This window comes from Solanum dulcamara, chromosome 6 (assembly GCF_947179165.1).
Source record: "Solanum dulcamara chromosome 6, daSolDulc1.2, whole genome shotgun sequence".
Classification (NCBI taxonomy): Eukaryota; Viridiplantae; Streptophyta; class Magnoliopsida; order Solanales; family Solanaceae; genus Solanum; species Solanum dulcamara.
Genome location: NC_077242.1, coordinates 14,856,568 through 15,000,746, shown reverse-complemented (window position 1 = coordinate 15,000,746; position 144,179 = coordinate 14,856,568). Strand labels below are relative to the sequence as shown.

Genomic DNA, 144,179 nt, shown 5'->3' with positions numbered 1-144,179 from the left:
ATATGTTAGGCCATTGTTCATTGATTCTTTGTATTTTTTGTTTGTTTGAGCCGAGGATCTCTTGAAAACAGCTATCCTACCTTGGTAGGAGTAAGGTCTACGTACACTTTACTCTCCCCAGACCCCACGTTGTGGAATTTCAGTTGTTTTACCTACTCGGACAATGAAGTTCGATGTTGTATTCATATTTGAGAAATCAACTGATTATTGCTATGGATGTTGGAGTTAGGCATAGTATATAAGAAAAATTATAGTGGTGGATCTTTGGTGGGGAACTAATGTGTTTGAATGGTGACGTGTATTTCGAGGATCAAATTGGGGATTGGTGAGTTCTTTATGAGCCAAAAGGAGTGGATTGACATTGAAAGAAAATACTTATGGGTAGAGAAAGTTCTGTCAAGTATACTTGCGTGAAGGCAAGTGAGTGTACCAGTAAGAGAATACATATGAAAATTGGTTAATTCACGAGATTAGATAGTATAATAAGTTTGAGGTATCATAAGAATGATAAGGTTAACTCTGTGATGATGGCAAGGCTAGGTAAGCATGGTAATAGTAGTTTGGGATGGACTCTGATTAGGATGCAACTATGTGGTGATGGATTTTGGTTAAGGGGATCCAGTATGATAATGATGACTTGCGAGTATCTAAGATTTTGATTTCTACCACTTGATGAGTAGCGTAGTTACGTAGAAAGTTGGGTTCAGAAATACATGACTTCGTCTGTCTTGCCCAACTTATAGGAATAGTATTTAGTGTTCATTAGTCGGGCTGAGTATGCTTCGAGAGTGGAGTCTATGGACATTCGGCTCTAGTGTTGTGGTAAGTTCTATAGTGGTTTCGAGTCTGACAACTGGCACAATTTGGGTTCCTAATAAGAAACAGGGTAAGATCGACGTATAAGTGTCTAATGATAAGCTAAGGTATGTGATTGCATAAAATCTTTAAGGTATAGGCTAATGTTGATTGATAAGGAAATTAGTTTACACGATTTGAATTAAAATTTCAAGTTTTGCATCATAAGTCTACATTCGTGGTGGTTGGTTTTTGTAAAGGTATGAATTGGTGAGGTAAGAAATAATTGATTGCGTCGATTGTTAAGCATTTAGAAGAACTTATGCATGATTTGAGTTGTGGAGTTTATTACTTTTGATTGTAAAAGAGTTTAATAAAGTTTTCATTTGAAACGCTTGATTTAAGTTAAAAGGTAATATGTTGTGGATGCTTGGCCAAGAAAATAATGATGACAAATGAGTTAAGGAAAGGAACACGAGTCTGGTGCATCAAAGAGTTCAAGCATTTGGTACTGGGTCATGTGTTCATAGTGTACAAAATTATCAGGGTGTGGAAGGGTTCCTCTAAGTGTGGCATAATGTAAATGGTGATTGAATAGTAGTTGAAATTGGGTAAGTATAAGATTACATAGAATTGATATTAGTCGTGATTCAATAATTTTATTTTAATGAAAAAGAACTATGAGATTCAAAATTTGAAGTTTTAACAATTGGTTGAGACTCATACCTTTCATAGGATGCTTATGTAGGAAGGGAAAGGTCCATAGTTTGAAATCTTGGGAACAACAAGATGTTGCTAAGAAAATCAAGATGCTAATGGCGGTCTGAGATATAGTAACTGGCCGGTGTGACTATGATGTTTTAGTACTATTGGTAGTGTTAGCTTCACTGGAGTATTGTAGAGAGTATGAGAAAGTTGATAAATTGAGTATGTCTACGATTGTTATGAGACTAGGTTGGTTGATTGTGGAGTCAAGAGAATGAGAATGTGTGTTATGGACACTATATAAGAAATATCTTGTGATATTCGACTTCGATTTCGTATATTCTTATCTGACCACCTACCTTATTTCAGAAAGGTTTAGTGTATGATTCTCTGTCTATGATTTATGGCGTGTTTCAGGATGGATTTCTAGTGGTGGATCGGATGTATCAATCCATGCCCTTTTTGATAGGGTAAGATGCTAACATAAGTTTGGTTATTTCAGATGTGGCGGATTTGGTGTTGCCTTGTGGTAGTTGAAGATTTTTAGGAATTCTACAAGTGTCATCTTGCTTAAGAGAACTTATAGAAGAGGTACCTTATATATTGCAATTTATTGATAGTCTTGATTTTTACCTTGTCATTGAGGATATATTCAGCTAGGTGTGATTTGATACTTGTCGGACCATTGGGCCTAGTTCTTCCGTTTGGGAATTAACTACAATCATAGTTACTGTTCTAATTTTTCGACGGCGTTATTAGAGATTTTGTATGCTTGGATGTACTGTTCATCAGGTGGTTGCTTGATCATCTCCTTCTTTGGATTGAATTAGTTGGGTTCTCCCTTGATGAGTATGCATTATTTAAAGATCAGGTGTTTGCAATTAAAGCTCGTAGAAGGATTAGGTTAAGCAAAGGAAATTTAACTAAGGTTAGTGATGGGTGTATGCATTATGCATGTTTAGTAGTTGGTTCTGGATTCACTCCAGGTTTTAAAAGGTAATAGTTAAAAATTTTCTCATGGTTATGTGAGAAAAGGGTTAATTTCGATGGTTGTGCTGTGATTTAGAGAGTTTCGATTCAAGTTTGGTTCATGGATTAACCTGTGGCTCGGTAATCACTCCTGAGTTGTAGATTTTTTAATTTTGATTCAAAAGTTCAGTTTTGATGGTTGATCCTGATGATATGGTCTAAGGATGGGTTTAATTGTGAAAGACAAATACCAAACTTGGAGGTTACGCCTCAGACTCTTGGTAGCATCGAGTATCCATCTTTTTTTACTTTATGTTCGAGGACGTATGTGTTTTAGTGGTGGATGATGTAATGACCCTAAAAATTATTTTCGACATTTTTGATAAAATTATCGTTTTACCCCTCCCTCTAGTTGTCTCAAGTCTTATCTAGTTTGTATCGAGAGCCGGTTTTAGGAAAATTCTATAAAAATATTGAGTTTTGACAATTTGGAGTTTTTATAAGCTTTAAGTGTTTTAAAGTGGTATTTTAGGTCAACTGGAGCTACCAGTCTTAGAATGAAATTTTGTCAATTCCAGTAGTTCCGGAATGGAGAAATTGGTCTAGAGGAGTTTACGGAATTAGAATTGGGGACGTAACAAAGAATTGAGGTCGTGAGTTGAGAATTTGATGAACTTTAGGCCAAGGTTTGACTTTGGTCAACTTTTGGAGTTCCAATGCTCGAAATGGAATTTTGATGATTTTGTTGGATTCGGGAGATGGTTTTTGGTCTAGAGGAAGCGTTAGTTGAATTTTTAGACGTCCCAAACTTATTTTGGTATTTTGGAGACCTAAGTTTGTTTAATTGTGACTATTTTAGTTTCGGATCAAGGAAGCCTCGAATTTCAATTCTGATGGTTCCATTGAGTTGAAACATCAAAATTAGTATAGTAGCATATAAGGTTTGTGTGCTCTGGATTCCAAACAAATCCTGAGGGATGATTCCGAGAATTTAGACTAAGAGATTTTGTTGTTGTTTGCTGTCATCTGGTGCCTGAAGCATTGTTCTTCGCGATCGCGTAGATTTAGTCGCAATCGCGAATCCTAAGCTCGATTAGTCATTGCGATTGCGTGGGCGCTGTCGCGATCGGCAGGGTCGATTAAATGAGTTGACCCGTTAAACCTCTACTATCGCGAGGTATTGTTCATCGCGATTGCGAAGGATAAAATGTGCCTGAACAGTGTTTAATTCTTAAATCATGAATTAGACCTCATTTCCTCCATTGTTGTACCTTGAGGAGCTCGGGAGAGACGATTCTTAAGAGATTTTCGAGGAATATCGAGTAGGTGAGTAATTTCTAATCAATTTGATGATTACACATCTATCATATGTTGTTTTTAGCCTCTAAATCATAGATTATTGAACTCAAACCTTAGGGGTTTTTCAAGAAACCAAGTTTTAATATTTTGATGATTTTGGATCGGTTTTACGTTCAAATTCAATTCTGTTTTCATTAATAGTTTCTAAATACCTCAAGGATCATTTTGATATAAAATTTTTCGAATTTTTATTCTTTTTTGAAATTGGATATTTTGGGCTATTCGGCTTAGTTTTGGGCTTGGTGTTAAAAATATCGAATTGGGTATCGTTAAACTCATATTCTTATTGGGATTGCTTATTTAAATAGAATATCTTGATTTGGAACGTCGGCGTAAGGGTAAAGCTCAGATTCTGACATAGTTCAAGGTTGAAATCGAGGTAAGTGAATTTCTAAACCTATGTCTAAGCTTGTAGGATCACGTATTCTTGTTTTTACATGTTTGGAAGTGATGGAAACTGATTTTGGAGATTTTATAAGGATAATTGACGTTTAAACAGATTTATATTGAAATAAAGGGGTAATAGAAGGCGAATGAGAGGATTTATACATATTGTGTTCAATAAGAGTGATACTTGATCTATCATGAATATTTGAATATATTGTTGTGATATGGGTTGACATTTGACTTACTATAGATATTTGACCTTACTATTGAGATATGACTTGTGATTTGTTGATATTATCATTGTCACAACCCAATCTCGTAGACCGCAACTAGGGTCCGACCTGGACCCCCCGTATACATGTTTATCAGTTGTGGCCAAGTCAAATTATAGACACGTAATGCATATAAATCAAGTGTAGTCAAATCGGACTACAAATAACATGATAAGTACATGAGAACCCCCATGGGTCATAGCATTTCATATATTTGTAGCCTCTTTCATTTGTATCATAACATGAAAGGGCACGCAAGCCGACAAGGCTGTCATAGCATAACAACACGTATAATACATCATATAGATCCAGTTGAACAAAACTGACTTATACAACCCACATATACATGTCTGTAGACCTCTAAAAATATTAACGATAACATATGGCAGGACAGGGCCCCCGCCGTACCCTGAATAACAAAAACAATTATATACATCAGTGGCCAGTATCAAAAACTAGGCTCTGATACAATAGAGCCTCTTTCAGCTGAGCTGAACAGAATCCTAAACTGATGGACTTCCAAAACTTGTATCTGTACCTGCGGGCATGAAACGCAACCCCCCGAAGAAAGGGGGTCAGTACGACATATATACTGAGTATGTAAAACATAACATAATATAACTGGAAGCATATCTGAAATGGAGAAACAGAGGATAAAATATCAAATCAGAAATCTGTACCTGCACCTTGTGAATCATAAAAAGTATGTATGCTCAAATCATACAATATAGCCGGCCTTTTCAGGGGTCCGACGAATCATATCTGTAAGACCATCACCTCCTTATTACAACACATCATCATATATATACATACATGCCCTGGCCCTCTAGTGAGGGACTCAGTGAATAATGCAGTGAACTATGCACGAGAACATATCCTGGCCCAGGACTCAGTGATAGAAGGGTTATAGTATGCACGAGTAGAGTAATGAGTAACCATATGCAATTTAAAACATTACCAGATACTTGACCGTATAAGAAGATTAAACTTTCTTCTGAGGACCCGAGTAGCGGTGTAATCATCTTAAGTTTCCTCTAAATGCCATTATGGGCTATGCCAGTTGTAATCTCGGGGACCCTAGACATGTACCAAGGTAAGGCCAAGTCGCTTATGGAATCAGAAACACTTGTTATCATATAGTCTTTAAGACTTGGAGCCTGTACATTGGTTACCTCTTTAACATATAGAAGTTCCCAGAAAAATAGTTCAACTACTATACGAGTTCAATATTCAGAAGTAAATAAGAGATGCTTAAGAATGGAGTTACCCCGGAGCTCATATCATATTTAACTTACAACTAAGACATGCCAGAAAAAGAAAGAGAATAAGCTCTATATAGTCTGTACTTTTCTTCATGTGGTCATCATGTATATATTTCGTACCCAACCCATCCTGGGGCTCGGTAAATAAATATGGCATCATAATTTCATCTTCATACCAAGTACATATCAAGAGAAGGGAGAGATAGTTTTCCACACACTACTTTTTAACATGTAGAAGCCTTAATAGGCAATACTCAATTCTTGCAGGACTTCCAATACTAAGCAGTGGACAGGGATTATGAGGCGTACTTGGAGTTCTGGGAATAGAATTATCCCCTCATTTCACATACAATTTACTGAAGGCTAAGACATGCCAAAAGGGAAGAAAGATAGCTTTACATGCTTATTCCAAAGACATGCCAAGAGAAAGCTTCACATACCTCGTATGGACTTCTCTTAATCACGTCCACGTCGTCGTCCTCCAATCCTATTAAATATGGAAGCAATGCAAGTATCAACAATCTTAAACTTTTCAGCGCCTTTAGTTACACCTTAGTATTCATGGAACCTATGTCCTTGTTCGTCTCTTCGACTAGGTCTTTAATTAGTTAAGGCATTAACAAAAATTGGGCAACACCTCCCCTATAACATGTCCTATCCGAATTTCCAATTAGATTCCTAACCACTACATCTAACCAGCAACAACAACCTGCAGCTCATATACAAATAAAATATGGCAACATTACACAACATAAGCTCCAAACAACTTGCTGAAAATTACGACACCAAAATAGGGTTTCTAGTTTTTATTTCACAAATCCTTTAATTATACGAAATGAGGGGTCGTGTGGATGAAACTTGCAGCACCCCTACCTTTTTTAGAATACTTTTAGTCCCTGCAACACACTCTCACACACCTGCAGCAGCACACCACAAGCACAATACTTTACTTCGACGACAATTCAACTATAACGACTCCAATTTAGATTGTCTTCAACGTCAAGCATTTATACGATATTTTTATATTTCCAGACACCTATAGGGCGTGTAACATACTCCATAACAATACCATAAAGTCCAAATTGAAAGGAGAAATCTTACCTTACCCAAAATTGGCCAAACTGTTTGTATCACTTCCTTTCTGCCCCGAATTGGAATTTTATATTATCAAATACCATTATATAATTGTGGGACACCTCAAATAATTAATTCACGTAATGAAAGTCGGGGGCTTATCCTGGCAGCCCCAAACCCATAGCTCCCTCTTCTTGCCCTCCAACATTTTTCTCTTCAAGTTTCTAAGTGTAGGGCTAAAGAAATAAATCCGTAGACATCGTAAGATACACATATACCTCTCCACGTACTTAAGGAACACCGTAGATAATTAATTCACAGAGAAAAATTGGAGACTTACCTTTGTTTTCCTTGTTGTCGTAGCTAGTCTCCCTTAGGCTCTAAGTTTTCATTTCCTTTGTTTTCTCTAAGTTTCAGATCAAATGGAATAAGAAATGACTTAGTAGTCATCCAAACACACATATATATACACCTCATTAGGAGGTGACATGTGTCATCCCCATAGGGTGACACGTGTCCAGCCCCTATTGGGCCACGTATCCATGTTATGACTCCTAGGATGCCACGTGTCCTTGATGGGGCCCATCCCTAAGTAGGTGATTCACCTACTTGACCCCAAGCAGGTGGGTCACCTGCTTGCTTGAGGTGCTGCCAGGTGCTGCCACATGTCGCCTTCCTAGGCTGCCACGTGTCCTTCTCTTCTCTTCCTCGTGGGTTCTAATCTCGTCTTATTTTAAGAGCCTATGTAATCCGTACTACGTAAGCTTGGTATGTCCTTAAGTATCTCAAGTGTATAAGACTTCTAAATTAGTAGCTTACGTAGGTGAATCGCGTCCTACGACTCATTTCTTGGCCTCCAACTTTTTCCAGATTCTTATGACTCTATTTCCAACTTTCTCTACTGTGGAGTGTCACATTCTTCTTTCCTTAGAGTTGTTTAACGTGTGTCGTTAGTAGGGGTATCATGGCCATCTTCAAGAAGGTTAGGAACACGTCTCAAGGTTCGAAAGTGCGGGGTGTAACAATCATTCCATCATTGTATTTTTCATGGACATTATCTATTTGCATTGGTTCTGATACTTTGAGATGGAATTTGATTTGATGATTATGCCGAAGAAAAATAATTCCGACGAGAAATGATTTTATGCTGAAGGAAAATGGTTTCAGCAATGCCGAAGGAAAATGGCTCCGGCGAGAGATGAGTTACGTCGAATGGAAATGGTTCCGGCGGATACATGCTCTATGTGTGCCCCCCATGGGTTCTGGCCTATTAGTCGGCGGATGTGTATTATTTAGAACAGACATGCATCACTATATGTGACATTGCATTGCATTTCATTGCATCATATATATTTGCAATTTTGGACTGTTTTATCCCTGTTATCCCCTTGATTTGTATTCTTGATTGTTGAGATCCTATTGATATTTGAGTTTTACTGTGGTGGAGACTTATATGTATACATGTATTGTGCTGCTAGAACTGTTAGATTGGGCTGATTTTCGTGCAGGTTGTAGTTTGGGGGTTTGGATAGTATGACAGGAGTACATGTGTCTTATTTGCTTAGCTTAGTCTTAGTTTCTCGCTTGTTGGGTACCTTTTCGGTGGTATTCACCCTTGCTATCGACACTTGTGTAGGTTCTGAGTCTGAACAGTGATCCTGTTCTCTCATTTTCCATCTGCGGCTTACTGAGGAGATTTGAGAGGTAGTTATTTTTGCCGACCATCTTTTCTATTCCTCCTTATCTTTTACTTTGATCTATTTGAGATACAAAGGTTGAGACTTGTATTTATTTCAGTTTTTTATAGTAGAAGGTTTGTACATGTGAAACCAGTCCGTGGGGGAAATTTTGTAATGATTAATACTTCCGCTTTTGACATTTAAATTGCCTATTTTAAAACTATTTCCACTTTTATTTCTGTATTTAGTGGGTTAGGCTGACTTGTCCAGTGAAAAAGAATAAGCGTCATCACACCCGAATTTTAGATCGTGACACTGCGGACATTAAATCAACTCAAAAAAGTGAAAGCACAAACAGGGTCTTCACAGAAATAGGATGTAAGACAATGAGTATAATTGAATTTGTCACACATTATGAGCAACGAACAACTGAAATGCGTGACACCGAAGCAACTGAGAATTACAAATGTCGAGGTAAGCCTAAATTTTTCATAGAAGACTGTGGGATCTTAAAGCATGCTGGTAGTGTGTACTCAAGAACAATTTTTACAAGGTTTCAATATGAATTTTTGCAAGGAATAACTAAAAAAGTGATCAATCAGGAAACCATTGGAACGTATAGCAAATGTTTAATTATCTTGATAATTCTATCTTTTGTAGCTACCAAATGTTTGAAACCATGGGTTAGCTATGTTGTCATGCACTAAGAGTTTTATTCTTTGATTTAACTTTTCCGTAGATGGACTAAAAATGCTAAGCATTGGAGTGAATTTGAGGAGTATACCAAAATGAAAGAGACGTTAAAATCCTCCATAAATGGATTAATGAAGGAGTCGTTTACAGTTATAACTTTAGCGGCAAATGATGTGGACTCCGAAGAAATTGCCCGAAAGTATTTGTATCAAGCAAAAGTTGAGATTATCAAACATCAAAGTGAATTGTATGTTGCAAATCATGAGAAGAATAGGAGCAACGTTAGTTCAGTTACTGATTTTGTTATAAAGTATACGGATTAAATTCTGGATCAAATTAAGAAAAAAGACAAAAGAAATGGATATAGAAGAATGAAGTCAAAAAATGAACATAAAAGAAAAAAGGCATCACAGAGGACATTAAAAAACATACTAGACTATCCACATCATGAGAATCAGTCTTTAAATACCATGCCAGTGACTTTTGGCTCACAATCAACTTCAATGCAACAAGAATTCACGGTACTAAGTTTTCATGTTATATTCCCTTCATCAAATTAAACATTTTCTATCACTACTTTGTTACTTTATTCATCTACTAATTTTGATTCCTTTTTTAAAAAAATAATTATTCATCTACTAATTTTAATCTTTTTTCTATCAAATTCACACATGCAGTTACATGGAGACTCATACAATAATTTCAGCCAACTATTGACTCACAACTTGAATTTACAATCTGAAATTTGCATTCAACGTCAATGCTCAAACAATGCATAAGAAAATGTTGGTATCAATGGGAAGAAAATTCAATAGATCACTGAATCATAGATTTTATTTTATTGAAAAATGTATCTGTAATTTAGTAGTAAACATTTTTGTGGCAAGTTATTTTTGATTTTTTTTTGCATTATAAATGATACGTAAAAGAAGAACCTTATAAATCTAAATTTTGTTTTTTTCTTATTTATGTGCAAATATAGAAGGAAAGCCCTAGTTATTGTAACTTCCTTTCTTAATTTTTTTCTTTTCTTATTTTTTTCCCTTTGAAAAATCAAGATCATGTGTCTCTCTTTTTTTTCAATTTGTGAAGACAATGAACATCACATGAGAGAGAAAAAAATCGAGTTGGGGAACACAAATATAGGGATGGTATGTATCAAAAATGAAATATAATGCGAAAAAACAATAACGGATGCATATATATCAGATATCAACTAAAACAATTTTCTTCTTGAAGGCTAAAAATCACTATGATAAGAAAAATTCATACCTGAAAAATATGGACAAATGAAAATTTCAAGATCAAAGTAATTGAGCAAGATTTAGTGGGAAGAATCAAGATCTGAACACTAATTTTTTAATTCTTTTTAGCATCAACAACACTATCAACTTTTTGTCATACCATTGACAAGATTCCAAGGCTTCAATCAAAATTAAAACACCAACCTTCAAGAAAATTGCATGTTGAATTTCAATAGTTGAACATGCATCTTTGATTATTTTTTTTACTGGAATTAATTTGATGAAAATAGATGATTTTTTATTTATTTTTTGATTTAGGAGGAAAGAGTATTTTGTTGAAAAAGAAGAAGAAGAAGAAAAGTCCAAAAGGCCTGAATTCTTGTTGGAATAAGCAATTTTACTGGCCCCACAATCCACTGTCAATTCTACATTCCAATTTATATAATAGAATTTGATGTGAACTCTACAAATTTTCTTTTAATTTCCATTCAAACTTTACATTCTCTCTCCTTTTGGTCTCTTTTATAATATTTAATGATAAATTGAATCCCATAATTTATGTGTCAAAAAGTTAGTGGATCCTCATATAAGTTTTGTTGATTGTACCTTTGACCATTTTCATATTTTTCCCGAATTTTATCAGTTTCAGACTCAAATGCCTTTTTCAGAATAAAAATTTTCCCTTTTTTAATATCAATAGAATACGTTAATCAAATTATCAATTTTATGACCGATCGTTATGTAGCTTAAAGAAACTACAACTATATATCACTCACGTCAACTTATTATATTAATGAAAAAAAAGACCGACTGAAAAGTTCAACTAAGAGCTCGTTTGGACATACTTCTTTTTTTCCTCGCCAAATAATTTTAAATAGTTAATTATTAGTTTTTGATGAAAAATATATTTAATTTTTTTTATTTAAATATCACCCAATAATTAGCAAACACATTTCAACTAATTTATGATAAAGAGTACTATACTATTTTGGGGGGTTTAAAAATTCTGTCACATGACACTCCACGTAGAAAAATAATTTTATCATAGTAAAACTAAATAAATTAGTATTATATTAATTTATTCCCCACGATGTGGGATTTTACTGGGTTATTGTTGTTGTTTATTAATTTATTCCAACTGTGACATTCATCATCTTCTTCTCCACATTCTTAGTTGTACTCTCATTTTGAAATTTTACTTGTGCAACATAAAATGAAACAAAAAGAGTAATATATATTATTTAAAAATTATATAAAAAGTACTATAAATCATAATAAGTGACAATTTTAAACATTTTTAAAGCATATACAAATTTTAATGGCTCACCATATTTCACATGTGTCACATAAACCGAGACATAAAATATAATATGTATTAGACCGTCGGTGGGTTCTTATATCTAATTTTGAGGGAAAAAAAAAGAAGAAGATGAGTTTAAGTTTTAGAAAAACAGTCATCATTAGTTAAAACAGTTTTTCAAGTGAACTTTCTTTTTATTTATTAATTCCTATTTTCATTTTCCATTCTAAACACGTGCGCAAATACAAATTTAGATATTCTCTTTCAAATATTTTTATTCAAAATATCTACTTTTTTTATTTTTTTTATGTGTCTATTTTCATATTTTATTTTTAGCATTAATTTTTTTCTAATTATTTTTTAAAACACAATACTAGGTCAATCAATATGAATAATATAATAAAATATTTTTATTAATAATTAAAAATATTCCTTTAAAAATATGTAAAATTCAAAATAAACAAGTGAAGTGAGGATTTTTCATATCAAACATCTATTAAATAAATAAGGAGAGAAAAAAAGGAGGAAAAGTGAGATGACAGGTGAGCACGTGGAATAGTAAATATGTGGCAACAATTAAAACTCGTGGACATTTTCTATATGTGATATTTGTTTTAGTGAAATGTCAATTCTCGTGGTGCATTAAAGTAAATTAATTAAATTAAAAAAAGGAAGTGACAGATGTCAATCTGCCACCTGTTGTCCTTTCTATATGTATTACTTTCTCCATTCTTTTTAATTGTCATACATAATTTTTTTAAAAAAATAATTAAAAATATTATTTGATTAATATATTTCTTACTAATTATTTAATTTTTATTTATATATATCTTTTTTAATTCTAAAATAATTAATGCTAAAAATAATATTATTAAAAAGAGATGGAAAGAATATTATTTCCCTTTTTTAACAGAAAGAAGTTCGCACGTTTATTTAAGTCTCAATCACTTGCACATGGTCGGTCTCTAAAATTATATTTACTAATATATAGAAGGCGCAGGGGAAGCAGTTGCTATTGTCTTGTCAGTTTGCCGATTAAGTCTCTTTTTCGTATTCATTTTATTTATCTTTATTTATTTATTATATTAAAAATTAATATCTAACAATATTTATTTAATTTATAAAATTAAAAGATAATTTACATTTAGTTTCTATTATATTCTTATAATTAATTATTTTTCTATTACAATTTTTAAGAAATTATATTTATTATATTCAAAGGATGGTATGGTAAAATTATCTTTCTATTTATAGTTTCTTAAGAATTGTGCAAAATCAATAGTGAACAAGTAAAAATAGACGGAGGGAGTACTTTTAATGTTTTTATAATAATTTAAGTATTTTCATGTTTTGTAGTGTAGTTTTTTTTTTTGTTTGTTTTTACGGCCGAAAAGTCATTATATGCATGGGTCCCATTGGTAGCTAATTCAAACCTCTCTCGACAATCTACAGATTTTACTCCTTAAATACAGAAGTTATTTGAAATATTTGAAAGATATATCAAAATTTGGTTGTTTTAATTTGAAAATGATATAAAAATTATTATAAATCACAATAATTAACAACTTATAATATTTGAAAGACATATCAAAATTCGGTTGACTCTTGAAATTTTATTTGTGCAACATAAATTGGGACATATAGAGTAATATATATTATTTGAAACTTACGTAAAAAGATCAAAATTTAAATGATTCTCCAAATTCTAACTGTCATATAAATTGAGATTAAAAAAAGTAGCATGTATTGTACCTGTGCTAGCATGGATTCCCATGTCTAGTTCTTTTTATGTTTCAGTTTATATCACTCATTTTTTTTTTTTGTCAGTCCTAAAAAATGATACATTTTTATTAATCGGTCATTTTATTAAATATATATGTTTCCAATTATTTATTACTTTATTAAATTAAAATAAAATAAATTATTTTTTTTCATTATATCCTACAATTAATATTCTTGGAAAGTCTAGACAAATTTAGAAGTTCCAAAAATTCTTTTTCCAAGAGTTTATTGATTACTTCTTTTCCATTTTAATAATATCTATTTATATGTCTCATGCTATATTACTATTACACATATATTTCATTAATTATCTTGATGTCCATAAAAATAGATCAAGGTAAATTAATAAACTTGACTATTTTATTTGTAATTTTTTAAATACAGTGTCAATAAAAAGTTATCAATTAATATAAAATAAAGTATTAATTGTTTCAACATCCGCAAAAATTGACTGTATTGATTGAGTGAATGATTTATATGAGAGTTTTGTGATCGATTCTCCTTATCAGTAACTTTCTCAGTTAGAATTCATCATATCAGATTTATTTTCTGCGATTTATATTTTTATGTGATTTTTAAATTATTATACATAGAACAAATTTATCAGTACGCACACGAAGAGTTGGCAATTGCAAGTTTCCTTGTGAAAATATTTCAACTATTTTCCTTCGTTTTCCTCTCTTTATTTGTTTTAACCACCGACCTAATTTCTATCTATTCTTTTCTTTTTAATACTCTATTTATTGTAATACCAAAAAGCAATAGTATTGAAAGGTGTAGACAATAAATATAAAGAGAAAAAGAGTAACATTTTTAATTTACTTTAATAATCTGTTTGATTAAACTTTTCAAAAGTCAAAATTATTTATTTTAAAAATACGAAGTGTTTGACCAAATATTTTAAAGAAAAAAAAATGCTTCTCGGGAAGTAGGAAATACTGTTTTTTTCAAAAATAAAAAATATGTTTTTCCCTAAAAGCAACCTTTTAAATAAGAAGTAAGAAGATTCTATTGAATTCAACAATAAAAAAGAATTAAGAGCCCATTTGGATGAGTTTTAAGTTGGTCAAAACCAATTTAAAGTTCTTTTTTAGCTTTTGGACGTGTTTGTCTAATGCAAATTTTAAGACATAAAGTTCATAAAGTTCTTAAAGTCAGTCAAAAATAAAAAATTAGGATTCCTAACTTTTTTTTTAAGTACTTAAAGTCATTTTCTTTGATCATGAAAATTACTTTTAGATCCCTTATATTTTAACTAAATTCCCAAACTACCCTTTTTATTCTTTTAACCCTAAAATTCACATCATTTTCTTCATTTAAGCACTTTTATCCAAACACTCAACTGCTTATTTATAAAAATAACTTTCATCACTTCAAAGTTCTAAAAGCACTTCATACATAAAAGTTACTTTTTTTAAATTCATCCAAACGGGCTCTAAATCTACTAACAAAAATTCAAATGAAAGCAGAGAAAAGATGCATATTAACAGAATGAGCAAGGTACATGCAAAACAGAAAATCTAAGGTAAAAGATCAAATAGCGAATTCATCGACTTGGACATTATTACTACAGTATACAGATAGTGAAATATTTTTTTGTTGGTGCTCCTATCTCTACTGTCATTTCATGAACTCACAGAACAAGTAAAGTTTACTTTTATAAACAAAGAAGACTATTGCATATATAAATGAACAAAAAGAGCAGTTTATTATCAATCAAGTAAAATGATTGTCCACTTAAAATGGTGGATAGTCCATTTACTTTTTAAGTGGGTAAATTGCCCACTAATATTTTCCTCCACTTGTAAATATGGCTATAAATATAGCCTTAAACTTCAATGTAAAAATACACAAAACATATAAAAGAAGAGAATTACTATTACTCTCTCTATATTACTACTCTCTCTATTAATACTTTCTACAACAGACCCTTGTGGTCGGGCCTTTCCCCGGACCCTGCGCATAGCGGGAGCTTAAGTGCACCGGGCTGCCCTTTTTATATTATTCTCTTGTTCTTCTTCCTTTATAAAATTATCAAGTTAGTTAATTTATAACACGTTATCAGCACGAAGCTCTAATTTTTCAGAAAATTAGCTTCTATATCAGGTATATCTACTAAAAAAATTTAATTTTTAAGTTATCTTTGTTACTTTCAAATTAATTTTCATCATGTCAAACTTGTCAAAATTGGAATTTGTGGCACTTGATATTTCTGGTAAAAATTATTTGTTATGGGTACTTGATGCTGAAATTCACCTTACCGCTAAGGGTCTTGGTGATGCTATAATTGAAGGAAATACAGCATCAAGTCAGGATAAAGCAAAGGCTATGATTTTCCTTCGTCATCATCTAGATGAAAGCCTAAAAATGGAATACTTGACAGTGAAAGATCCACTTGAATTGTGGAAAGACTTAAAAGGGAGGTATGACCACCTCAGGGCAACGGTATTGCCAAGGGCTCGTTATGAGTGGATGCACTTACGATTTCAAGATTTTAAAATCGTAATTGAGTATAATTCTGCTGTATTTAGAATAACTTCCCAATTAAAATTATGTGGGGAAAATATAAATGATGAGGACATGTTAGAAAAGACACTAACTACTTTTCATGCCTCTAATGTAATATTACAGCAGCAATACCGTGAAAAGGGTTTTAAAAAATACTCTGAATTGATATCATGCCTTCTGGTGGCTGAACAACATAATGCCCTTTTAATAAAAAATCATGAAGCCCGTCCCACTGGAACTGCTCCGTTACCGGAGGTAAATATGGTAAAGGCACATGGCCAGTCTGAAAGAAGACAAAATAAAAATTATGGCCACAATAATGTGCGTGGACGTGACAATGACAGAAGACGATTTAATAATCGTCGAGGTGGTGGTCAACATAAAAGGGAGAACAATATCAGTTCTCAAAATGGCCCTTCAAAAAGTAACTGTCATCGTTGTGGCATGAAAGGCCACTGGAAAAATGAATGTCGAACGCCTGAGCATTTTGTAAGACTTTATCAAAATTCTTTTAAAAGAAAGGCAAATAGAGGTGGTGCCTCTTCTTCTAATGCTCGGATAGAGTCACATTTGGCGTTCGAAAATAATGTTGAGGCAAGGCCTTTGAATAATGACAATATTGAAGCAAATCTGGCCTTAAGGGATGATGAGTTTAATGACCTCAATGATATTACTCATTTGGAGGTTGAAGATTTTTTTAAGGATCTTAATTGATGTTTAATTTCATGTTTTTCAATATGTTATCATGTACTTCGAATTATTGTGTTTTTACGTTTATGTATTTGAAGAAAAAAATAATAATCAAGGTCACATTTTTAGGATAATTGTATATTGTTTATTACATTGTGCTATTTTACAATGTTGTAATTAATTACTATTAGTGTGCTATTATTTAATCTTAATACCATATTGTTACTAAAAATAATATTCGCCTTATTTAATGTCATTATACTAACTATTTATTCTTGTTAATGTTTTAGACATTAATAATATATAATGATTGTATTATTTTTGTCAATAAACAAATTATCTATACATGATGAATAATATTATATTAATGTTTTATAATATTTTATATTTGTTTTTAATACTTGTGTATAATATTTATTTAAGGTTAATAAGTATATAATTTCATAAACTAAATTATTGTAACATTCATCATAATTGAATCATATAATTTTTTAAATTCTAAATTACCATAATTTAACTTTAAAAAAAAAGGGACTTATGTTTTTCTAGCAAAATTGTTACTTATTTTATTTCTTACAATGCATTTTTATTTTATGAAGATAAATAAATTTATCAGTCTTCAATTGGATTCAAGATGAATAATGGAGATATGTGCATTTTGGATAGTGCCACAACTCATACGATATTAAAAGAAAAGAAATATTTTTGTCATTTGATTATGAAAAAGGCCTATGTCAATACAATATCTGGTAGTACAAAATTAATTGAAGGCTCTGGAAAAGCAGCCTTATTACTACTTGGAGGAACGATATTGGTAATTGATAATGCATTATATTGTAGTAAGTCTCAAAGAAACTTGTTAAGTTTCAAGGTTATTCGCCAAAATGGCTATCATATTGAGACTGCAAATGAAGGAAAGGTTGAATACCTTTATATTACTACAATAAATATGGAGAAGAAAATTGTGCACGAAAAATTACCTGCACTTTCTTCTGGGTTGTACCATACAAATATTGGTACTGTTGAATCACATGCCATTGTAAACAAAAGGTTTACTGATTCTAATGATTTTATCATTTGGCATGACCGGTTGGGCCATCTCGGTTATAATATGATGCGCAGAATTATTGAGAATTCACATGGACACACTTTGAAGAATCAGAAAATTTTTCAATCTAAGAAATTCTCTTGTGTTGCTTGTTCCCAAGGAAAACTGATTATCAAACCATCAGCAACTAAGGTTGGGATTGAATCCCCTGCGTTTCTGGAACGTATACAGGGTGATATATGTGGGCAAATTCACCCTTCATGTGGACCATTTAAATATTATATGGTTTTGATAGATGCATCTACAAGATGGTCACATGTGTGCTTATTATCAACTCGCAACATGGCTTTTGCGAGATTGTTAGCTCAAATTATAAGGTTAAGAGCACAATTTCCAGATTATGCAATAAAGACAATTCGTCTTGATAATGCTAGTGAATTCACATCTCAATCATTTAATGATTATTGTATGTCGGTTGGAATAAAAGTTGAGCATCCGGTCGCTCATGTACATACTCAAAATGGTCTAGCAGAATCATTGATTAAACGCTTCCAATTGATAGCTAGACCATTGCTAATGAGGACAAAACTTCCTATTTCAGTATGGGGGCATGCTATTTTGCATGCAGCAGCACTTGTGCGCATAAGGCCAACAAATTATCATGAATTTTCCCCATTACAGTTGGCGTTTGGAAGGGAGCCAAATATATCCCATCTTAGAATATTTGGGTGTGCGGTATATGTCCCAATTGCTCCACCGCACCGCACAAAGATGGGTCCCCAAAGAAGGTTGGGAATATATGTTGGGTATGAATCTCCTTCTATTATAAAATATCTGGAACCTATGACTGGAGATTTATTTACGGCAAGATTCGCTGATTGACATTTTGATGAATCAGTATACCCAACATTAGGGGGAGAACATAAGCAGTTGAAAAATGAGATAGATTGGAATTCATTGTCACTATCTCATTTAGATCCTCGAACAAATCAATGTGAGCAAGAAGTTCAAAAGATGATTTATTTGCAGAATATTGCAAATCAACTGCCGGATGCATTTACTAACCTTCCACGGGTTACTAAATCGCATATCCCAGCTGCTAATGCTCAAGTTCGAGTTGATGTCCCGGTAGGACAACTTGTTCAGGCAAATGAGTCTAGACCACGCTTAAAACGTGGAAGACCATTTGGTTCCAAAGATAAAAATCCTCGAAAAAGGAAAGGAATAAATGATCAAGATGATCATAATTTGGAGGCGAGTGCTCAAGAAGAGCCTAGAGACACAACAAATGGTGATACCACCGAGGAGGTCCAAGTACCTGAAAATAATGAGAATGAAGAAATCTCAATAAGTTATGTCTCGACAGGAAAACGGTGGAACCGAAATGATATTGTGGTCGATAATATTTTTGCTTATAATGTTGCCATTGAAATAATGCAACAAGATAAGGATCTTGAACCAAAATCTATCGATGAATGCAGACAGAGAAATGATTGGCCAAGATGGAATGATGCAATTCAAGCAGAGTTAACTTCACTTGAAAAACGTGAAGTTTTCGGATCAATAGTTCGAACACCTGAAGGTGTCAAGCCAGTCGGGCACAAATGGTTTTTTGTGCGTAAACGAAATGAAAAGGATGAAGTCGTAAGATATAAAGCACGACTTGTAGCCCAAGGTTTTTCGCAAAGACCTGGCATTGACTATATGGAAACATATTCCCCTGTGGTGGATGCAATTACTTTCAGGTATCTAATGAATTTGGCAGTTCATAAAAAGCTTGAAATGCACTTAATGGACGTGGTCACTGCCTATTTATATGGCTCATTGGACCACGACATTTTTATAAAAATATCCCGAAGGGTTCAAAGTGTCTGAAGCATACAAGGATTCTCGAGAAAATTGCTCAATAAAACTTCAAAAATCCTTGTACGGGTTAAAACAATCAGGGCGAATGTGGTACAATCGTCTTAGCGAATATTTTCTAAAAGAAGGATATAAAAATGATTCAATTTGCCCTTGTGTCTTTATGAGAAGGTCTGGATCTGAATTTGTCATAATAGCAGTATATGTTGATGATTTGAATATTATTGGAACTCCAGAAGAACTTTCAAACGCAGTAAAATATCTGAAAAAGGAGTTTGAAATGAAAGACCTTGGAAAGACAAAATTTTGTCTTGGTCTACAAATTGAACATTTTACAAATGGGATATTTGTCCATCAGTCAACATATACTGAAAATATTTTAAAGAGATTTTATATGAATAAAGCACACCCATTGAGTACTCCAATGGTTGTGAGATCTCTTGATATTAATACAGATCCATTTCGGCCTTATGAAAATGATGAAGAACTTATTGGTGCTGAAATACCATACCTTAGTGCAATTGGTGCATTAATGTATCTTGCCAACAATTCTAGACCAGATATAGCTTTCTCAGTAAACTTGTTAGCAAGATTTAGTTCTTCACCAACACGCAGACACTGAAATAGAATTAAGCATATATTCAGATACCTTCGAGGTACCATTGATATGGGATTGTTTTACTCAAATAATTCCACGTCATAATTGATCGGTTATGCAGATGCGGGATATTTATCTGATCCCCATAAAGGTCGATCGCAAATAGGCTATTTATTTACATGTGGTGGTACAGCTATATCATGGCGTTCAACAAAGCAAACTATGGTTGCCACTTTCTCAAATCATGCAGAGATAATAGTCATTCATGAAGCAAGTCGAGAATGTGTTTGGTTAAGATCAATAACTGAACACATTCAAGAAACATGTGGTCTTTCTTTGACAAAAGACGCTCCAACAATATTGTATGAAGATAATGCTGCATGTATAGCTCAACTGAAGGGAGGATACATCAAAGGAGACAGAACAAAATATATTTCACCAAAATTCTTTTTCACTCATGATCTTCAAAAGAAGGGTGAAATAGATGTCCAACAAATTCGTTCAAGTGACAATTTGGCGGATATGTTCACCAAAGCATTGTCAACTTCAACCTTTGAGAAAATGAGATACAAAATTGGAATGCGTCATCTTCGAGATATTAAGTGATATTTTCATCAGGGGGAGCAAAATACGCGCTGTACTCTTTTTTTCTTAGTCAAGGTTTTGTCCCACTGGGTTTTCCTGATAAGGTTTTTAATGAGGCAGCACTCAAGGCGTATTATCATATATGTGTACTCTTTTTCCTTCATTAGGCTTTTTCCCACTGGGTTTTTCCTAATAAGGTTTTAACGAGGCACATTTCTCATGGATATCCAAGGGGGAGTATTATCAACCAAGTAAAATGGTTGTCCACTTAAAATGGTGGATAGTCCATTTACTTTTTAAGTGGGTAAATTGCCCACTAATATTTTCCTCCACTTGTAAATATGGCTATAAATATAGCCTTAAACTTCAACGTAAAAATACACAAAACATATAAAAGAAGAGAATTACTATTACTCTCTCTATATTACTATTCTCTCTATTAATACTTTCTATATTATTCTCTTGTTCTTCTTCCTTTATAAAATTGTCAAGTTAGTTAATTTATAACACAGTTATCTAAAAGTCATGAGAGCATCATTATTTTTGAAGGAGAAATTCACTTCATTGAGGAGAATCTATCGACTATTTGAAGATGAAGTGAAAAAATATTCAAATTAAAAGAGATGGTTAAGACGAGTTGCCAAGACTTCAAACATTTTTCACATTTTAGATTTTGTTTATTCTTTTAATTACTTTTTACCATGTCGTGATATTTCTTTTTTTTGGTATTAGGATTGAGTTTAATGGGTTAGATGAGTGGATATAATATTATAAAAAATAAAAAAAATTGTGATAAAAGCGTCATGTAAAATAATAAAAGTAGAAAAATGTGACTTAACAGTTTAAAAATAAATATGATCCCAAAGTTGAATGGTAAGAGCAAATATATCAAAAAAATATGATAAGGAATAAATCACTTTTTTCGTGAGAGTGCATGAGCAATTATGATTTTTTTCATTTTTAAAGATGGTTAATTATTGTTATGGAGCTTATTTTACAAAATATACTGTTATAAGGATTGTTATTGTTATTATAATAATAAAAAATATTATAGACAGATAAAATATAGCATAAAAATTAATTTCAAGAAAAAATTAATTATTATAATAAGATACTATTATATAAAGGTGTTGCTATGGAAAGGTCTTCCTGTACTTCTTTTTCATTAATTTGTATAAAAATATTCAATTTTTGTTTGATCATTTATTTAGTATTAAAAAATACGTTATCTTTTGAATAACATGTGGTGAAAAAATCAATCAATGGCTATCGGATCGAACCCCACCTTAAAATTCTCTCGATGCTTAGTCATTATTCCAACGGAACTTCATGAAAATATAATTATTAACATTATTAGGAAAGAAAACAATAGATATCAATCCTCATCATAAGAAAATCATAGAATAGCTCATTAACATAATTGATTCATAAGAATCCATAAGTTGGTGAGAATGTCCTTTCACCTCTTTAAGATGATAGTGTGAAAACTACTTTTCACACTATAATTTTTTGCTTAAAACATCATCGAAACATCATTCATAATCCTCCATGAGTCATCCATAAATCTTGGATATCATTCATAAAACTTTCATTGAAATATCTTGAAATTTATAATCATAGTTCATTGAAAATATACTTGAAACTAGCATGTAGCATGGTCTTTGAAATTCATCTTGAAATTATGCAATGTGATGTGAATTATGCATAATTTGATCAATAATTATAAGATATATCATGAGTTAGAAAACCCAATGTAAAATCATGAAATTAGGGCTTTCAGAAGAAGAATTCATAAGAGATTTTGAGAGAAAAATTTGGAAAGTGAACAGAGGACCCACCACGGTCCGTGAAGCTCACCACGGCCCGTAGGTGATTGTAGTGAGGGACTTGAACTCTAGTCTGGAGAGGTGACTTCCACGGAGGACACCACAGCTTGTGGTGCTCACCACAACCCGTGGTGCCCATCATGGTCCTCACCCTCAACTGAAATCTAAAGAGTTGGGTTCACGGGAATAGTCACGGCATGTGGTTCGCACCACTGACCGTGGAACCATTTGTGTTCCTTCCTCCAAAATTTTCACTTCACTAGTGCACCTTCACAGTTGCTCTTCACGGCTGGTGAAGTGCACCACGGTCAGTGAAGTGCATCACGGCCCTTGAAGGACCACCTGGTGTTAAAAACTGAGATTTTCTGAAAATTTTTCTTGGACTCAGTTTTCCGACTTTCCAACTTCTGGGATCTTACAATTTAAGTCAATGAATAATTCCATAGATTAATTTTGTATACAATGGATTAAAATAAAGAAATCTTTTTCTCCTATATTGATTCATTATTGCTTTGAAGGTGTTATCTAGAGGTCTTAATGATGTACATGAAGACAATGGATACAAAAGATATAATATATCTAAGTGGAGTCCTGAGATCAATCACTTATCCTATGTTGATGATATTATTCTTTTCTACTTTGGTAAATCGCAAGATATGAAAAAGACGATCAAGGTACTAAGAGAATATGAGACTATTTTTGGCCAACTTGTTAATATTGAAAAGAGCTCTTTCTATGTTCATGAAAAGACATATTTACAAGTCATAAACAAGCTAAAAAGAAGGATTAGAATCAATAAAGATACATTTCCTTTCATGTACATGAGTTACCCTATATTCTATGATAGAAGAAGGATTGTTTACTATGAAAACTTGACTAGAGGGTCAAGTTTTGTAAATATAAGTCTCTACTATTTCGAGGAAAGACTATCTTTATTAATATCCTTCAGACTATGCCTATTTATTTGTTATTTGCAACCAAAGAGATCAATGATCAGATATATAAGATTTTTGTTAAATTTTTCTTGATTAATACTGTTGTAGAGCAAAACAAGTAATGAATAAATTGGGGAAAAATGTGTTTGTCAAAAGAAAAAGGTAGAGTTGATTTCAAATATTTGCATGAGATTTCTAAAGCCTCTATTTGTCAAGTTACAGTGAAACTTTAGCGCTAAAAAAATATCTTGAAGCTATTACATGATCAAAAGGTATTGGAAGAAGGTCCACTTAGTAATAAATTATGGTCATGGGGTCTTTCATATTTGGTATAAGATGATTGAAGTTAAACAGGGGACATAGCATCAAATATGAGGGCAACTTAAAACAGGTAACTTCAGCTTCTGCATGAAAACTACACAAATCAGGGAGTCTTATATTTGTGGAAGATCAATACGTATGTGAAGAGATAAAGGTCAAAGAATTAATTACTTATAATTAATAAGATATTTAGAAATTGCAACAATTTATATTTGAAGACATGATTTATTATATTACACAAAATATTAATTCAATTATATTTTGAATGGATGTAAATAATGGCATACCATGGTAGATAGTCAATTCTATAGGAAGATTTACTATATAACCTGCATGAGAAGTACTAAGGAAGAAAAAAGAGAATGTTTAAAATTATTTACAAATATGGATAATTGGAATACTCATTAAAATTTATTTTTTCTTGTGGAGAGTCTAGAGAAAAAATACTAATTGATGACAATTTAATTATAATAAGAATCCATAATGTCTCAAGATACTAATGTTGTGATCATACTGTCACGATCCAAGCCTAGAGCCTAGACGTGACATGACGAATGAGGAACCCGAAAGTACTTCAAACAAGCCTCTTAGAATTCTTTGTCTTTCATAGGTAATGACAATAAATAAACAAGCAGAAATCATAATAATAAATCTTCAACTTACATATCTCCAATAATACCTTTAACTTTTAGATTTAGCGGGCTAAGACAAGTCCCTAGCTCACCCTCAATCATAATAGAAAGAAATGTCATAGTAATTGTCTAAAGATCTCAACATATCATAAGCTATAAAGATAAAGGAGTATTGTTCCCGGAATATGGGAACTCACCAAAAGTAGCCTTCAAATGAAATCTCAACTAGCCACGTGGATGAGAACGAGGAGGAGCATCGGTCCTTACATGGTGATATCATGTAGGTAAAAGAGTATGCGTTAGTACTTTGAATGTACTAAGTATGTAAGGATGCATGAACAATGAGGAAACATTAAAACATTTATGTAATATGAAACATAATGCAATGCATGCATAATCAATCATATAGATATTCTTTAAAATATTTATTTTGTGAAAAAATGATCATAACCGACATTTAAGATCGTGCGAGCTATTCATGGAATCCAACATAACCCCATACGTTGGCCGGAGAGACTACTTGCCGGTAGAACTTCGTCAACTTCATTCATTTCTTTAACTTTAAGGGCTATTTGTGGATCCATTAGCTTAAGCCTACAATGGCTCCTATGTTGGCACATAGTTAATGAGACAAAGGGTTGATACTAGGGTTCCCTTACCGAATATCACCTCAATGACCCATTCGGTTCTAAGTCAATTCCACGGAATAGTTTAATACTTCAAAATAGTCATAGCATATAGCTTAAGAATTCAAAACATCATATTCGGTGGAATAATTCATTAAAATATTTGGTTATTCAAATATGCAAGAATTGTCCTTATTGCATAAAGAATCCATCATTCATATCATTTCATCATTCTTTTATTTCATAAGACTCCATTTTGATTATAGACATTGCTTTCATAAATATTCATTTAGAGTCAAGCTTTCAAGTCAAACTTCATTGAAAATATAGTAAAACTAGATGGTTTCAAATCACTTCAACTTTCAAACATGTATGTAACTGAAACTATGCATAAATACCTTGAAATTCATTAATTAAAAATCATGTTTTAAACAACCCACCATGAATTTCAAGAACCTTTAAAAAGATAAGTAGAGAAATTACTTGCAAACAATCAGTTCATACATATGAAATCATATTGCATCAAAACAGATCAATAATCATTAGTTTAACCATGATTCATGATATTAAGTAAAAATAAGAATTACCGATAAGAAAATATTATTTGAAATCAAGAGATTTAGTTGAAAGAGTTTTGGACTACATAGGTGGAAGGACCCATGGATAAACACTCACATAACTTAGAGTAAAGCTTAAAAAAATAAACATAATTTATCATATAATTAAAATACTTTAGGCATGAGAGTGGAAGGAATACTCCCATTGAAACCTTACATACCTGGAATCCGGAGTGTTATTCAGAATCGAAGAACTTAATGAACACTCATGGATCCTAACCTTTTCTCCTCGTCGGAGTGTTTTGTGTACTATCCGGAGTATATGAATCACTGGAATAGTATTTCTACGCTACTAAAAACTAAAAAATATATTTTGAGAATGAGTAAAGAAGTGTATAGAGAGAAGAGTTGTTTGAGAAAGCTTGATGAACAAAATGATGAAATAAGGTGGGTATTTATAGCTGTGAAGGAGAGACCTAACAATAATTAAAATAATTATAAAAAAAATCTAAAAATTTAAGAAAAGATTGTGATGTCATTGGTGATGTCAATTGAAAGACTATTAATGTCATGGGTGATGTCAAATGGATCTAGATCTTTCCATGGTTGGTGAGATGAACCTTCATTTAACGGAATACCCTTTTTTGGAGCTGCGTTTGAATAATATAACTTCCTCATTAGGATTTGGTGTCTTAATATGAATTGTTTCTCTACAAGTATATTTTCATGTCATTTAAAAATCAACCAATTTGGAGCATCCTACAGTGATATATGATTTTTCTTCTACAAATACTCCATTTCATCACAGCACTATATCTTACAATAATTAATTTATTTGACCTACTTAACCTCCAAAATATAAAATATGGTCTTTATAAAAGTTGTAGGTACTGATGTTTGAGTTATTTATAAATTTGAATCATCTAATTTGGACCATTTTATTAAAAGTTATGCCCAAAATACAGAAGTGATATTATTTTCATCGAGAATTGAAACATCATATACAACATTTTTAGGAGTTGTTACACATACGAACAAGATATTGTGATGTATTTTTTTATTATTTTTATATTTTTTAATTTATGGAGATAATTTACTTCCTATGAAGGCGTAACTATTGAGGGTTGCAACTGCAACAAGTGATTAAAAATGAAGGCATTTTTCTACTGTGACTAAGTTACACTCTATCTTTCAAGCTGTTACTGAAATTATTATGTGAAAATCATGAAAGTGAATAAAATCATGAAGGCATGAAAAGAACATAACATATAATATAATAGTTCATCAAATTCAAGACATTGTATATCAGTTCATGCAACACAAATACCCATAGATTAAAGCCATTTCACAAGATTGGACATTTATGATTCAAGAACTCACTAAATACATATCAAAGATACATTATTACATAGTCAAATGGACACTATCTACTTCATAGATGAAATATACTATTGATGAAACTATTAAGGATAATTCAAGTCTCAATTTCTATAAATTCTATATCAGAAAAATGCAACAAGGAGCTTGATCTTTTCTAAGACTGGACAAATTCGTGTGACTAACAATATAAAAGTTGAAGCTAAAGCAACACTTGAAGTTGTGAGACACTATTTTATTCAGAATAAACACAATATAATTCTGAAAACAAATCACTAACTTTAAGAATCATTATACAGAAAAGTTGAAAGATCCAATTGTAAAATTGAATAAAGAAACAAAAGATAAAATTAACATCCTAGACATGAAGATTCATCACATATTCAGAAAAGAGAATGCAGTTATGGATTACTTAATTACTACAAATCAACAATTTTCATGAAGCGCTATACATGGAATGAAGATAATAAATACAAAGAAGGCTCATCTATCAACTATTAGATCAGATAAGGAGAATACAACAACACAATACAAACATCGAGGAGGATAACATCCAACATAAAGATACATAACATGCAACAAAAATTATAGTCCAAAAGTCTTTTACAAGGTTCAATCATCACAAAACGATATAATCATTCAGAACTATAACTAATACGCCTAAACTTACACCTCCATTAAAAAGTATAAAGAGATCATTGTCAAATATAGAACCCAACCAGAGTTGAGGTTAATCCTATAGAGAATGAAAAAAAACGTCTACTAACACTTGTATTCAATTGTAGTTCATATTTTCAGAAAGTAAAAATGCATAAAGTAATGAGTTTCTTTGTTTCAACTTAGTAATTAGTAACAATAGTCACAGTGGTAAAGTAAGACAGATTTAAAGTTGTGATCAGTAGATAGAAGATACTAGAATTGTGTTTCCCGTGACATCATAACTCAGTATGTGTTCCATATTAGTAGTTGTTTCTCAATGCATAACATGCAAAATCTAACAAGTTAGGGACACCTAAATGCCTCTTGGATTTATTAGATGAATTTTGCTTCTTTTGGTCTCAGAGTGTATTATTTATTAGCCCTTACTTTTTATCCGAGAAGACTATTCCCTCTCGGGCTCAAGCCATTAAATGAAGGTTTTCAGTTTTGAATCTCTTTCATTGTTATATTTTCCTAATTACTACCTTTCTCTCGAGCAAGTGTTGAATACATACGATTTATAATTTGTGCACTCGTTGGAAAGCAATTGAAACAAAGATAATAACAATATATGCATGCACAATGATCGAGGATTACTTTGTACTTAACCTACTTTGTTATCCAATCATGATTTTCACAATCCTAGTTATGGTGCCTACCCGCTCATGATCGTAAAAATGATAACAAGAATTGATGTAGAATTCATGTGAAAAATACTTGCGATAATGAGATAATAAATTTAGAATGAATGGAAGAACGATGGATCAAGATGTGATTAATTATGAAAAATACATAAAAAATCTCAAGTGTATCTTCACAATGCTCCAAACATGAGTTAATAGTGTGCGTAATTCCAAAATAAATCCTAACATAAACTATTTACAAAATATCCTAAACAAAACAAGAAAAATAAAGTCGGCTCCTTTCTACGGTCAGTTTCACGGTCAATGAAAATGTTAAGCTTTAATTCTCTCAAGTTGCCTTCATATCTATTTTTCTTGCAACACTTAATAAAAACACATCATATCTATAATGATCTAGCCCGTCGTTAATAAAAATATATGCAGTAAAGATACATGAATTTCATTCGTCATAAGACTAGGATCAATTTTTTGGTATGCGAGTGCATTAGTTGTGAATTAAGGTCATACAAGGTCCACATCTCAAAGTTAAGTTAAAAGTGTCTTTTTGATTTAGTTTCAGACTTAAGTTTAAATTAGGGTCAACCTCAAATGATCAAATCTCTTAGCCTATAATGAATTAGGTGGCTCATGACCTATCAAATTAAAGGTATATGAGTATTCTTTCCAACACCATAAAATTTACCTTATTTGGAGTTCAGAGTAAAAAGTTATGCTTATTTTACTGAGCACTATCTGTGCTGAACTGCCAGAGCAAGATTTGGCCACCAGAGCGGGATTTGACCGCCAAAGCAAGATCCGATGGGCTAGAAGTTATAAAGGGTGTATTTTTATTATATACTTCTTCTCCTAAGTGCCAAAATAGATGAAAGTTATCTTAGAAAGTCCCAAGAAGCTGTTATAGGCTTTATTTCATGATTCACATAACTCATTCCATGGATCTATTTGATTACCTGTGGCAGTAGGTTATGGTTTAGTCTATATCATAGAGAGACTATTAATAGTGGTTGAATAATATTGTGATGTTTACTGTAACACCCCCCAAAATTCTTCACTATGATTTGAACCCTTCTTCGTATATGTGTAGGATCGAACCCGCCTATTGTGAAGTGTATGCATGAGTTAGGATGAGTTCCCAAAGAATTGAAGAGTATTAGAGGTGATGTGGGATCACAAAGGATCCCTAGAACCAAGCTAAGTCCAAAGAATTCATCTTGGCTAAGTTTTAGAATGAGTCCGTATAAGGGGTCGACTTTTAACGACCATATCTTTTGAAATATGATGATCTGGGTGGCTCATAACCTATTAAATTAAAGGTCTTCGAGTCTTCTTTCTATCTCCACTAAGATTGTAATTTTTGGAGTTCGGAGTCAAAAGTTATAACTCTCCTAAGACGGACCAGTACTGCAGGAATTTCAGGCCTAGGTGGCAACTACTGAAAACCTGGGCTTGATGCCGCAGTGGCGCGACGCGCCACTATCGCACCAGGAAAAAGCCTCAGTAGTTTGGCCATTGGCGTGGCGCACCACTATGAGATATGCAGGGTTTTTAAACCTATTTTCCAGAACTCAGAAAATATGGGCTTGGCGCTGTAAGGGCGCGACGCGCCACTATCGCGCCATAAAACAGCCTCAGTAGTTTGGTCCTTGACGCGACGCGCCACTATCAGATGTGTAGGTTTTAAGCCTAAATTTGACTTGTCGCCGCAGTGGCGCGATGCGCCACTATCGCGCCAGGAGCGTTTTAGCCTATTTTCCAGATTTTTGGAGAAAGGGCAATTTGGGTATTTTCCCAAATTATATATACATCTGCCTTGGGACGTTTTGGACCATTATTTCAGTCCTTATCTCTCTCTAAAAGCCCTAGAAATTTCCCTCTCTTCTTCTTCTTCTCCATTTCCAACAAGGATTGCTTCAAGAACTTCAAGAATTCAAGCCTTCCGTTGAAGACCCAACATCAAGGTTTTCTTCAAAGTCTTTACTAAGGTATGTAAGGCTACTCAAAACATGGGTTGAGTCCACCCATGTGCCCTACATCTTCTTTGAGATTGATTATTCATAACAATGAAGTTTATTGATAGAGTTAGGTCTATATAGGTCCTTTTCATCTATTAATCTAATTTTTATTATGTTGATGTTGTGGAGTCAAGAAAGTGATGTGCTACATGTTGGTATGAGTTGATTGAGATGAGAGGTCGATCATATATTGTTAGTTTCTTAACTATGTTGATTATGATAAAGAATGTTATTTTTTCTTAAATGTGTTACTTATCTTGAATTATTGATTTAAAACCTTGGAGTTGTGATGAGTCCCAAAAAAATTGTTAAATGAATAGAGGGACGATTGGATAGGTTTGTATATTGTTATATATGCATATTTAATCTACTCTTGAAAGATATGATTGTGATTGATCGGATAGTATGATTGGGAGAGGTTTAATTGTGATAGAGTTGATGAGTTGACAAGGTTGTAAATGAGACTTGTCGATATGATTTGATTGAGTTGATTGGATGGAGTTTTATGAGCATTGAGTCTTGGAAGGAGTATCGAGCACCGAATTGGGTAATAATAAGTAATAACTCAAATCCAATAACTACGTCGCCAAATGTAGGAGGGGATTGAACCGTTAAAGTCGGATGTTTCTCCAAAATTATTGTCCTGAAATTATAGGACTTGGTTAGATTAGATCCATAATTGGTTGATTCATTCATACCCTGGCAAAGTATGAAAGGACGCGGCAACAACGTCGGTTTATTGTACTATCACTGGCTCATAAGTGATGGTTGTCGAATAAGAAAAACTCCCATATAGGTCTTGATAGTACTCTGAGTCGGATTGAGTTGAATGGTATGTGATTGGTCCCGTCTAAACCATATTCTTGTTTAAACTTAGGACACTTGATTGAGTTGTTCTTCTTTCTGAGTTGAGATTCCAAATTGGTTTGATTTCTCTCTGATGTTGTTTTATTCGGTCATTTTACATACTCGTATATTCCATGTACTGACGCTATTTGGCCTGCATCATTTCATGATGCAGAGACAGGTACTCGAGATCATGAACTGGCGCACCATTGAAGATCTACGTACTTCTAGCTAGTTGGTGAGTCCTCCCAGTTTCTAAAGGATACCGAGACTTATCTTGCAGCTTTGATTTGTTTCCCTCATTTGACTTTTAGTAGCCATGGACTTGTCATTGGCACTTTCTAGATTGTTAATAGAGGCTTCATAGACTAGAGTGTGGGAATGACGATTCGTTTGCTTTGACTAGTTTTATTCCTAGCTGATTATTGATTTGATAGTTGTTTGGCCTTTGGCGCTATATTATGGATAGTATTTCTATGATTGAGTCTCCCGCTGATAGAATGTGAATGAATGAAAGTGTGATTGGACCAGGTAGTTCGCTTGAAGGCCAAAAATGGCTTTCGAGTGCTGGTTACGCCTAGGGTATCCTTCCGGGGCGTGATATTTACCATGCATTTAATTATTTTAGTTGAGTGATTGATATGTTGTTGTCATTGATGTACAATTCCAAGATCTTGAAATCCATAATCTTGAACTTGCTCTACCAAAAGTGGTGCCTTGAATAAAGAAGGTTTTATAAAATATTGTTAATGAAGGAAAATATAAAACCAATAAAATAACTATTTGTGAATAATTGTATATAATGAATTTGTTACTTGATTGTGCAAGTACATGAACTATTCGTTGTGTACTGTAATTGTGTTTATGATTATGATATTGGATCGGATATCATATTCCAATACATATATTAAATTAGGTGTCACATTCCGACATGTATATAGTTTGATGTGGATTCCATGAGAGAACCATTGTGTGGCTATCATTTATGAATTGATCTTAAATATATGGGTGGTGATAGAGAAACTGACTTGATTATGATTAAGCATGTCCATCCTGTGTAATAATTGATATGAAAGGACCGAAGGTCCAAGGGTTACCATGTTGACTGTTGTATTTGAGATTTACATTATGAAACTGTATATTGCTCTTGAAATGATAAATTGGTAATTTGCTTTTGTATATGCCTGTTCGAATTATATTATGGCTACTAAATACGTCTGTATCATAGGAATGAGGTCGTAGATAAATAAGTAGAGAGCATTTGATGTGTGGTTTAGTAAGATCAGTGACTTAGAGTCGGATATTAACGGTATTTTGTTGATACATATGAAAAAAATAGAATTGGGAGAGAAATTAGAGATTCTGTCTCTACGCAGGCTGCCATGACGGGAGGAATCCCGCTATGGCGAGGTCGCCAGAGTGGGACAGGTTCTGTCATGGAGGGCCAATACGGTTATGAGATGAGCCTTAGTCCACCTAAATATTTTCCTCTTTCAAATGAGATGTTAATTATTCTAGGGTTAAGTGTTGGTGTAAAGTCTTAAGGAAGTAGACTGGTTAGACAGTATTAGTGGTGGCTTGTAGTTCAAAGAATCCTCTATATGTTAGAATGACTAGGCATTGATCTGTATTAGTATTGACAGTGGACCAACTAGTAGGAATGAGAGTTAGGCTTGAATGACTTTAATGAGGTTAATAAGAATGATAAGAGTTTGTGTATAAATGTTTGACGAGTGTATTTTCTTAAAAGTATATTTTCTTGTTGATTGATTTCTTTATATTATGCAGTAGATATCGAATTGACCGATGATGCCTACTAGCACGTGTTGTTTGTATCGATATTACTCTTATTATGCCACTTGACATAGTTTGATTGCAGGGTTAGTGATGTTTCTTAGGTGAAGATGAAGATGATTCTCTATTATCTTCTACTTTTCCTTCCTTATGGTTGGATCTATGTAATTACCCAATTTATACTCTATATCTTTAGAAGCTTTTGTATCTGTTTAGACTAGTATTCTTGGCGATGTTAAAGTGTTCTTGTAATAAACCTTGGATAACTTTTAATTTAACATGTAACGATCTCCTAATTCTTTTAGACTTTTAATCTACATTTGGTCAAACTTCAGCATGCTCTTTTATTTAAGGGGTTGAGGGTTCTCCTATCTAGGTATTAGAGTAGTTGACCATATACCCCGGTCAGTTGGATCGTGACAAGTTGATATCAGAGCCTAGGTTATCGATCTTTCACTACAAAAGTAAGTGTGAAATAGACTCCTACAGATTGGTGTGTTGATATCCACATCTAATCTTCTGGAACGATGAAACATTCTAGAAAGTAGTTCCATTTCTTCACTCCTTTCGTGTTGTTTGTCACTTGTAGTTGAGTTGAGTCTAATTGATATCTCTGAATTCTAATTGGTATCTCAACAAAGTAAACTTGATGTCATTGTCGTGACTGAAGGGACACAAGCAAGAAAAATTAGAATCGAGGAGGTTCTAATTGGTATCTGGCCATATATGCTATGTAAGTGAATGGATGATCAATGAATGGTCATCCATAAAACAAATTAATTTAATCATTTTGACTTGCTTATGTGATGTGGTTCTAGATTTGTAATTTTGTGCATAGTGAGGTCCGCCTGATGGATGATGTGTGAATTATGCTTACATGAATAATATGATGTGTAAATTGTGCTTGCACGGATAATATGATGTGTTGTAAATTTATGTTGTCTGAAATAAATATTTGCGTGCAAAACGTATTTGCCTGAATGGTTGAAATTATGTGAGATATGATTGCTTGTGTTTTTGTGAACTTGTTGTCAGAAAAAGGGTCATAACCTGGTTATGTGCAATGGTCTAGTGATAAACTGTAATATGATTAATGAATGAATTTCTAACATGTTAAATAATATACTTATGTGAGGAAATACCACTCTTAATTATGTGTTGACTTATCATTGGTAAAGATGGTAAGGGAAAATAATCATTTATAACTGTAGAGAAACTCTAATTTTAGGATAGTCAGGATTGGTTGAGAACCATGTGAGAAAAGGGCTATTGTTGTATAATAGCGAATTTTGTTGTCATGAAAGATTTCCTAAATATGTTTCATAACTGGTTTTAAACAATGTGATGTTGAATTATTGTTTATGCATTACTTGGGTTGATCTTGAAATTTTGTTAAGGGCCTTAATGTGATGTCATATGTTTATTAAGTCAAGACTTGAGACTGGAGTCAGGGCTATGTTGTACTTGTAATCATGATTGTTTTAACTATTGGATTGATTTTATGGGGACTCAATGCTTTAGTTGTTGATAAATTGTGTGTTTATTTGTCATAATTTTTTTATTATTAGATTGAGTTTATAGGGACTCGATGCTTTAGTTGTTGCTAAATTGTATCCCTATCTTTCATAATTATTTTGACTATTGAATTAAGTTTATGAGAAAAATTCTTAAGTGTGTGATTGGTCATGGTTGTCTAGTATTTTTAGAACTTAGTTAATAATGGGCATAAATGTTATTATTTTGATATGGCTAATGCTGTCGAATTAAGGTGATGAGTTGTGTGTTCATATGAGTTGATCTTAATAAATGAAGGGGATTAATAAAAAGGCAATGTGTCATTATGATGGTGATTGAAAACTGTGAAATGCTTGATATTGACATTGATGTGAATCTTATGACATGCCTTGATAGTCCCATTGTGATTGTAAATTTCTTGAACTTGTGATTTCCTCGTTAATGTGTGAACATGTCGAATTGTATTTTATTCATGAATATTGTAATGAGATGGAGAGTATGATGCTGAGGTTATTTTTCGGCGAGAATGTGATGTCGAGGTCATTGTCGGTGAGAGCATGTTATCGAGGTCATTTCTGGTGAGAGTATGATGCTGAGGTCATTACCAACATATCTGACTGATGCTCGATTATTAATTGTGGTGTATTGATTTTTATGTTGATTCGTGAGATACTTTGTGGTTATTAATCTTTGAATAGGGATGATGTGCTCGTTATAACATTGGTTAGGGTGTAAATACCTCGGTAAAAGCTCCCCTAGTATGAGAGTTGACAAGATTTTAGTTAGAATAGATTCCAATGAACTTTATGAATTATGTGGTTAATAGGTATTTGGTGTCTCAAGGTGTAGAGTTTGAAAAGATTAAGGTGGTATCATAATATGTGAGGGGCATAGTATCCCAAAGAAACTTTCAAAATGAAATTCTGGTTAGTAGAACTTCGGGTATAATGTTTGGCATAGAGGAGCTAGTTTGGGATGTGATTTTTCCCTAATTTGTAATGGTATCTCATCATTGGTTTCAAAAAATTCTTAAATCGGCTCATGCCCTCTCCTCCGTGTTATCATTCGGGGACGAACGAGGGGTAAATTGGTATCTATTGTAATGACCTAACCCATCGTTACTAAAAATATCTTCGGTAAAGGTATACGAATCTCATTCGTCATAAGACTAGGATCAATTCCTTGGTATGCGAGTGCATTAATTACGAATTAAGGTTGTACAAAATCCTTATCTCAAAGTTAAGTTGAAAGTATCTTTTCGATTTAGTTTCGTACTTAAGTTTAAACTAGGGTCAACTTCAAACCATAGCTCTCAGACTATAATGAATTAGGTGGCCCATGACCAATCAAACTAAAGGTATATGAGTCTTCTTTCAAATGCCACTGAATTTGCCTCATTTGGCCTTTGGAGTAAAACGTTATTCCCATTTTATTGAGCATTATTCGTGCTAAGCTGCCAGAGCGGGATTCGATGAACTAGAAGTTAAAAAGGGCGTATTTTTATTATCTCTTTCTTCCCCTAAGTGCCAAAATAGATGAGGGTTACCCTAGAAACCCCCAAGAAGCTGTTTTAAGCTTGCAGAGAAGGGAATAAGAGATTCCTAGTGTAAGAAAGGCTACAACCCATGAATTTCAGGTCCGTCTCCATAGTTTTTCCCTTTGAAAGTCACGGATCGTGTTATAATCCTTCTACAACTTCTTGGCGCCCAGAAAGGCTAGGTTTTCTCAATTGAGTAGTTATAAATTTATTCTCATTGCTTAATATGATGTAGATTAATGGTAGACTTCATGCCTAGGCCTTCGAATATGGAGTCTAAATAGTTAAATAATTGTTAATTATTGTTTAAAGTGGGAATGTATGCCATGCATCATGAGATAAAGGTTCAATCTTTGAATGTTAACCTTGTGTAACTGTTTAGAAGGTCAATGACTCTTGTGAGATTAAGTATAGACAATAGCTGGGTAATAATGGAATTCTGAGACTTGTAGATTATGAGATATCGATGTATATGGAGGGATGTGTTTATACAATAATTATGTATGCTTATACTGATTATTTCCTGTGAATTTTGAGTAATGCAAATCATGAAATAAAGGGTGAATGTGAATAAACTTAGTGTTGATAGATCTCATGCCATGAACCTAATTGATTATCTGTGGTTGTAGGTTATGATTTAGTCTATATCATAGAGAGACTTTTAATAGTGATTGAGTAATGTTGTGATATTTACCATGCATTTAATTATTGTGGTAGAGTGATTGATATGTTGTTGTGATTGGTTTATAATTCCAAGACCGTGAAATGTATAATCTTGAACTTTCTCTACCAAAATTGATGCCTTGAATAAAAAAAGCTTGATGAAATATTGTTAATGAAGGGAAAAATAGAATGAAATCAATGAAATGACTATTTATGAACAATTGAATGCAATGAACCTGTTACTTGATTGTGCAAGTATGTGAACTATTCATTGTAGACTATGACTGTGTTTGTGATTGTGATATTGGATTAGGGTGTCATGTTCCGACACATATATTGAATCGAATGTCATATTTCGACATATTTATAAGATGAGTGTCATATTTTGATATATATATATTGGATTGGGTGTCACATTTTGACACATACATAGTTTGGGTATGGGTTCCATGAGAGAACCATTGTGTTGCTATCATCAGTTAATTGATCTTGACTATATATGTGATGATAGAGATATTGACCTGATTATAATTGAGCAATGAAAAGACAAGGACCAAGGGTTAGCATGTTGACTGTTGTATTTGATATGTACACTGTGAAATTGTATATTGCTCTTGAAATAGTAAATTGGGAATTTACTTTTGTATATGCCTGTTTGAATTATGTTATGACGGCTGGATGCATCTATATCGTAGGTATGAGGCCGTGGGTAAATAAGTGGAAGTATTAGATATAAGGTTTAGTAATATTAGTGACTTATAGTTAGATATTGATTGTGTCCTATTGGTACATGTAAAAAAAAAGAGGGATTGGGAGAGAATTCAGAGATTCTATCTTCGGGGAAGGCCTCCCTGGCGGGAGGAATCCCCCTGTGGCGAGACCGCCATACCGGGCTAGGTCCCTCCATGGTGAGCTAGTACGGTTACGAGAGGATCCTATGGAGGGGCCAGTACGGTTACGAGAGGAGCCTTAGTCCACCTAAATATTTTCCTCTTTCAAGTGAGATGTTAATTATTCTAGGGTCAAGTGTTGATGTGAAAGTTTAAGAAAGTACACTAGTTAGACAGTGTTAGTGGTGGCCTGTAGTTCAGAGACTCCTCCACGTGTTAGAATGTCTAGGCCTTGATCTATAGTAGAGTTGACAGCGGACCAACTAGAAGGGATGTGAGTTAGGTTTGAACGATTTTAATGATGTTAGTGGGAATGATAAGAGTTTGTGCATAAAGGTTTGGCGAGTGTATTTTCTTAAGAACATGTTTTCGTCTTGATTGATTTCTTTATATTATGCAGTGGGTATCGGGTTGACTCATGATGCCTACCTGTACGTGTTGTTTATACTGATACTAATCTTGTTATGTCACTTAGCATAGTTTGGTTGCAAGGTCGGTGATGTTTCTTATGTGTTACGAAGATGATTCTCCAACAGCTTCTACTCTTCCTTCCTTATGGTTGGAGCTGTGTCATTACTTTATTTATACTGTATCTTTAGAAGTTTTTGTACCTATTTAGACTAATATCTTTGAGGGTGTTAAAGTGTTCTTGCAATAAATTTTGGAGAGCTTTTAATTTGACATATAACGATCTCTTAATTCTTTTAGACTTTTAATCTGCATTTGTCAGACTTTCGCAAGTTCTTTTGTTTAAGGGATTGAGGGTTCTCCTATCTAGATGTTAGAGTAGGTACCCGTACAGTCCGGTGGATTGGATCGTGACAATATCAACATAAACATGCTTAGGAACTTGCTATAATTCTTTATTTTGAGTGTCGAAAGTGTCGTACATTTACGGCACATCAAGCTCGTAACTAAAAATGAAAAAAAAAACTAGCTAAAACTTTGAGGTGTAAAAGAAAAGACAGGCAGCACCATCAAAGCTCAACAACGTAAGAGATGCCACAGAAGTAAATCAGAGCTTCAGATTTGAATAGTCACATTTATGAAATCCTGAAAAAGATTAAGTCAGAGAAGAAGATACAACTAAAATACACCACAAAAAGAAAAAAAAAATTAAGAACAAAGAGGGCGATGACGAGACTACATCATATAAAAAGTGAGGAATGTGAACGTAAAGCTTTCAATAAATAATTGAGTTTGTTTGGATGAACTTATTTTTAACAGCATATAAGTTAAAAATTGTTTATAAGTCAAAAAAAATAAGTAAGTGCATAACCCAACTTATTTTTTTGACTTATAAACTATTTAAAATAAATCAATCCAGATTCTCTAACTCTTATCAATTCTTCTTTACATTATTAACTTATTGCCCAATATGTAGAGTTAGATTATGCAATATATAAAAAAAATAAAAAAATCTCTTCTCATATATGGTACGCTTCTCTTTTACTATAATTATTGAGTGTGTACTCCTATCGATTAATATTATTTATAACCATAAATTGATTATTATGCATTCTCTTAAATATATTCAAAGGATATAATTTCATTAATTATATATGGTCAATATTATTATCAATAGAATTAAAATATGTTCAAAGTACACTTTTACGTTCCTTTTAGAGTAAGACAAAAAAAATTATTTTAAATAAAAATACACATAAAATAAAAAGGGAAATATCTTTATATACATTTATTATTAATTAACATATACATATATATATTTATTATTAATTAATATGATACCTAAAATCTCCATTTTTTTATCCTAAATCTATGACAGTTTATGTATCAAAACTCAAAAGCATAATAGTTCTTTAAAATTTATTTTTCGTTTTCAAAAATAAAAAAAGAAAACACAGATGGCAAAGGAGAGGGAGGTGTGTTTTTTTGTTCTATAAATATAAATGGTAAACAACTTTTGTGAATCCAATTTAGTCTCCATTATCAATCACCAACCAAATACTTGCTTCTCTCTCTTCTCTCTTTCTAGAATCTTCTTTTTTCCCCAATTTTCATCGGAAAATATTTCTCTCCGATCATCCACAATTTCATTGTTTGATCAGAAAATTGTCGTCGAAATTTGTATACGCATGAGCTGCTGTTTGTTCAAGCTGGGGTTCTCTTCAAATTCCAATAATAATCACTTGTTTACTTGTCTTTTGATCTTTCTTCTCCATTATTCACCTAATAATAATAGTAGTAATTGTGCCATCAACTCTGTTATTCTCAGATTATTATTGAGATTATTGACTTTTATTTTATTAAATACCCATTTCTCTCTCAAGTCATCTCATGGATTCTCAACAGAAGAGTAATCGCCAACTTCAAAGAGGTTCGTCTCTTTTTTAAATCTTTTTTTTTTACTTTGTTTTTAGCGTGATTAATTAGATTCTGCTGCTTATTTTGAATTTTTTAGTAAATTCAATTCAACTTGTATTGTTGAGCAGAATCGGTGGTTTTTTTTATGATTTTAGTTTGATTTTTTTTTGTGTGTGTATGTGGTTGTTTTAGATTTTGTAGGGTTTTAGTATAAAACTCAATTATTTGTTTTAATATTTCAATTAAGTTTGTATTGTTTGAGCTGGAGAATGATTATTGACATTTGATCTATGTTCTAATAGCTTTACTAAAATAGTAAATGTTGAACTATGATAACAAAACCCTTCAAATTTCTTATTAAAAGGATACTTTGTTCGTATAGCCGATTTTAACTTGTTTGGGACTGGGAGACAGTTGTTATTGTACATAAAATTAAATAAAACCTTTTGCAGTTTTCAAGTTGCAAAGAATATGTTTTTTTAGCATACCTGTTATTGTGACGTGGGCTGCTTTGTTTTTGTATAATCATACACTTTATGGCTACAAAGTATGCTAAAAAATGTCCACTGAAAGGTTTCTGGGACCCTCTAAAAATTTTCATTGGCTACTTTTGATCTTGCTTACATGTTTGAGTTGCGTTACTACTTTTGCTTTAGTTAGATAATTACAATTAGGCAAATGGATATGACGTCAAAATTGCGGCCTGTTATATTTGTTCACTACCAATTGACTAATGACGAATTAATTACTTTTGATCTGCTGCCATTTTAATTTTACTGGACTATGAAGCATCATTAGTGTCCTAAAAGTTAGTTTTTTTCTTTGAACAAAATAACCCTTTCTTATCTAAATCCTGATTCCCGGAGCAGCTGATCATTATGAGCTTTATCGAATCCCACTTTTACTTGTGATTGCTAGTCCTGGTACCCAATTTTAGTCCTTTATCCTAAGAATGATGGGATTTATATAATTCCTATGCCACCATCAGCTTAGTTAATGCCAATTTTAAAAAAATTCAGAACTCGGAGACCGGAGAAATTATTCTTTTGTTTAGATGTTCCCATCTAGTTGGAAACCATATTTGTCAAAGAGATTATTACACAAATTATTAGCAGTTGGTCCGAATCAGAAGCACATTAATACATTTAGATCTTATAACAGCAAGCAATATGGTGAGCTTTTATTTGGAGGATTTGTATGCCACTTTGTCACTTTGAGTCATTTGCCGTTTATTTAATGACCCCAAATATGTATGGTTGCCTAATTACAGATTTCTTATTGTCTTTTCTGTTACTTTAGCAACTTCTCTGACCGAGTTTTTGGTTTTGTTTCCTAGCTCCCTGCTTCTCAAGTGCTGGACAGAGGGCCGAGTCTTCACCATCTGTCATTGTGATTGGTGGTGGAATTGCTGGACTTGCAGCTGCTCGGGCACTTCATGATGCATCATTTCAGGTATGCATGTAGAAAAGCATGTCTTCACTCTGTTGGCGTAAGTGGTGTTGTTTATGTTTAACGAAGATAAATATTTTTCTGTAGGTGGTTGTTTTGGAATCACGAGATAGAATTGGTGGCCGTGTTCACACTGACTACTCATTTGGTTTTCCTGTTGACTTGGGTGCATCCTGGTAACAAGTTCTACTCTTGCTTGTGCTTTACAACCAAGACTTTTCTTTTTATTGACTAAATTAAGTACAACCTCTTTGCTTGCTTTGGAAATTAATTAGCTGATTGTTTTAGGTTGCATGGTGTCTGCAAAGAGAATCCTCTGGCACCTCTCATTGGAAGACTAGGACTCCCTCTCTATCGTACAAGTGGTGACAATTCTGTGTTGTACGACCATGATCTAGAGAGGTTTGTATTTCAAGCTCTTCTCACCTCTCACATGCCAGTTTTTCTTACTGTACAGAAGATCCACACACAAATACTTGCACATTAGTCTTGAGATATTTTATATCTAAGTTTGGTTATATCATTTATTGCATAACTATTTCCCTGACCTTATTAAGTAACACATATTCATCTCACCTGGCTTTAATTCTTCAGCTATGCTCTTTTTGACATGGATGGTAATCAAGTTCCCCAGGACTTGGTGTCTAAAGTTGGCGAAACATTTGAGAGCATTTTGAAAGAGGCATGTTCTCTCTCTCCCCCCTCTTTCCCTCTCTCGCCGCACTTTCATTTCTGTGAACTTTGAATTGTTGAATATCTATTCTTTCTTCATGGAAAAGAATGTTTGTTACATGCCTTTAAAATATGTGGGGCTATGGATATTTTCTGATGAGAGCTAATTCACTTTTGTTGCAGACTGATAGTATTAGACAAGAATTTAGTGAAGACATGTCTATTAGCCGCGCTATATCAATGGTTTTTGAAAGGAAACCTGACTTAAGGTACCATTAGTACTGTTTTATTGATATACTGATCTCCTCCCCCTAAACTGAACTGAGAAGATTAAGAAAAATACCACTTGCACTAAGTGACTTTTTTTGTTACAGGCTCGATGGCGTTGCTCATAAGGTGTTGCAGTGGTACCTTTGCAGAATGGAAGGCTGGTTTGCTGCAGATGCTGATACCATCTCACTCAAGTACTGGGACCAGGTAGAGTTCTTTGGTTCCTTTTAGGATCAAGAAGATACTTAAATCTAACAGAGCATTACTTGCAGAGACCACTGGCTAACTAGGTTAATATATGAAAATGTTCTCTTTGTAGTAAAACAGTTTTTTCAGAAAGAGTGCCACATTTCTCTCCTTTTTGCATATCGATTCTATGACATCTGTTTGCAAGCTCATTAGAAATGATATCATTGGATGAAGAAAGAAGCCCCTTGATGATGATATAGGATAGAAATTGGATTTTGATATTAGTGAGCATGATAGTTGGCCAAGATTGACCATCGTTAGGGTAGAAAAAACCCTCTGCTAACAACAATAGTTCGAGTTTATATTCTGGTAACTGACTGTTAAAAATTATGCCTACCATGTTCATGCATAATGCTAGTTCTGCTGTTTCACAAGATTTCAGCTCAAAAATGTGTTATCTTTGCTTGTCTAATATCTTAAGTTCTTGTTCAGTAGTAGGAGGAAATTAAATATATGAGTTTACCCTTCTTGTTATAAAGCCTAGCACACATTGTCACATCCTTACCCAATAAAGATATGCTGTGTGTCCCAACATGCAACGTTGTATGCCCTACACCCCTTTTGGTTATGGCACTGATATACTGGTAACCCTGGTCCTACATTGTATCAATAGATAAAAGATTAAGGTCAAACAAATTCCTGTCCGGTTTCCTGTCCCTGCAAACATTGTATAGATAAGGCTTACCCATTCAGTTGTGTGATATACAGGAAGAATTGCTTCCTGGTGGGCATGGTCTTATGGTTCGGGGATATCGTCCTGTCATCAACACACTTGCGAAAGGGATTGACATTCGCCTAGATCACAGGTAAGAGAAACCTACCTCTTGACATCTCTGTTTCTGCACCTCCTCCCCTCTAAAGAAACGGAAAAAACTGTCTGAATGACTAATTTGTTGTTTCCGTAACCTTTCTCAGGGTGACACAAGTAGTAAGACGTTATAATGGAGTGAAAGTGACTGTTGAGGATGGGAGAACTTTTGTAGCTGATGCTGCCATTATTACTGTTCCTCTTGGTGTTTTAAAATCGAACCGGATCAAGTTTGAACCCAGATTACCTGAATGGAAGGAGGCTGCCATCAATGAACTAGGTGTAGGGATTGAAAACAAGATTATTCTGCACTTTGAAAAGGTGTTTTGGCCAAATGTTGAGTTCTTGGGGGTAGTTGCTCAGAGCTCATATGAATGTAGTTACTTTTTGAATCTTCACAAGGCCACTGGCCATCCTGTCCTAGTTTATATGCCTGCGGGGCAGCTGGCCCGTGACATTGAGAAACTATCAGATGAGGATGCTGCCAATTTTGCTTTTAAGCAACTTCAGAGGATTCTTCCCAATGCGACTACTCCGGTAATGTTGCAATTTCTCCATGCTCCTGTTTTTTATTGTTGGTCTCTGTACACATGCTATGCTAATCAATATAAATATTTTTTTTAAAAATAGATAATGTTAGAATGAATATATGCATGAGTTACACAAAATTTGATGGGAAAAAAATGTAAGCTCAAGCTAATGAGTGATTAGCATATTTGATTGTTATCTTAATATTTGAGTGTACACTACACACGAAATAGAACTTGGATAGTGCTCAATAGAACCAGAAGAGAGGAGCAATTGCAGGAATCCATTTAAATCAAAATCATCTTTCAACTTTGTATAGCAAACAATATATATATTCTGCTTTTTGCTAAAAAAATAAATCAAAGTAAAAGAGATAACATTACTTACAAATCACAAAGAACAATAAGAGTAGAACACAAAAGGCAAACATGACGTTGGAAATGCAGGCATCAAATCAAAAATATTTTTTTCCTGCATATCGAAAATCAATAGCTCAGCTTGAAAAAAAAGGAACAATAACAATGATCATTATAAATTGGATGTTCACCGAAACTGAAGAGATGAGGCTTTAAAGGAGCACTATTCATTCTTTGACAATGAACCAAATGGATTAATCCTCCACCATTAAGCATTAAGGGGTTGTTTGGTAGTGCATTAGAAAAATTTTATGTATTATTAGTACCTTGTTTGGTATACTTTTTCAACTTATGAATAACTAATGTGTATTTGCATGATTAAAGAAACATTTGTCTCTCAAAACATTTTCCACATTCTTTCCATCATATTTGGAGGGTATTTTTGTAAACAATTTTTCTTCTAGAAATTATGTCATGCATGTCATTTTTAATAAACCAAACCAAACACTGCATAAGAAATAATCTCAGTATAACTAATGCAAGCATTACTAATATCAGCATTACTAATATCAGCATTACTAATACATCTTATTCAACACTATTCTTTTACATCCTACCAAACAACCCCTAAGGGATTAGTGAATACAATGGCTCTTCATTGTCTCATTGTTACAACACTATTCAACACTATTCTTATATATGATTGTTGTTTCGCAAAAACCTAGCAAGGATCACTAGAAATGGTATTGTCCTAATTATGTTTGAGCTTTCTGCTATTTCCAATCTTGACTTCTGGAAATCAGTTGAACCTTTTGAAGAGATCGCATTTTGTTAGCTTGACATTGTGTTAACTGATTGGTTTGTGACGGGAGAAAGAGAACTACTCTAGGAAGCAAATATTGTCTGTGTCTTGATTTCATATTAGCTATTGATATTCACATAGCTAACAATCTTCTCCCTCCTGGTCTTTCTGCAGATCCAGCATCTTGTTTCTCATTGGGGTACAGATGTAAACTCACTTGGATCCTACAGCTACGATATAGTAGGGAAGCCTCATGAGTACTATGAAAGGCTAAGAATACCGGTAGACAACATATTTTTTGCTGGGGAAGCGACGAGTATGGATTATCCAGGTTCTATGCATGGCGCATATTCAACAGGACTAATGGCTGCCGAGGACTGCAGGATGCGTGTCCTAGAACGGTATGGAGAGGTGGATCTGTTCCAGCCAGTCATGGGTGAGGACACTCCTATTGCTATCCCCTTACTGATCTCCCGTATGTAACTACTTTAGTTCCCAATTCGACAAGTAGAGACACAGTATTTGAGTGTCATGTGGGATTGGCTAGCACATCATGTGCTGACTGCTTAGTGAAAATTGTGGAAACCACGAGGTTCCTCAATGAATGATCGAGCGTTAGCCAATGTGTATAGTCTTCTGTATGCATTATTTATAGCAGTTCTAAGTGAAGTAGGAGACAGTATAAGGTCTGCTATATGTAAGGAACGATGGTGCAGCTGTGGAAGTCGCCCATGGAGATGGGGTCAGACTGGTAACATCTGCAAATTTTGGTGCCTGAGTGCACCTTTCAGTTTAATATCTACCGTCTGTGTAATATGAAGTACGTTCTTTTTCTAAGACGATTTCTTAGTTGATTTCTTCAGTATTAGGCATTATTATTAGTTATAAGGAAGGGAAATTACATCATGCATGTGAGCTCTCAAAGGTTTGCTTTTGGTGTAATCCATCACTTCTCACCAGAAATCCTTGAGAATTATGAAAGATGCTAATTCACTAATTTCAGAAGATATTCTTTATAAAGATACACTTATAGAGCATCCATTGTCCAGAAAATGGATTGTCAACAGTTTTTAAGTTTTAAACATTAGTTTTAGCTAACCAATTAAGAGCCCATTTGGTCACAAAGATTATTCACTTTTTTTCGATATTATATTTCACTTTATTTAAAATTTAGTGTTTGGACATGAAAGTCTTAGATCTAACTTGGAGTTGTATTGAAAAACAATTTATAACTTGTTTTTCAAGAAGTTGTACTATATAAGTATACAAGTAAAAAATTTGTACAACTTTATTTTCAATTTTAGTCCCATAAATTTTAAATAAAATGAAAAATATTTCAAATTTATCGTCAAACATTACTAACTACTATTTGAAGCATCATGAAAAGTGAATGGTTTTAAAATAAAGATGATAATAGTTAGTGATACTCGAATGGTTGAATTAACGAAAAAGAATAATCCTTTTTCTAATTATGAGTGTTCACGATTTGGTTTAGATCGAGTTATTAGTTAAAATACAAACTAAATTAGTAAGCAAGAAAAAGATAAGCAAACGACCCATCAGCCATTCATTACATCTAGCAATAAAAAATCAGAAAATAAAAAGAGCGTGCAACAATTCATTCCAAAGGCTGGAAAAAAGAGCACAATAACAACATATCTAGTGAATTCTAAAAAATGGAGTCTGAGAAGAATATAATGTATACAAATTTTATCACTACAGACCTCGTAAAGATAAAAAAGTTATTTCCAAAATCGAAAACTGATGAATTGCAGAAATGGAGAGATTGTAAAGCTTAAAAAACAAAAAATTATAGTAGCAGCAAATAACAGTTACTTGCCAATTGCCACTACACAAGATGCCCACAACTCTTGCTTCACTTCAAGACTCACAGCACCAGCACAAGCCAAAAACTTGGGCTTTCGCTGGACTTTTTATTTGGATTTTTTTTTATTTTCAAAAAATAAATTTTGGTGAAAATATATACTGTTTATATATAATTATTGAAAATATGCATATAATATGTCGGTTCAGTTTGTTTTATTTCTTTAATTTTTTAAAATCAAATTAAAATCAAATCAAATATTATCAATTTTAAAAAAGATAGGGAAAAGAGTTAAAAATGCCCTTAAACTATTTGTAATGAACAAAAATGTCCTCCGTTTATAATTTGGTCCAAAAATGCATTTATCGTCAATACTTTGGTCCATAAATGCTCTTATTATTATTTAATGGGTCAAAAATGCCCCTATTGTTACAAAATGGGTCAAAAATGCCCTTTTTCGAATAAATATATTTTTTTTAAGAAAAACAAATGTTGTTCCTTATAAAAATATTACTTTTAAGAAACTCTATTCTTGTTTTCTTTCTTTTAAACCACTTTAAGTAATAAAAATGTAGAAAATTATTTTATTCTTCGTAATCTCATTTTATCAATTAAAAAGAATAATTTCATGTACTCTATGTTTTAACGGATAATATATGTCATATATATAAGATCATAATAAATCCATTATTAATTTTTATTCAAATAACGATAAAAAATAATTATAATAAAATAAAAAAAATATATATATATATATATATATATATATTAATTGAAGTAGAATAAACATTTGCTAATAAAAGAAATATTATTAGGAAAAAAATGTGTTCAAAAAGAAAATAAATAATATATTTATATAAAAAGGGGCATTTTTGATCCATTAAGTAACAATAGGGGCATTTCTGGATCAAAGTATTGACGGCAAGGGTATTTTTGGACCAAACTATAAACGGATGCATTTTTGTTCATTTCAAATAATTTAAAGACATTTTTTTACCCTTTTTCCAAAAAAAATAAAATCAAACTAAACCAAATTCGAAAAAAATATCAATTTAATTGATTTAATTCGATTTTAAATTTGGATTTGTTTTTAGCCAAATAGTAAACACCTCTACTTACCAAGGTTATATTATTTTCTCTTAGATTACGTTAATTTGATACTTTAAAATAAAAAATTCAATATTTAAGAACTATACAAAAAGTATTATAAGTTGTAATTTTATTTCATATCAGTATGATAGAAAATATTAATTAAAGTTCATGTTGTTCGACTTAAAAAAAAAATTGTGATAACTAAGAAAGAAAATTAGTTTTTTAAAAATTTGAGCAAATATACATTTACCGTAAAGAGCATCATTTGATTATTATTGTCATTGCTCAACAAAAGAGGAAAATGTTTTCCTTTATCTCTTCAACATTATGAGCTTTGGAGTGGTGTAGTGCAGTGAAGCAATTGTTGTGTGGAAATGCCTCAAACATTGATGATTTTCCTCAAACCATTCATTTCACCTCCATCTTCTTCTCTTTTGAGGTATGCTCCTTCCTTCTTATTTACTCTTATCTCTCTTGTGGGGGTGCTTCACATTGTAAAATCTTGTAGGTATTAAAGGGTCACCAATTTGGGAATTTTCTTATTTCAAAAGGGTTCATGCTAGGTGTAGATAAGATTGAATTAACCTCTGATTTTTTAATGGGTATGTTCTGCCCCTTATTTGCTTGCTATTTAGAATTGGATTTGTATGAAATAGTTGAGAAATGTTAAATTTGCCAAAAAAAAATAATAATCTTATCTTTCAAGATTTATTGGGTAAACGATTTGATTTTGTCTTACTTTTAGCTGTTCACTGTGTGGCGTTTAACAATGTTCCCTAATTCAACATTTGTCATGTTATGGTTTTTATTGAATCAGAATAGCTGTGTTAGGTGGTTCTTGAGTCTTATACTGCAAAGAAATGAGAGAGGAAAAAAAAAGAAGAAAGAAATGTAAGATTTTTGCAGTTTATGCTATTTTGGTACATATATGACAATGTTGGATTTAATGGGTTGTCTTTGGATTTCATTTTTAATTCCTGAATTTGATTTAATTCCATGTTGTGAACTTATGCTTAGCAAAACTGTCATTTTCTCATGCAGTAAATCAAATAGTGGTGGGAATTCATTGGATACAAATGTTAAAATATATAAAAGAGCACAAGTGGTGTGTCAAGGCATGCTGACGCCGAGAAAGTTCATGCAGAAGAGGAGGAAAGTAGAGGTTTTCAAGAGTGCTGAGGACGAAGCAGACCAGAAAAACTGGAGAAAGATGATGAATGAAATTGAAGAAACTGGTTCTTCTGTTTCAGTGCTGAGAAGCCAGATGGACAAGAACCAGGCTCTTCCGAAGGACCTTGTTCTTGGAAGCTTGATTAGATTTAAGCAGCTTAAGAAGTGGAACCTTGTTTGTGAGGTTTGGACTCTTCTCTCTAGCATGTCATTTGAAGTTTTACTTCAGTTGTCTTCCTTTATGCAAACTTTAGCCGATATTCATCTATGCATACTTTGATTCTTGATTCCTTTTAGTCTAATCTGTTGTTTCCGTTGTAGATTCTTGAGTGGCTTCGAACTCAGTATTGGTGGGATTTTAATGAAATGGACTTTCTGATGCTTATTACGGCCTATGGGAAGCAAGGGGACTTCGGTAAAGCTGAAAGGATTTTAGGTTACATGAATAAGAAAGGTTATCCCGCAAATGTGATATCTCACACTGCTCTGATGGAGGCATATGGAAAAGGAGGTCAGTACGCTAAGGCAGAAGCCATATTTCGGAGAATGCAAACTTCAGGCCCTGAACCTTCTGCTATTACATACCAAATCATTCTCAAAATCTTTGTTGAGGTAATATAGCAAACTATATAACGGAAGTAGTTAGACTTAGGAGCTCAATTATTAAAGATATAAGAAGGCGAATGATAATGGCTGAACATACCTATGAAATTTTATGTTCACTGTTGTGATTGAACATACCTCATACAGATAACTTTGTGATTGAATCATTTTATGCAGTTTGAAACATCTTTTTATCTTTTATTATATTATGGTTGATGTTTCACAATCAAGGCACAGACGTTCCTTGCTAAAGCATGATTTCAGCCTCTGGTTGTTGGACTTTGGTTTTTCATTTGCTCGATTTTTTTGCAGCAGACATTCAAATAAAACAACTTCCAATATTTCTTCGGCAAGAATAGAAATCACATACAAAGATTCCTTTGGTCTCTCGAATGAAATTAAAGAAACACCTGGATAGGTTTGATTTTTGTGGGGGTAGTCTTTTGGAGTGAGATTAAAAAAAGTGCACCAAATTAGAGAACAATAAGACTATTAGCGCTCCATTTTAAAGAATTAGGATGACTTTGAAATGCCCAAAGATAAGGGAACTATTTTGGACATTTTCTCCATTGTTCTTGTGTCGGTTTAGGGTTGGTCATAGGTCTAGGCGTGTCATTATAGTTGTGTTGTTATTGCCTTTGATTATCACATTACTTGGCCATCGTTATTGTTCTTATCTTGTAAAATTTGCATCGTTTTTTTTCCTGCCATTATGCTATATATATTGTTTTTCTCTTACTTGAGGCTGTGACTTTTGAGCCGAGGGTCTATCGGAAACAGCCTCTCTATCTCCATGAGGTAGTGGTAAGGTCTACGTACATCCTACCCTCCCAAGACCCTACTTGTGGGATTTCACTAGGTATGTTGTTGTTGTTGTAAAACTAAATTTTCTTCTCAATTGAATTGAGCATGTAGTGTGACTCGGTTAATAGGCTATTATATTTTGGAGTATTGACTCATCCATCTTTTAGAACAAATAATTTGGAGAGGTTGATGTTGAGTGTGAAGTTGTAAAGATAAACACTTGTGATCAGAGTGTTCTCTTTTAAGACTGATGACTTGCTGTGGTGGAAAAGAGCATTTGTAGCATACCTTGGCTGGTATGATGCTTTGCTTTGGAATGACAGAATCATGAATTATATGTGCAATATAGATTCAGTATCTTGCAGCCAAGACTACATTGTGGAATCAGATTATTAACGATTGCTGCAATCTGAAAATGGAAAATTGCTTGATCTTTGTTTAATAGGCAAAGGGTCCATCTGTAAGTTCCTCAACCATTATCTGGTAGAATGGGAAGAAAAGCTTTGATAAAATGGAAGAATACAGAATTAATTGCTGACTGATCAGATGGGATTTGTTATTCTTTAACATCTTGTGTGATGAGAGTGTGCTGCTTTGTAATGATTCTGAAAGAAGATTTGTGCCTTTGGCTGAAGCTTCAGACGAAGATCGTTAATGATATTCCTACATTATTTATTAAAAAAGGACCATTAACAATATTTCTCTATGAATCTTTAGACCATAAAGATTTTGATCTGGACATTTTATTTATGCCAAATAGACTAATCAGGAGGAGTTGATTTAGCAGTTCAAAAAAACACATTGAGATGCAGATGTTGACTAGACTTGTTTAGGTCTTCTGCTTCTCCAAATCCACAAGTAAGGATGTTTAACAATGACAGTACTAATTAGAGAAAAAGAGAAATAAAATGTCCCATAATAGAGCATTTTTGCAAAGTCTGTCCTTTACTTCCTCTGGCTTTCTGCTTTAAAAAAACCTCACCCTTCTTCTGAACAATATCTGAAGATTCTAGTCTTTCTAAATCTGTTGCTTATGTAGTCTAGGACTCTTGTTGTTCATTCCCTTGCGAAAATTTTCTTAGTTACTACAGTCATTTAAATGGAATTGGTTCGTAGGTGTGATAATGTCATGATTGAAAATGATAAAAGGGGATGAGGTAGACCTTGTACCATTACCATATGTTAAAAACTTATATGGCCAACCAAGTATTCCAAGAAAAAGAGAAGTGATCGAATGAAAGCTTATTAATTGATGGATTTCCTTAATTTAAGGGACGTTGAAAAAGATCATCAAAGGGTTCTTTTTAAAGAGTATTTACTGAAATAAGATGAAGTGTCATGCAGGAAATTGGTACTTAGTATTGGTAGCAGTAGACAGTAGTTGTACTTTAGCAGGTTCCATACCAAAAACACTCAAAATATTAATTTTGTTTCTCCAATTTCAAATTAATTGTCACTTGTCTTTTTATTGATAAAATCTTTTTCCCTGTAGTATAAAATCTTCTTGTATCTGTGTTTTTCATTGGGTAATTGAAACTTGTTGTTGAGTGTTTATTCCTTATCTGAATTTTTAAGTTTAGATTTAAATAGTGGGTAGTGGATACTATGAAGCCTTATGTAGCTTAAAGTTAAAACATATTTTCTAGATGCAAATTATTATGGAGAGAAAAAGATAGCTTTAAAACCACTACACCATGTCAAACTGAAATGATGCCTCCAAAATCAAAAGTAATTATTTCTGAAACCTTTGCATGGTTTTGAATAGCTGCTGCTGATGCTAGTTTGGTGCTAGAATAAACGAAAATGTTGACCGGACTGAAACTGTTCATCCTTCATGCTTAACGAGCAATAAGAAATCAAGAAGATTGAGAAAATATAGTAGTGAATGCCGTTTCTTTGATAATTGTAGAATCTTATTCAGCTCTCAATCTGAGATTTGTTCTGGTTTTAAAGCTTTCTATTTTTGGAGGAACCATATCTGCGAATGTTAAAGGATTATTAACCGGCAATAAAAGCAGGCAATGATATATAAGAAAGTAGTAGTTCTACATCCAATGCTTGTGTGGGATAAAAGATGTTTAGATTAACTCAAGAATCTGAGGAAAAAAGTTGATCCTTTAGTTCCTTTGTTCATTTATATAAAGTTCATCGGGTATCCCCATGTGCATTTTTGTGCCTAGACTGGTTTCCGAAAGTTTAAGCAGCTTGCTAATGAAGGTGTTAATGCAGGGTGACAAATTTAATGAAGCTCAAGAAGTTTTTGAAGCCCTTATGGATATGGATGCACCTCCTCTAAAACCAGACCAGAAAATGTTCCACATGATGATCTATATGTATAAGAAGGCAGGAAAATATGAGAAAGCCCGTCATCTATTCTCTTTGATGGCCGGGCGAGGAGTTCGACAAAATACGATTACTTACAACAGTTTGATGTCATTTGAGACTAACTATAAGGAGGTCGCAAACATTTATGATCAGGTAAATTGCAAATTATTTATAAGTTCTGCTTTGTTCTGGAAATGATCATTAGGTATGCTGGAACAACTCCTTAAGTGCTTGTTGTATCGCTTCCTATCAAAAAAATGTATTTATGCTATTATAGGTTTGTTTCCCTTAGCATTAGCATTATTCTCTGTATTAGTCCCTGATACTATAGTATTACAGTGCATTTTAAATTTGAAATATTAGAGGTCTTTTAAGAACCTCATATTCTTGCTAATTAGGTTTTGACACTTAATTATTCTGTAATTAGGTTTTGACACTTAATTATTCTGTGTCACAAATAGTTTGTTGTAACTTATTTTATTCAAGAACCTATTGAATTAGTTTGTTATAGCATATTTGATTCAAGAACTTATTGAAAATAAAATGAACCTGCAGGGGCTTAAACCCATTGCAGACATAGTTCACTGACAGTTCCTATGTTTGCTGGATTTGAGATCTTTATTTGCAAAATTATTTGTAGTATTAGATTTGTCTGTTTTAGCTGTGCTTTCATGTTTGGTTTTGAAAATCATGGGCGCATGGAATGGCTTCATAAATTTGCGCATCAGTTCAGCTTTGTCAACACAGGCAGCTTTACATTTGATTAATCACCACTTCTGTGCTTTTAGTTTTGTGATATGTGTTACCTGAGCCAGGGGTCTTGGCCCCAATGAGGTAGGGGTAAGGTCTGTATACACTTACCCTCCTCAGACCCCACCTGACCCCACCTGTGGGATTACATTGGGTATTTTGTTGTTGTTGTTGCTTTTAGTTTTGTATTTATAGTGATTTGATTAACATTTTGAAGCGAATGCCTAATTTTAGATGCAAAGAGCTGGTCTTCGACCTGATGTTGTTAGTTATGCACTGCTCATTAGTGCATATGGAAAGGCTAGAAGAGAAGAGGAGGCACTAGCTGTTTTTGAGGAAATGCTTGATGCTGGTGTCAGGTATTGAGTTCTTTACATCACTGAATATCCAAGCATTCTTTACATTGTTTTCCTCTCCTATAGCTTCCTTCTTTCATATACCAAAAGTAGATACTCTGCATCAAAACATGATTCTCTGAATAAGACACCAAAGCAGCTATTCAAAAAGGATCAGTTCATTTTGATCTTTCAATCATCTGGAACTAGTTACTTACAAGCATGTTTAACATATCTTATCCATTTTCCTCCTAGTGATTGGAAAGAAATCATATTAAAAGATGAGACACATTCTATCTCCAGAGCTAAGTTGCGCGGACTCTTCACTTTCGATGCCGCACCCGTGTCAGATTCTCCAAAAATACACTACATTTGGAGAATCCAACACGCACCCATAGACATTTTTGAAGAGTCCGAGCAACATAGCTCCAGAGTGCACTTTTCAGAAAGAAGATAACCAATTAACTTTCTTGCTTTACATTTAAGCTTTGACTGAAACCTAATCATCTAGATTAGGGTTTCTTGGTTCAATGGAATTTGTTTTATTCTCTGTGAAGATTTTTTTATTATGATAACGCCCACTAGAAAGCACCAAAATCTGGTAGAAGAGATGTGTTTAAGAGTCTGTTTGGATTGACTTATTTTAAGTGTTTTTAAGCTAAAATAGATTTTAAGCACTTTTATAGTGTAGGTTGCTGAAAACCTCTTTGCCTTCGACGGAGTGCATGTTTTTGAAGTGGCCAAATGGGTAATAAAAAAGTGCTTTTAAGGACTTGATTTTTATGCCAAAAAGACAAAAATAATCCAAAAGTCACAAGTTAGAATTCCTATTTCCTAACTTATGGCTTTTGGCTTATAAGTTAAATACTATAAGCCCATCCAAACAGGCTCTAAGCCAGGTGCTTGCTGATTTAGCAAGAGTAGCTCAAATTCAGGGACACAAATATGTTTTGTCTCCATACCAGATGACGTTATCTTTCTATGGATGCTTTATAGCCAGTCACAGCGTTCTATTATCCTTTAATTACAAGTATTATATGAGGGCACCTCTTTTTTCAGGCCAACACAAAAATCATACAACATCTTGCTAGATGCATTTGCTATCTCAGGAATGGTGGAACAGGCCCGGACTGTCTTCAAAAGCATGCGAAGAGACAGGTAACATGATGTTTACATTTCCATGAAGACTTCTTTTAACTATAACGCTTTCGAAAAACTTCCATCCATTGTTTTTTGGCACCAGAGGATCTCACTTGATTTGCCTATCCTTCGCTTCACTTATTCTGTGTTTCAACAATCTGCACCCCTCCTTAAACGGTGGTTTCTTATATTTTCGCTCCTCTGTAGCCACAAAACCCTGGGATGCTTAGGCATAAACAAGGCATCAAATAATCTTATATCCGCGTTGAAATTCTTCATGTGCCCACTGTTTATAAAATAACTCATACATGCATTTTCGGACAAACACTTCTCAGTACAAGTGGATTTGCAGCTTGAGGGCCTGTCATGCAATGTGAAGTTCTTGTTAAAAGTTACCAGTTACCACTGTTTATGATTGATTTGTTTGGTTTTTATTTTTGTTCAACCATTAATGTGTATAAAGTAAAGTTTTCTCTTTGGCTCGAAAAAGTGTTTGGTTCAGCAATTATTGGCCCAAAGCAAGGAGGTGGATAAGAGTAATTATCTCATCCCAAAATCCTGAAATTGACCTTAACCTCTGCACTTTCACCTCCTTACCCAAGAAGGACGGGGAAAGGAATAAGTATAAATCTAGTGGATTAAATTCGCCAACTCGATTACTTTGGTCTAACCAAGGAGTCCATTCTAAGCAGACTTTTGATTTTCCTTCTTTCCCAACAGATGTAGCCCTGACCTTTGCTCATACACAACGATGCTATCAGCTTATATTAATGCATCAGATATGGAAGGTGCAGAGAAATTTTTCAGAAGAATAAAGCAAGATGGATTGGTGCCCAATGTTGTTACATATGGCACATTGATTAAGGGATATGCAAAAACAAATGACCTCGAAAAGATGATGGAGAAATATGAAGAAATGCGGGTCCATGATATCAAGGCTAACCAAACTATCTTCACTACAATCATGGACGCATATGGTAGGAATAAGGATTTTGGTAGTGCCGTTGCTTGGTTCAATGAGATGGCATCTTCTAGCGTCTCTCCTGATCAAAAAGCAAAAAACATTCTCTTGTCCTTGGCAAAAACATCAGAAGAACAGATGGAAGCTAAGCAGATAACAGGATGTGCCAACGAGCTGATAGTCGACAGTATTCCCAGTAACATCAATGATAATGATGAAGATGACTATGACGATGATGATGGAAGTGGTGATGATGAAGACATTGATGAAAAAGAGAGCATTTTGTCAGGAGAAAAATTGGATCAACTGATAATTAGTGGTAGTGCTTCATCTCAGACATAAGAAACTAATGCAAAATGAAGCTAGAAATTTTGTATATCTTGCTAGTCTTCTTAGTTTATACTACTATATATATTCTTCTCCCTTTTGTATCTTTGAAAGTAAAAATGTGAAACAAAAAATGAATTTGCCTTTGAAAATCAAGCAATGTTCAGCTAAAGGTTTTCAATATCATGAATTTTGTACAAGGACTATTGGAGTTGAACCTTGGGACAGCCTTCTCTAAGGATGCTTTCCCAGGCATTTGGCGTTTATTTTCAAGCTTAACTATTACACTTAACAGTTTGACTTATTGGATATTGATGTTTAAATGTACTAATCTGCTAGAAAACCAATAAGATATCGATTGGTTTGGTATCGGGTTAGCAAATGTCGGATGACGTATTGGCTAAATCTAAGAGAGTTTCTCCCTGCCTAATGTATATCTAAACTATACGTGGCCCTTAATTTCTCTGAAATGGAAATGATCTCTTTTGTCATTCAATCACAAATTGCTCATAACACCGACTTACATCTAAAGTGCTACTGTTGTACAATTCTTTTTCTTCATTTAGAATCACAACAAGAATAGACCTATCATTGCTTTAGTTTACTTATGTCTCTTTTTTCATTACATATATCATTGGCAGAACACATAGATAGGCCCTTTAACTGGGTTGGATTTTCCTCTCATGCTCCTCAACTATTCTTCCTTTCTATTAAACCTCTGAACCATGCATAATTTGTACATTTTAAAAATTTATGACTGACATGGCATAAAACTTTAACACGTTTTAAGAGCACGTGAAACGATGAAGAAATGTTGATGTGGAATCCATTTAGACATTGCAACGGTCTTCTTCCTCTTTTTAACCCTAATTTTCCCCCTTTTTCTCTTATTTCTCCTCTTCCTTCTCTTTTCTTTCTCTTCTTCCTTACAACTACTCACGTATTTTCAACCATTTTTTCCTTCTTCTATTCCACGACGTTGCTCATCAAGTCAATGTCGAAGACGTCTTGTTCATCGATTTCTTATTCTTCATCTGCAAATGTAATGTGTCACTGTGGAGTGGTTGTGAAAATGAAGACATCATGGACGCAATCCAATACTGGACGTAGGTTTTTTTATTGTAAAATTTTGAAGGTAATTAATTTTTTTATCCAATATATTAAAATTTTATTTTTTCTATAATTTAATTTAATTTTTTTGTAGTCACGAGGTGGATGTGGATATTTTCGATTGTATGATGATGAAATGTCGGCTCAAGCTAAGAGGGTGATATGGGGTCTGTTGAATTGAGTCAAAACATATGAACTAGAGAAGAATCGATCAAGAAAATATTGAATGATGTTTATTGTTGTAGGGGTGATCTTGGCTATTTGCATCTATGTTCAGAAGTGATCGAATGTGTGTATGTTACAGTATGTATGTTGGATTGTATTCTTCTCTCTGAGGGCAATTTTGATGCATTTGTCTTTTCTATTGTAACTGCCTTCATTTGTATTTTGTTATACTAATTTTGGTTGAAGAAATTAAAGGAATGAATACAATTTTTGTGTATCTCTTTTGTTTTCTTAAACACAATTCACCTCTACACAAAATGAAGTAAAACACGATTATAAATGCTCACTAACTTTCATTTTCAATTAGTGTAATGACAACACAAACATAACTAATTAATCATACCATTAATTTGCTCTAATGAGCTGCAAACAAATATACCAATCCATGACAACTAATCATCAAGACAAATCAGTTAATGTACTTAAAATACACAAAAAGACATTCAAAGCAGTCAATAATAATTTTTGTTGCTGATTACACATCCAAAAATATAAAGTTGGTGCTAAAATTAAGCATCCGTAGGTGCACTAGATGCTGCACATTAATTTTTCCTTGATTGACTCATACGCTGCAATTGTGAAGTTGTGACAACATCTCCACCATTCTAGTTCAGTCCTCAAGGCTTATAACCAATATCAATATTTGTTGGAGATGCATCCTTATAAGCTCCTGGAGTGATAACTCTTTCACTTGAAGTACCAGGCTGCATATAAATGTACTAAAATAAGCTTTATATAGTAGAGTAAGAAATGAATAAAAATATATAGACACTTCCATAAAAGGTTTGACTGTCATTTGCATTAGTGAAGATATCAAATTCTACAATCTTTGCCTTGTTTTGTCTTCCTGTTGATACACATCATTTTCCACTACTATTACCTCTAGCAATGCTACTAACAATGCCTCTATCAGTGCCTATACTAGTGCCTCTACCAGTGATTTTACTAGACTGTTGCTCTCTTCTAACACCTGAAGTATCAAAGCATGTAAAACTGTCTTGCTGGCTTAAGCTTGATGGTTGTTTAGACATTGCTAGCTGGCTATTGAACACTGGTGAATGGCTTGAGCTTGATGGTTGGCTAGACATTAGTGGTTGGCTACTGAACACTGATGGTTGGCTTGAGCTTGATTGTCCCATCCCAGCTTGTCAATAGAGTAATATTAATCATTTATTGCAAATAAGTAAAGCTAATTATAGATGAATTCAAGTAACTTATCATAAGTTGACAAGCTTTTTTGTTGTGGCCTACTTGATAACACTTTGAGCAAGTCATTTTTACTCCCTTCTTGGATAATTTTTTATATTTTTTGCTTGGCTCATTTTTTCCTTTTTTTCTGCACTTTCGTGGCCTACCAGGCATGACTTTTGGTTCAGGAGGCTGAATCACTATAACACTAGTGTGAGTCCACATTTTCAAGTTAGGTATTGATTGGAGAAAGTAGTCATAATTCTTCAAGAATGTCTCTTTCCTATACCAATGTACCACTTCATGTTCAGGTTCTATGCCTTTGTGCTGATATGCAAACACTGCATGTTGACATGGTATGCCCCTCAATTGCCATGTTCTACATGTACATGTCTTCTTCCTTATATCAATAATATGCCTATACTCTCACCATCTTTGATTTCATATCCAATATCACCATTGAATCTAACCTCACAAAATCTAGCAATATCTTTGTTCTCTTCAAGTACTAATCCAGCCATAGGAGAGATATTTGAGATCCAAGTATCAACAAATTGCCTCATTGCAACATTTCTGTCTATTATCTTATGCCTAATCTCCTCTAACATAATTATGATATTCTTATGTCTAGCAGCTAATATCCAATAATTAAATGTCTCACACATATTGTTTTCAACAATATCAAACTTACAATGCTCCTTAAAATATGTCCTGCACCAAGTTGTTTTTTCATAATGTAACAAGTCCTCACAAATATTCTTACTTAGTTTGTTGAGTTTATCCATCTCATCTTGAAAATTTACTTCAAAACTTGACTTTGCACACCTCCAGAATTGGTTCCTTCTTTCTTCACCTCTCTAGTTTTGATGCCAACTGAATCAGATATGTCTAGCACACCTTCTTTGCTCACAATATGGTAGCAACTCACCCAAAACTTGTACAAGGCCCTATTTAAACAAAATTATAAAATAATAAAACTTAAAAGATATTAACAAAAAAAAAAAAAATAGGAGATCAAATTAAAATATAGAAGTTGTCTAACCTTCTGCATATCTGACATCACAGTTAGTCCATGCCTAGATCCTAAGTCCAAATCTTGTATCAATTTGTTGAGAAAAAACTCCAACTATATTTTGTCCCTGTATTAACAACAGCCCATGCAATTGGAAATATCTGTTGATTTCCATTTCTACCAACAGCAACTAACAATTCACCTTTGCAAGCACCTTTCAGAAAGCATCCATCAAAATCAATAATTTCCTGCACCCTTTCAACCAACCTCTCTTCAATGCATCAAAGCAAACATAAAAGTAAATAAACTTTTTTTTCCTGGCTGAGACCCTTTATCTATCTTTACCCAACATGAATTGTCGGGATTAGTATATTTAATTATGTCTGCATAATCACACAATCTTAAAAATTTTATCTTCCAATCACCTAAATAGTCCTTAATAGCTCTCTTTTTTGCCCTATGACATAAAGTTCTTCCAACATACAATTCAATTTTTTTTCTCATCAATTGTTGAATTTTCCACAATCTTTTGGATGGTTGACATGTAATCTCATGCTTAAACTTTTCAACAACAAACTTAGAAGTACACAGCCTATTCTTGATTGACGTAGGACATGCATGAACAGGATAATAATTTTTGACAACTAAATCACTAAAATCTTTATCTATACTAGCAAATATCAATCATTTGCACTTTTTGTCTTCACACTTAACTCTAACTATATTCACAAGAACAGTGTGCAACATCTTTTCTAAATTGTTCAATACTTTCAAATACCATACCAAGCTCAAAAATAGCTACAACACAATCAGGATCAAATCTTACCTTTTTACTCTTTCTTCTTGCTGGTAAATCAACTCCACTTACAACATCTGGATCGAATTCATTCCTATTGTCATTATTGTCCAGTTTCGAGTTATCTATATATTGTTATCAGCCCCTAATCTTCCACTGTATCTAGCAGTTTTCCTCCTTCTTATGTCTTCAAATCCTCTATCAATACCAACAGTTCCAAGCCTTATTTCCTTAGTTTGAATAGGTTTGTTCTTTCTTTTCACTTTGTTTCTCCTTTCATTTCTAAGAGATCTCAACTCTTCATCAACCTCAGAGTCATCCTCATCAGGAATAACATCTTCTTGAGAGTCGGTACTGCTTTCTTGATTTGATTCAGCCCCTTCACATTCGAAATTTGATATATCTCCTAGCCCAACCTCAATATTGACAGTTTCAGATTCAACCTCATCAAGCAATGCTTCACTTTCAGTCACATTTATATCTTGTACGTGTACTTCACCAACCACGTTACTATTTTTCTCAACTTCAGGCCCATAAAGAAAATCAATTGGGGCCTCTTCCGGAACTTGTACTTCATCCACCACATACTTCACATAAAGGTCTAAATAGTCACCATCATTTAGGTCTTCCAAAAGATATAGTAACTTAAAATCATTTTTTACCTCAATAAAGTCATTTTTTGTAGGGTCTTTACTAGGGTTGTACAGGGCAAATTGATAAACTGCACCAAACCGACAAACAGAACCATATCGGGAAAAAAAATCGACTAGTGGTTTGGTTTGACTTGGTTTGGTGTTTGAAAAAAAAACGACCATTATAAGGTTGGTTTGGTTTTAACTAAAAAAAGTCAAACCGAACTCAAACCGACCTGATTATAAATATACTACTTTTAAATTATGTTATACATAAAAATATTTATTAAAATATAATTTATAAAAAAAAATTAAATTTTTTTTAAGATTTTTATTTTCTTTCTTACATTTAGATTTGGACTTAAGAAGCCCATCTAAATAATATACAAAAAAGCTCATCTTATAAAGTTAAAACTTCAAACAGTGTTCTGCCTCCATATTATATGTTGATATTTTGTACTAGAACTCTTTTTAAGAAGCACTGTTCTGTGCTTTTTATTAGATACTATAAAAAACTCGAGAAACCCGAAAAAATCTGAAAAACTCGAAAAAAATTGATATCGAAAACCCCAACTTTTATTGGTTTGATTTGGTTTATAGATTTAATAACCCGACACAAATGATTTGGTTTGGTTTGGTTTGGTTTGTAAAAAATCTGAATCAATCCGGTCCATATACACCCCTAGTCTTTACCATAAAAGCCACCAACAGTCAGATACCCTAATTCTTTAGTATGATAAAGTAATTCGATTAATGAGAAGTGGTCTTTGTCGATATTAACATATTCGACCTTGTTTTTTCCAATATGAGTTATCCCCTTTTTGTCTTGATTAAAATCACCACCATGATGAAAACGAGTTATAATAATGCAATTCATAAGATTCCCTAATAATTAAGAGACACTTTATGAATTAAAAATCCTAATTTTTTTCCAAATTTTAATAATATACAATCACATTAATAAAATACTAAAATGCACTATATATCATGTTAAAACAATAAAAAATGACATAGAAATTTAGGAAATAAACTTACCTCAGTAGATCAAATTCTAAAATAGTGATTGAACTCTAAAATCTTATGCAAACTTCGTGATATCTTCGACAAACACCCAAAATCACTTCGAATTTTGAGAATTTTAGTTCTAAAGTGCTTAAATATCGGTAGAATCACTGAAAATAGGATCCATTTTTAGGGTTTTCTCCTCACACTATCGCTGATGAAATCAAGTCCAAACGTGTGTTTGGTGAATATGACATGTATTTTGGATTTTTATCTAAAATGAGCTAATGTGTAAAGGAGGTATTTTTTGATTGGTTGCAAGTTTCATGTGGAGAAGGTGGATTACATGTGCCATTTTTAAAAAAATAATTGTGACGTTTCAGTCATAAATATTTAAAAGATACAAATTATATATGATTCAGGGGTTTAATAGGAACGAAGAATAGTTAAGGTGCCTGAGAGAAAAATCCAACCAAGTTAAAGGGTCTATCTATGTGTTTTGCCTATATCATAAGATCTCTTCCCCAACATGAACATAACAAATCTCTATGCTAAACTAAAAAAGAAAAAAAAATATAAGTGACGAGGAGTTTTGCCAAAAATATTGAGTGAGTGAATGGGGCATTATCTAAGTTTAGTATAGATACTTAATATACGTAGGGGGGAAATCATAAATATGATGTTTTTTAATGGGTTAACAGTTTATCCAATAAAAAAATTGATTAATTCGCTTTCGCATCGATAAATTGTTAATTATAAAATTTTAATCTATTCACCAATTGTTAATCTGATAATTCAATACCAATAAGCAATTAAGCAAAATTTGTGGTTGGATTATCGATTATGATTCGATTTTGAACAATCCTAATGTTAAATGGTGACTTGGTGAGTTGAGCTGAATTTGGATGGGACAAAATGATTTGAGTTAGTGATCCATCCAAAAATTACTTGGCTAAAATAAACTTTAAAAAAATGATCATAATTTAACTCGCTCAATTCTTACTAAATTTTAATTTCTTTGTTTGTTTTTTTATAATTGTTCAACTATCTAATATAACTTTTTTTCTTTATTATAGTTATATATAACATGCGAAACAAAAGAATATTCTCTCCATTTCATGGAGTTTAAGAAAGTTAAAAATAAATAAATCTTGTAGTCCTAAGTTAGAGATAGATAGAATGTATCAAATCTCATTTAATCATATGATCTTAAAAATATCATGTGAAAGTTAAAAGTAAAAAGTTTGTAAAAAAAGAAAGATGCATTCTTTATTAAAATGGACTAAAAAAGTAAGACAACCAAATTGAAACAAAAGAAATTGTCCTTTTGAAAATTGATTTGTTACTATTATAGGTCCGTCGAAACTTAAGCGAATTAAATAAGTCATATTTTCATGGGCTAATTTTAGCGTCAATTACTTGTACCAGTAGTCCTATAATGTGACAAGACGACTGTGTCTGCATTTGGTAAAGAGAAAACAGCTGCAGCCAGCTAAATCAAAGGTAAGAGGGCCTACAATACATTCTTTAATAAACTATACACTTCACATATAATATGACTGTTCATCATTAATTTCCATCTTTCTAGGTTGATAAATAACTGTAACAAATATGTGCATCTTTTTAAGTGAAAGTTATTATTTGAACCTCAATACAGTGACTTGTAATTATTTCAAAAGCAAAACCCTGTTGGGATTTCGTCTCGGGCCTCACTTCAGGCGGAGCTCTACCAAAATGTCTCAAGACTAAGTGTAGGACTTAGTTATGTAAGATTTACATTTTAAGCGTCCGACTGTATATCTTAAGCACGTCCAACACTTAAAGCTCGCCTAACAGATCTTACACAAATTATATGTTAAAATCTTTAGTTAATATTATTGACCCTCAAAATTCTTGAATAGATGAATGATACTTAATATTTTTTAATCTATAGAGATAAAAAGATTGAAAGTAACTCAAATAACAAGTTGCAGTATCACATATTTACTATTTGGTTACACTATGAAGTTGATTATATATTACGTATTATTTCTTTTTAAAATACCTAGCGAAATTTACTTTTTCACTTTTTATTTGTTTTCATGATTTTGTCATATGTCTCAAAATTATCATATTTTATTTAGCTATTTGAAAGTAATTTTACTTTTATTCATGATGGAGTGATGTTTTTATTAGAATACTAATAAGTTTTATTTTTTTTAGGGGGTAAATTGTATAGTATGATAAAAAATACTTTGAGAAATAATGATTCTTTTATTATTAGAAAGTTAAGATATTAGATTATTTATATTTGTATAGTCATGTTAGAAGTTTTATTTTCTATGAGTTTCTTTAATCATATTTATAATTATTTTAAACTATTGAGGTATTTTTATAATTTTTTATTATATTATTATTATACCAACAACAACATACCTAGTGAAATCCCACAAAGTGGGGTCTGGGGAGGGTAGAGTATACGAAGACCTTACCACTCTACGAGGTAGAGAGGCTGTTTTTGAAAGACCCTCAATTTATTATACCATAAATTAAAAATGTAAAGATCCATAGGACTTACGCCCACGTCTCGAGACTTATGCCTCACCCTATACTAAATAAAACGTCTCGCCTCACGCTCCTACCTTTTGAAATACTGATTTTTATCACAAAATGGTTGCTAAAGTTCTAAATCACATTTTTTTTGTTTCATATTTTATTATAAACTTCTCCAAAATCTCTAAAGATTTTCCTAGTACTATAGTATTCTAGATACAATCATTGTTAAGAGTACTCATAAAGAATTGCAATTGAGAAAGACCAGTACCCTCTAAATAGCTTTGCAAATAGGTATTGTACTATTCCTGACATGTACTACTCCCTCCGCTTTAATTTAATTTTTTGTATGGTTTTAACTTGTCTGAAATTTAATAAAGTAAAATAGATTTTTTGAATTTTGTGATTTTAAATTTTTAAAAATATTTCTATATTTTTTTATTAACTAACAATCTCTCTACTTTCATAAAATAAGAATAATTTGTCTGATTTTAACTTAACATGAAACTTAATAAAATAAAGTACATTTTTAAATCTTGTAATTTTAAAAAAAATACTTATGTATTTTCCTCTTAATTACTTTGATATGCATTAATCAAATCGAATCTTTCGAAAACAATATCCAGAGGGAGAAATAGGGAATGATAGCTTTCAAGAACCAGTGGAAAAGCAAAAGCTTCTTCCCTGCATTCCTTCCTTTCCAAAAAAAAAATTGACCAAAAAACCTTGATAGTTTTCAAACAAATCCAGTGTTAAACCAAGCCTTCCCAACCAGTAATGGCCAAAGGCATAAGAGGAGGAGATAGGGAAAAGGAGATTTAAGGATAGTCACTCCACTCCATAAATAGTGTGCACAGATTCTTCTTTCATTTTTCATTCCTTTCAAGTCAGAAACACGGGCTGATGGGGAAAAATGTGTACACCCTTCAGCCCCAAACTCACTTATAGGATTATACTAGATTTGTTTTTGTTGAATGTACCAAATTATCATTTAATCTTGTAATCTCAAACATGTCACGTAAAATATTGAAATTACAGAATTGTTAATAATTAAGACAAGCAAATTGAAATAGGAGAGTAATATTCTCATTTTTCAAAATGAGATTTGAGCAAACATTTTATGATCTCCTTCAGAACTTTTCAGATTCTATTCTTTGGTGTGCTAACCCCCCCCCCCCCCCCCGAGCTCACCAAGGATCTGTCTTCAGAATTAAAACTCTAACCACCATTATTGCCTCCAACCAACCTTGAAGCTCAAGCATCTATGAGGATGTGAAGAAGAAAGATCAACTTCTATTTTACCGGGCTGTCTGTCCCCAATAATTAATCTTACCCCCTCGCAAATACAGCGTAAATGGACATTTAATCTGAAAAAAGAACATCAAAAAGTAAACAGGGAGTACAATTGATGCATCCAGGAAAATCACAATCATGGCTACTGCAAAACATGATATTTCTCCAGTTGATCACTGGAAGGTAGTTCCAGTCTTATCAATAATAAAATATTATAATTTACATTGTACTTATCTGGGATAACAAGCTACAAATGAGACTTGTCCCTTCCTTGTCTTTAGGTAGAAAAGATACACGACACTTAGACACAACAGGGTACAAAAAATTTGCAGCCATTAACCAAGGGCAAGAGCAACTATATAGTACAATTACCTTAGGCAGGTCACACTAATGGTCATAGTAGTCAAGTGACCCCAACGGTATCCTGTTCATAGTATTTCGGGAGCCCTTCTGATTCATATAGTCATCACATACATTGACATTGCCAGGAAGCATCTGCGCTTGGACGCCATTTGGAAGATCAAGGCCCTCTTTCCCCATCTGGTGCACCTCATGTGGAGAAAGTATCTTGATATGCCAAACATTGTTCACAAACTCCCTGAAGCAAGATAGAGATGGGTTAAAACATGGAAGAACTAGATATATTAAAATAAACAGACGCATGAAATAAAATACATATAAGTGCAAATGTGATCCATAACGGTAGATATACTCGTCAAAAGAAAAAAAATACAGCAGGTCTGAATTCTTGTGTAAAGCAAATTGCAGGCCTAGATGAGCGAGAAATGATGTGTGCCATACAAAATGTCACCAATTGACCCACGTAAATTGAGAATATTAAGCCTAATAATACTCGCACCAAAAGTACTCTTAATATTAATCTTTGAATGTCCAACAGGAAAACTAATCTGTGGAAGCAAAATGGATATAGAAGATTCATATAGCCAATGTGACAGGGCAAGAGTTGACAGTGGATAATATATCAGGTACCTACTATCTTCCACCAACACAGACAGTGGATAATTCTATCCATCAAGGCTTCTACCGATGAACAGAATCACTAACTTTTTGCCACCTTTGCTGGGATTTGAGCCTTGATCCCCATAATTTATCGGAGTCGGCACAACAAAAGACTGATTTTAATAGGAGGCAAGATGGAAATTTCATATACATCCAAAAAACTCACAATTTAAAACTATGCTAGCGTTTGACCATAGATTTTGGGAGTAGTTTTTGAAAATCTATCTTCAAATATTTTCAAGTTCTCAAAAACTGGCTCAGACTAGTTTTTGGGACTTCCACTTACAAAACTTCTAACTTCAAAAAGATATTCAAGTAAAATGTATGTTCAAACACAAATTCCAAAATCACAACTTCAAAAACTCAAAATTTCAACTTCAAAATCTATTGTCAATCGGGAGATATATGCAGGGAGTCTAGAGCTATAATTTGACCCCCCCACAACGAACAAAATATAAAGAGACTCAGGGCAGAGAGAGAAAAAAAGGTTGTAATGGCAAGCTTGTAAAAAAAAAAAAGAAGTGATCGAATTCTTACTGCCAAGGATCGTCACCGAGGAGGAGGACATCATTCTCTCGGTCAACAATTACAAGCTGCCAGCCTGATCTCTCAGGGTCCTCCAACAAGCCTTCTAGCCCAAACATGCGAGCAAGCTCACTTCGAAGTTCGTGATAGCTGCTAAATTTGGAGATATCGAGTGACCGTCCAAAGGACCCTGATTTGTGAACCTGCCAGAAACATGCAATGTGAAACAACATACTACCGCAGAATACTCTCTTTAAAAGCTTCTAAACTAAACAGAGTGTTAGCCCATGCAATTCAGACAACAAACAGTGAATTGTATATCAAACAAGCTTAAGCTCACCTTCACAAAGGTTCTATTATTTGGGTTTCCTTGGTCCCCATTTTCTGAGGACTGCAAGAAACCTGATTCATCTACACAACTTGACGTTGTCATGTCTGAGTTAAGGGGATACTCATTGCCCACTGTACTTGTGAAGGTAGAGGTAGCATAAGGAATAGATAAAGATCCATTATCACCACTACTACCCTTCATGTTGGACATACCGGTCTGCAGTATGTTCAAAGAGTCGGTAAATCCATAGAGTGCGTTGCTTTGGCTATCTTCTACTCCTCTATAATCAGAAAAAGATTCCCTGCCAGGAAAAGGTGGCAGCAAAGAGGAAAGATCTGAGACCTTAGTATTGTGCGCTATCACATCCTCAGGCTGAGACACAACAAATGGAGTAACCCGAGAAGGGGGCTGAGATTCTAGGGCAATTCGCTTTGATGATGAGGACGAAGACACTAGAGGGTGAGTTTCATGCATGTTCAGGACAGAAGATGCTCCATCACGGGAAAATGAACTCAACAGACTTTGCATATTAGAATTACTAGATGCATTGACATGGTTACCCAGTATATCAGAAAAGATTTGTTGGGAACCAGTCGAACTTAAGACTTGCAAATGAGAAAGCTGGGGCTGCGTAGCCGAAGCCATCTGAGAGAGACTGGAGATCGCCTTGGTTTGCTGTTGATGTTGAAACTGCGAGTTCACTTCTTGATGCTGCTGAAGCTGTGGCTGCAGCAAGTGCTGTTGATCATTATAATTTTGACGCCGCTGCAATTGTTGCTGAAGCATCTGCGCCTGAGATATTAAGTGGTTTTCTGAGAAGCCTTGGATCAGATTTTGCTGTGAATGAGAAGGCTGCAACATCTGACTCTGACTCAAAGACGCTGAACTGTTAGGAATACTATGTTGGAACTGCATAAGGGATTGATTTGCAAGTTTCGATGGATCTAGTGCTGCCATTGTTTGCAGAATGTCAGGTTGCAAACCTAACATAGAAGCATCCATTCTTGGTTGCATAAATGGAGTAACCCCAAATCCCTGGAAATTAAGCGACTGCATCCCCTGATCACCCATGTCACCACGCAGCCATGAGAGTTGAGAATTCATAGTCATATCACCATTAGGGAAACCTGAGTGAATGAGAGGTAAACAAACCACTGAAATTTAGAAGTCAACCAAATTTATCTTGTTTCCCAGGGCAACAATAGCAAGGAGAAACCTTACCAGGGAGAGAAGGTAGTCCAGATGGCCAAGGTCGCTTTAGCCTAAGGGAGAAAGGAGAAGGATACATAGGGAAAGTTGTCAGAGGTTCAATTTCCCACAGAGAAACTCTGGGCTGCCTCTCTCCTGCAGTTGATTCATCCCATCCGACCTGCAACAGGACCAGTTACAAAAGATTATAATTTATATACTGAAGGTACCACCAGCAGGTGCATGAAAAATTAAAAATTTATGCTAAGGTACACGTTGCATTTAGTTTATCTATTACTTCATGGTTTATACAAATGACCTTATAAAACTAACCTTCACGGACCGCCAGTGTGAATTTGGCCAACGAACAGGATCTAAATCACTGATGCCAGTAATTGTACCCATGTACCTAAATCCAAACATATTTACATGGTTAAAATGTGCATATGAGAGTGTGTGTGTGTGTGTGTGTGTGTGTGTGTGTGTGTGAGAGAGAGAGAGAATTGAGGGAACTTGGAGTAGGTCAAAATCAATTTTGCACTCTGGCAGCAATGAAAAAATTAATACAGTTTTCACGAAATTTGGTATTCCTAAGTCAAAGAAAGCCATTTATTTCAGTAGACAAACCAAACAGCCGTATTTGGCACCTCCAATGCATCCTTCATAATGAACTCAAAATCACCACTTAAGCTAGGGGAATTATGTTCTTCATTATAAACTCAGATTAGAGAGGTTAAGACTAGAGAACTAAGCATTTCTGCATGTATCTGGCGGTCTGTTTTCTCAACCAAAAAAAAGGTTGCAATATATATATATATATATATATCCACTTCAGCGACACCTTTTCCCCAGAGAGACTAGAAAGTATAGCTATGAGTCAGGCATATGTTTACAGCTGGCCCCTAAATTAAGTGACCTTTTTTTTCTGAAAAATAGTGGATATGGTCTTGGAGGAAATCTTCCTGTTTATAGAGAAAGGGGCCCTAATCATCTTATCTCTTATGAATACACAAATGATTGATTGAACTTTCAAAAGCAGTTCTTTGTCGATGGGCTAATATCATCTATCCTTCTACAGACTAATATGATCCAACAAGCCTGAAATTAGCCCGTTGACAAAGAATTGCTTTAGAAAGTTCAACTAGACATCACAAGGCATTCATGGATTCATAAGAGATAAGATAATAAGGGCCCATCTTTCTATAAACAAGAAGACTTCTTCCAAGACCATAGCCAAATATATCCATTTTTTTCCAGAAAAAACACTGTTAAAACATGATCCAAAAGTCACCTAATTAATATAGTACTATTTTGGTTTTGCATGTAAACATATTAGCAGTAGAAGTACTTGGATATCTTTGTTTTGTAGGAGAGGAAACAGTGGCTCAAAGATTTTGATCTCCTAAGTTTGTTTTCTCTTCCTACAAGAGCTTTCCCTGCCTCCAAATCGGCTAAAACTTCAGGAAGGCACCTTAGCATAGCGCGACTTCAAACCCAAGCTCTAACAAATGCTTTTTAACTACCCACCAACGTCTGCCCTTTTCACATATATGTCCCTCCCTTTTACAAGAGACCTGGCTCTGCAAGTCAACTTGTCATTCAAATTACTTTAAATTGCACGCGGAAGTCCAAGATGATAAGACCTACCTACGGACACTCGATTCTTCTGTTTCAAACAGCATCCGGAACCTCATACCAACAGAAATTCGAGTATGATACACTGCTTTAGCATACTTGGCAAGAGGTATGACAAACTCTGATGGGCTAGCCCTGAAATTATGAAAGCTAAAAGGTTAAATGTGACAACTTTGTTAGCAAATGAAACAAAAGAAACAACTGTTACCTTGGATTATAAAATATTGTAAAGCGGCTATTAGTTGCAGCTGCATGAGCCGCTGCAGCTAGGAGACCAATGTGCATGCTATCACTTGACAACACTGAAGAAGGCATGACAGTTTGAGGACGATTAGCACGTCGAATCCCCAAAAGCAACTGATTGTTTTCGTTCCTGACAAAAGGCGACAGTATTTAGCAAAGATAAAAATCTCAAGAATTGAGTGGGAGGAATGAGAGTGAGTTTGCAAATGATTATCCAACTAATTTCTGTAAAACCGCACAAAACATGATGCAGGTTCACAGCTATCTTTCTCCAAAAAAAAAAAATGATGCAGGTCCACGTATAAAAGTCACTGATGTAAAAAGATTGAAATCAATTCTAAATTCGTGAAGATTCTCAATTGAGTGGGAGAAATGAGAGTGAGTTCCTTCAATTCCAAAAAATTATCAAACTAATTACTGTCAAATCACCCAATACATGGTGCAGGTTCACATTTATCTTCCTTCAAAAAAGAAAATGATGCAGGTCCACAGATAAACCACTGATGTAAAAAGATTGAAAAATCAATTCTAAATTCATAAAGCTTCTCAATTAGGGTACATAAACACAGTTTCCCAGCAATCAATATTTAGCTTTTTGCAACTGCATAATTGCATAATGCAGGCATGTAGAATTTATAAAAGTTTTCCAAAGTTCTAAAGGGGGAAGTACATGGATAAACATAATAAACACCACAGAACCACACTCTCATGCGTCCCATCAGAGCAGACGGAGCATATTAAATTGTTTCAGCAGCTGGCTTAGCAAGTAACACAATATGGTGAAATGTGATTCTGCACTAAAATACATATGCAATTTATCGAAGAAAATATAAATCATTTGAAAGTTCCGGATGCTGAAGCTGAATCTTATGAAGAAATATTAGAAGGTATTGAAAACTTCTTCTACCAGATAAAGATAACTGCATCGCCTGCAACAAGTCTCTTTGCACTCACAAACACACTCCATCCTGTTGTCAATAGATGCCTCTTTGGTTGTCCTAAACATGAGCAACCAATTAGTGCCGGTAATGCTTACGCCCATTTTCATAAATGAAAACATGTAACCAAAGAATTTGTAATGATTTTAAAATCACTCCCTCCACCTCAAAATAAGATATGCAAAGGCTGAAACAGGCAAAGTAGATGCTGTGTATGAATTACTCACATATTCTTCTGAATTATATGTATCCACAGGATTAATTTGGAATAACAGTAGGGATATGCAAGAACAAACAATTTTTATCGGAAACAGTCCTCTAATGAATTCCCTGGGAACTTAATTCCTCAAGGTCCTTAAATCACCAACTGATGCTCCCCGTTAGATTCAGTACAGTTGTTTCAGCATGATTTTAAAAGGCTTACTTGATATAAAATCTTTAGTTCATTTTACCAGAGTATGTCTTATCTCCAGTAACTTCCAGGTAAAATGGCTGAAAGGATCGTAAATTTGCAAAGATGTACTGCATGGAACTAAGCTCCAGTGCCTTCTCTTGACTTACATTTAGTCAAGAACCATCCAGCTAAATTGCTGAGAAATACAATCTAGAAGAGCTCTTCACACACTCACATGTGGTGAGATACAAACCAACCCCTTCCCAAACAACAAAAACAGCAAAAAAGTTACATTTAAGGAACCAGAACTACCAAAACACTACTACTCCCTTTGATCTCTGACTGCACAGCAACTCACCGCGAAAAATATGCCGGAATTTCCATTCATTCCCATGGAGATCTTTTGCAATCAATTCTTGACAGGGTGGCTGCTGAGAGTAATCCTGAAAGAGTAAGAACATTCATTATGAGTTGGCTGAACACCATTGAGCACTAGAGGGATACTACAGAATCCAATGTTGATGACACATAACAAAAAAAAAGACCACACAGAAAAGGAAAAGAAAACCATAATGCTGATGGGTTCTGTTCAAGGGACCTACAAGAGGGGGGAAAACTTTTTCTGCCGCTCGGCGAGGGACAGAGAATCCACCATGAGTACTGGTATCACTTGCCGTCAAAGTTTTGCAGAAATAGTTAGTTGGTTGTTTACTCGGGATGCCAAGTTCTGCTGGTAGCAGGCACACATCCTTCTGCTCTTGCTACATAGAGTAAGTCCATTAGCAGAATGTTTTGAGTAAAACTGATTCGAAAAGATAGGAAGTGACATACTGGACTTAGTGGCTGCAATGTCATTTGAGCATATACTTCATCAGTCTCAACATCTGCCTATAATTTAAGAACTGTTTAGAACACATTGTGACGGAAAGGTACATAAATATCACATCACAGCTAAAAAACAAACTTACATGCATTGTCAGGTTGTGAAGCTGACAAATTAATTGAGGCGGTAAACCAGGATAATTAGGGATATGAGCATCTACTTCCTTGTTGGTCGAGGCAGCAACCTGTAAACGGCGTCCAAAACTCAAATCCATGTTTCATAAGAAAAACTCTGGAGCTACTTAAAGCTAAAACAGAAACCATGTATCTGAGGAAACTCAGTTTGCTAAAATTCGAAAAAGAATTCAATGGCTTATGGACAAAAAAAAAAAAGCAGAATACTATATTTAGCTACCAACAAACAACCAAAAGTAGAACTGCAAGTTTGAACAAAGCATAACATGAAGAAACTAAATATGAACCATATCAAACACCTCAACTTAAATGAGCTACAATGTGAACCATGGGATCTACTACTAACCTGCTCACTATGCCCTTGAGGAAAATACACCACTCTGCTTCCTACAGGTGGAAGTGAAACTAGTGGTCCTGCACACGCGTGCCACAGCTCTGAATTCAAGCATTTCTTCTCCCCTGCTGCTATAATTAAACATAAAAATATGAAGTATACTCATTAATGACTACAAATAATGCTTCACTTCCAAGTTCACCAAAACAAGAAATAACAACAAACAAACCTTCCTCTGGCTGAGGATTGAACCCAGATGAAGATACCCTCATTTCAGCCAATCAACTAACTCCTATCAAGCAACTTACTTTTCACTAGTTAAGCCAAAAAAGAGCAACCCCAGAAAGTATAAAACCCCAAAAATGAAAACTTTACTAGTACAACACCCACCCCCACCCCCCACCCCAAGCAAAAACCAAGAAGCAAGAAACCATATTCTCATCCAAACCCAGTTCCACAGCTAAACACCACCATCAACAGCTGCTTCATACTTGTCCCAGATCTTCAATTAGTCACTTCAAAATCAAGAAACAACACAAACCCTAAACACCCTTTTCTTCAAATAAGCAGAAGAAGCAAGTGAGCCACAGATCTTAAAGTAAAACTAACTAGAAACCCCTAAAAGAGTAACAGTAACAGTAGTAGATGAAACAACTTTTTGGCTACTTCAAGATCTCTACTGCAACTGCATAGTGACTGAGTAAGAGCTCAAGTAGGCTATTCAGTAGATCTCTTCAGCTGTACTTTTTTCCTTTTCTTTTCTTTATTTTTTGAGTTGATTGGATTTTCTTTTCACATATTGAAAGCTACAGAAGAAAGAAGGAAAGAGAAAAAAAAGGAAGAGGGACCCCAAGAATTTAAGGAAGTGAAGATTGTGAAATGCTGCTAAGTTTGGGAACTGTTCCTTCTCACTCCTTTCCAATTCCAAATAATTAAAACAACAATCATATAAAATTCCATAATTGCTAATACACCAGTTTGTATATGAGTACTACTAAGGCCAGTGGCGGGTGTCCAGGGGTTTGTAACCCCTTGGTCGAAAAATTATACGATTTATATATGGTTAAAATAATTTTATATATATAAATAGTAAATGTCGAATTCTTTTTGACTAATTCGTGTATTTATTTTTTCAAATTTTGAATATTTTTATTAAAAATCTTGATTCCGTCACTGACTAAGACATCTCCAACCCGACACCAAATTTTGCATCAAATTTAGTATTAGTAACTCTAGTTTACTACACCAAATTTTACATCAATTTTTTTTCTCTTTATTATTATATTATTATTATTTATTTCATTTATATATTTTTATTTTATAAAACAAAATTCTTTCTAAAAAACACTCACTATATATAATTTTCATATTGTTTCAAATTATAGTCGTTTAATATAAAATTATTTTATATTATAATTTTTAAAATAATATAAATTGATAGCAAATATTATATATTATACATAATAATGGATAACACAAATAAAAGTAAAATCATTAACGAAATATAATTAAATAAACATTACACAATTAAAAAAATTATTTTAAGTTTTACATGAATATTCAACTTTCAAGATCATTACGGTGCTCTCATAAATGCTCTATTAATGCATTACGTAGTTCAAAATGAGCTTCTTTGTCCTTAAATTTTTTATGTCAAACAAGAAATTGTTGAAATCGATAATTTTTATCTACCTGTCATTTTTATCGTCGGAGTTGAACCATCTAAAGCATCTTGAATTGGTGCGATAAGATCACGCTCAGTCTCAATTATCATGTTGTGCATTATACCACATTAAGTTAATATATTCACCAATTTATATTTTTGCATATTTAATTTTTGTCAAATTTAATTGTACTTATATCCAATTCAAATTTATAGTAGAATTAACATAAATTTAATTTTTTTTAAAATCAAGTAAAGGAAAATAATATATAAAAAAAATTAAAATTTTAATCTAAAATTAATAATATAAAAATATTACATAAAATTAATAAAATCTTTTAATTAAAACATACCAATTTATCTAATATTTAATTAAAAGTATGGTATATTTATAACACTTTTAACGTAATTTTTTAAAAAATATATAATGAATTAAAAAAAGTAAGACAAATAAATTATAAGAGAATTCTTGATAAATTTGAGCATAAAATTGTCTAATTTTATTTATTAAAACCTTGTTACAACGGAGCGGATCTAGAGTGTTACATGTTGATTTGTGAAAATTCAATATGTTTTCCTAACTTTATATATATCTAAATATGAAATCAATTTTTATTATATATTAATTTAAAATTATTATAAAAAATCATAATGTTCAAATATTAAATTTACCACTATTATCATATATGTTAATCAATTAAAGGTAATTTTGCCTTTTATATTACACTAGTGTGCTCTCTTCATATAATTTTATACACAGATTACAAAGTTCAAGAAAAAAAAGAAAAAGAAATACATATTATTTGACACATACTACAGGTTTACTTAGAATATGTAATTTTAAATATGTCCAAAGAATGTGTTTGGTACTAAGGAAAATACTGAAAAATATTTTTTAGTTTTCTCATATTTGATTGATCAAAATATTTTCTCTAGGAAAATGACCTCTTTAATTGAAGTAAAAAAAATTGAATTGGTGACATTTCGAGTTAATTGTCTATTCCTCATCCATCCAACACATCCGACCCAATCCCTTGACCATCACACCCCGTCACCTCCGAACTCCCACTTTCTACACTATCCCACCCCGTCACCTTCGAACTCCCACTTTCCATACTATCTCACTATTATATTATTTTACGGATTTACATATAAATATTTTTGAAATTATATTTTTTTTTATCTACTAAACACTAAAAAAATAAGTAAGAAACTCATTATTTTTCAAAAGAAATATTTTCTAGAAAAATATGTTTCTTTGTACCAAACAGGCCCAAGTGTAAAATAAAACTTTATATTAAAGAGTTTCTAATTACTTGATGATATTTTTTTTAAGGCCTAACCCATCGATGTCCCCTTAAAGTTGGCATTAATTTTCACTTAGACACCTAAAGTAGGAGATGTTCATTTTAGACACCTAATGTAAAGGTCTGATGTGTCATTTTGACACTTTTTACACAGCTGGCATCTCGCGTATTTGTCACTTACCTTAGGCGCATAGAAGCTGTTTTTTTTTAAAAAAAAATTGTTCTTCTTCTTCATTTAGCTTTGGCTGCAACTTTATTATAGTTGTAATGGTAAATTCAAGCCAAGGTGTAAACAATATCATCCTTAGCTCTGATTTTCCGGCGACTTCTCTGCGATTGCTGCCGCCTGATTGGATCTCCTTGCAGATCCGTTTCAACTCTATATTTCTAGTTTCTTATTCTTGTTCTTCTTTTCCGGCGACTTCTCTGCGATTCCGGCGACTTCTCCGGCATATTTGTTTGGAGAAGATAGGTTGTTTCTGATGGTTAATATTCTTATAATTGAAAGATTCTTATATGGGACTTTGAAGATATATTTTTTGATTTTTGATTACCATGGCGATGTATTTACTTTAATACCATGGCATTTAAGAAATGAGGTTCTTAGGCTACTCCAATTGTTAACATTGAAGGTGTGTATATATTAAAAAAAAAAACGTTTGTGGCTCTCTAAATATCGCCAGTAAATCATATATGGCGACTTTAGCTTGATTTATTATTGGTTGCACTTAAGTGGGGTGGGGGAGTGGTTGGGGTTGGAGAAGATGACGGCGGGGGTGAGTGGGGGTTAATAATTGTTAATTTTTATTTTTTTAAAAAATATTATCTGGATTTTAAAAATGTCACGTGTCATCAAATTATTGGTCATAAAAGTTATTATTTGATAATTATTTTTGATATATATATATATGCCACATGTCTTTATTTAATTTGTTGTTTTTGATACGTCAGGCGAGTGCATTACACACACTTAATATATTTTGGTGATTGTCAAAAAAGTGTCAAAATGACACATTCGACCCTTACTTGAGGTTTCTAAAATGAACATCTCCTGATTTAGGTATCTAAGTGAAAGTTGGTGCCAACTTTAGGGGGCCACCGATGGATTTCGCCTTTTTTAATAAACTAAAAAGAGAATGTTGCATATAATGTTGCACATAGAAAACAACAATTTTTGAGTTCTTATTCTTTGCATGATTATAATTAGCTTGTTTGAATTGACTTATTTTTAAGCAGTTTATAAGTTGAAAACTGCTTATAAGTTTTAAAAAAAAAGTAGGTGTATGCCAACTTTTTTTTGACTTATAAGCTGTTTTCAACTTATAAACTGCTTAAAATAAGTTCATCCAAATAAACTCAACTATTTATTGGGGCTTATTTTAAACACAAAATAATTTTAAATTGGTCAGTCAAACACTCAAAAAAAGTTGAAAACAGCTTATAAGCCAATTCAAACGGCCTCGATATCTCTTTTATAATTCCTTAATAAATCATTAATGAGTCAAGCGGTCAGTGCTATTAATCCTGGTGGTACAATTTTCTTTTTCATTTATTTGAAATTCTTTGAATTGGGTTGCTTTGTGTTTAAACTACTGTACTATTTTACCAATCGAACTTTAATCACCATTTAATGTCCTATTTTTTTATTTTTTTTACATTTCTCTAAAATATTTTTAACTATATTAAATCACGATATTAATACTATAAAAGTTTGAATATTTTTCTTTTTATAAAAAAAATAGAGTAATACATATCTAAATTTATGCAAAAATTGAAAGTAACACCTTCATAGTTTGAATGGCGACATTATTTTTTGTTGGTGTATATGTATTTTATTATTAAAATAAAATATTAAGTACATATGTTGGTATTAATTGTGGTAGAAGATGATTATTAATTCTGGAATAAAAATAAATAGTCTCGGGGAAAAAATAATCTAGTGATAAAATTTTAATATCTTGTTTGGTTGTCAAGTTTGGAATAAGAGATCCCACCATGTGGTGGGATAACTTATCCATAATAACTAATTCCAGGATAATTAATTATAAGATAACTTGTTCCCAACAAAACAACCTTGTAACTCTCATGATCATTAATTTCTTGTAACTTATATGACTATTCGTACGTTTCTTATAATTTATAATTTATGTAATTTCTATCACACTCATCTACCCACATTACTACTCTTCCTTCTATCCATTGATTACATGGAAGACTTTTTCATTTATAAATAATGATGCATCTTCCTTTGTGTCGAAGAGGAGATGAAATATGTTAAGTGTGAAAAAATATTGTAGTATGTAGTAGTGAAAGAGAGAGTTGAGACAAAGTCGTTTGGATTGACTGAAAAAATATCTTTTAAGTCAAAAAATAAAAAGTCAAACTTAAATGACTTATAAGTTAAAAAATAAAAAGTAGGGAGAGTACTACTTTTGATTTTTTAACTTATTTTAAGTCATTTTTAAATTTGTCAAACACTCTCATAAGCTAAAAATGACTCAAACCTTGACCAACTTTTAAGCCAATCCAAATAGACTTTAAGTTTTCAACTATATTAACTATATAAAAGAGAGTATTTATATATTGAAGGAAGGTATTCTTATGTGGAGTTTTGAACTCTTCAACTAATCCAGAATTGTTTGAGTTGTCCAACGTTGTTGTATCCTAGAGGGGACAAGTCAAGAGATATACTGCTGGATCGGTGTAGATTATGCCGTAATGGGTTTGAATCTTCCTAAAAAAAATGAGATATTCGTGCCTCAGCCTGAATATAATTTTTTTATTTAGTTTTGTCACTTTTATTTTTCAACTATAATTTATTATATTTGTGGTATATTAAACCAACATTTTTAGATAGGTCTCATCCGAGTATTGCTAGTCTAGTGATTTTTTATTCAAATATCACAAATTGAATTGAAGGAAAGTATAAATGTTAGCTATTTTAAATTTATTTTCTAGTATTTGATACCCTCATTGCTCACTTTTACTTGTCAAGTTTTACTTCTTGAGAGTGAAAAAAAATATTTTAATGTTTTAATATATATTTTTCCATCATATTAATATGAAAAAGGATTACAATTCATAATATTTTTTTATAGAGTTTTTGAATATTTAATTTAATTTTTATTAATCAAATTTATACTTATAAAGCAACACACGACAAATAAAAATAAAAAAAAGAGTGTAAGAGCCCGTTTGAATGGGCTTTAAGTGGTCAAAACCAACTTAAAACCCTTTTTTAGTTTTTGGACAAGTTTGCCTAATGTTAACTTTAAGCCATAAAGTTCTTAAAGTCAGTCAAAATGAAAAGTTAGGATTTCTAACTTTTTTTTTCTAAATGCTTAAAGTCATTTTCTTTGACCATGGAAATTACTTTTATATCCCTTATATTTTAATTAAATTTTTAAAGTACCTTTTTATTCTTTTAACCCTAAAATTCACATCATTTTTCTTATTTAAACACTTTTATCCAAACACTCAACTGCTTATTTATAAAAATAACTTTTAGCACTTTAAAGTTCTAAAAACAATTCATACATAAAAGTTATTTTTTTAAGCATATCCAAACGAGTTTTAAGTAAATAGAAATTATTGTGTCAAAAGTACTATTTTTGTCTACAATAAAAGCAAACACGAAGGGAAAGGGTAAAGTATTTGTAGCATTGGACCCACTGTACTTTTAAAATTGTAGATTCATGTCGTCTATTATTTATTACAATTTTTGCTTGGCAAATAAATTGTATATTGATATTCTACATCCGCCTCCGGTAATAATTAATATAAAATATTATTTATATAAATTATTTTTCTTACTTTGAATAACATAAAATAAAAAATAAAAAGACGTACCAAACTCACCCTTTATTCTTGATTTGGTATGTACTGCTTCTCCCTTCATTGCAATTTAAGCTTATTTTTGGATATGTGATATAAAATTATGATTTAAATTCAATTTTGAATATGCGATTTTAAATTTTAAATTTTAAAAAAAAATAATATGATTTAGGATTTCAAAATTTTAAAAATATAAATTTATCCCATAAATTTAAATTTTATAAAAAAAATACATTATTTAAATTTTGCCAAAAAGAATCATGCTCGATGTAAAGAGATTGTTCGTATCATGTGAAAGAATTATATTAAAACATAATTAATTACTATTATTGTTAGTGAATCTTTATAAAATATGTATATTTAGAAGTTTATAATCACAAATATTTATTTATAAAGAGAACATGGAGAAATACGATTTATCAACTCGTCTTAGTAGATTTCGGTATTTTGTTTATGAATTATGATTTGTTCATTTGGTATTGTGTAGTCACAAAAATTTATTTATAAAAAATTCAAATTGCATGTTAAAAAAAAACTTCAAGTTCAAAGAAATCATGATTTCAAATTATAATTTTATATCGCATGTTCAAACGAGTCCTTATATTTTAATTTGTTTGGATAAAAAATTTAAGAAATAAAGAAAAAATTTTGAATCTTGAGACCTTAAATTAAGAATATGTATAGTCCTTTAAATTTCTGGTCTTAAACTTGTCAGGTAGTATGTTTTAATTGAAAAACTTACTAAATATAGAAAGTGACAATTTTTTGATAAATCAAAAAAGGAAAGTAAAACATTTAAATTAGGATGGAGGAAGTACTTTTTCCATTTCATATTACTGGTTTGGTTGACAAGACACACCCTTAAGAAAAAATTAATTAGTGTTATATTTTACTACTAAACTAATTTTATTATTAATGATACTTTAAAACTCTAAATTTGAATTGCATATTTTATTAATGCACACACTCTTGTCAATCTGTGTACACTCTACCCTCTTCAGATTCAATTTGTGAAATTTAACTAGATATGTTGTTGTTGTTGAACTCTAAATTTGGTTATTATTTTTATTTTATGTAGTTATTTAAGATTAAGAGTAGTGTGAAAAAAAAACAATTAAAACTGTCATAATTTGCTAAAATGAACAAGTGAAATGGAACATCCATTTTTATAAGCATAATACATAAATTGGACCCTTAACTTGGATTCGAATTATAAGTTTGTCCTTTAACTTTGATAGTGCACAAGTAAGCACTTAAACTATCCAACACTTAAACAAAAAAAACACTCGGATCCTACCTGACAAAATGTGTGAAAAACATCTAAGTTACGCGTTTCAAAGGTAAAATTGAAGGTCCTAACAGTAAAAGAAATATTGAAAAGACAATTATATCCTTAATCAATCCTTTTTATGTATATATCTTTATTTTTAAATTAAATTTTCAATTTATTCTTTTTTTAATTTCTCCAACAACTATTTCTAGCACTATTTGCTGCTCATTGCTAATGCAAGTGGCATTTAACTATTTTTTTGTTATTGTGAAAAAAGTTATAATGAAAATTTCTTGAACTATAAATAATCTAGATCGGAATGTAATTTGTTTGATTTATTATTGTCAAAGTTAAAGGCATTTTAAAAATTTACGTGTATTTATTTTAATTAGGTGGTAGCCACTGAGTGTCTTATAGTAATCCACATCAGAGCGTTTGCATATCACGCCTTTGGGCTACAATAGTTGAGTGGTTTTAGATTTAAGTGTTGGATAGTCAAAGTGGAATATGAGAATCTTTTTCATTGAATTGAAAGAATTTTCTATTGACTGGAAGATCAATGGGCGAAAGCCTGATGGAGCAATGTTGCGTGGAGGTAGAAGGCCCCTTTAGGCGAAGTAAATTAATCCAAGGTTAAGTAAGTTAAGTAAGATAAATCCGAGTGCTTAATAAGCCAGTCGAGAAGAAATTTCATCAGTAGATTGAACGGTAGATAAATGATCAGAGGATGAGAGGGGTAGAGGTTGTAACAATCCAAACGATCCCACTACATCAGGACCCTTTCGACGTTGCACAAAAGCCATTACTTTACGTTCAACCAACACTAAAAAGGCTGAAAAATCTTTCTTTTTCGAAATATTTATTCCACCTTTGCACGAGTAAGAAATCGATGTATTTACACCTAACTCTTTGCCTACTTGTTCACTGTCAAAGTTAGGTTATTTTTAAAATCTACGTGTATTTATTTTAATTAGGTGGCAGTCACTGAGTGGCTCAGTAATCCACGTCGGAGCGTCTGCTTGTCACGCGTTTGAGATGCAATATTTGAGTATTTTTTTGTTTAAATGTTGGATATAATTAAATTGTCTACTTGTTCACTGTCAAAGTTAAAACTAAAAGTTATAACTTGGATCCCAGTTAAGGGTCTTATTTATGTATTATGTCATTTTTATATAGATGTCAAATAAAATAAAATGAGGACATACTCCCTCTAGTTCATATAAAGTGAATTATTAAGAATATGACAAATCCTTTGAGAAAAGTATTTAAGGACATAAATAAAAAAGTTATTTTATACTATAATTTTTTTTTATTATCATTATCAAACTACTCTCTTAAAAAATATAAAAATAATCAAGAACCTTAAGTATAAATAAAAAATTTCAATAATTATTATAAATTTTAAATAATTTATTTATTTGAAACTATTAAAAATATTTCGATAATTCAGTTAATATATGGACAGAAAATGTATTATTTAGGTGAATAGAAGTTTGTAGGGTAAGAGATGTGTGTGATAGAAAAGGGGCCCCTTGTGGTTGGAAGAGACGTGAATTACTGAGCAACCTTTATGGATAATCATTGTAGGTTGATTACCTAATGAGAAATGCAAATGCCTAACATTTCAAATATGTTGTGCTATCGTTTATAAAAATATATAATTTGTAATAGTATAAAAAATAATAATTAGGCAGTCAAAACTCAAAATGTACAAGTAATAAACACCTTTCTTAATAGAGTCCTTGAAGATAAGGTTTACACTCAATTAATTTTTTAGTCCCCCTAACAAGGTTGTCCCTCTAATAAGGTTCTGATTTTCAATTAAATTTCTTTAAAAGTTATATACGTGAATTTCTAGCACGAGACTAACGTCATTTAAGGTGGTTCAATGGATCAATATTCATTCACAAATCTTATAGTAAAATTAAGATCGATCAACCTTAAAATCTTATTTGTGTATAAATAGAGTTGTCCGAAACGCCATCAATTCGATCTATCTATGAATTTTCTCTATTTCATTTTTCATTTTTTTTTTTTGATAAGTATAATTTATACACCATTAATATAATGATTTGTCGAATATTTGATAAATTTATGCCTAGGGGTGGGCAAAGGGTGAATTGAATTGGATTTGGACGGATTGAATATGGATTAAGTTAAAAATTAAAAGTTAAGAATTTGTGATTGAATATTGATAATTTCTTACTTAAATATACTTTTAAATCATCACTTCAATATTGTTCAAATTGAAAATTTGTATTTGTAAATATAAAGCCGAACAAATTTTGACAGCTTGTGGATGATCATTCAAATTTTATCTTTATTTTAAAAAGTTATACAAATATAACCTTAGAAACTTTATACAAATATAACCTTAGAAACTAACAAAACATTAGATTGTTTGTAACAGCTACAAAATTTTACACATAATTTAACACTCTTGTATAAATTTGTAAATCATACTCTAAAAAGTCAATAAATTATAAAAAATTAATATTTACTAAATAATTATTGCAAAACGAAATAACCGGTGATATTTTGGGAATTAAAAGGAAAGGGCCCTCCTTTTTTGGGGTTGGGCTTTTATTTTGATGTGGACCAATGGGCCGAAGGTGTACAACAGAGTGGGGTAGAATTGGGCCTCAGGTGCTAACTTTGAGGAAGAATTTTCCTTCAATATATAATTGTTCTTTTATTTATTTATTTTTGAAATAATTTTGGAGATCTTCCTCCGGATTTCGCTTTTTAAATGTTAATAGCCCATTTGATCAAGCTTATTTTTACTCGAAAATGCTTAATTTTTAAAAGGGTAAATCACCTAAATGTACAATATTCAAAAAATATTTACCACATAGAGCAACATAATTATTTTAACCATATATAGCAAATTGTTTGAATTAAATTAAGTACAATTTTATTTTTCTAAAATTCTCACCCGCTATTTTCTCTTCTCCTGTTTCTCTCCAACTTTGCTACACTAATATTCTCTCCAATCTTCTCACCCATAATTTTCTCCAAAATTAAGGCAATACTTAGAGCCCGTTTGGATTGGCTTTAAGTTGGTCAAAACCAACTTAAAACCCCTTTTCAGCTTTTGGACGTGTTTGCTTAATGCTAACTTTAAGCCAGAAAGTTCTTAAAGTCAGTCAAAAATAAAAAGTTAGGATTCCTAACTTTTTTTTAAAGTGCTTAAAGTCATTTTCTTTGACCATGAAAATTACTTTTATATTCCTTATATTTTAACTAAATTTCCAAACTACCCTTTTTATTCTTTTAACCCTAAAATTCATATAATTTTCCTCATTTAAGCACTTTTATCCAAACACTCAACTGCTTATTTATAAAAATAACTTCCAGCACTTTAAAGTACTAAAAGCATTTCATACATAAAAGTTACTTTTTAAGACCATCCAAACGGGCTCTTAGCTTCATAGCTCTCAACCACGACTTTCTACAACATTTGTACTCCAATTTTGGAATTAAGTGATGTGTATTCGGTGGTTATTGCAGAAGAATGGCAAAATTTAGGTGAATGCAGTTTTGAATCAACTGAAGAATTGTGATTTCTGAGTAGAGATCTGTGACTCCTTAAAGGTTTGAATGGTTGAATGTTTAATTGTTTGAAGGTTTGAATTAGATTGCATACCTAATTCATTAGCGATACACGATTTGTATTCAGTTGTGATTCAATATGAAAGTTTATTTTTATTTCTACGTTTATCACAATTACTTGTTTACTTGTTTATGTGTGTGTAATATAGTTTTTGTTCAAGTTTAATTTATTTTTTGGCCTACAGATCGCTGAAGGTTGGTTTCATTAGATACAAATTTCATTCATGTCTAATTCTCTTCTAATTCAAGTTTAATGTGTATGTAATACATTTGTTGTTCAAGTTTAATTCATTTTTGTGGCCTACAGATCACTGAAGGTTGGTTTTGTTAGCTACATATTTCATTCGTGTCTAATTCTCTTCTAATTGAAGTTTAATGTGTGTGTAATACCTTTGTTGTTCAAGTTTAATTCATTTATGTAGCCTACAGATCACTGAAGGCTGGTTTCATTAGCACAGGTTTATTCGTATCTAATTATCTTCTAATTCAAGTTTAATGTGTGTGTAATACATTTATTGTTCAAGTTTAATTATTTTTTATGGCCTACAGATCATTGAAGGCTGGTTTTATTAGCTACATGTTTCGTTCGTGTTTAATTTTCTAATTTTTTTCTAATTCAACAAAAAAATATGCAGGAGAAAAACATGGCTAATATGGCTGCGCTGCTTTACTTCAATTGCCGATGGGATTCTAACAACAAGTATATTAATTACTTGGCAGATGATGTGTTGATAAATACCGATTCAACATTTGCTAGCCTCATTTTTGTGATTGTTGCTCAATTGTCAATAGACACATCAACAAGTAAAATTGAAATCAGATATAAGATTGATGAAAGGTCTCCTCCAATTCAAATTCATAACGATATGGGAGTAAAAATGTATATTGAAATCAAAAAGGAACATAAAGATATGTCAAAATATTCTTTATGTGTCACATCAACTGAATCGGTCAACTTGGAGAGTGATTCCACCTTAATTCCACTATTATGTTCAAACACTTCAGAAGACATATGGATTACACATAATTCATACTTTTCTAATGTATTTAGTGGTATCGGTGATGCGCTAGAGTTAATTAGTTTTGGATCATGTGAGGAAGTCGATGAGCAAGAAGAAATACAACCAAACATCATTATTAACCCCAATCAATCATTTTTTGAGAGATATCAAGTTTACAAAAATAAATATGTCCTTACCAGTGCACTAAAAAGACATTCCATTCTTAAACACTTCGAATTCAAGATATTGAGATCAAGCTCAACATGGTAAGACTCAAATTCAAGTTAGTTTATACTATTGATTGTTTATTGATAATTCTTTTTAACAACTATTCAATACAATGCCTCAGAGAAAACTGTAGTTGGAATTTACGCTCTTCAAGCGTGAATAAATCTCAAATGTTCGCTATTAGATATTTTGAAAGCGAACACACGTGTTTGTTGCTACATAATTCATTGTCGGAAAGACAAGCAACAAAGACAGTTATTGAGAGTATTATTGTTGCCAAATGTATTGATCCAGATGCCAACTACACACTAAGAGATATACAAAATGACATGTTACAGAAATATGGTGTGCGGCTCACATATATGCAAGCTTGGAGAGCTAAAGAAAAAGCTCTTGAATTAGTCCGAGGTGATCCAGCTCAATCATATGCAAAGTTGCCAAGTTACTTTCACATACTAGAGGCAACTTACCCTGATTCTTATATAAGATTGCATAAATCAGAGGATGACCATTTTCTATATGCTTTGTAGCTTTGTTTACATCGATAGAAGGATGGGAGTATTGTAGACCAATTGTAGTTGTTGATAAAACTTTTCTAAAAAGAGTATACAAAGGGACAATGCTAACAGCTAATACCTTAGATGCAATAGGTGAGACTTTTCGAATACAATACTAATGCATTGTAACTCAATGCATTCTCTTCTCAAGGAAATGGACACATCTGTAATTCTGTGTTCCAAGCTTTTTTTTTTGTTATGGAACATTCAGTATTATATGCTATGCAGTTATTGCTGTCTTACTAAATTGCAATAGACATTCCGTCATCCTCCTTGCCTCTGCTCATTATCTAAGTTATCTATTTGATGCCCCATTAAGGCATTAACTTTGTAATGCCTAATAGGGAACTGGAGCATAGTTCTTTATATTCTAGGGTAGGAGGTATTGCAGGCAGATGCCCAATACAGGCTTCCTTGAACTAGTAGAAACTGGTGATCCCCTTACTATAGATGCTAAAAAAACACACTATAATTTTGTTAATGATGGAGACCAAAGAGGAAAAAATGCCTTATAAGCCAATCGACCAAATAGAGTCTTGGGGACCTCAAATCAGGAGGAAAAAGATTGATCAATTGCATAGTTTGAAATTTAATGGTTTGCCATCTCTTCTTGTGGAGAAATGCATGTTGTCTGTTTCTCTAGTCGCATTATGAAGTCCAGAGTACCCTACTAGCTATGCACTCTGCATGAACCAACATATATTTAGTTGATGAATTATGAGAAGCATAACGTTTTCTTGCTCTCATGACTGCTTCTATAAATGAAATTCTAATTTGTATTGAAAGTCTGCACAAATTATTAAAAGTGTATTACACATGAAACAAAAATGTATTAAATATTATACCTGATGCAGGGAGTATACTGCCGCTTGCTTATGCCATTGTTGATTCAAAGAATGATGCATCTTGGAGGTGGTTTTTTGAATAATTTAGAGAGACATTTGGTCAAAGATCAGAGATGTGTATCATTTCGGATAGACATGCAAGCATTATTAAGGCAACTTCAACTGTCTATGACGAAATACCTTATTTTGCGTGTATATGGCACTTGTTGCAAAACATAATGAAAAACTTCAGAACGAGTCAGCAAAAGGTAACGAAGTTGTTCTACTCTATGGCAAAAACATACACCACGGTAGAGTTTAATCAACATATGACAATTGTTGAAAATATAGACAAGAAGATTAAAGACTACTTACTGAATATTAGATACAACAAATGGTCACGTGTTCATGCTCAGGTAAATAAGACTTGGATGATGACATCAAACATTGCAGAATCAGTCAATTCAAGAACAAGACATGCCAAAGTTCTTACAATCTTGCACGTGAGACTGTAAGAACAATAACAGGTCAAAGGCAATATTTTCAGGATTTTACCTTGGAAAAAAGTATGAAAAAATTCTACAACGTAACAAAACTGCATCGAAGAAATTAAGAGTATGGTATCTGTAAATTTTTTTTGCTAATATTTTTTCTTCTGATTCACATGTAATATCTCTCTTGCTTATATTTCTTCTTATTTTTCATAGGTTATGGAGACAAATGAATATGTGTATATAGTACTTGATGGCATTACACGATTCACGGTATGTCTTCAACAACGTACATGCACATGTGGGAGATTTCAATTGGATGAGCTGCCATGTCCACATGCTTTGGCTGTTTTAACAACAAAACACACTGGTTATGAAAAATATTGCTCTGATTACTACACAAAATGAAATTTATTCTGGACATACCAGTTTCACTTGAATTCCCTCCCTGATGAAAGCACCTGAAATATACCAACACATGTTCTTGAAGAGGTTGTACTTCTACCACTTGAAAAGAGACCTCCTGGGAGGCCAAAATATAAAAGACATACGCAATTGAGAGGAGATGGATTCAAAAAATTAAAAATAACATGCATCAATTGTGGACAACAAGGTCACAACAAGAAGACTTGCAAGAATGTTAGGCCTTTGGATTAAGAATAAAGAATGACATTTGAAATAAAGAATAAACTCTGTTTGTTTTAGGTCATTAGTTTGCTACAAGAATTCATTTTTAGTTCAAGTTTAATTCATTTTTTGTGGTCTATAGATCACTGAATGTTTTTCATTAGCTACAATTTTCATTCGTATCTAATTCTCTTCTAATTCAACTTTAGTGTGTATGTAATTCATTTTTAGTTCAAGTCTACTTTATTTTTGTGTTTTTATAGATTACTGAAGGTTTTTTCATTAGCTACACTATTTATTCGTGTCTAATTCTATTCTAATTCAACTTTAATATGTATGTAATTTATTTTTCATTCAAGTTTAATTCATTTTTCATTCAAGTTTAATTCATTTTTCATTCAAGTTTAATTTATAATGCAGGTTTCAGTTTGATAACACTACTGAAACACATCACTGAAGGCTTTTTCATTAGCTACAATTTTCATTCGTGTCTAATTCTCTTCTAATTCAACTTTAGTGTGTATGTAATTCATTTTTGTGTTTCTATAGATCACTGAAGGCTTTTTCATTAGCTACACTTTTCATTCGTGTCTAATTCTATTTTAATTCAACTTTAATATATATGTAATTTATTTTTTTATTCAAGTTTAATTCCTTTTTCATTCAAGTTTAATTCATAATGCAGATTTAAGTTAGATAACACTACTGCAACACTTTAACATCAACATAACTATGTATTGCATTATAAAAAAAGAAGAAGATATATTTTACATGAACAAAAAACTATATTAAAAGTGTATTTTACATGAATAAAAATCATCTTAAAAAAGATAACACAAAACAATCTTTAAAATCTAACTAATACATCAGCTATAAACTGTTTGTAAACAACATAGTTTTCATAGACATTTTAACTAATATAACTACATTTATTTATTTATGTGGTCTTTCATCTTCACTTTGAAGGTTATTCTTTTGTTTCTTCACTGCATATTCCCATAGTAGAGCCCAAACCTCTTTCGGAGACTATCTGCACTTAGTTGTTGATTTGCAATGTCCTGACCATTGCTCACTAACTCCGCAATTACAGCCAAAAAAACTCCACAATTCCTACAAAATTTAACATATAAAATCATTATAAACATACTATTGAGTATAATAAGACCAATACAAAAAATAGTATTTATTTGATAAACAATTAAACTTACAATGAATCTTCTTGTTGTCTAGGAATCCCTTCAGTTATGAACTTAGATTCAATGAGCTCAAACTCATTTTTTCCATTGTATTTAGGTGATTTCTTTAATTCAGGACGCTTATCATAGAACTTAACCACACTCAAGTAGTATGGTAAAACTGATGAAATGCCAGCAATATTTTGAGTTAGAAAATTCACCCCCCTCTAGCCGAAAATGAATCATACACCTTCAAACACCTTTCAACAATATCAAACACAACAAAAATCCAATAATAACCCTCTTTAATGTTTACTGGAAAGAGAACATAATCCACTTTGTCCCATGGGGTGCTTGCAAACAAACGGCGTCCGCATATATACTTAACAATAACATCCGAAGCTTTGATTCCAAATTTCTTATTATTTTAATGAGCTTCATAAAGTTGAAAATAAGATTGAACAATCTTTGTCTTGAATAGACAATCAGTAGTTGTAAATCGAACATTATTGTTGGTTTCATACTTCCCCTTCTTTCTAATATAATAAAAAATGACGTCAAGATGCTGCAAAAGATTAAAAATGATGTCAAGTGTTAGATAATACTTCAAATATGTAGCAAGTGTCAGTTAATTCAGTGAGCTCATTAAAGCTTGTCTAAAAAAATGGGAGAAGAAGTTGATTCAGAAAAATGAGAGTGTTCAACTGGAGTTTACATAACTAACCTTAGGGGTGGGCGTTCGGTATTCGGTTTGGTATTTTTAAAATTTGAGTTCGATAATTCGGTAATCGGTAATTCAAAGTATATACCAAATACCGAACTTTCAAACTTTGGTTCGGTAATTCGGTAATCGGTAAATCAAAGTTTTGTTCGGTACGGTATTTGGTAATACCATATTGAAGTCGAAGTCCACACGAAATATGTTAGTACATCATATTCACAATAACAACAATAAAAGATGTAAAGATTTTTAATAACAAACTGAGTTTGTGTCAGTAAGTTCCAAGGTTTCTCAACCTCCACTAGTTGGAGTTTCTTAGTTAAGTATGAATAACAAATTCCATGGGCAGCAGCCAACATAGTGCACAAAGCATCCTGTATTAGCATTTAGCGAGGCCCTACTCCACCAATCGATTTAATCCTCCTCCTCTTACTCTCATTCATGAACCCGGAAAAAAATTTGCAAAGAGAGGTGAAAGATACTCAGACAAATAGCAGTATGTCCAAAAGACAACATTCTTTTCTCACCTCACTATGAAAGCAAAATAGTAACAAGGTGCAAATGGGAAAGGGAAGTAACAGAGAAAAACGATTAAAAGTATATTCAAGAAAAGAGATATCGCTTGCATGATAAAATATAAGAATATCAGTTTCAGGGCTATACTCTCGGAATTCACTGATATCCCATCAGCTAACATAAACAGCAAACCAATTAGAGAACTGATTGAGGCCTAAGTGAAATCACTTCCAATGTACAGTTGAAGAAACTAAATACTTTACAATATTTTACATGTAGTGTAGTCAGCAAGATCAATTTAACATATGTTTTGTGCATAAAGATCTATCCTTTATACCTGAAAAGTCAAAAGATTATACATCTTTGTTTTCTTGAAATTTGAAGGACACAAGATTAAAAATGAAAAGAAGGATATATCACAAGATTAGGTGACAAGCTCCACAGAAAGGACAAGCTCCTGGAGTTGCCTGTCTTTGTATCACCCTCTCATCTTCATCACATACAAATACCAAACACATTTTTTGGGCACTAATTATCCGATCCTGACTTTCTATACTATTGGTAATAAAGAAACTTTAGATCACTAGGAAGTAATTGAGATATGGCAGAACAGAGTCACAAAGGTGTTTCTCATTCTCTTTTGTTCTGTTAGTATTCTCACATTAGCACTGAAAATTGTTCATTACATATCGACTACTTCAATTGTCAAAAATCATTTCAGCTCAATTGAAACAGGAACTGCTATCTGAGTTAATGTTCCCCTTAAATGTGCAATCACAGAAAGAAAAGCCAGCCTTCCCTTAGTTTTGTGTCAACTTTCTTTATAACTATTTGTTTTATTGGAAAGATAATATCTAGTTTCTTTACTGTTGGAAAGACCCAAAAAAAGAGAAAAAAGATGAAGAAGATGAAAGTAGAATATTAGAAACAAGTACAAGAATGTCACATACCAGTTTATCGCTTGCATGATAAAATACACACCCAATGCTGCTATAAATCAGCAGAGAGTGTTGGCAACTTTGACGAGTGATCCATAACTAATCCAAAAACTGCTTTCACTTCCACAGATAAACTTCAGAACATCCATAGCTTCAGAACATCCACAGGTAAACTTCAGAACATCCACAGGTAAACTTCAGAAGATCCACAAGTAAACTTCAGAACTTCTACAGCCCACAAGTAAACTTCAGAACTACCACAGACCACAGTTAAACTTCAGAACTTCCATAGTTCTCAGCTTGAACAATTCAGTCAATTCCAAGTTGATATGTTGATATGCGATTACAAATTAAGAATGAGGGAATCTTTTGATATATCAATATCATCCATAGCTAAAAAGAATTTAAAACGTGTCAATAATTAAACTAAGTAAAAAAATATAAAAATAAAATACAAAAACTGAAAAACATACCAAGTTCAAGTTTCATAAGATCATTAAAATCTTCTTCAATATTTATGGGATAAGGCTCATTTCGACGTCAATCTTGAAGACAAATAACAGCTTGCACCAATTTTGGAGTCAAAGAACTCCTAAATGAATCAAGAGTACGGCCCCCGGTGCTAAAGGTACATTCCGATGCCACACTAGAAATTGGAATTGTCAACACATCACGAGCCATCTCGGAAAGAATTTTATATCTAGGAGAATGAGCTTTCCACCACGACAAGATATCAAAATTGTCGTCATCATCATTCGGCTCTAGTTCTTCACTAAGATACTTTTCCAACTCCGACTTACCACCCAAACCTGTACCATCTTGTTTGTTCCTCTTCATTTGGATCTTATTTCTCACTTTTGTTGATTTTGTGCTATTGTTAGATATAGATAAATCCGATGTCTGACCCGATAAATCAAAAAGAGAAGATGAGCGTCGAGATGCATTAAAGAATTTTGCTACATACTCTTCAAACATAGATTTCATGTAAGTCACCATTTCATCTTTTATTTCATTCCCTTTATCATCTCCAATTATATCCTCAAGTGCGTCGCCAACATACTCAAGTTTGTTACGTGGATCTAAGATAGAGGCAATAAAAACACTTTATTCATTTTTTCAGGAGCACCCCAATACTTGACAAACTTTTCTTTCATTTTTTCTCCCATTTTTGCCAAAAAAGGATGATTGTCTTCCATACACTCTCTTAAATGATTGTGAAGCTCAACTATATCTTCAAAGTGACCATTAGAAGTGACGTAGAGTGAACCTGAAACCTTCTTAGTTAGATCATAAAACCTTTTAAGAAATATTATCATATTTCTCACCTTTTGCCAATCATCACTTTCAAGTACACCTGCAACACTTCCATCTTCACAAACATGATTAGCAAGATAAGTTGACAATCCACCATCTTCAAGATCAAACCTATCAAATGCACTCTCAAAATATTGTGCAGCATCCAACATCAAGTAGGTCGAATTCCACCGGATTAAAAAATCTAAACATAATAACTTCTTACTGTCTATATTTTTTAGTTCACAATATTCCGCAAATTTTCTAATTCTTGTGGCAGATTGTCTAACATATTTTACCATTTGCCTAACACGTTTGATAGATGGACCAACTTCTTTCATGCCATCTTGCACAATAAGATTCAAAATGTGAGCCATACATCTCACGTGAAGATGGTTGCCACATTTCATGTTAGATCCCCAATTAACCATTTGTTTGTGTAACTCTTTCACCATGACATCATTAGAAGAAGCATTATCTACAGTTATAGTGATTATTTTCTCCAATTTCCAATCAAGCAAACACTTACTAATACAACGGGCCATTTCATCACCCTTATGACTAGTAACAACCTGAAAGTTTAAAATTCGTTTATGCAAAAGCCAATCACTATCAATAAAGTGTACTATCAAACACATATAATTTATTCTCTGTATAGAAGTCCATGTGTCGGTGGTTAGACAAACTCTCGGTGATGTTTCTTTCAAATACTTCATAAACTTTTGTCTCTCTTCACCAAAAACTACATAACAATCCCTAGTCACTGTTCTACGGGAGGGAACTCGGAATAAAGGTTGGGTTTTTTTCATAAACTTCTTAAAACCTTCCTTTTCAACAAAACGAAAAGGAAGCTCATTAAGGATTAACATCTCAATTAAAGACCTTCGAGATACCTCTTGATCAAAAGTCCAAATTGTCCCATCACGCATTTCACCTTCTAATGGAAAGTTTAAATTTGATTGTTTATACTTAGAATTGGAAGTGTTAACCTTATTTGGATTTTTAGGACAAGTTTTCAAATGTTTATTCAGTCCACTTGTTCCATTTTTAGTTGAATCAGCTAAGAGAACTTTACCACAATGCTTGCACTTTGCTTTATTAATTCCATCTTCTATGAGCTTATCATAATGCGGCCAAGCAGCAGATCTTAGTTCAATAGCTTTCCTCTTCACAGTCACTGATTGTTGTTCAACTTCCGGTGTTGAATCAAGAGACTCAGTAAGAGCCAGAGGTGCGACATTGGTTGTTCGACTTGATTTATCTTCCATCTAAACATAATAGAGATTACAAATGTTATAAGACATAAATTAGAAGTGTAAAACAAAATAAAAAAGAACAGATATCATCTTGCTCACCTCTGAATAGTGAATTCTGATAGAACAATTTGCGCTAAACCTATGTAACAATTTCACAAAAAGATTAGACCTTAGGTTCTATTGATTCTGAAAATTCCACAAGATAGAACAACTTGATAAAATGAGAAGATTTTTTTTTGTTGTTCTGAAAACTGAAAATTATGTCCCACTGGCACTGGATACGATGGTAACATTTTTGGATCAGCAGTTGTGTGCATTCATGTTTAGGATTTAGGCAAAATTGTTGTTTTGATGTACTCGCATGTCTTCTTCATAATATATTATCAAAAGCCCCTTAAATGAAGCATGAGCAGATGAAGATGGTATCAGAAGTTTTAAAAACATCTTTGTAATGTGACGCTGTGACTCAATTTCATCCTTGTAAACACCGTTCGTTTATTTTTTTAAAATGGAATACTTAATATTCTTATACAGTAAAAATCCTATGCAAAAATTAACATTAATCATACAACACCTTTACTGTGTAGGGCGAGCAGAGAAATCTGAAGATGCTACGTCGGCACGTCGCTACCTCTGTGATTTGTGAAGGAGTGAACTGTGAAGCACTGAAAGGCTGAAGCCTGAAAGTTGTGAAGGAGACCAAGGACTGAAGCACTGATTCACTGAAGACTGAAGAGTGACATCGTCAAATGCTCGACATCGCCAATCTTGACGGCAAGTTTTAATATCACTGAAGACGGCAAGACGCTAGCTGCAGCTGGTAGTGGTAGCTGCCTTTGTATTTGTGAATTGTGAATACAAGTATACAACTAGGGGTGGGCGTTCACTTAGGGAGTTAGGGTTACTTAGGATTTTATTTGGGTTTGGACCTAAACATTTATCGATAATGGGCCTTTTGCCCTTTTCTACACTCCTTTAGGCTTTAGCCCAACAGAATATATCAATATAATGGGCTGCTAATTCTCATTTAAATTCGGTATTTGGTATATCCCGAATACCGAACGGTATAAACATAAATATCGAATACCGAACCCGAATACCGAAAATATGATTTTTGGTACCGAATATCGAACTGAATTACCGAATACTGAAATACCAAAGTAGCCGATTCGGTTCGATAATTCGGTTTTCGGTATTTTATACCCACCCCTAACTAACCTCATCATTCCATGCTTGACCAGAATGTGTCAATTTGAAAAACCATTCTTTTGCTTGTATGTTGCAAACACCTAATTCAAATGCTGGCTTGAGGACATTAACAACATCTGGATACAATTTCTTTCCCTTTTAAAGCATAAAAAAAATTAAAATTTTCAGTCAGTTAACTCATTTAAAACTAAAGAAATTTTTTGACATATAAAATAATAAAATAAATAAATTACCTCTTTTTTGTACGTGTATAAAACTATGAAGTGAATGAATCTATCAAATCAGATTCATCATCTACTCCGATTACAAGTGAAAAGGGATGTTTTATCTCAAATATTTGACGTATTACACATAAAGTCCGTCCAGATTCAAAATGTTGTATATAAGGAGATTTAATTGACTTTCCTGGAATTTGTTTTCTTGCACGCTTTTTCGGTGTTGCTTTCTTTTTATTTTTCATCAACAATGACTTTTTTTTTCCTTTTGTTTTTCTCAACAGTGACTTTCTTTCTTAGATATGATGCTTCTGCCTTACGGATATGGGAAAGATTTTCAGTACACAACATGAAGTCATCAAGCGTTTGAGGAGTTTTTTGACAACCCTTTGCCGCATCGACATCAGTAGACGCACCATAATCTAATTCACCTTTGTTAGCTGCACTACTATTAGGTTGCGCCTCAACTGAATTAAGATCAACAGTCTCTTCTCCTATATACAAAATAAATCGTTTAGTAATGCATTAAGGAAGGAGCAAGTAGAGTAATTAGAGATCAAAAAAGTTTATTTGAACTTTCAAAATAAAACTAATACCATTTATATCAGCAACAATATCAGATAAAACTTGTTCAATTGCAATTCCTGCAACATCTTCATTTGTACATAACATGAACAATTTAAACAAAGTTGAATGAAAGTATATGAAATGTGTATTATATTTGTATTAAACTCTTCATTACCAATTTTGCTTTCAGAATTTTCAACAGTAGCAAATTTAACGGAAGCTTTAAACACTTGAGATTTTTCATGCTGAATTAATTCTACAACTTGAGTGTCATGACCTCTTGACACATGTATTGATGCATCAACACAATGAGAAAATGCTGTGTGTAATTAAAATATATTATAAGAAAAATATGTGAATAAAAAATTCAAACTTAAACTACAAGTTAGATAAGTAAAAACTCTAAACAGTAAATAAACTACTAGTTAAGTCCCTGCCAGCAAGCAAAACAAGATATTATAAATGTATTTAAAACATAAAAGAACCTCCATTGAAGTCTAATCCACCCGAAAATGTCTCGCCAGCCTTTTTGTTAGATGATTTCCTGGCTTTTTGAGTAAAAGAACTGTTGATGTCTCTCTTAGCAAACAACAAAGAAATATCCTTTTTTCATTAGCTGTAGATTTCATTCATCTCTAATTATCTTCTAATTCAACTTTAATATGTGTGTAATACATATAGTTTAAAGTTTAATTCATTAACAAAATAGTAAAAATAAGTTTATACCTTTAGAAAATAATATGCATGCCAAGAAAGAACAAACAAACAAAAGTAAGGACCATTTTGTTCCTCTTTATTTCCTTTTATAAGCAAAAACTACAATTGTGTATACAATAGAAGTGATTTATCAAATATCATCTCATACTTAAAGAAAATCCTAGTAAAAATTAAACCAACAATATATACCCAATGTAATCCGACAAGGGTGATGTGTACACAGTCTTACCCCTACCTTTTGAAGATCAAGAGATTGTAATTGATAGACCTTCGGTTTAAATAAAGCAAAAATGATATATTTGAGAAGAATGAATTCATTCCCTCATAGCAGTAATCAAATACTAGATGTGTTGCCTGTGATTTGCACCAAAAAGAACAGAAGCAAAACTAGTGACAATGTTCAGCAAGACTAATAGATATATGTGGCTTCTTTGTGGAGTACAGGCTTGCAACTCGTAAACATGCATAATTTTAACTGAATACAGACCGAGTAGAGCCACATTTCAATCAATTCGTCAATTACGCCTCAGAGCAAAAACTGAATACATTCCTCTATACTCATGATAATAGAATCAGTATATTGTAGAATCTTAATATCATATGAACATGTTCTTTAGAAATATCAGAAGGATGGTTATACAGTCAAACTAGATTCCAACACTATCTTTGAAAACAAAATAAGACAGACCTTTGGTGAAACATCCTAATTATCTTCTAATTCAACTTTAATGTGTGTGTAATACACATTTTAGTTCAAAGTTTAATTCATTTTTGTGGTGTACAGATCAATGAAAAATCTTTTTTCAATTAACTACAGATTTCATTTTCTCTTCTAATTAAACTTTAATGTATGTGTAATACATTTTAGTTCAAAGTTTAATTCATTTATATTTATTTATTTAAAAAAATAAATAAATTGCAACACAAAAGATCTAACAATTCCTGGCAAAACTCCCAACAATCACTGATATAATAAACTTGAGAAAATAAATTTAGACTATAATAAAAGTATCAAATACACAATTTTTTCTTCAACATCTAACACACAAGTTTGAAACAACAACAAACTAAGAAAATACACATAAATAAATTAAAAATACTATCAGTTAAATAATGTATTGGTAGAATGACATATCGGATATAGACTCTCTGGCAGAATCGTATTTTTGCACAATCGATTTTGAGTTTTTGAATTCTTTTCCTGAGCAACTGTAGGTCTCACTTTCTTTGACTGAAATTGAAGAGGTAAATCCTCAAAATCATCATCACTGTCAACAACTTTATTAGATGTCGATGCAATATCAACTCATTTTCTTTTCGATTTAGATTTAGAACTTAACTCAGTGTTTTTTTTACTTCTACCGCCCTTTTTCTTCACATGCATTGCTTGAAAATTTTGATTAACCTCACCACCAACTTCTTCTGGAGATTGATTTGAAGAAATTCCCAAACTAAAAGTAGGTCCGCTATTCACTTCACCACCACCGGTTGAATCAACAATTTGAATTCGTGGGCTTCTTCTAGGAGATTTCTGACCTTCCATTACAATTGTGCACCTAAAACCTACGAATTCCGTTTGAAACAAACAAAAAGATGAAGGAATAAAGAAAGAGTGAAGAAGCCTTAAGAGAAGAGAAAGAGAGAGAGCCAGAAAAATAGAAAAAACCCTAAGAGAAAGAGAGAGATAATGACGCCCTTTTTTCTTTTCCCCAAATAAAAAAGTGTATATAATGTCTTATTTAATTAAAGTATTGTTAGTAATTGTTAAAAATGGTAATAAAATAAAAGTATGTTTAAAAATAATAAATATTTTTTAAAACACATTCAATTAAGTAATTTTTTCTTTTTAAAAAATGATGAGTTTGGCAAAACTGTTGAGAGAAGTGTTTCTGCTTGGGAGAAGCAAAAAGTGTTTTTCGGGAGTAAAAAATATAGTTTTTCTCTAAAAGATTTTTTTTTGAAAAATACTTTTAAGAAAAATACATCTGAGAACACTTTTAAAAAGTTTAGTTAAACACTAATTGCTACTTAAAATATTTTTAAAATTTATTGGCGAAATACACTATTTTCACCAAAAATACTTATTTGAATAAAAACTACTTTTTACAGTAAGCCGATTTTTAAAAAAATGGCCAAATAAGCTATAATTTTTCTTGTCATTTATTTATTACTATTTTTTTTATTTTTTACTTCTCTCGAGGAGCTTTTACCTTTTTTTTTTCTTTGGTAATTCAAACGCACAATCTTAAGATTAAGTGATAGGTTTTCCACTCAAGAGTTGCCAGCTCAAATCCCTGTTGCTACACTTCTTAATTATTATTTTGAAGCAAAAAATATGGGAGCTCATGAGGAGGGTAAATTTAAAAAATAAAATAAAAAAATTACGAGAATTTTTTTCCTCGTAATTTATGATATTGCTCTAAGCTTTTCTTTTGGGTAACGTATTTTCTTTTTACATATTTATTAATATACTAGAATTATGACTTGACTAATTTTCTAATTTGCAATATTGATTTCTTCAAATTAAGTAATTTTATAAATATTTTATTGAGCATGTATATTCTTCACGAATCCAATATCACAGCTGCACAATAAAATGTTTTAGAAAGCTGGGTGGGCTATTGACAATGTTATCTGCACAAATGAGTGGTTACAATTTTTTTTTTTTTGGTTTTTTCCGGTGTTTGGTGTCTGCATTGGAGCTCTAACTAAATTTGAATCGCGCGCTGCAATGTCCATTTAAAGATAACGCTCCCAATAATTTTTTTTTATATTCGAGCAAGACCGAGATCATTAATTAAAGACGGCATAATCCCACCAATCCACCATTGCTGATTGCACCACAACCCAAGTTGGTGAGTGGTTGCAAACTTTACTCGAAAGAAACGAAAACTAAAAGACGACACAATACTTGGAGAAATAAGAAGACAACTAGACAAGTGAACAATGTTTGGCCATGAGATTTTTTTTTTTAAATTATTTTATTTTTATTTAAAAAATAATATTTGGCCATAAAAATTTCTAAAAAAAGAATTCCACTTTTTTCACTTTTACTGCGGGCGTGTGGTCATGAAAATAAAATAAAATCACTTTATTTGGAATATTTGAAATCGGAGTTGAAGTTGAGTTTTACCATACTTTCCGAAAAGAATATTTAGAATTTAAATGTATTTTTTCTAAATATGATTTACATCCTCATTTTCTAAAAACTTAAAAAATCACCAACTTGACTAATTTATCTGAAATATACAATCCAATTTGTTGTAAAAAAAGTAATATCTCAAATAGGTAATCACATAATGTCATAGATTAGATATCATACATACTATTGCATATTTGTTTTTCACTTTGTTTGGAATTTTTGAAGTTGGATAGTTTTCTTTTTCAAATTTTACCCTAAAATGTTTATTTTTATAAAATCAACCCTATTTAAAATATATTTCATGTTTTTCTTACAAAAATATTTAGAATTTTAGAATCAACTGAAAATTTGGTTACTAAATATATTTTATTTAAACTATTTAAAAACTCTTAATATTTAGGAATTTAAAATGACAGACATTCTGCGGAAAAAATGTTGTGTGTTATAGAGGTGAATCTGGTTCATATCCAGGAGCAATTTGATGACATTCTCATTGATGTACTGGGTGAGAAACAGATGTGAAAGTGTATATTGCTGGTGTACATATTACTTTCCAATATTAAAACAATATACTACTATTGTTCATGTTGATGAAATTGAAATTGTAGCATTTTAATAACTATGCATTGCTTCCTCATACCAACTTTAAGGTGGCCATTTTCAATCTTCAACTAACAACTAACAATTTTGCTTCAACTGAAGCAAATTTGTATTTGTATATTCTAACTTCTTTGAAAATCCAATTTATATAATGTAGCGAAATATATTGACGAAAAAAATCAATTTGTATGATGCAACAAGATATATAAATGAAAATTGGCATAGCAACTGAAACTATAACTATGAACGTAATTAGGCAAACTGTAGCTAAGGAACCTAATTATGTTTCAAATCTTTGCTATTTTTAAAAGTTCCTCATGATTTAACTCATTAAATATGGATTAATTAAATATGCTGATTTTATAAATATGAATCGAAAATACTAATCGTAGGAGTGGATTATATGTTATAACTATTCACACCAATATACGTTACCCTATCAAAATAAATATCAGAAGAATTAACTTAAATAACATCTCATTGGGTTGCTTAGACTAAAAAATAACCGGCAAATGTATAATATATATAATTATGTATAATAAATGTATAATATGTGTATGATTGTGTAAAATTTATGTATACCAAATAGAAAACATAAACAGTGAACCCAACCCACTATTTCCTCCGTTCCAAAATAAGTGTCATCTTAGCGAAAAAAATTTAATCCAAAATGTAAGAATTCAAGACAAAAATTTTGTATATTTTTTTAACCATACTCTTATACTTTTCATCTTCTTAATAGTGTTTAATTTTCAAGAGACATTTATTAAATATGAGTAATTTAGTAAACTATATATTATATCTATTGTTTTTTTAATGAAAGCACTAAGATAACACTTATTTTGAAACAAAAAATGTACTTATTATAAAAATTTTGTACTGAAACTGTATACGAGAATAAATTAAATAGGATTATATAGGGTAAGTGCCAAAACAAGTCATTCTAATTAAATCGAATGACACCCATAAAAGCTGAATATAATTTATTTGTTAGGCAGCCAGAATTAGTTGGGCAATAAAGCTAAATAGTCGACGTGCAGACGCTATTCACTATATGCCATGCTTCCCTATAATTTAGAAAAATATGATTTTTAAAGTTGATTAAATTATTGAATGCATTTACTAGGAATTTCATGAGAAACATTACAACTTTTGTGAAAGCAATATCAAACGATGTTCTGAATTCAAGTTGGGTTGCGTATCGGTCGGTTCGGTTCAATTTTGAAGTTTATCAGTTTGACTTATCGGTTATCGGTTTATAGACATGTCAAACTGCTATAGAACCATTGAGATATTGGCTTATCGATTATCGGTTCGATTATCAGTTTAATCGCTGAGATTTGATACAAAAATATCTATTTAAAATCACTTAGAAATATGGTGACAAACCAAATGAACCATGCACATGAGTTGATAAATTGTGATTTGTTCAAAAGCAAATGTAAAACATTATATAATAACCAAGAGTTTGAGACATCAAAAAATAAAAGTATGAAAATTAAACCCTAAGGGAAGGACTTTATATAACGAATGGTAATAAATATAAACTATTAAGTTACTATCGGGTTATCGGTTAACTTATTAAGAAAAAACCTTAAACTGTTAAGAACCAATAACTCAACAATAAGAAAAATTAAAACTATTACCGAAACCTCTAAACCAATAACCCATTACCGATAAATCAATAATTTTTTTCTGATTTGATTTATCGATTTCGATTCGATTTTTAACGGTGCTAAATCCAAGTTGGAGAAGTGACTCCTTTTATTTTAATGGATTAATTACTAGGATTTACTAATGTTTTTAGAGAATTAGGTAAATCTTGATGACCATATACCTATCATACTAGCTACTCGAAAAGAAATAAAGTTTGATGATAGTTCCGGGCTGATTTCATAAATGGTTGCTTCAATTTTTATTTTATTGTACCAAAGTTACCAAAAAAATTTCTGAAACATAAAAATCACTCAGACTTTGCTCAATTGTTACAGAACGTTAAAATTTATAACAAGGTAATAATTCAGCTTTGCTTAAGAGCACATCAAGTCACTAAATAATTTTCTTGTAACAAAAAAGTTATTCAATAAGTATCAATGAAAATATCTCTCTGTTTCTTTCTAATGATTTTATGTGATAGTTCGACAAAATTGAACGTCTTTTTTAGTCACAAAAGTTAGCTTAATGACTTTCATTATACATTTATACTTAGGTAAAGTTGAGTAATTGTTTTCCTAACGGAAAAATAATTTAGTAAGTTTAGTTCAACAAAGTAAAAGCTAAGTGTTTATTAATGAAATCAAGGGCCATATAATTAAAAATTCTTGGAAATGTTAGTATTATGACTTAAGGGCATTTTTCAAATGAAAAAAATTATTTTAAAGAAAATTAAAACAATTATTTGCTGATGAAATTAGAATTGGCAGCATTTTAAGTTTTGTTGGCTATGCTTCGAGGTAGCAGGTGAAATTCATTCTTCAATTAATGCAACAGTAAATTGAAGCAGAAAATATTTCCAAGTTTTGGTCTTTCTACATAGATATATAGGAGCTGTAAATCCAAATCTACATATTACTAATCCTATAGTACAGATAATATTTCCATAGTTTTAATTAGGCTGCAGCAGTCACAATGAATCAATTCTTCAAAAGCTCGAAAATGGCTCTGATGTTCTGTAAAAATTAAAGAGAGAAGAACTGAGATAAATTTTCTGTGTATATTTATGCCATGTACATTTAGTTTATATAGAACTATACAATGGAGACAAGGAGATATGGGCTATAAAATCTGTACAAAATTCTACTCTATATGCCCATAACTATATGGGCATAAATATATTAAATGTACATTTTAAATTTGCTTGTGGTATATTATATATATATTTATATATATATATATATATATATATAATGTTATGTGGAGGAGAAGTCTCCACGTGTATGCTGAAGAGTTTTAAACTCTTCAGCTTCTTCTACGCTTGTCCTCATCTCTTTCTTTTCTTTTTCTTTGCTCTGCAGCTTTCATTTTCTTCTTCTTCTCTTCTTCTGCTTTGGTGCAATATTCCTCTTCTCCAACATCCCCCCTCAAGTTGGAGGGGAGTGTGAGCACCTTCAACTTGCGCAGGATCGCCTGATGAGAAACCCCAGAGAGGGGTTTAGTGAAGAGATCGGCGAGTTGGTCCTTGGAAGGAACAAATGAGAGTGAAATCAAACCAGAGTGAAACTGTTGGCGCACAAAATGACAATTGAGCTCAACATGTTTGGTGCGCTCATGGAAGACCGGGTTTCGAGCTATATGGATGGCTGCTTGACTGTCTGAGTGTAGCGGAATCGGAAGAGAAATCGGAGCAGAAAGATCTTCAAGAAGGCGAACTAACCAAGTAAGTTCAGTAGTAACACGACGCATGGACCTGTATTCTGCTTCTGCGGAGGACAAAGAGATCGAGATTTGTGTCTTTGATTTCCAAGAGATTGGAGCTCCTCCGAGGGTAATAAAAAAACCACTGACCGATTTGCGTGAATCTTTACAGGAGGCCCAGTCCGCATCGCAAAAGGCCAGTAAGGAAAATGATGGATCGGAAGAAAGTAGGATGCCTTGAGCTGGATCTGTGTTCAGGTAGCGTAAAACGCATAAGGCAGCCGAGAAATGAGACAAACAGGGTCGTTGCATGTATTGACTCAAAGCAAGAACAGCAAAGCATAGATCTGGGCGAGTGTTGGTCAAATAGTTCAACTTGCCAACCAAGTGACGATAAATAGTGGGATTATCCAAGCGAGGACTGTCGTCTGCTCGAAGCTTGAAGGAGGGATCCAGCGGAGAAGTGACTGAAGGCAGATGAGAGACATCGAATTCATGAAGAAGTTCCATGGTAAACTGGCGTTGATTGACAATAAAACCTTGATCTTCTCTCAAAATTTCCATGCCAAGAAAATGATGAATTTGTCCTAGGTTTTTGACTTTGAACTCTGTGTTGAGAAAGCATTTGATATTGTCGAGTTCATACAAATCATTTCCAGTGAGGAGAATATCGTCGACGTATACTGCTAAGATAGAAGTAAGTGTCCCATTGTGTTTGAAAAATAGGGAGTAATCATTTAAGGAGGAGGAATAGCCTTTGAAAGCTAGAGCTCCTGCAAGTCGAGCATACCACTGCCGGGAAGCCTGCTTTAAACCATATAGGGATTTCTTCAGAAGACAGACATGGTTAGGACTAGGAGGTGTCAGTCCTGCTGGAAACTTCATAAAAACCTCTTCTTGGAGGTCACCATGTAAGAATGCATTGTTGACATCCAATTGTAAAACAGACCACTTCTTTTTAGCTGCAATGGTAAGCAGGCACCGGATAGTGGTCATCTTCACAACAGGTGAAAAAGTCTCTCCATAATCTATACCTTCCCTTTGTATATCCCCCCTCACTACTAGTCTGGCCCTTAGTCATTCAATCTTTCCATTGGAGAGATGCTTTATCTTGTATACCCATTTGCAAGGTAAAACTTTCTTTCCTTTAGGCAGCAAGACAACATCCCAGGTGTGATTTGTTGCCAAGGCCTAAAGTTCGGAGTTCATAGCCTCTCTCCATGCTGAATGTTGGGAAGCCTGGTTATAGGAGGTAGGCTCAGTGATAGTAGAGAGGGAGTGGATTAGTTTCTGATTGTGGAGGGATAAGGAGGAGAAAGCATATCCTTTTGGCTTGTGAGGGTGATCAAAACAAGTTGTCCATGGATCAGTGAATATGACACTATTGCAAATATAATCTTTTAGGTAGCCAGGTTCATGAGACATCCTGCTAGATCTTCTTGGTAGATCTGTGACAGAAGCAGGGGCAGGAGTGTCTGGTGATGTAGGTGGAGATGTTTGTTGAGGAGGTGTGGATTCGGATTGGGTCCTGTAGGTAGAAGTATTAAGATCATGATCTGAGGAAGAAGGGTAGTGCAAAAAAATAGGTGTGTGGGAGCTATTAGATGAGCTGAAAGGAAAATGTGATTCATGAAATCTGACATCTCTGGATACAAACACTTTCCTTGTATCAAGAGATAACAGTTTATACCCCTTCTGCTGTAAAGGGTATCCCAGTAGGACACAAGCAGTAGCCCTTTCATCAAACTTGTTTTTCCCTTGTCCCAGGGTAGAGGCATAACATAAACATCCAAAATTTCTCAAATGGGCATAGGTAGGTTCTTGTCTAAAAAGTACTGCATAAGGTGTTTGTCCCTTTAGAACACTAGATGGTAGTCTATTAATGATATGAGTAACTGTTAGAACAGATTCTCCCCAGTAGATCATTGGCAATTTTGACTGAAACATTAACCCTCTTGCAATTTCTAAGAGGTGTCTATATTTTCTCTCAACAGTTCCATTTTGTTGAGGTGTGGCAACACAGGATAACTGATGTAAGATTCCTTGAGAAGCAAGAAATGCTGATTCTTGTGTCCCTTTCCCCAATTCTAAAGCATTGTCAGATCTAATCATTTTAACCCTGATATTGAATTGTCTCTCTACCATGGACAGGAAGCTTTTTAGTACAGGAAAAGCATTACTTTTAGTGCTTAGTAAGAATGTCCATGTCCCTCTACTGTATTCATCTACTATGGTGAGAAAAAACCTGAAACCATTGTAAGTACTACACTTGTAGGGTCCCCAAATGTCTATATGAATGAGATCAAAAATATGTGTGGATTTGATGTTGCTAGTAGGAAAGGGTTGTTTAGTTTGCCTAGCTCTAGGACATATGTCACAAACAAAATCAGAAGTGGATTCACATGAAAGAAAACTTAAATGTTTCATTGCTGAAAATGGAAGATGTCCCAACCTTACATGCCAAAGTTTTACACTAGGAGTGGCATTAACATGTACTGAATTAAAAACTGAAAATGATTGTGGGATGGGATCTGGAGATACATCATTGAAACTATTTCTAGACTTGTCAGTGTTGGAATCCAATAAATAAAGTCCTTCTCTAACTTCACCAAAAACTTGAGGACTCCTCACTGAAAGGTCCTGCAAGAAACATCCAGTAGCAGTGAATAGGACATCACACTGAAACTGAACACAAAACTTGTGAATTGAAAGTAAATTATACTTAAAATCTGGCACAAACAGTACATCAGCTATGACCTGCCCTGGCAAAATAGAGATGCTTCCTATATGGGTCACACTTACCTTGAAAGAATTAGGTAAATTAATGTTCAAAGGCACAGTTAGGGGTTCTAGAAATAAGAAGGAATTGGGGTCAAAACATATGTGTTCTGAGGCTCCTGAATCAATTATCCAAGTATCTTGCTTAAGATTAGTGGGTATAGAATTTGAGTATTTAAAGATGGTACCAGCTACTGCATTTGCATTGATTCCTGTTTGTGTCAATTTGCTTTGCTTGTATATTTGTATCATCTCTGCAATCTGCTGCTTGCTGAACTGTTCCTCAAAATTTTTATCACTGATTCCAGGATCTGTCCTGGTAATGTCTTCATCTGCTTGCTGAGTCAAGGTTGCATTTGCTTTAATCTGAGACTGATAGTTTCTGGAGTTGGTGAACTCAAAATCTGCAGGAAATCCATGCAGTCTGTAGCAATTATCATGCACATGCCCTGTTTTTCCACAATGAGTGCATGACAGGTTTGGATCATATTTCTTCTTACCCTTAAATCTGTTCTGTGACTTATCATGTTTCTGATTCTGACCTGGATTGCTATACCTCTAGTATGTGTTTGTTCCTGTTACTGCTTGATGTTTGAATCTCTGTGTATTTCTTCCCTGTCCACTGGCCATGAATGCTGCAAACTCAGCAATCAGTTTGTTGTCCTGTTGTTTTGCTTGACTTGCTGCCAGAAATGATCCAGAATCAGAGATGTAGTTTGTGTTTGCATACACTTCCCTTTGACTCTCATCCTGCAAAAGCAATGAATATGCAACATCCATTCCAGGTAAGGGATTCATCATAAGTATATTTCCCCTTGCCTGAGCATATACATCATTCAGTCCCATTAGGAACTGAATCAACCTTTGATCTTCTAGTGATTTTGTTAATTTTGCTTTCCCATCACAAGTGCACTTACATGAGCAACAAACAATTACATTTATCCCATCCAATTCATCCCATAGTCTCTTAAGTTTGGTGAAGTAACCTGCAATGTCACTATTCCCTTGTATTAGACTTGTTAATTCCTTCTGCAGGTGGTAGATTTTGGCACCACTTGACTTGCCAAACCTCTGCTCCAGACTGTCCCAAAGTTCCTTAGCAGTTTTGGAACTCATTACACTATCTGCAATATCCTTAGAGAGTGCATTTGATATCCAACATATGATCATGTCGTTAACACAACTCCATTGTTCAAAATCTGCAGATTCCAGTTCTGGAGCCCTGCAGGTTCCATTGATGAAACCAAGTTTCTTCTTGGCTAATAAGGATAGGAGGATGGATCTCCTCCAACCTGGATATCCTCTTCCGTCGAAAACATTGTTGACCAAAGTCATACCAGGTGAGTCGGAATTGTTTAGGAGGTAAGGATGACTGCTTTCATACGTGGTTCCTTTCTCTCCACTTCCTGACTTAACTTGAGTTGCTTCAGGTATTTTGCTTCAACAAGGATTTGAAGATGATGATGATGTAGATCTTGAAGGTGATGATGATGATATAAACACAGATCTGAATTGAGCTTAGGAATGCTCTGATACCATGTAAAAATTAAAGAGAGAAGAATTGAGATAAATTTTCTGTGTATATTTATGCCATGTACATTTAGTTTATATAGAACTATACAATGGAGACAAGGAGATATGGGCTATAAAATCTGTACAAAATTCTACTCTATATGCCCATAACTATATGGGCATAAATATATTAAATGTACATTTTAAATTTGCTTGTGGTATATTATATATATATTTATTTATATATATATATATATATATAATGTTATGTGGAGGAGAAGTCTCCACGTGTATGCTGAAGAGTTTTAAACTCTTCAGCTTCTTCTACGCTTGTCCTCATCTCTTTTTTTTCTTTTTCTTTGCTCTGCAGCTTTCATTTTCTTCTTCTTCTCTTTTTCTGCTTTGGTGCAATATTCCTCTTCTCCAACATGTTCTTTAATCGATCAGTCCAATTACCCATACGAACTCACATGGTCCGACAGCTGTGTCAACTTTTTGAGTCCCAAAGATTACCGGAGGTTGTCATAACAAGTCCCGCAAATTATGTTCCATTGACACCCATAAGTTTTTTGGAGAGAGCAACAATTGTTTTTCGCGATACAACTTCCATTGTGTTTGGCTCTTCTGTGAAGTATACTTGGGAACAGACACACTCTAGGTGTCTAAAACTTGCTTCTGCTTTGGTTCAGCTAGAGATTTCTCGAGGAGATGTGGTAATATACCTTAATAATGTATATTGTTAGATGCCTTTTGATTTATTGATAGTAATATGGATTTGAACATTAATTTTTGAAGGTTGCAACTCTGGCTCCGAACGTACCAGCAATGCAAGAGCTGCATTTTGCAGTACCAATGGCTGGAGCAGTTCTTTGTACGTTAAATACTCGTCTTTATTCATCCATGGTGGCTGACTTGCTCAAACATTCAGAAACCAAGATAATATTTGTTGATCAACAATTGCTCCAAATTGCTGAAGGAGCACTCAATCTTCTTTCAAAAGACAAAATAATTAATAAAGATGTATGATGACACGGTACGCACCATTCAGGAGGTACGACATGTAAAAGACTTGAAGAAGAATCTATTGTCTTTGGGACAATTAGATAATAATAAATGTTCATATAAGACTTATGGTGGAATCATGAAAATATCAAAAGGAGCGCTTGTAGTGATGAAAGCGGAATAACTTGCTGCAAATTTATATGTGCTTAAAGGTGAAACACACCAAGAAAGAGAAGCATTAACAGCGTTAGCAAGTTCATTTGAAGAATCAACGATGATGTGGCGTCGTAAATTTGGCCATATGTCGAAACGAGGTTTGGAAATTCTTGCTGAGCAAAAGCTTCTTCTAGGGCTCAAAAATGTTTCACTACCCTTTTGTGAGCATTGTGTTACCAGTAAGTAACATAGACTAAAGTTTAGCGGTTCCTCTGCTAAAAGCAAGAAAATATTAGATTTGATCCACTCTGATGTCTAGCAAGAACCGCTAGAGTCCTTAGGAGGAGCAAAATATTTTGTGTCATTTATCGACAATTAATCCAGGAGAAGTTGGGTGTATACAATCAAGAGAAAGGTAGATTTTTTTTTTGATTTTTAAAGAGTTCAAAGCGTGGGTGAAACTTGAATTTGAGAAAAAGATCAAGTGTTTGAGGACAGACAATGGAGGAGAATACACTGGTGATGAATTTGATAACTTCTGCAAACAAGAAGGTATTAAAAGACAGTTCACAGTGGCATATACTGCACAACAAAATGGATTAGCAGAGTGGATGAACAGAGCCTTATTGGAACGGATAAGAGCTATGTTGGCAACTGTAGAATTGAAAAAACCATTCTGGGCAGAAGTAGTCAAAATCGTCTGTTATGTGATCAATCGGTCATCATCAACCGCAATTGATTTGAAAACGCCAATATTTTGCATACAAAGCAGAGGTGCGAAGCGAAGGTGCGGTCCAGGTGTAGGAAAGACCAATCGCAGAGACAAATTAAAAGAGATTCCTGCCTCCGAGCGGGGGTAGTTGGAAGAATTTCTGTTGCCGTATCCGATGATGCTAGCGCAGTCAGAAGAATGAGTCAAGTGAGAATTCATTGATTCAACAACTTAGTGTCTTGTTTTCTTCGCTACTTTTTTTTACATAAGGTCCGCAGGAAAGCGGTTGAAAAAAAAGAGAGACTGAATTTCTTCCACCTTCCCTATAGGAGTAGTGAAGAAGTCTAGATTTAGTTGGTTATTCACCAGTGGAAATAATAATTCAATTTTATCGAGTGATTGACTGAGAAATCAATCAACATCGTTCTTCTTACGAGCATCTTTGAACCTCTCCTTTACCTTTACATGGACAGAAAAACCAGCTGATTATTCTTGCTTACATATATTCGGAAGTCCTACTTATGTTATGTACAACACCCAAGAAAAATTGAAATTGAATCTGAAATCCAAGGAATGCATTTTCTTAGGATATGCTGATGGAGTTAAGGGGTATCTGTAACACCTCAAATATTTCTACGTCAAGACTCGAATAATTTTTCGTGTGCGTATAGGCTTGAATTCGAAGACTTCAAATTGTATATATGAGTTAGGATCAATTACTAAGTATTTGAAGTATATTAGAGGTGTTTTAGGGTCATAAGGGATCTCTAACACTAAGCCGAGTCCAAAGAATTTCTACCGGCTAAGTTTTTCGATGAGTCCATATAAGGGTCAACTTTAAATGACCATATATCCTAATATATAATGAATTGGGTGTACCATAACATATCAAATTAAAGGTCTTTGAGTCTTCTTTCCAACGCCACCAATTTTGCCTCATTTGGAGTTTGGAGTAAAATGTTATGACCATTTTATTGGAGACGCTCTATCCTGGCAGAAGTCCGCGATGGATCCGCGACGCGGAGAGGACACAGACTCCACTGCCTAAGACGAACGACGCCCCCTTTATTTTTGTAGGGTATTTTTATCCTATAATCCTTTGGGGAGTTATTCTAATATCTCTAAACTTGTAGAAAATAGTTTTCCTCATTAAAAACCCTCTCATTCACTTCTAAACATCAACGCTCAAGAATTTTCAAGAAAGCATCAAGTTAGGGTTCTTTTTCAAGATTCTTCAACAAGGTAATTCCTTCGTAGATTTCAATCTTTCCAAAACAAACTTCTTCATCTATTTATGAATTGCTAAGAGAAATCTTAAATTCTAACCATAGGATTTTCAAGAAAATAAATCCAAGAATTTCAAAAAAGGGTCTCTTGATTGTTCTTCTTCAAGTTAAGATTTTTCATCAAGATTTATGGAGATTTTAAGGTATGTAAGGCTAACCTAAAATATGGATTGAGTTCTTCCATATGCCCCATAGATGTGTTGGATAGAAATTGTGGAAGACTTGAACCCTCCATAAATATTTTCTTGAATTTTCCTAAAACCCTAGAATATCTTTACATACTATTAATTGATTGATGATCTTTATGACTTGAATTCTTGAACAAATTACTTTTCATATGATATTTCATAAACTGTAGCCATATATTTATTGATTGTAAATGATTATGTATATGTATTGATGAAAAGCATGAATTGGGATAGCTAGAAATGTGAATGACATTAAATAGGAACATAACTTATTCTTTTCATACAAGTATATCTAACTACTCTTGAAAGATGTGATTGAGACTAATTGGATAGTATGATTTGTTGAAAGGTTTGATTGTGATAAAATTGATAAATTGATAAGGGTCCACATGAGACTTGTTGATATGATTAGATTAAACTGATTTGGTAGAGTTTTATGAGCATTGAGTCTTGGGAGGAGTATCGAGCACCGAATTGGGTAAGAATAAGTAATAACTCAAACCCAAGTCAAACGTAGGAAAGGATTGGACCATTAAAGCCGGATGTTTCCCAAATTACCGTCCTGACATGATAGGACTTGATTGATTGTGGATCCATGATTGTTGATTCATTCCTACCCTGACAAGGTATGAATGGACGTGGCAACTGTTATGTCGGAAAAAGACGAGTTTAAAATCGATTTCAACTTTTTTTTAGAGAAAAAATCAATTTTAATAAAAGAAGAGTCGCCACTTAATTTTTTAAAGAAATTAAGAAAACTTAATTTAAAAGACCCTAACAACTTTAAGTCTTAAAAATTCAGAGAAAAAGGTACGAGGTTCATATTACTATTTTAAGAAGGTTTTAGCACTTAAAATAGCCGCTAACATGCGGTTGTCCAACGATTTAAAAATTAGTTGACTAATTTTGGAAAAATGTGTTTTAAACAATAATCGAAGAATTAAACAATTTGAAAGAAATATAAATTTTTGAAATATTTTTAGATAATTTATAAGAGAAATAGACTTGCTAAAAAAATAATTAAATAAAAGAGGGATAATTAAATGAATTATTTAAATTAAACAAATGATCATAAAAATGGTTTTTCTTTAAGGGATTTAATTAGGTTAAACTAAACAATTAATGTTAGAATTAATACAGGATAAATAAATATTATTAACTAAAAAAAAGATTAAATACAATAGAAATTAGTGATACCTAGAACAAAACAATTTAGTCTTTAACATTTAAACTACCCCAAATATATATCAATGAAAATATTTTAGAATAGATGGGATAAAAATATTTATATATATTCATATTCTTCGGATCAGCGCCGACTTATTAATTGGAAGACAAAATATAGTTTTTGTCATTTTTCTGCTCGGGTCGACTTCCATCATTTCCGAAGGGCCTATCTACCCCTACCCCTCCTAAGTTTATTTATTGTTGTAATCCTAAAACGATCTAAGAGAAATAATAAAATCTAACGTCCTAAAAGATGTCTAACGTCTCAACTTAATATCCAAGAGGCATTGGACGTACTATTAGGGTAGATTTTAGACTAAAGAAAATATAGTCATCCTAATTAGACACATCGCCAAACAAAACAGATGGGACGAGCAGTTAACACATAAAATCTCAAGTAAGCCTCTAGATTAATTATTTAACATGCTTAAAAACATAGATAAATAGTGAAAGTTATAATAATTATATGTGTGTGCATACAATCAGATATACGAGATTTAATGCAAAAATTCAAACATGATAACATAAAGACATTCTTGATAATTTTTTATTATTAACTAATAATATTTATAAAATCCTATTAACATGATTTTTAGTTAATAGCATGCTGAAAATTTATTAAAATACTATAAATATGATTTCTAAATGTTGTGTTGAAAATTTATTAAAATGTCAAATCTCTTTATAAATAATATTATGAAAACTTACTTAAATTTCTATAAGCATGATTTCTAACAATATATTAAAAATTTATGAAAAATAGTAAGCATGTTTTTAATACCATTATATGTTGAAATATTTATTAAAATATTATAGACACGATTTCAATATAATATGATACATAATTATTAAAATCCTATTGGCATGACTTCTAAATAAAATATCAAAAACTCTTTTAATCCTATAGATATGATTTCTATATGATTTTTATCATGCTAAATAAATTCTTCGGACATGATATCTAAACAATTAATATGTTAGGAAATATTAATTAAAATATATATAGACATGATATATTAAAATTATAAAATCATATGGACATGATGTCTATACAAAATGGTATGTTAAAAATATTAATTAAAATAAATATAGACATGCTATATTAAAATTATAAAATTCTATGGGCATGATGTCTATATGAAATGCCATTCAAATCTAAATATTATTAAACCATCATATTCAAAATTATTTAATAGATCCTACACAGATAATGTCTAAATAGTTAATATGGCAAAGTTATTGTTTTGGAACTATAAGCATGATTTTAAGTTTAAAAGACATGTTATAATGTAGAAATATCATCAAAAGTAATTATTCTAATGAGATTATTTTATTTTATTTTATTTTGTTTTTGAGTGAAGCAAACATCCTGTAAAAAATAATAATATTTATATCGTGAATAAATAAACCTAAGTATGTGGATATGAGTATTATAACTAAATCACATGTATCACAAACACACATAAATTTATGATAAACTAAAAATAAAAATAAGCAAGTAGCAAGTATATTCCCTCCCCATGTATTTTCCCCTTTTTATTATGTACAGAATTTATTATTACACTCCAAAATAATCAAGAGAGAATAATATACAAAATAAAAATAATAAAACAGGAAACTAAAACCATCTGGATCCTGTTCCAAATGAACTCTTCATGTCTTGAACTTTGAAATCCAAATTCTGCTAAACCATAAAGAAAATACAAGCAATATACAAATATAGAGGTATAACATAATCATATGATTTTACTTCGATAAAGTAAACAAACAAGGCAAGAACAATTTTAAAATAATAAACTAACATATAAAGAAAGATTGAAACTAACCTGGATACTTTAGTTAGGAAGAATAGACAAATAGAATCTAACTTGTGATGTTGAGAACAAGCAAAACAACAATAAAGTATGTAAGAAATTTTTCTTATTTCTTTGTTTTGGTTTTAGGAGTGTAAGAAATATAAAGTAAAATATATTTTGTTCTTTTCCTTTCTTTCTCTACTCTTTTTGTGTTCTCTTTCTGTCTGTCTCTCTTTTTTTTTGTCCTTGTGTGTGTCATCCCTTTTTTTTTCTCCTTCTGTGTCTCTCCTATGTGTGTCTTTATATTGATGAATCCCATGGGTAAAATGTCATGAAGTCAACAAAGACAAACGGCCAAAAACTTTAATTCAAAAATTTCAAATAAGTCATAAACATAGCCATCAATTTCAAAAGGAAATCCCTCTTTTTTTTAAAAAAACCTTTGTCAACAAAATCAAATAAATCGACTTTCCAAGATTTGCTCCTAAAATCATTCAAAAGATGGTGCAAAAGTCAAAAAGTTATGAAACACAACTAAGCAAAGTCCTAAAATTGTGGCCATAAAGCCCTTATTAATAAATGTAAAAAATTATTTTCTTAAAAGAATAAAGACTTAAACAATAAACAGAGACTACCGTAAACCCAAAAATAAGAGTTTGTTCAAATATACAACAGCAAGTAACTTGGAAATAAGGAACACTCAATCTCAAGGCCAAAATAAAAATCTATTAATTAAGTAGACATGTAATCATCCTTCCAAATAATTAAAAAATATTTTAAACTTGTTTAAAGAAAGTGGATGCTAACTTTATTTAAATTAGTGGAGTAATTACTTTATTTAAAGGAGTGGGTTACTAACTTCATTCTAAATTTAATAAAGGAGGCAAGATTAATTATGATAAGGAGACTAAATCTGGTAAAAGGGAAGTAATATCCAAAGCAAGCAATATTTTGATGCGAATCAGTCAATCATGCTTGAATTTCCAAATATAATGAATAATTAACAAGAATAGGAGAACACCAAAGATGTGAAAATATTTGTAAATCCAACTACTAAATTAGACCATAATAAAGCTAAATACACAAGCTGTAAATTCAAGGAGAAATAATCAACTATATATCAAAGTCAACCCAAAATAACCAAGTTCTAGCAGTATTCATTCATTTTTTTTAGAATCAAAACAGGATGAATTTGCAAAAAATGGAGAACGTAACACCGTCTTAACGCTTAAAATCCAAAGGAATAACAAACATATTGTTACGAATCGTATTCAAATAGCTTTATTAACTAAGTCATTCGGCATAGAAAATGAAATCGAAACTAGAAAGAGAGAATTCTTTTCAGACTAATTAAGGAGGACAATCAGATTAGAAGCCACCAAACTTATACAAAATGATTAATCTTCAAATTGACTCGAGATGCCAATAATTTTAACAAAGCTAAAGACATATGAGCATCCACAGAGAAGACACATATTCAAACAAAATTATTTGGAGCTAAAATGATAATAGAATATCAACGAAATGAGTCAAGCGGAAGATCGATGTTAAGCCAAGAACTCACATACGAATCATGCCAAACAACAAACAAGTGTGAGAGTCAATTCATCAAAGAGTTTTAAAAAAATAAAAGTGAGGGTTAGGAAGCCCATACTAGAGACGAATTTGTAAAGATCCATTCTTACCCATAAATATTTTGACCTCAAAAACCCCATGTTCTTACCGAATCGGCCTCAAATCATGTCAATTTTCTTCATCATTTGTGACTGTTGGCCGACGCTTGGTCCTCGTCATTGCTCTCTGATGGAGAGACAGTCTTCTTCGAACAGCATCTCGCCGGAGACGTCTGTAACACCCCTCCAATATTTTCTCTAAGATTCAGACCCTTCTTGTATACAGGTAGGGTCGAACCTGAGTATTGAGGGGCGTACGCAAGAGCTAGGATGAGTCCCCGAGAAATTTAAGGATGTTGGAGGCGATGTGGGGTCACAAGGGGCCCCTAGGACCAAATTAAATCCAAGAGATTCGTCGTGGCTAAGTCTTGGGATGAGTTCATATAATGGGTCGACTTCTAACGACCTTATCTTTTGAAAGACGACAATCTGGGTAGACCACGACCTATCAAATTAAAGGTCATCGAGTCTTCTTTCCAACGCCACCAAGAATGTACATTTTGGAGTTTGGAGTCAAAAGATATAACGATCCTAAGACGAACTAGCACGGCAGGAAGTTCATTTTGGGCCTGGGTTGCAACTGCTGGGGAAATGGTCTTGGCGCTATAAGGGCGCGACGCGCCACTATCGCGCTAGGAACATGCCTCAGTAGTTTGGTCCTTTGTGCGATGCGCCACTAAAAGTTGTGCAGGGTTTTTCAAGCCTAATTTCCAGAACCCAGGAACAATGGCCTTGGCGCTGTAAGGGCGCGATGAGCCACTATTGCACCAGAAACATGGCTCAGTAGTTTGGTCTCTGGCGCGGTGCGCCGCTACGAGGTGTGCAGGTTTTAGGCGTAATCAGCCTGGCGCTGTAATGGCGCGACGCGCCATTATCGCGCCAGGTGCATTTTTGCTTATTTTTCAGAACTTTTGAGAAGGGGCAATTTGGAATTGTCCCAAATTATATATGTATCCTCCTTGAGCATTTGGAGACACATTTTTCAGCCTCCACTCTCTCTCTAGAAAAGCCCTAGGAAACTCTCTCCTCTTCATCTTCTTCTCCATTTCTAACAAGAGATTGTTCCAAGAGCTTCAAGACTTCAAGCTTTCCATTGAAGACCCAACAACAAGGTTTTTTCAAGAGTCTATTCTATGGTATGTAAGGCTATCTAAAACATGGGTTGAGTCCACCCATGTTCCCTATACCTTCTTTGAGGATAAATGCCCATAGAAATGGAGTTTCTTGCTAGGGTTGTGTTCAAATGAGTTTTGTTGTCTATTAGAGTAATTTTTGCTATGTTGATGAGGTTTAGTCAAGAACTTCCAAAAAGAGTCTTTGTGTGAGTATGAGTTGATGAAGATGAGTTGTTAAATATGTTTTATTGATTTTCTTAGCTATGTGGATTATGATAAAAGATGCTATTTTCTTAAAAATGATGCTTATCTTGAATTGTAGATTTAAAGCCTTGGAATTGTGATGAGATTCAAAGATTGATTAAATGGATAGAGGAAATGATTGGTTATGTTTACATGTTGCTATAAATGTGCCTTTAAATTTCTCTTGAAAGATGTGATTTAGAGATGATTAATTGAGCTAGAGTGGATGAGTTGACAAGGTTTAAATGAGACTTGTCGATATGATTTGATTGAGTCGATTGGATGGAGTTTTATGAGCATTGAGTCTTGGGAGGAGTATTGAGCACCGAATTAGGTAAGAGTAAAGTCCATATTCGAACCCAATAACTACGTCACCAAACGTTGGAGGGGATTAAACCGTTAAAGTCAGATATTTCCCCAAATGTTTTTCATGACATTATAGGACTTGGTTGGATTAGATCCATGATTGGTTGACTCGTTCATGCCCTAGCAAAGCATGAACGAACGCAGCAACAACGTCGGCTTGTTGTACTATCACTGGCTCATAAGTGATGGTTATCGGATAAGAGAAACTCCCACATAGGTCTTGATAGTACTCTGAGTCAGATTGAGTTGAATGATATGTGATTGGTCCCGTCTAAACTATATTCTTATTTAGATCTAGGACACTTGATTGAGTTGTTATTTCTCTTGAGTTGAGTTCTGAGTGGGTTTGATGTTTCCTTTATGTCATTTCATTCGGCCATTTTACATACCAGCACATTCCACGTACTGACGCCAATTGGCCTGTATCATTTCATGATGTAGAGATAGGTACCAGAGATCACTAACCGGTGCTCCGTTGAAGATCCCCACCCCCTCCCAGCTAGCGGTGAGTCCTCCTAGTTCCGAAGGATGTTGAGCTCTTTTTGTATAGTTCTGATGTTACTTGTTTTATTTTGATTGTTGGTAGCTATGGGCTTGTCATGGGCATCTTCCAAATTGTAGATAGAGGCTTCATAGACCGGAGTGTAGAAATGTTGGATTGTTCTTTTGAGTAGCCCTTTTTAAAATTTCTTGTTGAGTTGATGATTGTTTGGCCTTTGGCCCTAACTTATGAACAGTATACCCTTAATTGAGTTTTTTGCTAAGAGAATGTGATTGAATGAACGTGTGACTGGACCAGGTGGTTCGCTCGGAGGTCAGAAGTGGCCTTCCAGTGCCGGCCACGCCTAGGGTACCCTCTCGGAGCGTGACAAACATGGTATCAGAGCACAAAGTTCAAGTGTCCTAGGGAGTCTATGAAGCCGTGTCTAGTAGAGTCTTGCTTATGGGTGTATTGTGCACCACACTTATAATCAGGAGGCTATAAGACATTAGGAATTGTTTCACTTCTTTCATACTCTGGAATTCGTGCGATAGAGTTAAACTCTATAAAACTCCTTTCTAATTCGTACGTTTATACGTTACAGATAATGCCTCCTAAACGTATGGCTAGCCAGAGAAATGTTGATAACGCCGAGATGCCCCAGTCAGAGGTACGCCCAGCAAGGGCTAGGGTCTGACCTACGAGATATGCGAAGGCACCTCAAATGCCTGCTACTCCGCCTGCAACCACATTAGAGGTAGAATTTCGAGGGGCAATTGCAATGCTCACTCAATTAGTGGCTGCCCGAAATGGTAACCAGAGTTCGCCTCTCTTAGATCTAGTCCCCAAGAACCGTTTGTTGCCGCCAGAATTTGAGACTTTCTGAGAATAAATCCGCCAGCATTCACGGGTTCGAAGGTTGATGAGGACCCCCAAAATTTTATTGATGAGATATGGAAAATTTTGAAAGCTATGCATGCTACGGAAATTGAGGGGGTTGAGTTGGTGTCTTATCAACTCAAGGATGTGGCAAACATCTGGTATAACGAATGGGAGAAAGGTAGGGGTGAGGATGGTGAACCTGCTAGGTAGGATGAATTTGAGGGAGCCTTTCTTGACCACTTCTTTCCCCGAGAATTGAGGGAAGAAAAAGTGGAGGAATCTGTAAATCTGAAACAAGAAGGCATGACTATTAAGGAGTATGGCCTGAAGTTTATCCAGCTGTCCAGGTATTCTCCAGAAATGATCCCAGATATGAAGTTAAAGATGAGGAAGTTCGTCTCCGGGTTAGGGAGGCATGTGAAGAAGGAGTGTAAAGCAGCATTGCTAATCTCCGATATGGATATTTCTAGACTAATGGTGTATGCTCAACAGGTGGAGGATGAGAAGAAAAAGGACAGAGAGGAGCATCTGAGCAAAAAGGCAAGATCAGTTGGGCATGAGAATGAGCAGAGGCAAAACAAGGGCAACAGGTCCTTCTTCCAGAAGAGGCCTCCCAATTATGCCTTATTTACTGCAAGTGCACCTATGCCGCAGAACAGGTATGACTGGCAAGGACAGAGTCGCCAAAATTTCAGACCCCAGGGTTCTCAATCACAAGCTAGCGTGGGTCAAGGTTCGCAAGGGAAGCCACCATGCGTCAAGTGTGGTAAACTCTATTTGGGAGAGTGCAGAGCGGGGAGGGCTGGTTGTTTTAAATGCGGCCAAATGAACCATTTCCAGAGAGAGTGTCCAGCATGGGGAGACAGGGCCCGGTTCTCTACTACCGCACCACCGACTAGGGGTGAGCAGAGGGGCACTACTTCAGGCACTAGGGGAGGTACGAACCGTTTATATGCCATAGGTAGTCACCTAGATCAAGAGAACTCTCCAAACGTCGTGACGGGTATGATTCGAGTCTCTTCTCTTGATTGTTATGTATTGATGGATTCGAGTGCCACCCTATCCTTTGTAACTCCTTACGTGTCTAGTAAATGTAATAAAATTCCTGAATGCCTTCTTGAGCCTTTCAGTGTAGATACTCCAGTTGGTGATTCTGTCTTAGCTGAGAGAGTCTATAGAGATTGCACTATGTCAATTTATCATAGGGATACCTTGGCTGACCTAGTTGAGTTGTACATGGTTGATTTTAATGTGATCCTTGGCATGGACTAGCTTTATGTCTGTTATGCCTCTATTGATTGTAGAACTCAGGATGTCAAATTCAAATTCCCAAACGAAGCTGTCATAGAGTGGAGGGGTAGTCCTGTTATACCTAAGGGTAAGTTTATTTCTTACCTTAGGGCCAGGAAGCTAATCTCAAAAGGGTGTATCTATCACATTGTCCGAGTGAAAGATGGCAATATTGAGTCTCCATCTCTCGAGTCAGTCCCGATTGTCAATGAGTTTCCCGACGTCTTTCCCGAGGATCTGCCTAGAGTCCCTCTTGATAGGGAGATCGACTTCGAGATTGATGTTCTTCCTGACACCCAGCCTATCTCAATCCCTCCATATAGAATGGCTCTAGCCGAGTTGAAGGAGTTGAAAGAACAGTTGAAGGACTTGTTAGATAAAAGATTCATTAGGCCGAGTGTCTCACCATGGGGTGCTCCGGTCCTATTCGTGCGAAAGAAGAATGGGTCCCTTAGAATGTGTATTGACTACAGGTATCTGAATAAGGTCACCGTAAAGAACAAATACCCTCTCCCTAGAATAGATGATTTATTTGATCAACTTCAGGGTGCCACATGTTTCTCAAAGATAGACTTAAGATCCGGCTACCATCAGTTAAAAGTGAGGGAATGTGATATTTCGAAGACCGATTTTTAGACTCGTTATGGCCACTTTGAATTTTTGGTCATGTCCTTTGGGTTGACAAATGCCCCCGCAGCTTTCATGGATCTCATGAACTGGGTGTTTAAACCATATCTTGATATGTTTGTGATTGTATTCATAGATGATATTCTGGTCTACTCCAAGAATGAAGAGGAGCACGCCTATCATCTTAGAGTCATTTTACAAACCTTGAGAGACCAGGTATTATATGCAAAGTTCTCCAAATGTGAATTTTAGCTTGCATCAGTGGCCTTCTTAGTCCACATTGTATCTGGAGACGATATTCAGGTTGACGCCCAGAAGATTGAAGCTGTGAAGAATTGGCCCAGACCCACATCCCCGACAGAGATAAGAAGCTTTTTGGGTTTGGCCGGCTACTATCGAAGTTTTTTAGAGGGATTCTTATCCATATCGTCACCACTGACTAAGCTGAATCAAAAGAAGGCTAAGTTCCAATGGTCCGATGCTTGTGAGGAGAGTTTCCAGAAACTGAAGGCCAAGCTAACCACTGCTCCTGTCCTGACCTTGCCCTATGGAACAGAGGGCTTTGTGGTCTACTGTGATGCATCCAAAATTAGTTTGGGTTGTGTGTTGATGCAAAGGGGGAAGGTGATAGCCTATGCTTCGAGACAGCTTAAGGTTCATGAGAGGAATTATCCAACTCATGACCTTGACCTGGCGGCTGTGGTATTCGCGCTTAAAATCTGGCGCCACTACTTGTATGGAGTGCATGTTAACGTATTCACCGATCACAAAAGCTTACAATATGTCTTCAGCCAGAAGAAACTCAAGCTAAGGCAAAGGAGATGGCTCAAGCTACTCAAAGACTACGATATGAGCATCCTCTACCATCCAGGTAAAGCTAATATTGTTGCTGATGCTCTTAGCAGGTTGTCTATGGGTAGCACTGCCCATGTGGAGAAGGGAAGGAGGGAATTGGCGTAGGAGGTACATAGATTAGCCCGATTGGGAGTTCGATTCAAAGAGAATAATGAAGGTGGAGTAAACATTCGAGATGGGGCTACGTCCTCACTTGTAGCAGAGGTAAAGGAGAAACAAGATCAGGATCCCGTCCTCCTCCGATTGAAGGTAGTTGTTCACAAACAAGGGGTGATAGTTTTCACCAAAGGGGGAGATGGTGTGTTAAGGTACCAAAGTAGATTGTGTGTACCTGATGTCGATGATGTTTGAGAGAGGATTATGGCCAAAGCGCATAGTTCCAGATACTCTATTCATCCAGGCTCCACGAAAATGTATCATGACTTGAGGGAAATCTATTGGTGGAGTGAGATGAAGAGGGATATTGTGGAATTTGTTTCCAAGTGCCCGAATTGCCAATAGGTGAAGGTTGAGCATCAAAGGCCATGCGGTTTAGCCCAAAACATAGAAATTCTAGAATGAAAATGGGAGATGATCAACATGGACTTTATTACAGACTTGCCGAGGTACCGAAAGCAACACGATTCTATTTGGGTGATTGTAGATAGAATGACGAAATTAGCTCACTTCTTGGCGGTTAAGACTACTGACACAGCAGAATATTATGCAAAGTTGTACATACAGGAAATCGTCAGATTGCATGGGGTCCCTTTGTCTATCATCTCAGACAGAGGAGCCCAATTCACTTCCCAATTTTGGAAATCCTTTCAAAAGGGATTAGGTTCGAAGGTGAACTTGAGTACGACCTTTCATCCCCAGACAGATGGCCAAGCAAAGCGCACCATCCAGACATTGGAAGATATGTTAAGGGCATATGTGCTTGACTTCAAGGGAAATTGGGATGATCACTTACCTCTCATAGAGTTTGCATATAATAATAGTTATCATGCAAGCATTCAAATGGCTCCTTATGAAGCCTTGTATGGGAGGAGCTGTAGATCGCCCATTGGGTGGTTTGAAGTTGGTGAGGTTGAGTTGATTGGGCCTGACTTTGTTCACCAAGCCATGGAGAAGGTGGGAGTTATCCAAGATAGGCTAAAGACAGCCCAAAACCGCTAAAAATCTTACACCGACGTGAGGAGAAGAGACTTAGAGTTTGAGGTGGGTGATTGGGTGTATTTGAAAGTGTCACCCATGAAGGGTGTTATGAGGTTTGGAAAGAAAGGGAAGCTCAGTCCTCGATATATTGGTCCTTACCATATTTTGAGGCGGATTGGGAGTGCTGCCTATGAGTTAGAGTTACCCTCAGAGCTAGCCTCTATTCATCCGGTGTTCCACGTTTCGATATTGAAAAAGTGCTTGGGCGATCCCTCGTTGGTAGTCCCCATTGATAGCGTTGGAATTAAGGATAGATTATCTTATGAAGAGGTTCCGGTCCAAATTCTTGATCGCCAAATTCGCAAATTGAGGAACAAAGAGGTCGCCTCAGTCAAAGTCCTGTGGAGGAACCAATTTGTTGAGAAAGCCACATGGGAAGCGGAGAAATCCATGAAATCTAAATATCCATATCTATTCATGCCTACCGAGGAGAATGTTGAAAGTAATGTCCATTTCCTTGACTTGAATTCATTTGTGCATTATGAGTTTGATTGGTAATTTGTTTGAGAAATTGATTGGTTGATTGACTGAATTCTGATTGCGATTTGTACCCCGAATCCGTTCTATAACACCCCTCAAATATTTTCTCTAAGATTCGGACCCTTCTTGTATACGGGTAGGGTCGAACCTGAGTATTGAGGGGCGTACGCATAAGCTAGAATGAGTCCTCGAGAAATTTAAGGATGTTGGAGGCGATGTGGGGTCACAAGGGCCCCCTAGGACCAAATTAAATCTAAGAGATTCGTCGTGGCTAAGTGTTGGGATGAGTTCATATAAGGAATCGACTTCTAATGACCTTATCTTTTGAAAGACGACAATTTGGGTGGACCACGACCTATCAAATTAAAGGTCGTCGAGTCTTCTTTCCAACGCCACCAAGAATGTACATTTTGGAGTTTGGAGTCAAAAGATATAACGATCCTAAGATGAACTAGCACGACAGAAAGTTCATTTTGGGCCTGGGTTGCAACTGCTGGGGAAATGGTCTTGGCGCTGTAAGGGCGCGACGCGCCACTATCGCGCTAGGAACATGCCTCAGTAGTTTGGTCCTTTGTGCGATGCGCCACTAAAAGTTGTGCAGGGTTTTTCAAGCCTAATTTCCAGAACCCAGGAACAATGACCTTGGCGCTGTAAGGACGCGATGCGCCACTATCGCGCCAGAAACATGGCTCAGTAGTTTGGTCTCTGGCGCGGCGCGCCACTACGAGGTGTGCAAGTTTTAGGCATAATCGGCCTGGCGCTGCAATGGCGCGACGCGCCACTATCGCGCCAGGTGCATTTTTGCCTATTTTTCAGAACTTTTGAGAAGGGGTAATTTGGAATTGTCCCAAATTATATATGTATCCTCCTTGAGCATTTGGAGACACATTTTTCAGCCCCCACTCTCTCTCTAGAAAAGCCCTAGAAAACTCTCTCCTCTTTATCTTCTTCTTCTTCTCCATTTCCAACAAGAGATTGTTCCAAGAGCTTCAAGACTTCAAGCTTTCCATTGAAGACCCAACAACAAGGTTTCTTCAAGAGTCTATTCTATGGTATGTAAGGCTATCTAAAACATGGGTTGAGTCCATCCATGTTCCCTATACCTTCTTTGAGGATAAATGCCCATAGAAATGGAGTTTCTTGCTAGGGTTGTGTTCAAATGAGTTTTGTTGTCTATTAGAGTAATTTTTGCTATGTTGATGAGGTTTAGTCAAGAACTTCCAAAAAGAGTCTTTGTGTGAGTATGAGTTGATGAATATGAGTTGGTAAATATGTTTTATTGATTTTCTTAGCTATGTGGATTATGATAAAGGATGCTATTTTCTTAAAAATGATGCTTATGTTGAATTGTAGATTTAAAGCCTTGGAATTGTGATGAGATTCAAAGATTGATTAAATGGATAGAGGAAATGATTGGTTATGTTTACATGTTGCTATAAATGTGCCTTTAAATTTCTCTTGAAAGATGTGATTTAGAGATGATTAATTGAGCTAGAGTGGATGAGTTGACAAGGTTTAAATGAGACTTGTCATTATGATTTGATTGAGTCGATTGGATGGATTTTTATGAGCATTGAGTCTTGGGAGAAGTATCGAGCACCAAATTGGGTAAGAGTAAAGTCCATACTCGAACCCAATAACTACGTCGCCAAACGTAGGAGGGTATTGAACCGTTAAAGTCGGATGTTTCCCCAAATGTTTTTCATGACATTATAGGACTTGGTTGGATAGGATCCATGATTGGTTGACTCGTTCATGCCCTAGCAAAGCTTGAACGGACGCGGCAACAACGTCGGCTTGTTGTACTGTCACTGGCTCATAAGTGATGATTATCGGATAAGAGAAACTCCCACATAGGTCTTGATAGTACTCTGAGTCGAATTGAGTTGAATGATATGTGATTGGTCCCGTCTAAACCGTATTCTTGTTTAGATCTAGGAAACTTGATTGAGTTGTTATTTCTCTTGAGTTGAGTTCCGAGTGGGTTTGATGTTTCCTTTATGTTATTTCATTAGGCTATTTTACATACCAGTACATTCCATGTACTGACGTCAATTGGCCTGCATCATTTCATGATGCAGAGATAGGTACCAGAGATCACTAACCGGTGCTTCGTTGAAGATCCTCACCCCCTCCCAGTTAGCGGTGAGTCCTTCTAGTTCCGAAGGATGTTGAGCTCTTCTTGTATAGTTCTGATGTTACTTGTTTTATTTTGATTGTTGGTAGCCATGGGCTTGTCATGGGCACCTTCCAAATTGTAGATAGAGGCTTCATAGACCGGAGTGTAGAAATATTGAATTGTTCTTTTGAGTAGCCCTTTTTAAAATTTCTTGTTGAGTTGATGATTGTTTGGCCTTTGGCCCTAACTTATGAACAGTATACCCTTAATTGAGTTTTCCGCTAAGAGAATGTGATTGAATGAACATGTGACTGGACCAGGTGGTTCACTCGGAGGTCAGAAGTGGCCTTCGAGTTCCAGCCACGCCTAGGGTACCCTCCCGGGGCGTGACAACGTCGCTGTGGATGCTGCGTGGAGAAAGAGTTGCGAGCTGCTGTTGGTGTCGTTCGTTGTTGTTGCTGGCTCACTAGTTGTTGCGTCGTGGAGCTGGAGCGGCGCTGGACAGCAGCTCGCTGGTTGGAGATGATGCAGGTTGCAGGTGGTTCATGGCTGCTGTTGGTCTGCTCACTGATTGATGCTCCAGGTGGCGTCGAGTTGGGGTGAGGGTGGCGTTATTGTCTTCTCTTCTCTTTGGAGAAGATGAAGAGTAGAGAGAGAGAGTCCAAAAACAAAATGGCCAAAATCTCCTTAGAGTTCAAGTGTAGGTAATTAGAAAATAGGAGTTGTAATCTTAGCCATTCATCAATTTGATGAGCGGTTGAGATTGAATCTTGGTATTTGATAAAGATGAGATAGATGGGTGTGATTGAAGGACGAATTTAAGATTTGAATTTGGGTCATATTGAATTTAATTTAGGCTAAAATGAACTGAAATAAAAGGATTATGCTTAAAATAAAATGGAGAAAAATTGAATAGATTGCTACCTAATTAATAATCATAATGTATATATATATTGAATAAGTAAAATCATAAATTCTATTCAAGTAGTAGTATCTTTATACATAAAGTAACTACTTATCTATATGCTACGTAAATATATATATATATATATATATATATATATATATATATATATATATATATATATATATATATGACGTACATATGTATATAATATATACTAAAATAGATGCATAATTAATATAGTTAACTAAAATATATAATAAACTTAATTAAGTAATAACTTTATATGCACATGTATACAAGACGTATTAAAATAGATATATAATATATGCATGTTAATATGAATAAGTAAATTATAAAATAAACTTAGTTAAAAAATATTTTTTATATAAAAAAAATACACATATATATACTAAATAGATACGTAAGAATATTTGAACGTATTAAGCTTATTATAAAAATAATAAAGATAATAATAATAATATTAATAAATAGCAAAAATATTATAAATTATGAATATCAAAATATACGATTTATTTATTAAACTAAATATAAACTTATTTGATTAATAAAGAAATAATTTTGAAAAATGCCTATTTATTAAGATAGCAATCCGAAAAGTAGTTATGGGTGGTCAAAATTGGGTATCAACAACAACGTCGGCTTGTTGTACTATCACTGATTAATAAGTGATAGTTGTCGGATAAGAGAAACTCCCATATAAGTCTTGATAGTACTTTGAGTCAGATTGGAATGGATTGGATTGAGTAGTATATGATTGGTCTTGTCTAAATCATATTCTTGTTTAAACCTATGACATTTTGATTTAGTTGTTCCTTCTTTGGAGTTGAGATCCTGAGTTGATTTGATCCTACCCTGATGCATGTTTTATTCTGCCATTTTACATACTCGTACATTCCACGTACTGACGTCATTTGGCCTGCATCGTTTCATGATGCAGAGACAGGTATTAAAGATCATTAACATGCGCACCGTTGAAGATCTATTTACTTTCAGCTAGTTGGTGAGTCCTCCCTGTTTTCGGAGGATACCGCATTTATCTTTTCAACTTTGAGTTTGTTTTCCTTTATTTTGATTTGTGGTAGCCATGAACTTGGCACCTCTTAGATTGTTGATAGAAGCTTCATAGACTAGAGTGTGGATGATGTTGATTTGTTCGTTTTGACTAGTTTCATTCTTACTAGTTGTTAAATTGGATATGTGGTTGGCCTTTGACCTTATTTATGAATAGAATCCTTGTGAGTTGAGTCTTCCGCTGATAGAATGTGACTGAATGAGAGTGTGATTGGACCAAGTGGTTCGCTTGAAGGCCATCAATGGTTTTTGAGTGCCGGCCACGTCTAGGTACCCTCTCGGGGCGTGACAGTATCGCTTGAGGGATCCCACTGCCCGCAAGGTGGTAATCAACAGGGATGTTGTATTTGTTGAAAATAAGATACAAGCAAAAGAAGGTAGCACTTTGAAAGAAAAATCAGAGACTACTACAGTTGAAATTAAAGAAATAGAAGAAGTTCTAGTTTCTTCTGAAGCAGCATCAGAGCACGAAGAACACGAGCAAGCTAAAATCGAAACTCCACAAGTTCGACGGTCAACTAGGGAGAGAAGATAACCATCTTGGCACTCAGATTATTCTATGAAGGGCAATGTTGCATATTGTCTATTAACAGAGGTTGGAGAGCCTTCAACTTTTTACGAGGCTATGAAAGGCCAAGAATCATCTCTGTGGATGGCAGCAATGCGAGAAAAAATTGAAGCTCTTCATAAAAATAAATATGGGATCTTGTTCAATTACCACAAGGAAGGAAGGCCATTGGAAACAAATGGTTCTACAAGATCAAACACAATGGTAATGATCAAGTGGAGAAGTATCGTGCAAGATTAGTGGTAAAATAATTCGCTCATAAAGAAGGTATAGACTTCAATGAGATATTTTCTCTGATGGTTCGACTCATAAAAATTCGAGTGATCCTGGCAATATGTGCTACATTAGACTTGTACTTGAAGTAGTTAGATGTTAAAACTGCATTTCTTCATGGAGAGCTTGAAGAAGAATTTTACATGCTCCAACTAGAAGGTTTTGAAGAACAGGAAAAAGAGAACTTGGTTTGCAGGTTGAACAAATCTCTATACGGTCTCAAATAGGCACCGAAGTGTTGGTATAAGAGATTTGATTCCTTTATTATAAGCCTTGGATAAAACAAACATAGTTTAGATCCTTGTGTTTATTACAAGAGATTTGGTGATGACGATTTTATTATTTTGCTGTTGTATGTTGATTACATATTGGTAGTAGGCCCCAACATAGATTGTCTCACAAATTTAAAGGCACAGTTGGCTAGGGAGTTTGAAATAAAGGACTTGAGACCAGCAAACAAGATTCTAGGAATGCATATTCACCGAGACAGAAATAATAGGAAGATTTGGCTTTCTCAAGAGAGCTACTTGAAGAAAATCTTACGACGCTTCAAGATGCAAGACTGTAAGTCAATTTCTACCCCACTTCTTATTAATTTCAAGCTATCCTCAAGTATGAGTCCTAGCAATAAAGCAGAGAGTATGGAGATGTCTTGAGTACCGTATGTATCAGCAGTGGAAAGTTTAATGTTCACCATGGTATGTACAAGACCTGACATTGCACAAGCAATGGGAGTGGTTAGTCAATACATGGCTAATCCCGGTAGAGAGCATTGAAATACAGTTAAGAGGATCCTGAGATATATCAAAGGTAACTTAGATATTGCAATTTGTTATGGATGATCAAACTTTACTGTTAAAGGTTATGTTGATTCAGATTATGCAGTGATCTTGATAAAAACAAGTCCACCACAGGTTATGTGTTTACTCTTATTGGAGGAGCTGTAAGCTGGATTTCAAAATTGCAGTCTATCATGGCTATATCTACGACGAAAGCAAAATATGTAGTAGCTACACAAGCTAGCAAAGAGGCAATATGGATGCAGATGTTACTGAAGGAGCTCAGACACAAATAAGAGAAGGTTGCTCTATTTTGTGACAGTCAGAGCGCTTTGCATCTTGCAAAGAATCTAGCATTTCATTCAAGGACAAAACACATACGAGTTCAGTATCACTTTATTCGTGAGAAGGTAGAAGAAGAGAGTGTGGATATTTAGAAAATTCATACTAATGACAACCTAACAGATATGTTTATGAAACTGATCAACAGTAACAAGTTTATATGGTGTCGATCTTTTATTGGCCTAGCAAAAATGTAACATTGCAGTAATTGGTAGAAAGGATTGTGTGAAGACTTAATTGATTCTCAATTAAATCTTCAAGTGGGAGAATGCAAGAAAGTCAAAAAGGGAGGTGCACATGCATCGTTCAAGAAGAAAACACGTATTTTACGCGTTTTAAAAAGTTGTTGCCTCCTTTAACAATTTTTGACAAGAAAATGCTTATTTTACACGAAAATGCTTATTTTACGCATTTCCAGTTTCCTATAAATAGAGGGTCTTTTTCCCACATTTAGATCATCGCACAAAAATACAATCCAAAAGAGTAAGAACACAAAGAGAGTTATACACTAAGATAAATATTGTTGTCTTGAGTGTCCTCTTTAGTGAGTTATTCCTTTTACAAGAGAGAAGTTTTTTTTGTTGTTTTCTTCTTGTATTTGAGAGTAGCGTACTCCCATATTATCATTGTAAAATCCTTCTACCCCATGATTTTTTCCCTCTATCTGTTTGAGGGGTTTTCACATAAAATTTTCGTGTTGAATTTATTTTTATTATTTATTATCATATCAAATTTTAATTGTGGTGATTCCTCCCCTAACAATAAAAAGTCCCGCAAATTATGTTCCATTGACACCTATAAGTTTTTAAGAGAGAGCAACAATTGTTTTTTGCGATACAACTTCCGTTGTGTTTGGCTCTTCTGTGAAGTATACTTGGGAACAGACACACTCTAGGTGTCTAAAACTTACTTCTTCTTTGGTTCAGCTAGGGATTTCTCGAGGAGATGTGGTAATATACCTTAATAATGTATATTTTTAGATGCTTTTTGATTTATTGATAGTAATATAGATTTGAACATTAATTTTTGAAGGTTGCAACTCTGGCTCCGAACGTACCAGCAATGAAAGAGCTGCATTTTGCAGTACCAATGGCTGGAGCAGTTCTTTGTACGTTAAATACTCATCTTGATTCATCCATGGTGGCTGACTTGCTCAAACATTCAGAAACCAAGATAATATTTGTTGATCAACAATTGCTCCAAATTGCTGAAGGATCACTCAATCTTCTTTCAAAAGACAAAACAATTAATAAACCCCCAATTCTTGTGTTAATCCCTGAATCTAAGAATTCATCTCCGCATGTACTTGATGCGATATTGAACAATCACAAACATGAAAATCTTTTGTCAAGTGGGAGTAGCAATTTTACAATAAGGTGGCCAAAGACTGAAATGGATCCTATTAGTATTAACTATACTTCTGGCACAACATCTTCACCCAAAGGAGTTGCGTACAATCATACAGGTGCATATCTCAATGCTATTGCTAGTTTTCTCGCCTATGGCATGGGTTTGATGCCAACGTACCTTTGGACACTTCCAATGTTTCACTGCAATGGATGGTGTATGATTTGGGGAATGACTGCGGTTGGTGGAACAAATGTTTGCCATAGACATGTCACTGCAAAACATATATCTGAAAGTATTTCACTCCACAAGGTCACACATATGAGTGCAGTACCAACTGTCTTTAATATGATGGAAAACTTTCCATTAAATGAATTGAAGCCACTTCCGCATAAGGTTGAAATAATGACAGGCGGGAGCTCCACCGCCTCCACAAATACTTTCCAAAATCGAGCAAATTGGATTCGGAGTATCCCATGGATATGGACTAACAGAGACTTACAGTGGTGCTACGTATTGCGTGTGGAAGCCCGAGTGGGATTCTTTGCCTCTTGAGGAAAGAACTGCGCTTAAAGCAAGACAAGGGGTATTGAAAAAGTTGATGTTAAAGACCCTGAGACCATGGAAAAGTGCCAGCTGATGGAAAGACCACAGGTGAGATTGTGTGCAGAGGGAATACTGTCATGAGTGGATGAGTACATGTGGATTGTACTTACCCCTATTTTTGTGTCCCTTTTGATGCAGATTTTAGCCAGGGTGTCCAGCGCGGTAGTTGATTTCTAGAGGATACATCATCATCGGATCAGTGGTGAGATTTTGCGATCGGGATCGCTGCTAGTTCATCTTTCATTTATAGTCTTTACTATATTCGGAGACTTATACTGTGTATTCAGACTCGGATTTTTATTTAGATGCTCTTAAACTTATGATACAAGGTTTTGGGATAATTTCATTATTGTCCTTTTATTGCATCTATTTGTGGCCTGACTTTCCTTTGAAAGTCTCGTATGGTTTTACTTTTAGACTTACACATCGGAATGGAGTTTGGTATGTATTCCATCATGATCTCAGTTTTTAGGTCGTGACATTCATTCTGATTGTATAAAGATGACCTAGACATTAACATTTTCAGAAATGCTATCAGAATTGTAAAAAAAAACGAGGATAATTCTTGAAAAGATGGAAAATGAAGAAAGAGTCCAGATGATGCAATTTTTGAGCTTTTTAAAACACCCCACTACCCTACTTAGTATTTCTGGATGTGTATTTATACCTACTAGAAATTGGAATCTTGTGCTATATGTAGCTTGCAAGATGAAATATACAAATTGTAAATGCTACGGTGTGAACACCAGATGCAAGTAAACTATAGTTAACTGAAAGAAGTCTGCGATGCAGGCTTTTGCTTGGTGTGGACATAGATGTGGGTAAGATTTTACCCAAAAAATGCATAGGTGAATGTTTAAAAATCAAAAAAAGAAAGAGGAGAAAGTTGTGTCGAGGGTTATTGAGTATGAAAGTCACACAATGGATGCAAGTGGTGCAAAGAGAGCCATAATTACTATGAAAAAGATACTATATTTTGAACCAAAAAACATTCTTTCTATCTTTGATCAACATTTTCAACTAAACATGAACACAAAAAATATGTTTTTAGATTATCTATATTCTGCTCATAACTAAAGCATCAAAAACTAGAAATTCAACATATAGTCATCAAAAAATATTCTTTTTGCTTTGTGCATCCCACATATGAACTCAGATAAAAGAGAGAACACTTGACAAGATCATAAGCCCCAATACAAATAAGATGGAAGTTTTCAAACTTTCACTTGATAAATGCATCATTCTCGCCTATCAGTCTAGGTTTCTCCGGAGTTACCATCTGTTACATGTAGCGGGGCTGCAACAGTAGGTGCAAATAGCACTGGTCCACTATGCAAACTTGTATTCCCATTCGGACGAGCCCATGAGGTAGGATTAACTATCATAACAACAGATATGCTTTTGTTAGTGTGAGTACAAATTTTGAGGCTAAATGCATGAAGCTATTAGTTGATAATCTAACAAGAAGCTCAAGCAGCTGGATAACAAATTTAGTAATCAGACCCGTAAAGGCTATTAGTTGATAAGGATCAAAGACATTATGACATAGATTATGATAATCAAAACTTATCAAAAGGTTTTCCATCTAGATATTTAGTATACGCCAGTAGGTATGTCCAACAGAACCAAATTTGATCTTAAAATTATTATCTACAGCCCAAGAGGTGATAGCTAGTTGGGATGCATCATAGACTAAATAGAGTAAAATAGTTGAATCAACTTATATTAGTAGGTGTAGAGTCTAAGTGCAGTAAGGAGTGAACCAATAGTGAGGTATCCTTCTAAGATTTTAGGTATATTATTACCCATAAGATAAGTTTCCCATAATAACATTCTGACAAAAGAGTTCACATATTCTGTTTTTTAAAAACCGTGGTGTCCAAGCCAACTTGTGCACACCTCGATTAATTCCGCAGGAAGAGTTCACATATTCTATTATTTAGGATGTCCAGGTATATTAAATACCTTTAGACATATTCCTGATCACACAATTCCAGCAAGCATTTGGTATCTTAGAAGCATTCACTTGTGAATGTTGATTCATTAGAGACAGAAAAATGATCCACGTAACACATTTAGAGGGGGAGTACAAAGTAGCATCCTAAATGATAAATATTTCTTATTTTACCTTTCTTTCAGACAGATTTTAGCTATGAACTTTCTGCATTTCCCAAGTATAAAATCTTATTAGCATTCAGTTGAATAAAACCCAAATAATGAGTAAGACTTGAATGCTACGATAATTTCCTTACATTCAGGAATGTCGCATGTAAACGTAATCACAATGCAAGATCTAACTTCTAATTTAGGCAAGTCTAAAACACATCCATACCATCATAAACACGATTTATATCATCTGAAGGGGTTGGAATACGCTTCTCAACATATTCTTTTTGTAGCGGTTCTGAGGTCTTAAATGAAAACATGTCCAGCTTTGCACCTTGTGCCACACAATTTAGACCAATCCAAGAAAGCATTACAAAAAGAAACACATTGCCTGCTCAACTTTAAAAAAATGAACATGCTTTTCAACTTCAATTTTGGAATGAAGTTTCATCCCAGATGGCGAATCATAATACCTGTAAAACATGAGAAGAAAATATTTAAAGAACCATGATATTTAATTTGCACATTAGTGCCAAGGAGGCCAGCTAAAACGTAAAACATCAACAATTGCCGTAAAATGACTAGTGAAAAAATGTAAGTCATACACATCAGCAAACTTGGTGCCTCCTTCTTTTCTGAGTCTTAATAGATGTTCCCATCCTGCAGGAGGCCAAGGAATGTTAAACTTATCAATTGACCACAACTTGATTCCATTTTGAGTTAGGTCTGGTTGTTTTTTACATGATTTATACTCAAGAGTTATTTCACAATAGAACGGCTGTTCCAAGATGTGTTCCCTTATTTCTTCGTACTTCTCCTTCGTATGTATGTACCGCGATTTGAAATATTTATCACACTGCACAAAAAAGACTCCTCCAGCTAGAAAAGCCTGAGATGCATAATTTTGGCAAGAGAATTTTCCGAGCACGGAGAGGTTTAACCTCAGCAGCAATAGGAGCAGCAACAATGGCGACAGCAGGATCATAAATCACCAACTGATTATGAGCATTTTCACCATGATTCTCCTCACCCGCTCCTATCTGATTTCCTTGTTCCCCTGGTGCATGAGTAACCTCTATAGGTTTTTGAGCTAGAGTCTCCATGATGTCAGGGGAAGTAGAAACTTTCAAAACATTTGGCTCTCTATTCATATTATTTAGGTCAACTTGTTCAGAACCATGAATAACATTTTGATCCATCTCTCCAAGGGTGAAAACATCTTGATGATATTTCTCCATTCAGCCAGCTTTTAATGGAATGGACCTATATGAAGAAAACAAATACATCTTGTCTTATTATCAAACTCCAACAACAGTTAAAAAAGGTACATCAAAAAGAACATGTTTATCCTATTTAACCAAAGATCTCAAAACACTTGATTTGTGCTTATCATAAATGTCACGCCCCGAGAGGGTACCCTAGACGTGGCCGGCACTCGAAAGCCATTTTTGGCCTTCAAGCGAACCACCTGGTCCAGTCACACTTTCATTCATTCACATTCTATCGGTGGAAGACTCTATTATAGGACTACTATCCATAATCCAGGGCCAAAGGCCAAACAACTATCAAATCAATAATCAGCTAGAATAAAACTAGTCAAAAAGAACAAATCAACATTACCACATTCTAGTCTACGAAGCCTCTATCAACAATCTAGGAGGTGCCAATGACAAGTCCATGGCTACCAAAAGTCAAAATAAGGGAAACAAATCAAAGCTACAAGATAAGTCTCGGTATCCTCCGGAAATTGGGAGGACTCACCAACTAGCTGGAAGTAAGTGGATCTTCAACAGTGCGCCGGTTGATGATTTCGAGTACCTGTCTCTGCATCATGAAACGATGCAGGTCAAATGACGTCAGTACTTGGAATGTACGAGTATGTAAAATGGCCGAATGAAACAACATCAGAGAGAATCAAACCAACTCGGAATCTCAACTCAGAAAGAAGAACAACTTAATCAAGTGTCCTAAGCCTAAACATGAATATGGTTTAGACGGGACCAATCACATACCATTCAACCCAATCCAACTCAGAATACTATCAAGACCTATATGGGAGTTTCTCTTATCCGACAACCATCACTTATGAGCCAGTGACAGTACAACAAACCGACGTTGTTGCCGCATCCGTTCATACCTTGCCAGGGTATGAACGAATCAACCAATCATGGATCCAATCCAACCAAATCCTATCATGTCAGGACAATAATTTTTGGGGAAGCATCTGACTTTAACAGTTCAATCCCTTCCTACGTTTGGCGACGTAATTATTGGATTCGAGTTATTACTTACTCTTACCCAATTCGGTGCTCGATACTCCTCCCAAGATTCAATGCTCATAAAACTCCATCTAATCAACTCAATCAAATCATATCAACAAGTCTCATTTGGAACCTTGTCAAATCATCAATTCTATCACAATCAAACCTCTTCCAATCATACTATTCGATCAATCTCAATCGTATCTTTCAAGAGTAGTTGAATATGCATTTATAACAATATACAAACCTATCCAATTGTTCCTCTATTCATTTAACAATTCTTTGGGACTCATCACAGCTCCAAGATTCTAAATCAACAATTTAAAGTGAGCAACATATTTAAGAAAATTAACATATTTAGCATAGTCAACATAGTTAAGAAAGATCAACGAAATATGTTCAACCTCTCATCTCAATCAACTCACACCAACATGTAGCACATCACTTTATTGACTCCACAACATCAACATAATAAAAATTAGGATAATAGATGAAAAAGACCTAGTTGGACATAAATATCACGCCCCAAGAGGGTACCCTAGACGTGATCGGCACTCAGGAACTATTTCTGGCTCCCAAGCGAACCACATAGCCTGATCACACGTCCGTTCATACATCCAATCAGCGGAAGACTTAAAATAAAGAGAATATTTAGCGGGCAACTCAAATCATCAATCTAACTCAAAGGATAAAGGCCATGGGCCGACCAATGAACTCCAATATTAGTTATTTAAAATAGTTTGACAAGAATAATTCAAGCAATGAAATACTCAATCGACCCATCATTGTCTAGTCTATGAAGCCTCTATCACTACTATCTAATTGGTGCCAATGACATATTCATGGCTACCTCAAATCAAAATAAAAAGGGCTAACTCGACACAAGAATAACATAAGCGGTGTCCTCCGAATGTAGGGGAGGACTCACCAATACGCTGAGTGTGTACAGATCCTCAATGGTGCTCCTATTGACGATCTCTTAAACCTGTCTCTGCATCATGAAATGATGCAGGTCCAAATGGACGTCAGTACAAGGAATGTATGAGTATGTAATATGACAGAATGAAACATACCTCAAGGAAGAGTAATGCTGGTTCAAATATCTCAATTCAGAAAGATAAGAGGGACTCAATTAAAGTGTCCTAAGTCTAAAGTAAGAGCACAGTTTAGACAAAGACCAATCATAAATCATCCAATCCAATCTAATCATGTACGATACAATTCCATCAAATAATTCAATCCAATCCATACCGTTAACTCTAAGTCAATCACATATCATCTAATCCAGTCTAATCACATATCCAACCAAATCATGTACAATCCAATCATATATTCATCTAACCCAATTCGATCATATACAATCAACTGAACAATCAACTGAACAATCAACTCAAAAGACTTAACTCAATAAATATGCAAATTAAACTATGCAATATTTTACAATTCAACTCAATCATCTACAATCACAATCAAGCCAATCATATCAAGCATAATCCATTCAATTGAGAGTTTCTCTAACCGACAACCATCACCATATGAGTGAGTGATAGTACAACAAACCAACGTTGTTGCCGCATCCATTCATACCTTGCCAGGGTATGGATGAATCAACCAATCATAGATCCAATCCAACCAAGTCCTATTATGTCAGGACAGTAAAATGGGAAACATCTGACTTTAACGGTTCAATCCCATGGGAAGCATCCGACTTTAACGGTTCAATCCCCTCCTACATTTGGCGACGTAGTTTATTGGTTCGAGTAGGGACTATACTCTTACCCAATTCGGTGCTCGATACTCCTCCCAAGACTCGATATGCTCATATCTATCAAGTGAGTAAAATACTCAAAATACTTATTTAGCCTCATTGGACTCGTTCAAATCAACTCATTTAGTCTCATTGAACTCTTCTCAAAACTCAATCAAATCGGACCTCCTTGGACCTTCTTTCAAATCGACTCATCTCAAATCATCAAACTCTTCTCTTTAAAATTTATACAATCTCAACTCTATCTCAAAAATCGGCATTTTTAAAGTAAAAATGCTCAACTCATTTATACTCAAAATACTCTTGTTCAAAAATAATTAAAAAACTTCTCAAACTCAACTCATGCTTAAACTCTTTTTAAATCATAGATGAAAATAATCATTCTTTAAAACTCAAAATAGCATATAAATAGTTTATGCAGAAATGTTCACAATCATTTATTTAAAACTCCTTCTCAAGAGATCATTTATTTTCAAAATGTTCATAAGACTCCAATCAATTCAAATTATGCAAATCACATGTCACATAATCACATTAGACTCTAATCTACTTCATCACACAACATTTTCATCAACATAGCCTCTTCATTCACATCATCATCCAATATCATCATTCACATCATCATCAAATATCATCATCGCATCATCATCATATATTATCATCCACATCATCATCAAACATCATCATCGCATCATCATCATATATCATCATTCACATCATCATCAAACATCTACTCCAAAATCCTTATTTAATTCTACATTCCATTCATAGAAACAAAAGTGACATTCTACCCCTACCAATGTTTTAATTCTTTTTATGCCATTCACATTCATAACTATTCCAATTCATTCTTCTCATTCCAATCGACACATATACCCAAACCATCCATCTCAACCTCAAGACAAATTATGACCAAAAAGAAATCTCATCTTGGGATCATGTGAATGAATACATGAATCCATACTCTCAACAAAACTTAACTCAATAACACCATCAATACATATGAATTCATATACAAAACTTCATTTGTGGTCAATGATATGAAATATAACTATTCAAGAATTTAAGTCATGAAAATCGCCAATTAATTTCTAGTACATAAAAATACTCTAAAGTTTAGGAAAATTTCAAAGAAAATCTTCATAAAAGGTTTGAATCTTTCACCACTTCTACCTAACATATCTATGGGCATATGGAAGAACTCAATCCATATTTTAGGTTAGCCTTACATACCTTGCTTGAAGATTATCTCATCGGAAACTAAGACTTGACTTGAAGATCATGAATCCTTGAGCTCTTGAGGACAAATCTTATTGGATATGTTTGGGAGAGAAGAGAATGGAGATTAGGGTTTTTAGAGAGAGGCTCAAGACTGAAAAATATGGTCCAAATCGTCCAAGGCTAGAGTATATATAATTAGGGAAAAAGTCTTGTTTGCCCTTTCTCAAAATATGGAAAACTGGGCAAAATTTCTGCTGGCGCTATAGTGGCGCATCTCGCCACTGCAGTGCCAAGACAAAATAGGTTTAAAACATGCACATCTCCTAGTGGCAGTCGCGCCCTTACAGCGCCAAGCCTAAGTTTTTTGGGTTCTGGAAAATAGGCTTAAAAACCCTGCACATCTTCTAGTGGCGCACCGCGCCAGGGACCAAACTACTAAGGCTTGTTCCTGGCGCGATAGTGGCGCGTCGCGCCACTGTGGCACCAAGCCCAGGCTTCCTGCAGTCACAACCCAGGCCTGAAATTCTGGCAGTACTAATCCATCTTAGGATAGTCATAACTTTTGACTCCGGACTCCAAAATTTACAATCTTGGTGGCGTTGGAAAGAAGACTCAAAGACCTTTACTTTGATTGGTCATGGGCCATCCAATTGATCCTATTTTAGGAGACATGGTCATTTGAAGTTGACTCTTATACTAATTCATCCAAAAACTTAATCGATTGGGATTCTTTGGATTCGACTTGGTGTTAGAGATACCTTATGACCCCTAAACACATCTAACACACTTCAATTATTTAGGAATTAATTCTAACTCATGTGTAAGATTACAAGTCCTCCGGTCCGAGACTATACACACGTGGAGAAATGTTCGAGTCTTTGCAAAAAACATTCCGGGGTGTTACATTATCTCCCCCTTGGGATCATTCGTCCTCAAATAAAGATCAAGAAAAGCTGGACTCGAGGAATAAATAACAATCGTGACTCAATCAAATCAACAAACCAACCAATCGAGAAGTTTAGAAAATCAACTATCCCTGCTCGAGAGGGTACACTAGACGTGACTGGCACTCAAGAACAATATCTAGCTTCCAAGTGAACCACATAGCCTGATCATACATCCGTTCATTGATTCAATCAGCGGAAGACTTAAAATAAAGAGAATATTTGGCGGGCAACTCAAATCATCAATCTAACTCAAAGGATAAAGGCCATGGGCCAACCAATCAACTCCTATATTTGTCATTTAAAATAGTTTGACAAGAATAATTCAAGGGACAAAATACTCAATCGACCCATCACTGTCTAGTCTATGAAGCCTTTATCACTACTATCTAATTGGTGCCAATGACATATTCATGGCTACCTCAAATCAAAATAAAAAGGGCTAACTCGATGCAAGAATAACATAAGTGGTGTCCTCCGAATGTAGGGGAGGACTCACCAATACGCTGAGTGTGTATAGATACTCAATGGTGCTCCTATTGACGATCTCTTAAACTTGTTTCTGCATCATGAAACTATGCAGGTCCAAATGGACATCAGTACATGGAATATACGAGTATGTAATATGACAGAATGAAACATACCTCAAGGAAGAGTAATGCTGGTTCAAATATCTCAATTCAGAAAGATAAGAGGGACTCAATTAAAGTGTTCTAAGTCTAAAGTAAGAGCACAGTTTAGACAAAGACAAATCATAAATCATACAATCTAATCTAATCATGTACGATACAATTCCATCAAATAATTCAATCCAATCCATACCGTTAACTCTAAGTCAATCACATATCATCTAATCTAGTCTAATCACATATCCAACCAAATCATATACAATCCAATCATATATTCATCTAACCCAATCCGATCATATACAATCAACTCAATAATCAACTCAAAGGACTCAACTCAATAAATATGCAAATTAAACTATGCAATGTTTTACAGTTCAACTCAATCATCTACAATCACAATTAAGCCAATCATATCAAGCACAATCCATTCAATTGGGAGTTTTTCTAACCGACAACCATCACCATATGAGCGAGTGATAGTACAACAAACCAACGTTGTTTCTGTATCCGTTCATACCTTTCCAGGGTATGGATGAATCAACCAATCATGGATCCAATCCAACCAAGTCCTATCATGTCAGGACAGTAAAATGGGAAACTTCCGACTTTAATGGTTCGATCCCATGAGAAGCATCCGACTTTAATAGTTCAATCCCCTTTTATATTTGGCGACGTAGTTTATTGGTTCGAGTAGGGACTATACACTTACCCAATTCGGTGCTCGATACTCCTCCCAAGACTCGATATGCTCATATCTATCAAGTGAGTAAAATACTCATTTAGCCTCATTGGACTCGTTCAAATCAACTCATTTAGTCTCATTGAACTCTTCTCAAAACTCAATCAAATCGGACCTCCTTGGACCTTCTTTCAAATCGACTCATCTCAAATCATCAAACTCTTCTCTTTAAAATTTATACAATCTCAACTCCATCTCAAAAATCGGCATTTTTAAAGTAAAAATGTTCAACTCATTTATACTCAAAATACTCTTGTTCAAAAATAATTAAAAAACTTCTCAAACTCAACTCATGCTTAAACTCTTTTTAAATCATAGATGAAAATAATCATTCTTTAAAACTCAAAATAGCGTATAAATAGTTTATGCAAAAATGCTCACAATCATTTATTTAAAACTCATTCTCAAGAGATCATTTATTTTCAAAATGTTAATAAGACTCCAATCAATTCAAATTATGCAAATCACATGTCACATAATCACATTAGACTCCAATCTACTTCATCACACAATATCCTTATCAACATAGCCTCTTCATTCACATCATCGTCCAATATCATCATTCACATCATCATCAAACAGCATCATCGCATCATCATCATATATCATCATCCACATCATCATCAAACATCATCATCGTATCATCATTATATATCATCATTCACATCATCATCAAACATCTACTCCAAAATCCTTATTTAATTCTACATTCCATTCATAGAAACAAAAGTGACATTCTACCCCTACCAATATTTTAATTCTTTTTATGCCATTCACATTCATAACTATTCCAATTCATTCTTCTCATTCCAATCGACACATATACCCAAACCATCCATCTCAACCTCAAGACAAATTATGACCAAAAAGAAATCTCATCTTGGGATCATGTGAATGAATACATGAATCCATACTCTCAACAAAACTTAACTCAATAACACCATCAATACATATGAATTCATATACAAAACTTCATTTGTGGTCAATGATATGAAATATAACTATTCAAGAATTTAAGTCATGAAAATCGCCAATTAATTTCTAGTACATAAAAATACTCTAAAGTTTAGGAAAATTTCAAAGAAAATCTTCATAAAAGGTTTGAATCTTTCACCACTTCTAGCTAACACATCTATGGGAATATGGAAGTACTCAATCCATAATTTAGGTTAGCCTTACATACCTTGCTTGAAGATCATCTCAACGGAAACTAAGACTTGACTTGAAGATCTTGAATCCTTGAGCTCTTGAGGATAAATCTTGTTGGAGATGTTTGGGAGAGAAGAGAATGGAGATTAGGGTTTGTAGAGAGAGGCTCAAGACTGAAAAATATGGTCCAAATCATCCAAGGCTAGAGTATATATAATTAGGGAAAAAGTTTAGTTTGCCCTTCCTCAAAATCTGGAAAACTGGGAGAAAATTCTTGCTGGCGCTATAGTGGCGTGTCGCACCACTACAGTGCCAAGGAAAAATAGGTTTAAAACCTGCACATCTGAGAGTGGCACGTCGCGCCAAGGACCAAACTACTGAGGCTGTTTTATGGCTCTATTGTGGCGCATCGCGCCCTTACAGCGCTAAGCCTAAGTTTTTTGGGTTCTGAAA

General features: G+C 33.8%; 3 protein-coding genes, 1 long non-coding RNA gene and 2 pseudogenes across 6 annotated transcripts; 3 read left to right on the top strand and 3 right to left on the bottom strand.

The window, feature by feature from the left end:
- Positions 1-39,617: 39,617 nt before the first annotated feature.
- LOC129892275 (polyamine oxidase 2-like) lies at positions 39,618-46,008 on the top strand. The gene is made up of 10 exons (XM_055967838.1): positions 39,618-40,025; positions 41,349-41,464; positions 41,549-41,637; positions 41,750-41,863; positions 42,056-42,143; positions 42,317-42,402; positions 42,508-42,610; positions 43,361-43,458; positions 43,568-43,997; positions 45,321-46,008. Exons 1-10 carry the CDS (start codon positions 39,986-39,988, stop codon positions 45,627-45,629), a joined length of 1,473 nt encoding a protein of 490 aa, XP_055823813.1. The 5' UTR covers positions 39,618-39,985; the 3' UTR covers positions 45,630-46,008.
- A 2,326-nt stretch (positions 46,009-48,334) lies between these two features.
- LOC129892506 (pentatricopeptide repeat-containing protein At3g59040) lies at positions 48,335-56,770 on the top strand. Its single transcript, XM_055968085.1, has 7 exons — positions 48,335-48,502; positions 49,105-49,417; positions 49,555-49,845; positions 52,870-53,118; positions 53,950-54,074; positions 55,110-55,208; positions 55,911-56,770. Exons 1-7 carry the CDS (start codon positions 48,438-48,440, stop codon positions 56,491-56,493), a joined length of 1,725 nt encoding a protein of 574 aa, XP_055824060.1. The 5' UTR covers positions 48,335-48,437; the 3' UTR covers positions 56,494-56,770.
- Positions 56,771-58,167: 1,397 nt separating this feature from the next.
- On the bottom strand, positions 58,168-61,395 carry LOC129893517 (uncharacterized). 2 transcript variants are annotated; one of them, XR_008767508.1, is made up of 4 exons: positions 60,840-61,395; positions 60,044-60,284; positions 59,765-59,948; positions 58,168-58,517 (listed from the first exon to the last, which is right to left on the bottom strand). It is a non-coding gene; the product is annotated as an uncharacterized LOC129893517 (long non-coding RNA). The 2 variants fall into 2 exon arrangements; XR_008767507.1 differs by lacking the exon at positions 60,840-61,395 and having other exon boundaries at positions 60,044-60,831.
- A 4,747-nt stretch (positions 61,396-66,142) lies between these two features.
- On the bottom strand, positions 66,143-74,797 carry LOC129892273 (auxin response factor 6-like). 2 transcript variants are annotated; one of them, XM_055967836.1, is made up of 15 exons: positions 74,123-74,797; positions 73,906-74,024; positions 73,511-73,609; positions 73,374-73,430; positions 73,145-73,303; positions 72,901-72,985; positions 72,118-72,208; positions 71,176-71,340; positions 70,980-71,102; positions 69,666-69,741; positions 69,366-69,513; positions 68,154-69,271; positions 67,826-68,016; positions 66,641-66,866; positions 66,143-66,342 (listed from the first exon to the last, which is right to left on the bottom strand). In XM_055967836.1, the coding sequence occupies exons 1-14, from the start codon at positions 74,163-74,165 to the stop codon at positions 66,656-66,658; spliced, it is 2,685 nt and encodes an 894-aa protein (XP_055823811.1). In that variant the 5' UTR covers positions 74,166-74,797; the 3' UTR covers positions 66,143-66,342; positions 66,641-66,655. The 2 variants fall into 2 exon arrangements, with proteins under 2 accessions (XP_055823811.1, XP_055823812.1); XM_055967837.1 differs by having other exon boundaries at positions 73,906-74,021.
- Positions 74,798-90,240: 15,443 nt separating this feature from the next.
- LOC129892725 (uncharacterized) lies at positions 90,241-99,457 on the bottom strand (annotated as a pseudogene).
- A 4,827-nt stretch (positions 99,458-104,284) lies between these two features.
- LOC129892413 (isovalerate--CoA ligase AAE2-like) lies at positions 104,285-132,998 on the top strand (annotated as a pseudogene).
- Positions 132,999-144,179: the final 11,181 nt, after the last annotated feature.

Excerpts from the sequence above, each read along its gene's own strand:
- LOC129892275 (XM_055967838.1), top strand. The coding sequence starts at position 39,986 with ATGGATTCTCAACAGAAGAGTAATCGCCAACTTCAAAGAG. Across the intron at positions 42,144-42,316 it reads TTGAGAGCATTTTGAAAGAG|ACTGATAGTATTAGACAAGA; the intron begins GCATGTTCTCTC and ends CTTTTGTTGCAG. Across the intron at positions 42,403-42,507 it reads GAAAGGAAACCTGACTTAAG|GCTCGATGGCGTTGCTCATA; the intron begins GTACCATTAGTA and ends TTTTTGTTACAG.
- LOC129892506 (XM_055968085.1), top strand. The coding sequence starts at position 48,438 with ATGCCTCAAACATTGATGATTTTCCTCAAACCATTCATTTCACCTCCA. Across the intron at positions 53,119-53,949 it reads TCGCAAACATTTATGATCAG|ATGCAAAGAGCTGGTCTTCG; the intron begins GTAAATTGCAAA and ends GCCTAATTTTAG. Across the intron at positions 55,209-55,910 it reads AAAAGCATGCGAAGAGACAG|ATGTAGCCCTGACCTTTGCT; the intron begins GTAACATGATGT and ends CTTTCCCAACAG.
- LOC129892273 (XM_055967836.1), bottom strand. The coding sequence starts at position 74,165 with ATGAGGGTATCTTCATCTGGGTTCAATCCTCAGCCAGAGGAAG. Across the intron at positions 74,025-74,122 it reads CAATCCTCAGCCAGAGGAAG|CAGCAGGGGAGAAGAAATGC; the intron begins GTTTGTTTGTTG and ends GTTTAATTATAG. Across the intron at positions 73,610-73,905 it reads CTCAAGGGCATAGTGAGCAG|GTTGCTGCCTCGACCAACAA; the intron begins GTTAGTAGTAGA and ends CGCCGTTTACAG.